The sequence below is a fragment of the Lepus europaeus genome, chromosome 21 (genome assembly GCF_033115175.1).
Source record: "Lepus europaeus isolate LE1 chromosome 21, mLepTim1.pri, whole genome shotgun sequence".
NCBI lineage: Eukaryota > Metazoa > Chordata > Mammalia > Lagomorpha > Leporidae > Lepus > Lepus europaeus.
Window position 1 is genome coordinate 25,214,643 of NC_084847.1, and position 137,422 is coordinate 25,352,064.

General features: G+C 54.8%; 5 protein-coding genes across 6 annotated transcripts; 1 reads left to right on the forward strand and 4 right to left on the reverse strand.

Moving 5' to 3' along the window:
- Positions 1-14,832: 14,832 nt before the first annotated feature.
- On the forward strand, positions 14,833-52,883 carry ITGAL (integrin subunit alpha L). Its single transcript, XM_062180074.1, has 31 exons — positions 14,833-15,183; positions 16,280-16,382; positions 17,122-17,216; positions 17,315-17,382; positions 19,769-19,886; positions 20,255-20,385; positions 21,749-21,894; positions 25,242-25,374; positions 25,534-25,684; positions 28,102-28,175; positions 28,303-28,435; positions 30,972-31,123; positions 31,423-31,560; positions 31,842-32,039; positions 32,148-32,278; positions 33,718-33,878; positions 33,975-34,126; positions 38,256-38,345; positions 42,497-42,550; positions 42,633-42,706; positions 42,949-43,090; positions 43,847-43,957; positions 44,088-44,167; positions 44,249-44,335; positions 45,672-45,747; positions 48,944-49,057; positions 49,266-49,322; positions 49,438-49,536; positions 49,891-49,986; positions 50,829-50,939; positions 52,731-52,883. Exons 1-31 carry the CDS (start codon positions 15,120-15,122, stop codon positions 52,881-52,883), a joined length of 3,492 nt encoding a protein of 1,163 aa, XP_062036058.1. The 5' UTR covers positions 14,833-15,119.
- Positions 52,884-58,867: 5,984 nt separating this feature from the next.
- ZNF768 (zinc finger protein 768) lies at positions 58,868-61,141 on the reverse strand. Its single transcript, XM_062179996.1, has 2 exons — positions 60,893-61,141; positions 58,868-60,595 (listed from the first exon to the last, which is right to left on the reverse strand). Exons 1-2 carry the CDS (start codon positions 60,978-60,980, stop codon positions 59,148-59,150), a joined length of 1,536 nt encoding a protein of 511 aa, XP_062035980.1. The 5' UTR covers positions 60,981-61,141; the 3' UTR covers positions 58,868-59,147.
- Positions 61,142-63,948: 2,807 nt separating this feature from the next.
- Positions 63,949-71,592, reverse strand: LOC133750396 (zinc finger protein 764-like). 2 transcript variants are annotated; one of them, XM_062179997.1, is made up of 3 exons: positions 67,685-68,047; positions 67,420-67,530; positions 63,949-66,796 (listed from the first exon to the last, which is right to left on the reverse strand). In XM_062179997.1, exons 1-3 carry the CDS (start codon positions 67,878-67,880, stop codon positions 65,883-65,885), a joined length of 1,221 nt encoding a protein of 406 aa, XP_062035981.1. In that variant the 5' UTR covers positions 67,881-68,047; the 3' UTR covers positions 63,949-65,882. The 2 variants fall into 2 exon arrangements, with proteins under 2 accessions (XP_062035981.1, XP_062035982.1); XM_062179998.1 differs by lacking the exon at positions 67,685-68,047 and adding an exon at positions 71,416-71,592 and having other exon boundaries at positions 63,951-66,796.
- Positions 71,593-76,612: 5,020 nt separating this feature from the next.
- ZNF688 (zinc finger protein 688) lies at positions 76,613-79,554 on the reverse strand. Its single transcript, XM_062180485.1, has 3 exons — positions 79,359-79,554; positions 78,930-79,043; positions 76,613-78,308 (listed from the first exon to the last, which is right to left on the reverse strand). Exons 1-3 carry the CDS (start codon positions 79,552-79,554, stop codon positions 77,803-77,805), a joined length of 816 nt encoding a protein of 271 aa, XP_062036469.1. The 3' UTR covers positions 76,613-77,802.
- Positions 79,555-96,681: 17,127 nt separating this feature from the next.
- On the reverse strand, positions 96,682-102,973 carry LOC133750736 (zinc finger protein 689). The gene is made up of 3 exons (XM_062180394.1): positions 102,432-102,973; positions 102,162-102,275; positions 96,682-99,691 (listed from the first exon to the last, which is right to left on the reverse strand). Exons 1-3 carry the CDS (start codon positions 102,634-102,636, stop codon positions 98,508-98,510), a joined length of 1,503 nt encoding a protein of 500 aa, XP_062036378.1. The 5' UTR covers positions 102,637-102,973; the 3' UTR covers positions 96,682-98,507.
- Between the last annotated feature and the right edge of the window lie 34,449 nt (positions 102,974-137,422).

The window sequence follows — 137,422 nt, forward strand, 5'->3', positions numbered from 1 at the left end:
GTTTTCAGCAAAGGGAGTGACAAGTGCAAAGGCCCTGAGGCAGGAGCGTACTTGGATGTTCCGGAAGCAACAAAGAGGCCAAGGTGACGAGTGTGCAGTGAGTTGTGGGAGGGGGGTCAGAGAGGGGGCAGGTGGCCTGTGAGACAGGGCCTCAGAAGTCACTCTAGGAATGGCACAATCTGCCTTTGTTGTAGATTCTAATCTAATGTAGGACTTCCACGTGCCTCCAAAGACACCAGTCTTGAGCCCCTGGCACCCTGGTCTGGCACCCAGGTGAGTGTCCCTGACCTGAGTCCAGCACTGCCTGAGCCCCCAACCCTCTGGGACTCCCAGCAGCAGAGACCTGACAGCTGACGCCTACTCCACCCTCCCGTGACGGCCGGAACGGTTCAGCTTGGTATCTGGGGCCAATGTGAGAAACCCTGGTGAGCTGCCTCTTGCTGTAAGAACAAGAGGAAGCCACAGAGAGAGAGACTCGGAGCCATGGCGGATGGAAAACTGGGGGGACGGAGCCCAGAGACAAAGGCAGAGAAGGCTAGGGTGGCTGGAGGGAGTGAGAGGGAGTCAGGGCAAATCTGGGGTGTGGGGAGGGTGGGGGAATGGTCGTGCAAAGGCCCAGCGCTGGAGCAACCCTGACGTGTCGGCAGCCCAGCAGGTGGCCCAGCGTGGCTGGTGATGGGGGAGGGAGTTGAACAGGAGGGGACCACAGCCTTGTGGGCCACTGGAAGACTCTTGGCTCCCATTCTGGGGGTGATGGGAGAGTTTGGGCCAGGGCAGTGACATCATCGTGGAAGCAGAGAGACGAGGAGAGGCCCCTGCCACGCAGAGAGAGGCTGGCGACAGACGCCCAGGCTCCCGGGACAACCGGGAGGTCGCGCCAATGGGATCGGCGGAAGCCCGGCCGGAAGCTCTGAGGGCTCACGGGAAGCACTTGCGGACCGGTGTGTGTTTGGGTCTACAAGATGGCGTCATTTCCGGTCACACCCGTGAACTAGGAGGCGCCCACGGGAAAGACAGGACCCCAGCCCGAGGAAGAGAAGCCCCAGCCGAGCAGCCTGTCCGTCTTTAGGGCCGCGTGTCCTCAGCGGTGGCCAGCTTTGTGACGTAACCACGGCCAGTGGCCAGTCTCAGCTTGTCGGCACCTGTGAATGCCGGAAGGGCCCCGGGACTTTCTTTAAAAATAACTCACATAAACTAAATAGATACATAAAAGAACTGCCGGGGCGGTGCTGTGGCATAGCGGGTGGGGCCGCCGCCTGCAGTACCGGCATCCCTTACAGGCACCAGCTGCTCCACTTCCTATCCAGCTCTCTGCTGTGGCCTGGGAAAGCAGAAGATGGCCCAAGTCCTTGGGCTCCTGCACCCACAGGGGAGACCTGGGTGATACCTGTGTGCTCCTCTCAGCTGCAACCCTGGGAGCCCGCGGCCCAGCAGGGGCTCTGGTGCAAAGAACTCTTTAGAAAAGGTTAAATGAATAAATGGAAAGAATGAATAAGAGAAAAGAGCATCTCCCCCACCCCCCGGTTGTCTCTTGATTTTCAAATATGTAAATACATCTTTTCAATTTTATTTTACAGATTCATTCATTCATTTGAAAGGCAGAGTTACAGAGAGAGAGAGAGAAACAGAAATCTTCTATTTGCTGGTTTACTCCCCAAAAGGCCATAATGGCTGGGGCTAGGCCAGGCCAAAGCCAGGAGTCAGGAATCTCCTTGGTCACCCCGGGTCTCCCATGGGGGTGCAGGGGCCCAAGCACTTGGGCCATCTTCCACTGCTTTCCCAGGCCATAGCAGAGAGCTGGATTGGAAGTGGAGCAGACGGGACTCAAACTGGCATAGCAGGTAAAGCCACTGCCACGGCATCCTATATGGGTGCCAGTTCGAAACCCAGCTGCTCCACTTCCTGTCCAGCTCTCTGCTATGGCCTGGGAAAGCAGTGGAAGATGACCCAAGTCCTTGGGCCTCTGCACCTGTGTGGGAGACCCAGAAGAAGTTCCTGGCTCCTGGCTTTAGATTGGCGCAGCTCCGGCTGGTGTGGCCATCTGGGGAGTGAGCTAGTGGATGGAAGAGAAGACCTCTCTCTCTCTGCCTCCTCTCCTTCTCTCTCTGTGTAACTCTGACTTTCAAATAAAATAAATAAATATTAAAAAATAAATAAATAAATAAATAAATGAGGAAGCAGCATTGCGGTACAACCTGTTAAGCTGCTGCCAGCATCCCATAGGGCTCTGGTTCGAGTCCCAGCTTCTCTGCTTCCAATCCAGCTCCCTGCTAATGAACCTGGGAAAGCAGCAGCAGATGGCCCAAGCGCTTGGGCCCCTGCACCCATGTGGGAGACTCCAGATGAAGCTCCTGGCTCCTGGGTTCCATGGAACCCAGGTCTGGCCATTGCAGTCATTTTGGGAGTGAACCAGCAGATGGAACATCTTTCTCTCCCTCTCCATTACTCTGCCTTAAAAAAATAAAAAATAAAGCACCTTATGAACTATTTCTTTTTAAAAAGATTTATTTATTTGAAAGAGTTACAAAGAGAGAAAAGGAGAGGCGGGGGGGGGGGGGTCTTCCATCTGCTGGTTCACTCCCCAATTGGTCCCAACAGCTGGAGCTGTGCCAATCTGAAGCCAGGAGCCAGGGGCTTCTTCCAGGTCTCCCACATGGGTTCAGGGGCCCAAGGACTTGAGCCATCTTCTGCTGCTTTTCCAGGCCACAGCAGAGAGCTGGATCGGAAGTGGGGCAGCCGGGACTGGAACTGGTGCCCCTATGAGATGCTGCACTGCGGGAGGTGGCTTAACCCGCTACGCCACAGCACCGGCCCCATGAACTGTTTCTGGAATTTTCCGTTTACTATTTTTGGAGTGTAGTTGACAGTGGGTTGCTGAAACCAGGGAAAGTGAAACAATGGATAAGGAGGAAGTTATTGAATTTGTTTTCTCTTCCTGTTTCAATTATAAGAAGGCCTTGAACACCCTTTCCTCATTTTAAGTCACCAGCTCTTAGGAGAGAAGTTGAAGCCGATGTGCCTCCTGCAAGTGGCCAGAGGACTGGAGATTTTATCTTCCGGGGAATATGGGTTAGAATGGAGGCAGTCCAGCCTGGAAGAGAGAAGGCTGAGGGGTGCCCCAGCCTTGCGGGCACTGCCGGGGTGGGTGCAGCAGGCACTTCCACAAGCAAGAGCCAGTTCCAAGGCAGGCACATCACAAGGAGGTGCATTTGCATGTAATAGAAGATGGCATTTGTTTATTTATTTATTTTAGATGTATTTTGCTTATTTGAGAGGCAGAGTTACAGAGAGAGGGAGAAAGAGGGAAAGAGATCTTTCATCCGCTGGTTCATTCCTCAAATGGCCACAACAGCCAGAGCTGGGCCAGGCTAAAGGCAGGAGTCAGGAGCTTCATCCAGGTCTCCCTCATGGGCACAGGGGCCTTAAGACTATGAGTCATCCTCCATTGCTCTCCCAGGTGCATTAGCAGGGAGCTGGATTGGAAGAGGAGCAGCCAGGATTTGAACCGGTACCCGTATGGGATGCTGGCACTGCAGGTGGTGGCTTTACCCCCTATGCCACAGCACCAACAGCAAATTAATTTTTTAATATCTTTTTTTTTTTTTGACAGGCAGAGTGGACAGTAGAGGGAGACAGAGAGAAAGGTCTTCCTTTTTGCCGTTGGTTCACCCTCCAATGGCCGCCGCGGTAGGCGCGCTGCGGCCGGCGCACCGCGCTGTTCCGATGGCAGGAGCCAGGTGCTTCTCCTGGTCTCCCATGGGGTGCAGGGCCCAAGCACTTGGGCCATCCTCCACTGCACTCCCTGGCCACAGCAGAGAGCTGGCCTGGAAGAGGGGCAACCGGGACAGGATCGGTGCCCTGACCGGGACTAGAACCCGGTGTGCCGGCGCCGCAAGGCGGAGTATTAGCCTGTTAAGCCACGGCGCCGGCCCACAAATTAATTTTTTAAAAAGAATGTTCCAGGAGGATCCTCCTCCAAGGCAGATTACTGACAGAGTATCAGTTCTAGTCTACTTGAAAAGCTTTTGTTGATATTCCTTGCCTTCAAGGACCATCTTGAACAAGGATATAGAGATCATCAGTAACACTCATTCACTCAACAAACATCTCTGTAGCTCCGCCTCTCAGATAAATAAATCTTTATAAGAAACTAAAAACATCTACTGAGCACCTGCTCTGTTGGGGGGCTTCTGTTTCATGGTGTCCTCTAATCCCTGGAACTGAAGTTTGAGCCGGATACTGTTCCCATTTTGCAGATAGAGAAAACGAGGCTCGGAATATGTACTGGACTTGCTCGTTGTCAACAGCTATCAAGTATCAGGGTTAGGGCAGGAACACAGATCTCCCTGGCTTCAGTGTCAAGAGTCAGCTGCTCTCAAAGTGTGGACCAGCAACCTCAGCCGCACCCAGGAACTTGACAGAAATCAAAGTTCTTGGGAAGCAGGCTTAGCTGTTAAGATGCCACTTGGGACTCTCAGAGTCCATATCAGAGTCCCCGGGTTTGAGGCCGGCCTGCCTGCACTCCCCATTCCAATTTCCTGATCATGTGGGCCCTGGCTAAAGCAGCTGAGTGCCTGCTACCCAATGGGGGGCCCAGATTGAATTCCCAGCTCCTGCCTTCAGCTTGGCCCAGCTCTGACCGTTGCAGGTGCAAGATCTCGCTCTCTGTGTTACTTTGCCTTTCAAATAAATACATACATCTGTAAAATAAAATACATAAACAAAACCCCAAAGTTGTGAGGGGAGTTAGAGAACAAAGCCAGAGTTTCCCAAGACAGCTGTCATCTGAATGAACAAAGGGTGACCAAGTGAGCATCCCGAAGACAGCGTGCTGGGCTCTCCCAAGTCCTTGCAAACTGAAGACTCACTGCAGGTGGAATAGGTATGAAAGACACTTGGTGCCTCAGAGAATTCTTTTTCTAAATTAAATCTGATGTTGGGAGGCGGGCATGGCGGCTCAGCAGGTTGAAACCACTGCTTGCCAAGCCCACGTCCCATAGAGGAGCGCCAGTTCAAGTGCCTGGCGCTCTGCTTCCGATCCAGCTCCCTGCTAGAGCACACCCCAGATGATGACCCCAGCACTTGGGTCGGGTGGAGTTCTGGGCTCCTGGCTTCTACCTGGTTTACCCCAGGCTGTTGGGGACACTTGGAAAGTGAGCAGTGGATGCAAGACCTCTCTCTCTCTCTCTCTCTCTCTCTCTCTCTGTACCCACATATTGACGGTAGTTTTATTCACAGTTGCTGAAAGCTGGAAACAAGTCAAACAGCCATCAGCTGGTGCAGATGAGGCACTTCTGCTCCTTGTGGCTATGACTCAGCAATTTAAAAATACTGGGTTTGGGCCGGGGCCGTGGCTCAACAGGCTAATCCTCCGCCTTGCGGTGCCGGCACACAGGGTTCTAGTCCCGGTTGGGGCACCGGATTCTGTCCCGGTTGCCCCTCTTCCAGGCCAGCTCTCTGCTGTGGCCAGGGAGTGCAGTGGAGGATGGCCCAAGTGCTTGGGCCCTGCACCCCATGGGAGACCAGGAGAAGCACCTGGCTCCTGGCTTTGGATCAGCACGATGCGCCGGCTGCAGCGGCCACTGGAGGGTGAACCAACGGCAAAAAGGAAGACCTTTCTCTCTGTCTCTCTCTCTCTCACTATTCACTCTGCCTGTCAATATATATATATACTGGGTGTGGCCCAGTGCTGTGGCACAGCAGGTTAAAACCCTGGCCTGAAGCGCCCACATCCCATATGGGTGCCGATTCTAGTCCAGCTGCTCCACTTCTGATCCAGCTCTCTGCTATGGCCTGGGAAACCAGTGGAAGATGGCCCAAGTCCTTGGGCCACTGCACCCAAATGGGAGACCCGGAAGAAGCTCCTGGCTCCTGGCCTCGGGTCGGCGCAGCTCCAGCCTTTGCGGCCAATTTGGGAGTGAACCAGCGGATGGAAGACCTCTCTCTCTGTCTCTACCTCTCTGTAATTCTGTCTTTCAAATAAGTAAAATAAATCTTTTATAAGTAAATAATACTGGATTTGCGCTGTCATGGAAGAACTTTAATAACTTTATGCTAAGTCAATGAAGTGAATCACAAATGCGGTGTACTGTCTTGCTCTACTTATAGAATATTCTGGAAAAACAGAACTGCAGGGACATAAAACAAAGTAGTCTCCAGGGAGTTGGGGTGAGTGGGAGGAAATGATCATGAAGTGGCAAAAGCAACATTTCAGGGTGGGGGGCGTATTCTCTGTATTGATCAATCCATTGGTTGATCAATTGTATCCATTTATCAAAACCCATGAGTTAACACTTTTACGTTTTAAAAATTTTTTTGAAAATAAATCTTATTTATCTGAAAGGCAGAGTTATAGAGAGAAGGAGTGACAGGGAAAGAGACAGAGAGAAAGCTATCTGTCCTCTGCTGGTTCATACCCTAAGTGGCTGCAATGACCAAGGCTGAGCCAGGCTGAAGCCAGGAGCCTGGAACTCCATCCGGGCCACCCACGTGAGTGCAGGGGCCCAAGCACTTGGGCCATCTTTCTGATGCTTTCCCAGGTGCATTAGCAGGAAGCTGGATTGGAAGCGGAGCAGCCGGGACGTGAATCATCGCTCATAAGGGGTGCCGGCACCCCAGGCAACATCTTAACCTGTTGCTGCACAACTACCTTTATTTTTGAATATGATATTTAAAGCTTTTATTTGTTTTGTTTATTTGAAAGAGTGACAAGGAGAGAGGGAGAGAGAGAGATTGATTCCATCAGCTGGTTCACTCCCCAAATGGCTACAACAGTTAGTCCTGGATCAGGCCAAAGCCAAGAGCCACCTGGGTCTCCCATGTTGGTGGCAAGAACCCAAATCCCTGGCCATCATCTGCTGCCCCCCAGTTGCATTAGTGGGAAGCTGGATCAGAAACAGGTGAGGCTCAATCCCAGGCACTGCGAAATGGAACGTGGCATCCCGAGAGGCGGCTTAACCCAGTGCACCTCAATGGCTACCCTAAACTATACTCATTGAGAGGGTGATATTTTTTTTGTATGTTAATAACACATCAACAAATCTGCCTTTAGAAAGAGCTCCTGGAAGGGGCCGGTGCTGTGGCGTAGCAGGTAAAGCTGCTGCCTTCAGTGCCAACATCGGTATGGATGCCAGTTCAAGTCCCGGCTGCTCCACTTCCAATCCAGCTCCCTGCTAATGCACCATCCCCAAATGGCCACACGGCCTAAGCTGGGCTGATCTGAAGCCTGGAGATTCTTCTGGGTCTCCCACGTGGATGCAGGGCCCCAAGGACCTGGGCCATCCTCCACTGCTTTCCCAGGAGCACTAGCAGGGAGCTGGATCAGAAGTGGAACAGCCAGGGTTTGAACCGGTGCCCTTGTGGCATGCCAGCATTGCAGGTGGCGGCTTTTACCTGCTACACCACAGCAGGCCCTTAGAAGCTTTTTGTTCCTAAGAACCTAGAACTCTAGTAGAAAGAGCCTCTTCACTTACCTTAGGGGCAAGGCAGTGCCGGACACTTGCCGGTTTATTGAGCACCTGTTATGCTCCCAGTGCTGTTTGAATTCTTGGCAAGCAGCAGTGAACAAGAACAACAAATATGGATAAAACCATGCAGTGGGATTTACAGTCTGGAAGAGAGGATCATCAAGGAGGGGGTGAGTAAGGACATGAGACAGCGTCGCAGGAGGCAGTGGGGGCTGAGGACAAGGTGATGACTGAACAGAGACCTGAAAGAGATGAGGGGAGGGGCCACAGGGCTGCACTGTGGTCATGAGAACAGGTGCACTGCAATGATCGGAACCAGGCCAGCAGTGTGGCAGGTGAGCGATGACACGGAACCGGTGAGCCCCTGAGCCGTCACCACTGCCGCCAGGGTCAGCTTTAAAAGGAAGCTGGAGCCAGCAGCCAGAGCTGGGAATCAAACCCAGGTACTCGGATGTGGGAATGGATGTCCTAACCACTAGGCTAAATGCCCACCCCTGGTTGGAGGTTTTAAGAGACATTCTCGGGGCCAACGTTATGGCGCAGCAGGTTAAGCCACAGCATCTCTCAGGGGCGCCAATTGGAGTCCCAGCTGCTCCACTTCCCATCCAGCTCCCAGCTAACGAACTTGGGACAGCAGGGACACATGGTCCAAGTCCTTGGGCTCCTGCCACCCATGCAGGAGTCCCAGATGAAGCTCCAGGCTCCTGGCTTCAGCCTGGCCCAGGCCTGACTGTTGGGGCCACTTGGGGAGTGAACCAGAAGATGGTACTCTCTCTCTCTTTCTCTCTTTCTCTCTCTCTTTCTCTCTTTCTCTCTCTTGCTCCCCACCTCCGTAACTCTGTGTATCTCTGTGTGTCTCTCCCCCTCTCTCTGTAACTCTGCCTTTCAAATAAATAAAATAAATCTTAAGAAAGCCCACCTACTCCTTAAAAACAAGAGAGGCATTCTTGGGTCCCTCAACATTCATTTAGCGGTACCTGAAAGGTAGAACTTTCCCCAGGGAACGGAGACTCAGGGGAGGGAGAGTTATGAGGGCAGTAAACAGCCCCGGTAAGAAGCAACAGAGGTCGGACCCAAGCAACAGCTAGCTCAGAGGACTGGGTCTGCAAAGAACTGATGGGCTAAGTTAGGAAGGCAGCCAGTGTCCCTAACAAGGAAGACCACGGCTGTGTGTGTGTGTGTGTGTGTACGCAGCCCGCTTCAGGAGTTCCCCGTGTGGTCCCAGCCCGTGATCTTTGCCGACACAGTCTTCAGGGGAATCACCTGCTGTTTCCTGTTTGAGCCCCTGACTTTCTAGAATTTTGGAGACTGCCTGGTACCTGGTAGCTCCCTCAGCCTTGCAGTTCTCAGAGAGAGGGAGAGAAACAAATACAGATGGTTATGACATAAATGTACATTTTCTTCCAAAACGTGTGTGTTGGAGCTTATACCCCAAGGTGAAAGTCTGAAGAGGTGAGGCTTTGGGCGGCGGCGGCGCATAGCGGGTAAAGCCACCACCTGCTACGGCTGCTCCGCTTCCGACCCAGCTCCCTGACGTGGAGGGTGGGGGCCCGTGCTGTGGCGCAGCGGTAAAGCCTGCACCTGCTTCCCGGGATGCTTGATGAGGAGGTGAGTAGAGACAGCAGGAAGCCAGGCGCTAGTCATGGAGATGATGTGAGGATGGCGCTGAAGGCCGTTCATATCACAGGCCACTCCCACCACAGGCCCAGCGTGCAGGGCCCTGAGGGCAGGATGGTTTCAAGGGAGGTGTCAGGGCATCCGTGGGCCCCAGGGCTCGCTGTCTAGGGCAGCCTCCAGTTTCTGCTCCCATGTGGGTGCCGATTCTAGTCCCAGCTGCTCCTCTTCTGATCCAGCTCTCTGCTGTGGCCTGGGCAAGCAGTAGAAGATCCTGCACCCACATGGAGACCCGGAAGAAGCTCCTGGCTCCTGGCTTTGGTTCAACGCAGCTCCAGCCGTTGAGGCCATCTGGGGAGTGAACCAGTGGATGGAAGATCTCTCTCTCTGTCTCTACCTTTCTCTGTAACTGTCTTTCAAATAAATAAAATAAATCTTTAAAAAAAAATAAGGGATGGGAAGGTGGGGTGGGGTGGTGGTGTGGTGGTGTGGTGAGATGGTGTGGTGTGGGGTGGGGTGGGGTGGGGTGGTGGGGTAGGGCAGGGCTGGCAGATCTCAGGCTCTGTCTCTCCGTCTCTGTAACTCTGCCTTTTGAATAAAATAAACAAATCGTTAAAGATAAATGAATTGGAGCATTGACATTTTGAAATAATATTCTTTGTAATTTCAGAACAAAGCAGGAGAATTTGCTTTGATGTAAATTAGGATTGCTCTACAGGAAATCAAAGAAATCAGTATGTATTATCTGATTTTAACGGAAATTTCTGAAAAAGACTACCTGACCTCATCTAATTGCAACAGCCGGCTGGTCGAGCTGCAGCTTCCTGGCTCTGCTGGGAAAGACCAGCTGTCTGCAGAAGCCTCCCCCGACCCCAACTTGGGGGCCGGCGCGGGGCAGGGGCGGGGCCGGGGCGGGGCAGGGGTGGGGCCGGGGCCCGGGGCTGGGCCTGACCTTTGCACCTTGCAGCTGGAGCGGGATTTTCTCATGGCCCTGGGAGAATCTGAAAGTCCTTCGTCTTTTCCCATAAGCACATACAGTTCCTCTGTTCTGTTGTGTTTTTAATATTTCTCTGTATGTTTTTAAAATGGTGATTGTATATTTTGGAATGATGAAGTGTGCATCCTCATTGTAAAAAAAAAAAAAATTCAGATGGGGGCTGGTGCTGTGGCACAGTGGCCACCACCTGGGACTCTGGGCATCCTATAAGGGCACTGGTTCAAGTCCTGGCTGTGCCACTTCTGATCCAGCTCTCTGCTGCAGCCTGGGAAAGCAGCAGGCCTGGCCCAAGTCCTTGGGCCCCTGCACCCACGTGGGAGACCCAGAAGAAGCTCCTGGCTCCTGGCTTCAGCTGGCCCAGCCCTGACCATTGCAGCCATTTGGGGAGTGAACCAGTGGACAGAAGATCTCTCTCTGGCTCTCCCTCTCTCACTCTGTAACTCTGCCTTTCTAATAAAATAAATAAATCTTTAAAATGGTGATCATATTTTTTGAAATGGCGGAGTGTGCATCCTCATTGTAAAAAACATTCAGACAAGGCGGAAATCGTACACAGCTCACTCTGCACACATAGCCACGTTTTTGAGCTTGCTTTTATAGTCTTCCGGAACTTTAAAAAATGTGTATAATTTCGGCCGGCGCCGTGGCTTAACAGGCTAATCCTCCGCCTTGCGGCGCCGGCACACAGGGTTCTAGTCCCGGTTGGGGCGCCGGATTCTATCCCGGTTGCCCCTCTTCCAGGCCAGCTCTCTGCTATGGCCCGGGAAGGCAGTGGAGGATGGCCCAAGTGCTTGGGCCCTGCACCCCATGGGAGACCAGGAGGAAGCACCTGGTTCCTGGCTTCGGATTGTAAGACCCCTGTCACCAGGTGTCCTACAGAGCGACCCCCAGAAACACAGTCTCCACTCCAATCGATGCAACAAGCAAGAGGGAAGTTTATTTCATTTGCAAATGGGCCATCTCCGCCTCTGGTAAGGTGCAGAGAGAGAGAGCGGCCTAGACAAAAGGTTTACAGAGTATTTAAAGCTTAAAACCACAGCATTAGCATATTTAGTTATGTTACAATCCTATTGGGCAAGATAAAAGTTGTGTTACAATTTTATTGGATATGTTAATGGTTACTAGGTAAGGGGCTTGGGATGGGGGTCGCGGGCAGTTTCTTCTTATCAGCTAAGGCGAGCAGGGCGGGGGTGGTGTGGGCTGTCCGTGCTGTGCTGTTTTTCTTAACTTTTTTTCAGACTCCTGCAAGTGTTATCGCGTGAGACAGTTACACAGAGCAGTTTCACAAGGCAGTTTCCCAAGGTTATTCTGCAGGCAGGTGGAGACACAGTTATCTTAAGGAATGGCTACTGTCAGCAGCCAAACTTTTTAACCCTTGCTAAAATTATTTTAATATTTACTTTTAGCAGGGGTCTTATAGGATCAGCGCAATGAGCCGGTCGCAGCGGCCATTGGAGGGTGAACCAATGGCAAAAAGGAAGACCTTTCTCTCTCTCTCTCACTATCTACTCTGCCTGTCAAAAAAAAATGTGTATAATTTCATGTATTATTATTTTTCATTAGGATATAACTTACATACCACAAAGCTTCCCATTTCAAAGTGTACAATTTAGTGGATTTTTTTAAAAAAATTATTTATTTATCTGAAAGGCAGAGTGACAAAGCGGGAGGGAGAGACAGAGATCTTCCAACCACTGGTTGACTTCCCAAATTCCTGCCACAGCTAGGGCTGGGCCAGGCTGCAGCCAGGGGCCAGGCTCGCCATCTGGGTCTCCCTGGCTTCCCACATGGGTGGCAGGGACTCAGCCACCATCTTCTGTCCCCCAGGGAGCTGGATAGGGAGCGGAGAACTGGAGCTTCACCCTAAGCGCTCCACTATGGGATGCAGGAGTCCCAAGCAGTGGCTGAACACGCGGCACCACAATGGCCGCCCCAGTGGCCTTGGATCCGTCCGTGAGGTTGAGAAATCACCACCACTACCTAATCTGGAACATTCCATCCCCCACACGAAACCTGCACCCAAAACAGGCTCCCTCCCGTCCCCGTTCTGCCGCTCCTGGCAGCCACGAATCTACTTTCTTTTCTTGTCTTCCTCCTCCTCCCCCTACTCCTTCTTCTTCAGATTTATTCATTTATTTAAAAGGCAGAGCTACAGAGAGAGAGAGAGAGAGAGAGAGGTCTTCCGCCTGCTGGTTCACTCCCTAGATGGCTACAACAGCCAGAACTTGGTCTATCAGAAGCCAGGAGCCAGGAGCTTCTTCTGGGTCTCCCATGCAGGTGCAGGGGCTCAAGCATTTGGGCCATCCTCCACTGCTTTCCCAGGCCAGAGCAGAGAGCTGGTTCAGAAGTGGAGCAGCCGGGACACGAACAGGCGCCCATTTGTGATGCTGGCATGGCAGGAGGCGGCTTAACCCATTAAGCCACAGTGCCAGCCCCAAGATTTATCCATATTACAGCATGAACAAGTACTCCTTTCTTTTTTGTTGGTGAATAATATTACTAAGTTTTGTTTATCTCTTCATTAGTTGATGACGTGTAGGTCATTTCCAGTTTGTGGTTAGAATGGGTGGCTGCTATGAGCATCTGTGTCTCAGGTTTTTTTTTTTTTTTTTTTTTTTCCTTTTCCCAAGCATTTTTAAAGATTTATTGAGGAGGGGTCGGCATTGAGGCACAGCTGGTTAAGCCACTGCCTCCAATGCCGGCATCCCATATGGGCTCTGATTCAAATCCAGCTGCTCCACTTTTGATCCATGTCCCTGCTAATGTGCCTGGGAAACCAGTGGAAGATGTCCAAGTCCCTGGGGCCCTGGACTCAAGCGGGAGACCTGGATGGAGCTCCTGGCTCCTGGCTTTGGCTGGCCCAGCCCCGGCTGTTACAGTGATTTGAGGGGTGAACCAGCGGATGGAGACTTCTCTCTCTCTCTGTCTCTCCCTCTCTCTCGGTAGCTCTGCCTCTCAAGTAAATAAATAAACCTAAATCACATGTTTTTTGTTTAGGAGGCAGAAAGAGAGAGAAATGGTGCTCCCAACTCTTGGTTCGTTCCCCGGACGCAGGCAATGACTGGGGCTGGGCCAGGCCAAAGCCAGGTGCCGGGAGCCAGGAACTCAATCCTTGTCTCCCACGTGGGTGGCAGGGACCCAAGGACTTGAGCCATCACCCGCTGCCTCCCAGGGTGCTCATGAGCAAGAACCTGAAATTGGAAGCAAAGCTGGAACTTAAACCCAGGGCACTCCGACATGGGCCAGGGCATCGGGAACAGCACCCTAACGTTCGCAGAAAACTGGCCCGGAGTTGACTCTCTCAAACGACGAGTGGCGCTGGACATCTTTCCATGTGCACGTTGCCCATCCACACATCGTCCTCAAAGAATTGTTAGAACGCTTTGCTCATGCAAAAATTAGGCTTGTCTTTTTATTAGTGGATTATAAGAATTCTTCATATATTCTGGATACAAGTCCCTTTTCTTTTTTTATTTAATTAATTTATTTATTTGACAGGTAGAATTACAGACAGTGAGAGAGAGAGACAGACAGAAAGGTCTTCCTTCTGTTGGTTCACTCCCCAAATGGCCGCAATGGCCAGAGCTGCACTGATCCGAAGCCAGGAGCCAGGAGCTTCTTCCTGGTCTCCCATGCGGGTACAGGGGCCCAAGGACTTGGGCCATCCTCCACTGCCTTCCCGGGCCATAGCAGAGAGCTGGACTGGAAGAGAAGCAACCGGGACAGAACCAGCGCCTATACTGGATGCCGGTGCCACAGGCAGAGGATTAACCTAGTGTGCCATGGCACCGGCCCCGGGAAGTGTTTTCTGCTAGCCTTTGTATTTTGTTGTAGTTGTTGTTGCTGCTGTTTGGAACCAAAATTAGTGATTAAATGCACCATTCTGCAACTTGATCCTTTTCTGTTTTTTGTTTGTTTGTTTGTTTGTTTTTGTTTTTGTTTTTTGACAAGCAGAGTGGATAGTGTGAGAGAGACAGAGACAGAGAGAAAGGTCTTCCTTTTTGCTGTTGGTTCACCCTCCAATGGCTGCTACGGCCGGCGCATCGCGCTGATCCGAAGCCAGGAGCCAGGTGCTTCTCCTGGTCTCCCAGGCGGGTGCAGGGCCCAAGGCCTTGGGCCATCCTCCACTGCCTTCCCGGGCCATAGCAGAGAGCTGGCCTGGAAGAGGGGCAACCGGGATAGAATCCGGCGCCCTAACTGGGACTAGAACCCGGTGTGCCAGTGCCGCAAGGAGGAGGATTAGCCTGTTAAGCCACAGTGCCGGCCTGTTTTTTTTTTTTTTTTTAAGCTTTATTATTTATTTGAAAGGCAGAGTTGAGAGAGAGAGAGAGAGAGAGAGAGAGAGAGGTCTTCCATCTGCGGGTTCACTCCTCAGATGGCGGCAACTGCCAGATCTGAGCCAATCCGAAGCCAGGAGCCAGGAGCTTCTGGTCTCCCATGCAGGTGCAGGGGCCCAAGCACTTGGGCCATCTTCCACTGCTTTCCCAGGCCACAGCAGAGAGCTGGATCGGAAGTGGAGCAGCTGAGACTGGAACCAGTGACCCTATGAGATGCCAGCACTGCAGGCAGCGGCTTTACCAGCTACTCCACAGTGCTGGCCCCTTGATCCTACAGTGTAGCAGGGTCATGGTTCGAAGGTCACGAGAACGCTGCCCCGTGTTGTCCCGGCCGCGTGGCATTCCATCACTGGGCAGCACGGTTGACCAGTCCCTGTCTTCGGGTGCCGCGCTGGATGGAAGCAGAGGAGGAGGCAGAAGCAGCAGTCCGCCGGCCACCACGCCGTGAAAACACAAGAAGGCACCGGAAACATCTCTGACCTGCTTAGACTTCCTCTCTGAGCACATGTGGTTTCACAACCCGGGCAAGGCACACCCCCTCCCCCCACCCAGTGTCACCCGGCCTGGCGCCTCTGTGGGAAAGTGCCACACTAGAGGCCCCAGGACATTGTCATTTCCCTCTTCTGTCCCCCGCCTGGGCTGCCGGCAAACCCCAAGGTCCCTGAGCCTGCTACCGGGGCCGCGGCTCCCTCCAGCCCCTACAAGATGGAGAATTCTTGTCTCTCGGCGGTGGTGATGAGGCTGCTGCTGTCTGGGCTCTTTCTGTTTGGTAGGCAAGAGGGGAGGGGTGGGGAGGGGTGGGGAGGGAGAGGTGGGGAGAGGAGGGAGGCAAGGGGAGGGGGCATGTGTCTGGGACCAAGGAGAGTGCCTCTAAGGGTGGGATCAGCTACAGCTAACCCACGAATCTTGATGAGGGAAGGGAGGAGGGAGGGGAAACAGAGCCAGAGAGCCAGAGTCCACAGTCTAGGCAGCGTGGGGGAGACAAGACCGAGAAGGGAGATGCAAGGGCAGGTGGTGAACAGGTGCCCAGAGCTGAGAGGAGAATGCTGGGTTCGGCCTGCTGGTGACATTGCCTTCACGGTGGGCTCCCTCCCTCCCTCTGAGCCCGTGCAGCCACGCCAGCTGCCCTGTCATCCCAGGGTGCCCGCAGCTGCACCCAGAGGAACACAGTGGCAGAAAAGACGGTTTGGGGTGGGCAGATGATGCCCAGGCTCTTGGTGGGGGGAAGAGGGGACCCAGGGGTTCAGGAGAGGCCCGTTCCTTGGTTCCTGGCTGGTTGGGGAGCGGGGGAGCTTCCTGGGAGTGACAGGCAGCCAGAGAGGGCACAAGGGGAGGGGAAATCTTAAACCCCAGGGGGTTGGTGGGGGGAAGCCTGAGGTTGATCGTTTGGGTTCTCTGAGCATGATGGCCGTGACAGGGGAGCAGTGGGTGCTGGGGAGGGAGGCGCCCCCTGCCCTGGGACATCCCCATTCTAGCCCCTGCTGGGCATCTGGCCACTGCATGCCTCTGGGGGCCCCTTCCGTCTGCCGCTCCCTCGCAAGCCTCGCTGCCTTCTCATCACTCCTTTTGCTGAGAGGCCAGGAGGGAAGTGGTGTCCTGGGGCCCTGGGAAGGCCAGCCTGAGCCTCAGGGAGTCCTGATTCTCCTGTTCCCCAGGGGCCAAGCTCCAAGGGGGAAGTCCAGCTAGGGGCCAGGCGTGGGCAGCCTCGGGACACACACGTGAGCCTGGGTCCATCGGCACCCATGACTATCAAGTGCATCATGGGAGTCAGAGACGGGGCTGGTGGGGGCCTCTCAGGGGGGGCTCGTGAGGCACGCAAGGGAAGGTGCACCCTGAAGCGCCTGACGCCCCTTCACCTCCCTCAGCACCGGCCTGGAGCTACAACTTGGATGTGCACCACGTGCTAAGCTTCTCCACCCCACACGCCGGGAGGCACTTTGGGTACCGGGTCCTGCAGGTTGGAAACGGGTGAGCTGCGTCACTTCCAACATCCTTTATGTGTCTATAAGCTCATTGCTCTTTCTTTTAAAAACATGATTTATGTATTTTATGTTATTTGAAAAGCAGAGCAGAGAACTCTCATCAGTTGGTTCGCTCCCCAGATGCCCACACAACTGTCAGGGCTGGCCAGGGACTGAAGCCATTGCCTGGAATTCAACCCAGGTCTCCCAAGAGGGTGGCAGGGACCCAAGTACTGGAGCCGTCACCTGCTGCCATTCGCGGGAGCTGGAAGCTAGGGCAGATCTGGAACCAGAACCCAGCATACAGGATGTGAGCGTCCCAGCCAGTGTCATAGCAGCTGCACCAAACGCCCTGCCCTCCCCCGGACACTTTGTATGTTCTCGAATGTCCCTCGCTATCTCTGTCCTCCGCTCCCGTTCCTAACACACACTCCGGCCGCTCACAGGGGCCTTTTGAATCCATACCGACTGAACAGCTCATGTGACCTTCTGGCCGATCATCGTCTGGGTCTTAGATTTTTCTAGATGCCAGCAGAAGGGATCGTCAGCTTCCTGGAATTCTAGCACATGGGTTCACTTCTCTGGGGCTCAGCAAGGAAGAGACGGGGGCTGGGAGTCCCCCCTTAAAGGGGAGCAGGCTCAGGGCTCTGGGACACTCAGCGGGAGAGCTGAACCTCTTGAGTAAGGCAGGTGTGGGTGGAACTAAGACCCGGCAACTCCTTCTCACCGCGGACATTCCTCATCAGGGTTGTCGTGGGCGCTCCGGGCGAGGGGAACAGCACAGGAAACCTCTATGAGTGCCAGCCGGGCACTGGACACTGCCTACCGGTCAGCCTGGGCGGTGAGTAGCTGGCCAAGGGGCTGGGGCCCTGGGGTTTCAGGGAGCTCAAGGCTGGCCACAACACACCTGATTGCCCGAGTGCCTTCTGACGCCCACAGGTTCCAACTACACCTCCAAGTACTTGGGGATGACCTTGGTGACAGACCCCACAGCCGGAGGCCTTTTGGTGAGAATTTGGGGGGTGGTGGGGTGTGAGTGCCTGCAAAGCTGGATGCTAAGAAAGAGGGAGAGAAAAGGAAAGAATGGAAACAGATACAAGACCTCACAGGGGGCTCAGAGGGACTCTCACTCCGGCAGTGCTTTGAGAAATGGCTCTGAACCGACTTTTTTTTTTTTTTTTAAATAAAATTTACTAATTGATTTGAAAAGCAGAGTTATGGGGGTGGGGGAGGAGAGAGAGAGAGAGAGAGATCTTCCACTCACGGGTTCGCTCCCCAAATGGCTGCAATGACCACAACCAAGGTGGGCTGAAGTCAGGAGCCTGGAACTCCATCTGGGTCTCCCACGTGGGTACAGAGGTGCAGGGTCTTGGGCCGTCTTCTACTGCTTTCCCAGGCGCATTAGCAGGGGGCTGGATCGGAAGTGGAGTGGCCGAGCCTTAACCGACGCAGATATGGGGCCCCAGGTGGCGGTTTAACCTGCTGCGCCACAGCACTGGCCCTGCTGGCCCTTTCCAAGGCTGTCCCTTCTGCGGGCCTTTTTGCAAATACGCCATCCTGATGGCCGTTGACACACAATGTAATGTTTGGTGGTATATACACTTTGATGTTTTAATAGATGCTTATGTATATAATGCCTGATTCAAAAAAATATATGACAAGTACATCAAATTCATGATTTCTTGGATCTTATTGATTTGGAACAGAATAAATTTTAAAAAATAAGTAGAAACGGTAAGTAAACAATAATATGCTTATATGGCAGAAATCAAGAAGTACTACACAAATGCCTAAAGCTTGGGAAGCATTAATTGAATTCTTTTTTTAAAAGATTTATTCTTTTTTAAAAAAATATTTATTTTATTTATTTGAAAGACATAGTTACAGAGAGAGGCAGAGACAGAGAGAGAGGTCTTCCATCCACTGGTTCACTCCCCAGATGGCTGCAACAGCTGGAGCTGTGCCTATCCGAAGCCAGGGACCAGGAGCCTCCTCTGGGTCTCCCACACAGGTGCAGAGGCCCAAGGACTTGGGCCATTTTCCACTGCTTTCCCAGGCCATAGCAGAGAGCTGGATTGGAAGAAGAGCAGCCAAGATTAGAACTGGCGCCCATATGGGATGCCAGCGCTTCAGGCCAGGGCTTTAACATGCTGCACCACAGCACCGGCCCCTACTCGAATTCTTAATTCTGGTTATCTCACTCAGGTGAAACAAGAATTAGTGTCTACATTTTTTTAAAATTTTTTTTATTTTATTTATTTTTTTATTTTTGACAGGCAGAGTGGACGGTGAGAGAGAGAGAGAGACAGAGAGAAAGGTCTTCCTTTGCCGTTGGTTCACCCTCCAATGGCCGCTGCGGCTGGCGTGCTGCGGCCGGCGCACCATGCTGATCCAAAGCCAGGAGCCAGGTACTTCTCCTGGTCTCCCAGGCAGGTGCAGGGCCCAAGCACTTGGGCCATCCTCCACTGCCTTCCCGGGCCACAGCAGAGAGCTGGCCTGGAAGAGGGGCAACTGGGAAAGAATCCGGTGCCCCGACCGGGACTAGAACCCCGTGTGCCGGCGCCGCAAGGTGGAGGATTAGCCTGTTGAGCTACGGCGCCGGCCTCTACATTTTTTAAAAATTTGCTCTGTTTTTAAGGTTTAATTTTAAAAGATGCATTTCATTTCTTTATTTATTTGAGAGGTAGAGTTACAGAGAGAGAAGTCTTCCATCTGCTGGTTCACTCCCCAAATGGCTGGAGTTGAGCCGATCCAAAGCCAGGATCCAGGAGCTTCTTCTGGGTCTCCCATGTGGGTGCAGAGGCTAGAGGACTTGGTCATCTTCCACTGCTTTCCCAGGCCATTAGCAGGGAGTTGGATAGGAAGTGGAGCAGCCAGGACTGGAACCAGCACATATATGGGAAGCTTAACCTACTACGCCACAGCGCCAGCCCTCTCTGATGGATTTTGAATAAAGTATTCCCTGTCTTAAAAAAAGGAGCTGTTGTTGGCAAAAACAAACAAACAAACAAACAAAACAAAACAAAACAAAACAAAACCAGCAGTCATCAAGAAAGAGGAGGCGTTGTCTGTTCTGGGACTAATGAGTGCTGGGAGCGGCTTACACGGATGTGAGGTTGGGAGTGGGAGGAAACGCAGGACTGGCCAACTGTGAACACGATGAATGCCACGCCCAGGCGTTTAGACCTCATCCTGCAGGCAGCGCGTGTCCAGGGACCCTGAGTGTCGGTAGAACAGAGTGGCTGAGAGGGACGGTGTTGGGCGGACTTACCTTGCTTTGCGCACCGGGAGTGGGGGAGGGGGACAAGCCCTGGGAAGGTTCTCCTCCTTGGCGGTGACGCCCAAGAGACAACAGCAAGAGGAAGCTGAGCCCCTTTGCTTTCGCTTCTGCAGGCCTGTGACCCTGGGCTGTCGCGGACGTGTGACCAGAACACCTATCTGAGTGGCCTGTGCTACCTCTTCCGCCAGGACCTAAGGGGTCCAGTGTTGCAAGGGCGTCCTGGATATCAGGGTAAGGGACCGGTCCTTTCTTCCTTTGAGTGTGTGTGTGTGAGTGTGTGTGTGTGGCAGACAGCAGGTAGACACAAAGAGAAACATGTAGACAAGACAGCGCCCCTCTGCTACTTCACTCCTCAAATGCCTGCACCTCCAGGACTGGGCGAGGCGGAGGGCTGCAGCCGGGAGCCAGGAACTCCACTCACGTCTCCCATGTGGGTGGCAGGGACCCAACTCCTTGAGCTGCTGTCTGCTGCCTCCCAGGGTCTACGCCCACCCCGACCGGCCCCAGTTCTAGCAGTAAAATCCCATCCAGTGGCTGCCTTTCCGTGGGTGGACTGGACCCTGAAAACTCTCACCAGGTCCTTTCGTGTGCCTCCGCAGAGTGCATAAAGGGCAACGTGGACCTGGTGTTTCTGTTCGACGGCTCGGGCAGTTTGCAGCAGAACGAATTCCAGAAGATTCTGGAGTTCATGAAGGACGTGATGAAGAAACTTGGCAACTCTTCCTACCAGGTGAGCGCGGGGCTGGGAGCCTCGGCCGCAGGCGGTAGATGCTTGCGTGGACTGAGATGAAGCCAGAAGAAGGACATTCAGTGTGAGGTGTCTCTAGGACCTAGCGGCATGCCTGTGAATGGATCTCTGAAAGGGACAAGGCCCAGGGAGGAAAAGCTCCTGGGAGTCTCCTGAGTTTTCATTTCAGCTTCTTCTTGTGCCTTTGCTTCTCCCTTCTCTATCTTGCTGTCTCTGTGAACTGGGTTTCTGGGCTTCTTTGGCTCCCAGGGCCCAAGTTCAGGTGGAAAGTTCCAGAATAGTTTTTCTTTAGTGTTTGTTTTAAATATTTATTTATTTTTTGAGAGGTAGAGAGAGAGAGACAGAGACAGAGACAGAGAGAGAATCTTCCATCTGCTGGTTCAGTCCCCAAATGGCCACTGCAGCTGGGGCTAAGGCCAGGCCAAAGTCAGAAACAAGGAACTCCATCTGGGTCTCTCATGCGGGTGCAGAAGCCCAGGCACTTGGGCCATCTTCCTTTGCTTTCCCAGGTGCATTAGCAGGGAGCTGGATCAGAAGTGGAGCAGCAGGGACTTGAACCTGCGCCCCTGTGGGATGCCAGCATCACAGGCAGAGACGTAACCCACTGCACCACAATGCTGGCCCGTTTGTTTGTGTAAACTTCCACTGGGTCAAGCCCTGCGTCTGCAGGTTGTAAATTTTCAGGGATGAGATTGTGAGTGGCCCAGCCTCAGTCGGGTGGTCATTCTTGGCCCAGACAACTGTGCCTGGTTTGGTAGGGGGCCAGTCTGCACTGATATGGCACCAGGAGCCACCACCATTTGTGAGGTAGGAAGACCCAGAAAATAGAAGCCCAGAAGACAGCACGACATGAGGAAGCAGAGGTTCACTGGATGACATTGCTGTGTTTGTCTATTGCCTCACTGTCAGAGGCTGAGCTGAGGTGGGGATGTGGAGCTGCGTTGCCCAGTTCTGTCGTAAGAAGGAGAGGCCGGGGTCAGGTGTGTAGCCAGTGTTTAAGATGCCTCTTGAGGAACCCTCATCCCCCAGCAGAGTCCCTGAGTTTGATTCCTGGCTCCTGCTCCCAACACCCAGCCTCCTGCCAGTGCAGACCCTGGGAAGCTCAGGTAGGTGGGTTCCTGCTTCCCAGGTATGAGACCTGGACTGGGTTTCTGGCCCCCAGCTCCAGCCCCAGCCAAGGCTATCACGGGCATTGGGAGGAGTGAACCAGTGGATGGGAGCGCTCTCTGTCTGTGTCTCTGTCTCTCTGCCTCTTGAATCAATAAAGTTTTTTTTTAAAGGGAGTGATTGAAGCAGACAAATGAGAAGAAACCAACCACGTGTCCTTTGTCCCTTCCTTTTCCAGTTTGCTGCCGTTCAGTTTTCCTCGACCTTCAAGATAGAATTTAATTTCCTGGATTATGTTCAAGTGAGGGACCCGGATGCTCTGCTGGCCCACGTGGAACACATGCAACTGCTGACCAACACCTTCGGTGCCATCAACTACGTGGCGTGAGTTCCCTGTCTCAGGAGAGGACGTTTGCATCCGCTCCTCCTGTGTGAACAAGCGTCCCAGGTGCACGGGGTAGGAACACCGTGGGCAGGTAGAGCAAGGGGCCGCTTATCGTGTGGATTCAAGTGCAGCTGTTTTAATCCAGCTTCTTTTGGTTGTAGGCAACAGAAATCTACTCTACGCTAACTGCATTCAAAGGGGAAACTCTTTAGAGGACACAGGGGTAGCTCACTGGGGTAGGAATCATTGCCAAGCCCTAGGGTAGGGGGGTGGAGGGGACGGAGAAGGTACTAGAGTCAAGACTTGGCTGGTAATTGTGAACCCCAGCAGCTAATGTAGAGTTGCACCCTAAATGAGAATCAACTTTGGAACTCAAATTAGGAACACAAGCCTCAAGTAATCAAAAAGTATCCTTGAAGAATTCCTTAAATCATTCATAAAATTCCTAAATGCTCAAGTCCCACAATGGAAACTACCATACCCTGAGTTCCTAAATGTAATATAGAATTCTCCTCCCCCTCCCCTCCCCCAGAGTTGGCTGAGTGCTTTATGAACGTGTAGGCCTGGATGGAATGGTGGGGTTGTGTTGAGTGGCTCTCTTGCACGTTCTGACATGCTGCCTTTAAAGATTTGTTTATTTATTTATTTATTTGAAAGTCAGAGTTACACACAGAGAGAAAGAGAGGCAGAGAGAGAAAGAGAGAGAGAGGTCTTCCATCTGCTGGTTCATTCCCTAATTAGCCGCAACAGCCGGAGTTGTGCCAATCCGAAGTCAGGATCCAGGAGCTTCCTCCAGGTCTCCCACATGGGTGCAGGGACCCAAGCACTTGGGCCATCTTCTACTGCTTTCCCAGGCCACAGCAGAGAGCTGGACAGGAAGTGGAGCAGCTGGGTTTCGAACTGGCACCCATATGGGATGCCGGTGCTGCAGGCAGAGGCTTTATCCGCTACACCACAGCGCCGGCACCCTGACATGCCGTCTTTAACGTGAAAGGAGCTGAGATCAAGTTAAACTAAGAGAGTGCATCCCTCAGCGCTCGGCCCTCCTGGACACTCGAACCGAGCGAAATGGCAGCAAGGGTCTCCCGCACGGTCTCACTGGTTTTTTTCTCACTCCTGTGTCTTTACCATGCATGTGTAAGTTTGCATCAACCCACACACACCCAAAGCACCTTGCCAAGACTCCACGTGTGTTCCCAGCTCTTCTCCTCCTAGCTCATTGGCTGCCTCATATCCACGTTGTTCTATTCCCACAGGCGACATTGGTGTGTACATGGTCACCAATGGCAGCCTCAGTCCCCCAGCTCAGCAGAACAATCTGAATGCTGGTTTTCAGGAGAGAGAATCGGATTGGCTGAGCCTCGGTTAAGTGTCCAGGGATCCACCCAGCTATGACTTAGACTTACTTTGTCACGTAGGAACCCACGGCACAAACGTGGATTCTGGGTCCTGCTCCTCTGTTCAGGGGTCTTAGAAGGAATCCTTCTCTAGCTCGTTTTTTGTTTTTTTTTTTTTTTTTTAAGTATTTATTTATTTTCATCTACTTGAAAGGCAGAGGGAGAGAGAGAGAGAGAGAGAGAGCGCGAGCTCTTCCATCCATTTCAGCCTGCCACAGCCAGGACTGGACTAGGCTGAAGCCAGGAGCCTGGAACTCCATCTGGGTCTCCCATATGGGCGGCAGGGGCCCAAGTGCTTGAGCCATCACCTGCTGCCTCCTAGGGTGTGTTGGCAGGAAGCTGGATCTGAAGCATGGAGGAGCTGGGACTCAAAGCAATGCTCTGATCTGGGATGCCGGCATCTCATGCCGTGGCTTAATGCACTGAGCCACAAGACCCGCCTTCTCCTGGAGAAAGAAGTCCCCACAAGCCGAGAGGACGCCCTAAAAGGCGTCCACGTAGCCACCTGGCCTTGCGATGGCCTTGTGTTCTAGGTCAAGAGCAAACGTTTTCCCAGAGAGGCCAGCTAGTAAAATGCTTCAGGATTTTCTGGCCACGTATTGTCTCTGTTGCATATCCTTTGTTTGATTTTATAATCTTTTGAAAATATACAAACCATTCCCAGCCTGGGGAGCACATGACAAAGCTAGATGCTGATTGTGACCTCTGGCAAGTTGCTGGCCAAGCTCTAGGTACTGGGGTGCAGCAGCGAACCAAACACAGAAAAAGCGCTGCCCTCTGAGGGCTTGAAATGTTCACAGGCTAAAAAATTCAATTAGATCATAGAGTGGACAGAAGTTCTATGAAGAAAAAATAGAGTACTATTCCAAAGGAAAGTCCAGAATAGTAACTTTGAAAAAGAAAAGATTGGTTCTTTATTTAAGAGAGAGAGAGAGAGAGAGAGAGAGAGAGAGAGAGTCTTCCATTCACTGGTTCACTCCCCAGAAGCCTGCAATGGCCAGTGCTGGGCCAGGCTGAAACCAGGAGCCAAGAGCCTCCTCCGGGTCTCCCATGCAGGTGCAGGGGCCCAAGCACTCGGGCCATCCTCTGCTGCCCTCCCAGGCCATTAGCAAGGAGCTGGATAGGAAGTGGAGCAACCGGGACATGAACTGGCGCCCACATGGGACACCAGCACCGCAGGTAGCAACTTCGCCCACCACCCCACAGTGCCCTGTCCCAACTAATTTGTGCTTTTTAAAAACTCCCTCTGGCTGCAGGTTTGATATTCGACTGTAGGGGCGCAAGGGAGGGAGCAGAGAGGCAAGTTGAGCCCAGAGGAGTCCCAGTGCGGCTTTACCCCGGGGAGCTCTGTGAACAAGACCACAACAGGCCCATGTTCATGTGCACGGAGGCTGAGCAGCCTTTTGCGCCCCAGCCAGAGCCAGAGGTCTTGATAGCAGGCATTCATAGGTTAGACGCTTTGCACAGAGCCGCTGTTCCGGGGGAGCCATGCAAACCTTGGGGCCAACATTGTGGCTCAGTGGGTTAAGTTGCCACCTGCCATGCCAGCAGCCCACATCAGAGGATGGTTCGAGTCCCGGCTGCTCCACTTCCAATCCAGCTTCCTACTAATGCACCTGGGAAAGCAGCAGGTGATGGCTTAGGTACTTGAGTCCCTGCCACTCATGTGGGAGACCCGGATGGAATTCCTGGCTTCCAGCATCAGCCTGGCCTAGCCCTGGCTGGTGCAACCATTTGGGGAGTGACCCAGTAGATGGAAAATTCCCCAATCTCTCTCTGTCTCTGTCTCTGTCTCTCTCTCTCTCACTCACTTTCTCTCCTCTCTCTCTGCCACATTACCTTTCAAACAGATAAAATAAATCTTTACAAGTAAATCGTGATGAGAGGGGTGGGGAGACCTCTAGTCCCGGTTTGGGGAGGTCACTCACGGCCTCTTTTCCCGGACACAGGAAGGAGGTGTTTCGAACAGACCGGGGGGCCCGGCCAGACGCCACCAAGGTGCTCATTATCATCACAGATGGGGAAGCCACTGACAAAGGCAGCATCGAGGCCGCCCAGGACATCATCCGCTACATCATCGGGGTAGGGGCCCAGGCCCACTGTGTCTCCTGTGTCACCTTACCCCTCTTGTTCTCGAACCCTGGGATCCTTTCTTTCTGGAGAAAATAACGAAGAACTGGCGTGAGGCTGGCGGGGGTGGGGAGGGGAGTTGCCAGTCACACGCCCTTCACCCCCTCGCAGATCGGCAGGCACTTCCGGACCAAGGAGAGCCAGGAGACGCTCCACAAGTTCGCCTCCAAGCCCACGGAGGAGTTTGTGAAGATCATGGACACATTCGAGAAGCTCAAGGATCTGTTCACCGAGCTGCAGAGGAAGATCTACGTCATCGAGGGTGAGTGGCCGCCCTGGGACGCAGACTCAGAAGCCCACCCCACAGAGAGCGGGGCCCCAGCTGAGTCTTGGCTCTGAACGCCAGCTTCCTGTCGGGGTGGACTCTGGGGCACCGCAGGCACGGCTCAAGTAGTCGGGAGTGCAGCCACTCCTGCGGGACTCCTGGGCTAAGTTCCTGGGACCTCACACATCACAAGCGTTTGGGAAGTGAACCAGTGGATAGGAGCACGGCTCCCCCCCCCCAGAATAATCTAGAACACACTGATGAATAGTACGAATGAGCAGTGGGCCGGGTGTCCTGGCACCGGGGTGAAGCTGCCACTTGGGATGCCCTCATCCCACATGGGCGCCAGTTTGAGCTGCTCCGCTTCTGATCCGGCTTCCTGCTGATGCGCCTGGGAGGCAGCAGTGGTGGCTCAAGTGCTCGGGCCCCTGACACCCACGTGGGAGACCTGGATTGGGTTCCAGGCCTCCTGGCATTGGCTTGGCCCAGCCTTGAGTGTTGCAGCCATTCGGGGAGTGAACTAGATGCTGAAAGATCTGTGTCAGGGAGAGTGTATGTGTGTGTGTGTGTCTCTCTCTCTGCCTTTCAAATAAATAAATCTTTAATAACAATAGGAGTGGAGCCAGCACTATGGCGTGGTAGGCTCAGCCTCCGCCTGTGGTACGGCATCCCATAGGGGTATCAGTTCGAGTCCCGGCTGCTCCATTCCCTGCTAGCATACCTGGGAAAGCAGTGGAGGATGGCCCAAGTATTGGGCCCTTGCACCTGCGTGGGAGACTCAGAAGAAGCTCCTGGCTCCTGGCTTCAGATCAGCCTAGCTCCAGCCATTGCGGCCATTTGGGGAGTGAACCAACAAATTCAAGATTTCTCTCTCTGTCTCTCCCTCCTCTGTATATAACTCTGCCTCTCAAATAAATTAATGAATCTTTAATAATAATAACAATAAGGGTTGGTAGTGTGCACAGCAGATTAAGCTGCCACTCCTACACCAGCATCCCATATTAGATTGTTGTTTTGAGTCCCGGCTGCTCCACTTCTGATCCAGCTTCCTGCTAATGGGCCTGGGAAAGCAGCAGAGGATGGCCCTGTGGGAGACCTAGATGGAGTTCTGGCCCCCTGGCTTTGGCCTGGGCCAGCCCCAAGCACTGTAGCCATTTGGGAGAGTGAACCAGCAGATGGAAGGTCTTGCTATCCCACCCCCCAACAACAGTGAGCCCTAAGCGAGAATTCGACCTGTGCTAGGAGCTCTCCTCAGAGGAAAGATGAAGTAGGAACTTAGGAGACACTGAAGCAGGCACGGCCGCTGGTATGTTTCCCTGAAATCCCATCTTCCCCCTGGGAGCCGCCTGGCTCCAGGCGGGGCCCAGAGCTGACCTGTGGCTCGATGGCTTCACCTGAGCCCACAGGCGACTCTCGCTCCTTTGTCCTCTTGCTCAGCTCTCTCTCAGTTTCACTTCTCAGCGGCCCCGCTGGAGATGGGCGCGCTGGCAGAGCCCAAGTGTGAGGGTCTCCCGGGCCCTCTGCCTCGCCCTGGAATGGTAGGAGGTTGATGGCAGTTAGCAGGTGGCAGGCTGCGAGTGGAAAGGTGTTTCCTGGGAGCCGTGTCTGCTGGAAGATGTGGGATTCCCATAGGGCAGGCTGCTTTGCCACGACACAGCCTAGGTGTATGGTTCAGCGGAAGAAGCATGGTGGCATTGGCCACGGAGCCAGGGCAGCCTGCGCGGGGAACCACTCTGCCTTCAGCAGGCCACGCCCCTCTCTGATGCCCCTCCCCCTTTTATTTAAAGATGTATTTATTTATTTGAAAGTGTGTGTGTGTGTGTGTGTATGAGAGAGAGAGAGATCTTCCATCCACTGGTTCACTCCCCAGTTGGCCGGAATGGCCAGAGCTGCACCAATCCGAAGCCAGGAACCAGGAGCTTCTTCCAGGTCTCCCATGTGGGTGCAGGGGCCCAAGCACTTGGGGCATCTTCTGCTGCTTTCCCAGGCCATAGCAGAGAGCTGGATCGGAAGTGGAGCAGCTGGTGTCCATATGGGATGACAGCACTCCAGGCGGTGGTCTTACCCGCTTATACCACAGCATCGGCCCTAAGGGGAATTCGAGATTTATTTAAGGCAAAGCAACAGAGAGAGAGGGAGAGACAGAGATCTCTTCCATCCGCTGGTTCACTCCCCAAATGTGTGCAATAGCCAGTGTTGAGCCAGGCTGAAGCCAGGAGCCAGGAACTCCATCCCGGTGGGTAGCAGGGGCCCAGCTGTTGCCTCCTAGGCCCATTAGCAGGAAGCTGGATCGGCATTGGAGCACCAACACTCTGATGTGGGCCACTGGCTGCGGTGCCACACGCCTACCCCAGCATCTCTGTTTCGGGTGCTTCCTGAGTCCTAGCCCCGTTCTCCCATCCCTTGTCCCTTAGGCACAAGCAAGCAAGACCTGACTTCCTTCAACATGGAGCTGTCTTCCAGCGGGATCAGCGCTGACCTCAGCAGGGTGCGTGAGCGCCTGGAGCCGCAGGCGGAGGATGTGCAATGGGAATGCACCTGCCGTCCCCTCCCACACCCCCGCCCCGTACCGCTCCCCTGCAAAGACCCTGACTCTGCCCATCTTCCCTGGACAGGGCCATGCAGCCGTGGGGGCGGTTGGAGCCAAGGACTGGGCTGGGGGCTTTTTCGACCTGAAGGAAGACTTCCAGGATGCTACGTTTGTTGGCAATGTACCTCTGGCCCCAGAAGCAAAATTAGGATATTTGGGTGAGATTGCTGTTTTCCGCTGGGGTCTTCTGACTTTTTGGACCAGACAGTAGCTGGGGCTAGCTTTCAAAGCAATAATGAAGACAATTAAGCAACCCACACAAACAAACTTAGAGTCTCCCTATGGTTCTAGCAGCCTTCCTGTGCGCGGCAGCCAACCCAGAGCCCTAGGCCAACTGCCTCCCTCTTCTGACTCGCACAGCAGGCCAAGATTCCCCTCTGCCCGGTGTCACCCCAGGGTCAGGTACCAGCCAGTTGGAAGCCTCCGCTGTAGCCACAATGATTCAAACCACCCAATCCTAAGCTTGCTCAGACTTGCCTGCCTTACCTCCACGTCCGGCCCACGGAGACCCACATAAAAGCACGCAGCCCAACGCACCCCTGGCTCCTTCTGCTTCTTCGCTGCCCCGGGGCTTCCCCACCTGGCTCTGCGTGGGATGCCATGCCTCCTGCTGCCGGGGAAGTGACTAATACCCTGCTTTCAGTGACAGTGGCCTCTCTGTCACCATTCAGCCCCATCTATAAATAAACCCCAGGTATATAGATTTTTTTTTTGGTGGCTGGATAACTCTTTAAAAAGCAGATATGTGTATTTATCTGAGAGGCAGACACACAGAGAGATGGAGAGAGAGACAGAGAAAGAGATCTTCCATCTGCTGGTTCATTCCCCAGATGGCCACAATGACCGAAGCCAGGAGCCTGGAATTCCATCCGGGTCTCCGGCGCCAGCATCTCATATGGGCGCCGGTTCGAATCCCGGCTGCTCATCTTCCAATCCAGCTCTCTACTATGGCCTGGGATAGCAGTTGAAGATGGCCCAAGTGCTTGGGCCCCTGCACCCATATGAAAGAGCTGAGAGAAGCTCCTGGCTCCTGGCTTTGGATTGGTGCAGCTCTGACCGTTGTGGCCATCTGGGGAGTGAACCAGCAGAAGGAAGACCTCTCTCTCTCTCTGTCTCTCCCTCTCACTGTAACTCTGACTTTCAAATAAATAAATAAAATCTATAAAAATATATAAATAAATTATGCATTCAAATAAATAAATTTTTAAAATCTTTAAAAAAATAAAAATAAATATGATCTCGAGGGTCGGCTGCTTGGGTCCCCATGCCGCTGTCAGTAGCCCAGTGCAAGGCACTTTCCATCTGTGGTCTTCTTCTCAACATCACCCTAGGAGGTATGTACTAGTCCCATTTTGTAGATGAGAAAACTGAGGCTTGGAGGCCTGGAGTCACTTCACTGAAGACTCCATGGCTGGGAGGCAGTGACCCTGGCATTGAAGCCCTGGAGCCGTCAAAGGGCCGTCCTCCCCTTGAGCTTCCGGAGCACACGTGGTGAGGCAGGGGCGCGCGCCCTGGGGTCTCAGGTCTGCAGAGGCTTGGGCAGGCTCTGTGTGTGTGTCTCCCCCTCCGGCCTGGGGCAGAGAAGAGCCCACCAGGGTGGTGAACCGTCTGGAGTCAGAGCTCCACGGTTGGGTGACCCCAGCCCAGACCTGGGTCCCAGTTTTCTGCAATGTGAAGACAGCCTGAGGCTGTATCTGTGAGCATCGAGTGTTTCCCAAGTTCCTTGCTTTACTTTTAATATTCATGCCAGCTTTGTGTTCTTCTTACCAATATGTCCAATTTTATTATATTATTTTTAAAAAGAATGCAAAGATGAGTAGTTGGCTCAGCAGCTAAGACACCACTGGGGATCCTGCATCCCCTATTGGAGTGCCTGGTTTGAGTCCTGGCTAGTCCACTTTTTTTTTTTTTTTTTTTTGATATTTTATTTGTTTGAGAGGCAGAGCTGCAGACAGAGAGAGGGAGAGACAGAGAAAAAGATATTTCATCCACTGGTCCACTCCTCAGATGGCTGCAACGGCTGGAGCTGGACCAATCCAAAGCCAGGAGCCAGGAGCCAGGAGCTTCTTCTGGGTCTCCAACACAGGTGCAGGGGCCCAAGCACTTGGGCCATCTTCCACTGCTTTTCCAGGCCATAGCAGAGAGCTGGATTGAAAGAGGAGCAGCCAGGACTCGAACTGCTGCCCATGTGGGATGCCAGAGCCGCTTAGCCTACTACACTACAGCGCCAGCCCCTGCTAGTCTGCTCCCTGCTAATGCACACCCTGGGAGGCAGCAGCTCAAGTGCTTGGATCCTTGTCACCCCCGTGGGAGTCCTGGATCGAGTCCTGGACTCCCGGCTTCAGCCTGGCTCAGCCCCAGCTGTTGGAGGCATTTGGGGAGTGAACCAGCAGATGGAGGATCTCTTAGCAATCCTCATGAGGGTTGAGCTTCGGGGCGGTGCCCTGTGTGCGCTGTGGTTGGTGTGCGAGGGGTCCACATCTGAGTAGTGCAGCCGGGGGGCTGGGAAGGCAGGGTCTGTGCTGCTCACAGCACGTGGCTGCCTTGTCTGGGAGCAGGTGGCAAGCTGCCCCCGTGCGTCCTCACTGCTAACCCAGCTTCCCAGCCCTGCTGCTCTTCCCGCTGTTACCGTCAGTAACACACAGTCCACCCTTGTGCTTCCGACTCAAAGGCCCACTCTCTCCGTGCCCTCAGGTTACACGGTGACCTGGCTGCCCTCCCGGGAACACACATTGCTGCTGGCGGCTGGAGCCCCCCGATACCAGCATGTGGGGCAGGTGCTGCTGTTTCAAAAGCAAGAGGGTGGAGGACCCTGGAGCCAGGTCCAGAAAATAGACGGGACCCAGGTGAGCACGTGGCGTGGGGGTGGGGGTGCACCTGCAGGACAGGAGCCACGCCCCTGTGTCCTTGGAACACCCACCGGCCCCTGCCAAACCCCATCGTCTGTCGCATTGCTTTGTGTGGAACCTTCTGGGGTCACCCCTGTCCTCTCCACCCTCAAGCAGCCCACCTTGCCTGATTCGTGCAGGCTGCAACGGGGGAGGCAGGACTTGAACCTGGGCTTGAGGGCTGCCAGGAAGGGGCAGGTGTCCTCCCAACCTTGCTGCCCGGCGCCTCTCCCTCAAACGTCTTCCTCTCTCTATAGATTGGCTCTTATTTTGGTGGGGAGCTCTGTGGCATTGACACGGACCAAGATGGAGAGACAGAGCTGCTGCTGGTGGGGGCCCCGCTCTTCTACGGGGAGCAGAGAGGAGGCCGCGTGTTCCTCTACCAGAGGAAGCAGGTGGGACCCAGGGCCCCCGAGCTGAGGGCGGAGGGAGAAGGAGTCCCGGTTCGGCAGCCCGCAAGCATTAAGCACAGCAGCGGGGCGAGAGCTGGGGGACGCGGCGGGCGAGGCCCAGGCCGAGCGTCCTCCCGGGCACCTCCTGAGGTCCCACGGGCTCAGCCCTTCCCAGACCGCCAGGTCACACTGGGCACACGGAGGTTAGCCCGAGGGGCCCGTCTGGTTCCGGGAGACGCCTGCTGAGGGTGCAAGGTGGGACCTGTCTCCCTGCACCTTCCCAGCTGGGGTTCGAGATGGTCTCAGAGCTGCACGGGGATCCCGGCTACCCCCTTGGGCGGTTTGGAGCAGCCATTACCGCCCTGGCGGACCTCAACGGAGACGCGCTGATGGACGTGGCCGTGGGAGCCCCCCTGGAGGGGCAGGGGGCTGTGTACATCTTCAGTGGGCAGCAGGGTGGGCTCAGCCCGCAGCCCAGTCAGGTGAGGTGCCCCACCTGCCAATCGAGCCCCGCCCCAGGCACCTGGAAGCCTCCGAGCCCAGCCTCCACCTGACCGGTCCCTCCCTCCCGCCTCTCTCTTCCTCCCCAGCGCATAGACGGGACCAAGGTGTTCTCAGGAATCCGGTGGTTCGGACGCTCCATCCACGGGGTGAAAGACCTCGGAGGCGACGGCCTGGCCGATGTGGCTGTGGGGGCCGAGGGCCAGGTGTTGGTGCTCAGGTGAGAGGGGGCGCCCGCACGCCCCGTTAGCCCAACCCTGGTCCTGCCCATGGGAGCTGGGCGCCTGCCCGGCTGTGTCCCGACCCTGTGAGGCAGCGCCTCTTCCTAGAGAGGTTTTATTTCTTTTTGTGTGTGAATTTTTTGAAAAGCAGGATGGGGTGGGGGAGAGAGGGAGGGAGAGGAGAAGGGAAGGAGAGAGATCTTCAGTCTGCTGGTTCATTCCCCAAATACCCACATCGGCCTGGGCTGGGCCAGGAGTTTCCCACGAAGGAGCCCAAGTACAAACTGGTAAGTGCTGTGAAGGCAGAGACCTGCCATGGGGTAGACCAGCTACCAAGAAGGGCCTCTGCAGGAGAGGGCTCTGAGCTGGGGCTTGAAAGATGAGAGCGAGGGGCCGGCGCAGTGGCGCAGTGGGTTAACGCTCTGGCCTAAAGTGACAGCATCCCATATGGACGCCGGTTCTACTCCTGACTGCTCCTCTTCTGATCCAGCTCTATGCTGTGGCCTGGGAAAGCAGTAGAAGATGGCCCAAGTCCTTGGGCTCCTGCACCCACGTGGATGACCTGGAAGAAGCTCCTGGCTCCTGGCTTTGGATTGGCCATTCCGGCCAACTGGGGAGTGAACCATTGGATGGAAGACCTCTCTCTCTCTGCCTCTCCTCTGTGTACCTCTGACTATCAAATAAATAAATAAATCTTTTTTTAAAAAGTTTAGCACAAAAGACAGCCACATGGCTGGAACGTGGTAGCAATTCAGACTGAAAAAACAGCAACCCAGCATGGATAATAAATATCTTGGATTTTATTCTAAAAATCATGTAGCATCCTTGAAAGGTTATAAGCATGGAAGTAGCGCAATGATTTCTGTTTCTAAAAGCTCACATATATTTTCTTTAAAAATTTTATTTATTTGAAAGGCAGAATAACAGGGCAGGGGAGAGAGAGAGAGAGAGAGAGAGAGAGAGAGAGAGAGATTCCATCCACTGGTTTACTTCCCAAATGGCTGCAACAGCCAGGATTGGGTCAAAGCCAGAATCCAGGAGCTTCCTCCAGGGCCCTCACGTGGGTACAGAGGCCCAAGCACTTGGACCATCTTCCGCTGCTTTCCCAGGCGCATTAGCGGGGAACAGGGTTGGAAGTAGAGCAGCTAGGACTCAACCCAGGTGTCCATATGGGATGCTGGCACTGCAGGCAGTGGCTTAATCTGCTATACCACAGCACCGGCCTTAAAAAGCTCATGCGTCTTAATGAAAGCTAGATCAGGAGGTGCTGGAATGACCTGGGGAGCCCTAGTTGAGTATCATCACTGAGAGGAGCCCGGGATGCTGGGGTCTGCTTGAGGAAAGAGGGACCCCAGACCCTCAGAGACGGGGCCCCAGGCCTGATGAGGGGTGTGCGGCTGAGGCCCAGGGGGAGACTTGGTTGTTTTCCACGCTGCAGCTCCCGGCCCGTGGTGGATATCATCACCCAGATGCGCTTCTCCCCGCCCGAGATCCCGGTGCACGAGGTGGAGTGCTCCTACTCAGCCCATCACAAGGAGAAGGACGGCGTTAACATCACAGTCTGTTTCCAGGTCAAGTCCCTCACCTCTCACTTCCAAGGTCAGTGCTGTCCTGCTGCCCCCCAGCCCCAAGAGCAGCCACCTGCCCCGGTCCCGCGTGCCCGCCATTCAACTCCTGCCTCTCTCACCTGCCCAGGTCCTCTGGTGGCCAAGCTCATGTACACCCTGCAGTTGGATGGCCATCGGACCAGGAGCCGGGGGCTGTTCCCAGGAGGGAGACATGACCTCAGCGGAAACACAACTGTCACACAAGTCCAGTCCTGCACTGACTTCTGGTTTCACTTTCCGGTGAGGGAGCCAGCGTTGATGTTCTGGAAGGGGCGGGTGAGCCAGCTGACTGCAGCGGGGGATAGCAGCAGGTGCAGGCCCGGCCCTGTCACTGGCCAGCTGGGTGCCAGAGGCCTTGATCGCTGTACTACCATTTCCTCTGCTGAGCAATAGTAGTAATCACTCCCTTAGCCTATTTCCTCCTAGCTTTTTTTTTTAAAGATTTATTTATTTATTTGAAAGTCAGAGTTACACGGAGAGAGACAGAGAGGCAGAGAGAGGTCTTCATCCGCTGGTTCACTCCCCAGTTGGCCACAAAGGACGGAGCTGTGCCCATCCAAAGCCAGGAGCCAGGAGCTTCTTCTGGGTCTCTCAGGCAGGTGCAGGGGCCCAAGGGCTTGGGTCATCTGCTGCTGCTTTCCCAGGCCATAGCAGAGAGCTGGGTGGGAAGTGGAGCAGCCAGGACTTGAACTGGCACCCATATGGGATGCAGGCGGTGGCTTTACCCGCTACGCCACAGCGCTGGCCCCCACTATTATTTTTAAAAACTCCTCGTTTGAGGTGGAAGTTTGGCTCAGTGGTTAAGACACCACATGGGTTGCCCATGTCCCATATTAGAGTGATTGGGCTCCAGTCCTGGCTCCACTGACAACACAGCTTCCTCCTGGGAGGCAGAAGATGATGGCTCAAGTACTTCAGTCCCTGTCACCCATGTGAGAGACCTGGACTGAGTTCCAGGCTCCTGGCTTTGGCCTGGTCCAGCCCTAGCTATTGCAGGCATTTGAGAAATGAACCAGCATATACGAGATTTCTCTCTGCCCATCTCTGTCTGTTTTGTGTGTGTGTGTGCCTCTCTCTGCCTTTCAAATAAAATAAAAAATAAGCAAAGAGTAATTTTTAAAAACATTTCTAAGAGAGGCAGAAAAAGAGAGAGAAGATAGAGGTAGAGAGAGCGCGCATTGCTGGTTCACTCCCTAGATGCCTGTAACAGCCTTGGTTGAGTTAGGCTAAAGCCAAGAACTGGGATTCAATCCATGTCTCCTGTGTGGATGGCAGAAGCCCGACTACCTGAGCCCTCATCACTGCCTCCCGGGGGCGAGAGGCAGGAGCCGGAACTGGGTGTCAGCCACAGGCCCCCGGCATGGAATGTGGACGTCTCAACCACTAAACTAAATGCCACTCCTGGAATTATTTTTAATGCTACAGAATATTCAGTCATGGTGGCATGTTGTTCCTTCCCAGGAAGGTCATTTATTATCAACACTCATCTCGGAAAGGTATTTATTAAGTTATTTGAAAGGCAAAGAGAGAGAATCTATTTTCCATTCACTGGGTCACTCTCCAAGTACTTGTAACAGCCACGGCTGGGCCAGACCAAAGCCAGGAGCCTGGAACTTCATCCAGGTCCCCCTTGTGAGTGACAGGGATCCAAGGACTTGAGCCATCACGTGCTGCCTCCTAGGGTGCACTTAAGCAGGGGCTGGAATTGGAACAGGAGCCGGGACTTGAACCCAGCGCTCTGATGTTGGACACAGGTGTCCCAAGTGGAGTCTTAATTGCTACACTAAATGCCCTCCCCTGAGACTTTTTTTAAAATGTTAAACTGCTGAAATACCCAGATTTGGTTTGACTACAGCAATCCTGTATACAAATGGGACAGAAGGGGGCCGACGTTGTGGCACAGCGGGTCAAGCCACCACCTGAAATGCCAGCATCCCATGTGGCACCAGTTTAAATCCCGGCTGCTCCACTTCAGTTCCAGCTCCCTGCTGATGTGCCTGGGAGGGCAGCAGAAGGTGGCCCAAGTGCTTGGGCCCCAGCACCCATGTGAGAGACCTGGATGAAGCTCCTGGCTCCTGGCTTTGGCCTGGCCCAGCCCTGGCCATTGCAGTCATTTGGGGAGTGAACCTGTAGATTTCTCTCTCTCTCTCTCTCTAGTTCTGACTTTCAAATAAATAAATAAATCTTTTAAAAATGAGACTGAAATCCCATTCTTATGGTCTCTAAAATATTTATTTTTAAATGATCATTTATTCAGAGGTATAATTTTTCCATTTTCTATTTTTTTAAAGATTTATTTAACTTGAAAGTCAGAGTTACACAGAGAAGGAGAGGCAGAGAGAGAGAGAGGTCTTCCATCTGCTGGTTCACTCCCCAGTTGGCCACAACGGCTGGAGCTGTGCCGATCCGAAGCCAGGAGGCAGGAGCTTCTTCCGGATCTTCCATGCAGGCGCAGGGGCCCAAGCACTTGGTCCATCTTCTACTGCTTTCCCAGGCCATGGCAGAGAGCTGGATAGGAAGCGGAGCAGCCGGGAATCAAACCAGTGCCCATATGGGATGCCGGCACTGCAGGCACCAGCTTTACCTGCTACGCCACAGTGCTGGCCCCCATTTTCTATTTTTTATAAGATTTATTTATTTATATGGGATGCTGGTGCCTTAGGCGGCAGCTTTATCTGCTATGCCACAGCACCTGCCCATTTTCTCTTTTTAAACTTATTTGTTTTTATTTGGAAGAAATAGAAACAGGAAGACATAACACACATGCACGCATGCACACACACACAGAGATCTTTCATCTGCTGGTTCACTCCCCAGATGCTCGCAACAACCAGAGCTGGGCCAGGCTGAAGCCAGGAGCCAGGAACTCCATCCAGGTCTCCCACGTGGGATGGTGGGGACCCAGGCCGTTGAGTCATCCACTGCCTTCCTAGGGTGCACACTAGTAGGAAATTGAATCAGAAGCAGAATGGGGACTCGAACCCAGGCACTCCCATTTGGGATGCAGGAGTCCCAGCCACTGAACCAAACATTTGCCTCTTAAATTTTTCATAAAAAGCTGACACTAAGAACAGGGTGGAAAACTTTGGGGCTTGTGGGCTGGCGCTGTGGCACAGAGGGTTAAAGCCCTGGCCTGCAGTGCCGGCATCCCATATGGGCACTGGTTCTAGTCCTGGCTGCTCCTCTTCCAATCCAGCTCCCTGCCACAGTTTTTGGAGTTCGTTTTAAATGTTTTTACTATGGCTTTTTACTATGGGGAACATCAAGCTTATAAAAGTAGAAAAAGAAGTTTAATGAACCAGCTGTGTGCTCATCACACAGTTTGAACAAGGATACAATCATGGCCGGTCCTGTTCCCACCCCCTGTTCCTACTCCCCAGCTCCTCACCCCCACCCTTACAAGAGCTGGACATTTTAAACACTGCCACGGAAGGTGGTAGTGTGGCCTGGTGGGAAGCCCTTGGGTTGGGAATGTGAACGTTTGGCCTCAGCTCTTGCCTTTGATACTGCAAGGTTCAGACAGCAGGATGTCTGTGTTGTCTTCTGGGCCTCGCTCTCATCTCGAATGCGAGGGTGATCATGCCTGCCTCCTAGGGTTAAGCGTCTGCAAGGGGCCACTGCCAGGCTCCACCAGTAACAAAAGGCCAAGACCCCTTCCTGTTCCCGGCAAGCGGTGTGGTGCAGGCGGTTAAGCCTCCGCTTGCAACACCCACATCCCCTGCTGGGCTCCAGTTTGAGTCCCGGCTGCTCTGCTTCTGAACCAGCTCCCTGCTAATGCACCTGGGAAAGTAGTGGATGGTGGCCCACATACTTGGGTCCCTGCCACCCATGTGGGAGACTCTGTAGATAGAGTTCCAGGTTCTTGGCTTGAGCCTGGCCAGACCTGGCTGTTGCAGCCATTTGGGGAGTGAACCAGCAGATGGAAGAGCTCTCTCACTCTCTCTCTGTCACTCTGCCTTTTCAGTAAATAAATAAATCTTCTTTAAAAGAAACTAATATTCTGGAGTTAGGTTAGTCTATTTATGCTAGAATATTCTAGCAAATTTTGATGATGGCTGCCTAGTGTACTTTGACAAAGATTCGTGGGCATCCACTAGAACTCATTGGGCAAAAGTGCTGTGATTGATTAGTGATGTCTGCCTTGGAACTGGGACTGAGGCATGATCCTTGTGCTGAGAAACACGTGAATACCCTGATGAGGGAAATATATTTTCACGTACTTGTTAGTTGTAAAACATGTTCAGTACTGGCAAAGTCTAAGCCAAGTAACTACTAGAATTACATCACTTGTAAAATGCAGACAAGGTATGTGCTTAATCAGGATTGTAGCAGAGATTAGACTCGTAAGCTATGCTCTTGTCACCCCCAGGTATGCATCCAAGACCTCATCTCCCCCATCAATGTCTCCTTGAATTTCTCTCTTTGGGAGGAAGACGGGACATCCAGGGACCAAAGGACGGTAAGAACAGATTGGCTGGGGGAGCCGATGGGGAAAATTGGAAGTGACTATAAAATACATCGGTCTTTGGTCCTAAGCAACAGAAACCAAACATGGCTTCCTTAAGCAGGACCAGCGTTTATGAAAGTCTGCACTTGCGAGAAATTTGAAAACCAAGTGTGGAAGGAAGGGGAGCCAGGGTGCTGGCTCTGGGGGTCCCCAAGAGACGACAGGAGTGGGGGGCTCTTCTCGCTCAGTGCATCTGCTCCGGTCCGTGCTGGACGGAGGCTCCCGACCTCATCAGGCCTCTGACACCGCTCAAGAGGCAAACTGCAGGCAGGGAACATCAGAAGGCCAGCTTGAGGCGCAGGCCGGGCCTGGTGGAGGGACAGCCCATCACATTACCTCGTGGGTATTCAATAGGGGCAGGCGGCTCCCTCAGAACCGCAGTGGGGTGCTACTGCCCTGTAAAAGGGGAGAAGCAGTGTCTGCCGCAGTCTCCCGGATCACACACTCCCCACCCAAACCAACCGCCTGATGTCCGTGGCTGCCTCCCGGGATGCTCCCTGGTGGTGACCAGGTCTGCTGGGCAGAACCAGGACCGCCAGTCCAGGCCTCTGCAGCGCCGCTCCCCCGTCTGTTAGACAAGTCCCCAGACTCGGATGCCTCCTTCAGAACTGAACACCTCTCGCTCCTGCACCGTGGCTGCTTCTCCTGTGGCTTCCGGAAGCATGGAGGGTGTCCCCGCCAGCCCCGCACTCTGGCGAGATCGGGAGACAACGGCGATGACTCCTAAAAAGAAAGCCCAGATCCCTGGAGCTCATCACGGCACCTGAGCAAAGCTGCATGAGCTCTTGCTCTGCTCAGGGAGATACATAAGTGTGGCCCCTGCCCTTCCGGCGCTCAGGGTCCCCTCTGGGGACGCCAGCTTCCCGGGCGGCCACGTCCATGCCAGAGATTGGGAGCGGTCTGCAAAGCTTTCCCACAGAGGGAACCTGGGTGGAGGGGAGGCGGGCTTTCAGAAGGAAGCCAGACTCGCGACGGCAGAGGCCACGGCGGGAGGGTCAGCTGGCCTGCGCGCCCCCTCCAGATGGACTCCGGGAATTGGCCTTTCTCCCTGAGGACGCTGGGAGCCCCTAAAGGCATGCGTGCAGTGGAAGGAGGGCGTTATGTACACATGGGATTTTTTTTTTTGGGGGGGGTTGCAAGGGTCAGAAACTCAATGCACTTCTGCCTTAAGTAAGCAAGAAAGGAATCCATCTGTTGATTCTGCACAGGCTGGAGGTGGCCTGGCGCCACACGTCTGTATCCAGGAGCCAACAAGGCACCAGCAGCCTGACTTCTAGACTATCCCCGCGTTGGTATCACCATCAGGCATTGCCTTCATCCCATGGCAATCCCAAGTAGAAGAGAGCGAGCTTCCTTCTCTCTGTTACGTGCTGGCCCTCGGTCATACTCCTGCACCAATCCCTCGGAGCAGGCTTGGGTCTAACACGCACCCGATGCGTGCCTACGTGGGGACAACCGAGGCCCTGGCGTGGGACCAGCCAGGCGGGAGGATCAGGGGAAGGTGGGGTGGCCATCTCCACGGCCACGGAGGTGCTGCACGGGCCGGTTCCCGCCCCCACAAGAAAGCTGGGTTGCAAGGTGGGGATCCTGGAGGGATGGAAGCTTGTTCTGCTGATCGCCTTGAGGGGTGGCCCAAGGCTGAACCAGGGCTGTGGGCAGTGAGAGGGGGACGACCTTAGGGAGAGTCGGAAGAGGCAGGTGATGGCGCCCATTTCTGACTCGGATCTGGGCGAATGTTGCCACCACGAGACAGGGAGCCCTGGAGGCAACGGAGCTGTGCAGTGAAGGCGAGCTGTTGGGTGCAGTGGGGTGGTCGTGGGGGCTGTGAGTCACCCACCCAGGGGGGCAACTGGGTCCATTCTTGGCAAGGGCAAGGTTGGTCCAGTGGGATCAACTCAGCTGCGCACGGACAGAGACGAGGCAGCGGCTCCAAGCTGGAGTGGCAGCGCTGATTGTGTGAGTGTAGATCAGGGGCCGGCAGACTTCCTGGAAGAGGCCAAACGCTAGGCGTCTTGGGCTTTGCAGGCCACGCAGTTTCTGCTCCAACTGCTCGGCTCCCTGGGCCAGGCAAAGCAGCCCTGCGCAGGAGGGCAGCGGTGGGTGTGGCCAGGAGCCCCCTCTCTACAGAACTGGTGGGACTGCATTTGACCTTCCAGCCACAGTTTGCTTACCCCCTGCTGGAGCCCAAGGCCTGGGCTCCCCTCTGTCCCCTTGCTCTCCATCCTCTGTTAAAAAATGGTTTCTTGGCCAGCGCCGCGGCTCACTAGGCTAATCCTCTGCCTTGCAGCGCCAGCACACCGGGTTCTAGTCCCTGTCGGGCGCCGGATTCTGTCCCGGTTGCCCCTCTTCCAGGCCAGCTCTCTGCTGTGGCCAGGGAGTGCAGTGGAGGATGGCCCAAGTGCTTGGGCCCTGCACCCCATGGGAGACCAGGAGAAGCATCTGGCTCCTGGCTTCGGATCAGCGTGATGCACCGGCTGCAGCGTGCCAGCCGCGGCGGCCATTGGAGGGTGAACCAACGGCAAAGGAAGACCTTTCTCTCTGTCTCTCTCTCTGTCCACTCTGCTGCCTGTCCAAAAAAAAAAAAAAAAAAAAGGTTTCTGGAGGAAACGCAGTTGGTTCTTACAACATGAACAGGCTTCAAGGAGGTGGAGGGAAGTTTGCAGGGCGTGGGGGCCCCCGGGGTGTCTGAATCGTTACTCCAGGTTCATACAGTGCCAGGATTTGCTTAAAAGGGAGAGAGAGAGAAAACACACATTTGTGTGTGAGTGGGGGGCCGCCCCCCACAGAGAGCCATCCTGAGTGGGCCAGAGACTTGGCTGGAGGGGGGGTGGCCAGCAAGAGCCTGGTCAAAGGCAAAAGAGAGCCCCTCCCCCATTATCAGTCTGTAGGGGCAGTGCCTGCATTGGATAAACAAATAGGTGGGGTTGGGTCTTAGCCTACCTGAAGCATTCTGGGATTTTTATGGCACCTCCGCATGGAGTTTAACTTCTACGCGACATAGTGGCTTCTCCCTGGTCCTGGACCCAGATAAGACACAGGTGCTTCCTGGGAAGGTGGGCGTAATTAGATTGACAGGTGAAGGGATAAGGTTACCATGCAGGACTGGCAAAAATCCCAGCTCACCTGTTTCTGGCCAACTCCCTGCCTTGGTTCTCCATATCAGTGTCAAGTTCAAGGGAGGGACTTAGCTTCTGGCAGAAAGACAGCCGAGCAAGCCTGAGGCCCGGGCCCTGGCTGCTGGGGACCCTCTGAGTCAGAGCCGGTGGCAAGCAAAGCAATGAGGACCCCAGCCCATCAAGGAAGAGTCTGTAGGCTGCCCGGTAGGCGGCCTGGAGGGGGAGGAGGAGGCTGGAGTCTTTCTAGAAGGTGCCTCGGATCATCTCCAGAATTGTCCAGGGCCCCATTATAGCCTCAGCCTGAACGTCCAACCCCCAAACATGGCCTCCGCGGAACCGGAGAGGCATGTCCTTGCTCCTGCCTCTGGCCCTGCACTCCTGCTCCCCCATTAGACTTCAGGGGGGACGCCTTTCCCTCTGGAAGCTCCCCTGACCCCCACGCCTGGGGTAGGAGTCCTGGTGTGCCCTGTACTCGTCCTGTGAAGTACCCACTCGGTTGGGAATGCCGGGTCGTTCCTCCCACCACGGGTGGGGGAGTGGGAGGGAGGCAGAGGGTCCATCATGTTCTCTGGTGTACAGCCAGCGCCCCAGCGTGGGTCCTGGCCACCAGTAAAGGTGTGGAAGCCTTGGCCTTGATCTGGCCAGAGCCGGGCAGCTGTGCTGGGGGCGCTGGGGTGCACGGAGGAGCGCCACGGGGAAGATCCAGGCACCAGCAGGTGAGTCCGTGGCTGCGCAGCCAGGCGCCCCGTGGGGGTGAGACCCTGCAACTGCTTTGTCGCAGCCCTGATCTCCTGTCCAGGGCGGGGGCTGGGGCACCCTGAGCCTGGCCTGACACTGAGGAGCTGCGCCACAGAGGGGGTCGCGTTACAAGGCTGGGGCTGCGGCAGAAGGAGGTGGCCCAGCCGAGCCCCCCCAGCCCCCGCCTCGCAGCCCTCTGCTGTGTTACCTAACCCCCCCACCCACCATCACCCGCTCTGTGCACTGCAGGGCAAGGACAGGCAGCCCATCCTGAGACCCTCGCCGCACTCAGAGACCAAGGAGGTAAGAGGGCCGGGGTCTGGGGGCCTGGGCAGGGCGGGGCCTGGGGCCTGCGGCTCCTCATCTGTGCTGCGTGTTCTTCCAGATCCCTTTTGAGAAGAACTGCGGGGAGGACAAGAAATGCGAGGCCAACCTGGGGCTGTCCTTCCCCACCGCCAGGTCTGCGAGGCCGCCCCGGCCACCTGCTCCGCGCTGTTGTCCTGGGCAGCCCCCAGCGTCTTCTGGGTCCAAAGCCGCTTCCCTGGCCCTGGCCAGATGGGTCCCCTGGGGCCGCCACCTCCCTCCCTGGGCCTCGGTGGCCTTGTCGGAGAAACATGAGTCCCCTGCAGCCCCGGCAGGATGGGCGGGAGCCTGCGTCCTCCATCGCCGGCCCGGTAACTCTGCCCTGGTCTCCCCGCCAGGTCCAGCGTCCTGCGCCTGACGCCCTCGGCCAGCCTCTCGGTGGAGCTGAGCCTGAGGAACCCCGGAGAGGATGCGTACTGGGTGCAGCTGGACCTGCGCTTCCCCCAGGGGCTTTCCTTCCGCAAGGTGGAGGCGCTCCAGGTGAGCCTGAGCGGCGACCGAGAGAGCGGCTGCCGCCTGCGCCTCCGCCGCCGCCGCCGGCTCGCTCTGAGCCCCGGCAGCGTGCACAGCCTAGCGCGCATGCGTGGGCGGCAGCAGCTGCTGTGCACCTGTGGGGTGGAGGTGGGGCCTGGGGGGTCATGGCCGGTTCCCACGTGATCTGGGGGACAAGTTTTACTCTCTTTGAGCCTTGGGTTCCACAATCAATAATGAGGCTGGAGGCAGCCGCCGGGCTAGTCTGAGGACCGCATGACAAGGGGTGTGTGAACAGGATGCACTTGGTGAGGGTGGGGCTTGTGGTGCAGCAGGTTAAGCCACCGCTTGGGACTCCCAGCTCCCATACTGGAGCGCTAGTTCCAGTCCCAGCTGCTCCACTTCCCATCCAGCTCCCTGCTAATGTGCCTGGGAGGCAGCACATTTATTTATTAAATAAATAAATCAATCATTTTTTTAAAATGCACTTGGTTCACCAAGATCCATTCGCTTCCTGCCTAGAGGTAACCAAACTGTTTTTTCAAGGATGACCTCAGTTGTTCCATTTATTTATTTTTCCCTGGAATTTTTTTTAAAGATTTATTTATAAATTTGAAAGGCAGAGTTACACACAGAGAGAAGAGGCAGAGAGAGACAGAGAGACAGAGAGAGAACACAGCCTGACAGGGGCAGAGCCCTGGGGGAGGCGGCCCTTGGCCTTGGCCTTGCCCACCGTGATGTCCTGTGCTCTTTGCTCACTGCCAGCCGCACAGCCAGATACCTGTGAGCTGCGAGGAGCTCCCGGGGGAGCCCGAGCTCCTGACCAAGATCCTGTCTTGCAACGTGAGCTCTCCCATCTTTAGAGCGGGCAGCTCGGTGAGTGCACCTGGGGGCTGGGGGCTCGGCGCTCTGCAGAGGGGAGCCGGGGATTGATGACGGGGAAGAGGCTACCCTACCACCACCGCCTACCCCGACAAGTCTCGTGCCCGGTGCGTTCCCCTGCCAGGTTGTCATCCAGGTAATGTTCAACACGATGCTGAACAGCTCCTGGGAAGACCTGATGGAGCTGTACGCCCAAGTGAAATGGTGAGCCAGCCCGGGCAGGCCCTGCCCACCCCTCTGGGCCTGGTCCTCCTCCCAACCCGGCTCCTCCTCTCCCCAATGCAGTCACAACGAGGACTCGAGCCTCCTGGAGGATAACTCGGCCACGACCAGCATCCCAGTCCTGTACCCCGTCAACATCCTCATCGAGGAGTGAGTCCCCCAACCCCGCCCTCTGCTCCCACCCAGGGCCCCACCCTGCCTCCCTGGCTCTCCTTCCAAGCCCCCTTTTTCTCCCAGAACCCCACTCACCCACCCACACAGGGTGATCAGATCCGATTCCAGCCACGTCCCTCAGTGGTTTCCAATGGTGTGCAGAGGGAGCCCTTTGCCAGGTCAGCGTTTCCGGGCAGAGAAAGCATATCATGAGCTGGCCCTGGGTCCACGCTGCACGGTGTGGCTGCTGGCTTCCCCTGCCCCTACCCTTACCTTTTTTTTTTTTTTTTTTTGACAGGCAGAGTTAGACAGTGAGAGGGAGAGAGACAGAGAGAGAGGTCTTCCTTCCATTGGTTCACCCCCCAAATGGCTACTATGGCCGGCGCGCTGCGCCAATCTGAAGCCAGAAGCCAGGTGCTTCTCCTGGTCTCCCATGTGGGTGCAGGGCCCAAGGACCTGGGCCATCCTCCACTGCCTTGCTGGGCCACAGCAGAGAGCTGGACTGGAAGAGGTGTAACCAGGACAGAATCCAGCGCCCCAACCGGGATTAGAACCTGGGGTGCTGGCGCCAGGCCTAAGATTTATTTATTTATTTGAAAGGCAGAGTGAGAGAGAGAGAGAGAGAGAGATCAATCTTCCATACGTCAGTTCACTCCCCAGTTGGCCACAATGGCCAGGGCTGGGCCAATCCAAAGCCAGGAGCTTCTTCCAGGTCTCTGACATGGATGCAGGGGCCCAAGCACTTGGGCCATCTTCCACTGCTTTCCCAGGCCATAGCAGAGAGCTGGATCAGAAGTAGAGCAGCTGGGACTCGAACCGGCGCCCATATGGGATGCCAGCGTTGCAGGCAGAGACTTAACCTTCTATGCCACAGCGCCGGCCCCTGGATTTTCTCATTTATAGAAAAGGAGATGAGAGGTGTACAGGTGCTTTTTCAAGCCGGCTCACTGAGATCAGAACAGGGCCAGGGTCTGAGGTTGCGTCTCCAGTGCCGCTGCACATAAATGCCAACCAGGCCGACCTGGGTGAGGAGTTGGAGCCAGGGGTGGGGCAGGGAGTCCAGCGCTGGTGTGGTCACCTGTGCAGGGCCCAGCAGGCATGGAGATTCTGGGGAGGTGGCGCACGGTGGGGAGGCCGAGGCCTGGGCCCTAACCTCCAGCCCTGGCACTTTTGGGGGAGCCTTCGTTTCCCAAGGAAGACAAGAGGCCGTTCCTGGCAAGAATTGATTCAGATGGCGCTCGTGTGGTCCCTGGCACAGCCCCGGCACCTCGGAGGCAGCCTGAGGCCACGTCGCCACCTCATCTACTTCCCATCTTTGCTCTTCTCTCCACAGGCAGGAAAACTCCACGCTCTATGTCAGTTTCACCCCCAAAGGCCCCAAGATCCATCATGTCAGGCACACGTACCAGGTATGAACCCCCGGGAGAAGGATCCACATGGATCCCACGCGCATTCGGCTCCAGCCTGGGGTCGAGAGATGCTGTGCCAGTGAGACAGTGTCCTTACCTCCTGCGGGCCTAGCTGCCACCTGGCTCTGTTGTCCTGCACAGGTGCACAGTGTCTACCCCAGCTGCTAGCACCTGTGGGCCCACAGAAGCACAGAACTTGAAGACAAAGACACTTCCCATCCAGCTCTCTGCTGTGGCCTGAGAAAACAGCAGAAGATGGCGCAAGTCCTTGGGTCCCTGCACCCACGTGGGAGACCCTGAAGAAGTTCCTGGCTCCTGGCTTTGGATCGGCCCAGCTCCGGCCCCTGCGGCCAGTTGGGGAGTGAACCAGCAGATGGAAGACCTCTCTCTCTCTCTCTCTGCCTCTCCTCTCTCTGTGTAACTCTGCCTTTCAAATGAATAAATAATAAAAATATTTACTTATTTATTTGAAAGGCAGAGTTGCAGAGAGAGGGAGAGAGGGAGAGAGAGAGAGAGAGAGAGAGAGAGAGATCTCCCATCCACTGATTCACTCCCCAAAAGGCTACAATGGCCAGGGCTGGGCCAGACCAAAGCCAGGAACTTCCTCCAGGTCTCCTATGTGAGTGGCAGGCACCCAAGCACTTGGTCCATCTTCTGCTACTTTTCCTAGGCCATTGGCAGGGAGCTGGATTGGAAGTGGAGCAGCTGGGACAGGAACCAGTGCCCATTATGGGATGCTGGCACTGCAGGTGGCGGCACTACCAGCTATGCCACAGCGCCAGCCCCAGAGGCTAGGGTCTTATTCAAACATATCATGAGCCAAGTTGGAGTTGAGGTACTTGGGTAGGTGCTGTGCCAGCAATAAAACCAGACAGTTTTCCCAGGCGGCAAACCTGGGACCTACACCTGTGCCTTACCCATGCGGGCCCCATCATTCTCACACTGGTCCATAAGACCCTCTAGCCCCAGGCATTGCCATGCCATTTTAGACAATATTTCTTTTTTTAAGATTTATTTATTTATTTGAAAGTCAGAGGAGAGAGAGAGAGAGAGAGAGAGGTCTTCCGTCCACTGGTTCACTCTCCAATTGGCTGCAACAGCCGGAGCTGAGCTGATCCAAAGCCAGGAGCCAGGAGCTTCCTCAGGGTCTCCCACATGGGTGCAGGGGCCCAAGGACTTGGGCCATCTTCTACTGCTTTCCCAGGCCATAGCAGAGAGCTGGATCAGAAGTGGAGCAGCTGGGACTCAAACCAGCGGCCATATGGGATGCCGGCACTGCAGGCAGCCCCAAAGCCAATTATTTGAGCCGTCTTCACTGCTGGAGAGAGCAGAAAGCCAGAATTAGGAGCCAGAGCTGGGCAAAGGACCTAGGTGCTTCAACATAGCCACTGGGCCAAACCCCAGAGCATTTTTGTTTTATTTTGGAGGGTAACTATAATATGTAGTTTATGAGTACTTCAAAAAGTCCATGGGAAGAATGAGATTTTTTTTTTTTTTTTGACAGGCAGAAGGGACAGTGAGAGAGAGAGAGAGACAGAGAGAAAGGTCTTCCTTTGCCGTTGGTTCACCCTCCAATGGCCGCTGCGGCTGGCGCACCGCGCTGATCCGAAGCCAAGAGCCAGGTGCTTCTCCTGGTCTCCCATGGGGTGCAGGGCCCAAGCACTTGGGCCATCCTCCACTGCCCTCCCGGGCCACAGCAGAGAGCTGGCCTGGAAGAGGGGCAACTGGGACAGAATCTGGTGCCCTGACTGGGACTAGAACCCCGTGTGCCGGCGCCACAGGCAGAGGATTAGCCCTGTTGAGCCACGGCGCCGGCCCGGGAAAAATGAGATTAAAAGGTAAGGGTAGGTGCCGGCGCCGCGGCTTACTTGGTTAATCCTCCAACTGCGGCACCGGCATCCCATATGGGCACCGGGTTCTAGTCCCAGTTGCTCCTCCTCCAGTCCAGCTCTCTGCTGTGGCCTGGGAGTGCAGTGGAGGATGGCCCAAGTGCTTGGGCCCTGCACCCGCATGGGAGACCAGGAGAAGCACCTGGCTCCTGGCTTCGGATCAGTGTAGCACGCTGGCTGTAGTGGCCATTTGGGGGGTGAACCAACGGAAGGAAGACCTTTCTCTCTGTCTCTCTCTCACTATCTAACTCTGCCTATAAAAAAAAAAAAAAAAAAGGTGAGGGTAGGGGCAGGTGTTTGGTGTGTTGGTTAAGGTTCCACCTGTCAGATGCCAGGAACCTTTGTCGGAGAACCCGGGCTGTAGTCCTGGCTCAGCTTCCTGCTCTCGTGCAGCCTGGGAAGCAGCAGGTGACGGCTCAAGTCCTTGGGTCCCTGCCACCCACACGGGAGACCTGGATGGGGCTCCTGGGTCTTGGCTTCCACCTCACCTAATTCCAGCTATTGTGGGCACGTGGGGGAGTGACCCAAAGGATGAGGCATATTCTCTCTCTCTCTCTCTCCCCCACCTCTTCCCCCAAATAAACATAGATTTCTCTTTAAAATAATCTTTCACGGTTAAATTCAAACGCTGCCTCTGATATTGGGCCTTTTGGATTTCCCTGGTGTGTTGCCCCCTACGAATGTCTGTGCCGTGCATAAGCAGTAAAACCCCTCTAGTTGAACATGGATCTGCCCGCTTGTCCGCCCCGAGCTGTCCTTGGTGCCACTCCTACGTCACCTTCCTCTGTATTCCTTTTTATACAAAAAAAAGTGGTCTGGAGATGTCTCCTAATTCAGTGCGGTTTTCAAAGTGAGTCTTTCCCAACCTGCTCTGTAGGAATACTCGTTGTATCCATCCTGTTCAAGTGTCACTTGGGCATTTGCTGTTTGGGCCTGTTACGGGCTGGGAAGTTGGAGGTGGCAGAAGCCGCAGCTCCCGTGCTCAGGAAGTTCACGGTCAAGGCCAGATTCAGAGGCACAGGCAGATCCCCGGCCGTCCTGCAGGCAGATGCTGGGTGGACATAGGAGGGTGGAGCTGCCCTGGCCGTGGGGAGCCAGCCAAACCTTCAGTGGTGACAGCGGAGCAGGAGGGTGAGGTTTTCCCATTGAGGAGGGCTCAGGTGTGGTCCGTCATCACGCATCAGCACGCACCAGCTCGCGGGGAGCAGATCCCCGGGGCCCCTGCCAGTGAGGACGGGGAGAGGCGTGGGCTGCACTGGCGCGGGGTGGCGGCCTGGCCATGCACTCAGACCCTGCCTCCATCCCAGGTGCGGGTCCCGCCCTCCCTGCACCAGCACAGCATGCCCATACTGGAGGCCCTGGTGGGGGTGCCGGTGCCCCACGGCGAGGAACCCATTACGTACAAGTGGTCTGTGCAGACGGTGGGTGCAGCCCAGAGGAGGCGGGGATACCACGGCCCGGGGGTGGGGCGTGGGGCTAGGAGGGGGTGGTCTGGGGTGTCTGGTGGGTAAGAGGGCGGAGCTGGGCATGGGACTGGGCTGATGGGGGGAGGACTATGATGGTGAGGTCTTATCTAGCGTGGGGAAGCCCCCCACTGCTAACTCAGCACACACACACACCCTCTGCTAGGAGCCTCCTGTCACTTGCCAGCGTGAGGATCTGAAGAGGGTGCCCAGCGCGGCTCAGGTGAGGGCACCGGGGCCGGGCAGGGCGAGGATGGCGCGGTGGGGGTGGGTGGGCGGGGGGCAGAACAGCCTCTCTGATCGCCTGCGTTCCTTCCGCCGCCCCCCGTCCCGGGCAGCCCTGTCTCCCCAGAGCCCAGTTTCGCTGCCCATTCATCTTCAAGCAGGAGCTCCTGGTCGAAGTGCTCGGGACTGTGGAGCTGGTGGGCGAAATTGAGGTAGCACCTGCTCCTGACGCTGATGGACATGGACGGGGGCCTGAGTGCTGGGGGGTTGGGGGGTGGTGCTCGGTGGGACCTCCCCCTACCCCACCCCGCCCCGCCCCTACTGCCCCCAGAGGAGTTTCCCTCCATTTTTCTTTGCCAGCTCGAAGGTTTCCCCGTTAGTTACCCGGAGAGCCATGCTGTGTTTAGAATGCCCAGCTGCGGGTGGGTCCTGGGGGCTCTGTATGGGGAAGCTTGGTTTCCACCGCAGAGGCTGGAGTCGGGTGGGCCACCCACCAGCTGGGACCCGCCCTCCTCTGCCCCTTCCTGCCGGTCCTGACGCCTCCTCGTGCCCCTCCCCGCCCGCAGGCTTCCTCCATGTGGCACCTCTGCAGCTCCCTCTCCATCTCCTTTAACAGCAGTAAACACTTCCACCTCTACGGCAGCAACTCCTCAACGGCCCAGGTACCTTGGCCTTCGCAGAAGCCCCGGAGATGGGCCTCGGGCGGACAGGGGGGCGGGAGGGGCGCCCAGGGCAGAGCGAGAGGGGCGATGGGTGGGGCTCAGCACAAGTCAGAAGCTCCTCCTCCCGGCCAGGCCAGTGCACCTGCTGAGGAGAAGCCCTGGGGGGCGGTCAGGGCTGCCTGGGTGTGGTCAGACGATGGCGCAAGCTGAGCACTTGGGTCCCCCGTGTCCCACACCGGAGTACCTGGGCTCAGGGCCCCGCTCCTGTCCCGTCCTGACTCCAGCTTGCTACTAATGCTCACCCTGGGAGGCGGCTGACGGCTCAAGGAGTTGGCTCCCTGCCACCCACATGGGAGACTTGGATGGAGTGCCCAGCTCCTGGCTTACGGGCTGGCCCTGCCCTGGCTGTTGCGGGCATTTAGGTAGCGAACCAGCAGACGGGAGCTTGCTCTCTTTCTCTGCCTGCCTCCCCAGTTAAAAATAAAAACTCCCAGAGCAGGAGTCGATGATAGCTTCCCAACCCAGCAGTCGGAGGGTACAGAGAGGCCCAGGGTTGCGAATGGGCAGGGCAGGTATGAGAAGCGGGAGTCCGCTGTGGCTGGCAGGCCGGGGCACAAGCGAGGAAGAGGAGTCTTGGGCTGGGGGAGCCAGAGCCTGGGAGGCTTTGAGTGCGCTGCTGAGCTGGGGAGCCCCGGAAGGCAGAGGGTGGGACCAGGGTGCATGCTGGTCACGTGGCTGCAGCGTAGGACCCAAAGGAGGGACACAGTCCAGACAGGTGAGAGGAGGCGGAGCCTGGGTGAGGGCACAGGCCCCCTCAGGTGGCTTCTTCCCCGCCCTCCCAGGTCCTCATGAAGGTGGACGTGGTGTTCGAGAAGGAGATGGTCCACCTGTATGTGCTGAGCGGTGTCGGGGGGCTGCTGCTGCTGCTGCTGATCTTCCTGGCGCTCTACAAGGTGTGAGGCCCCGGGGGAGGCACCCCGGGAGGGGGTCGGCGGGACCAGGGAGCCCTGACACTGGGGGGGGCTCCACCTGTCCCCACCCGCTACATAGCAGGCTGCAGAGGCTCAAAGGGCCAGCTTGACTTTCCCAGGGTCCCACAGCACCAGGGCCGGGTGCAGGAACCACCCACATTTGGAGGGCTCCCCGGTGCTGAGGCCTGGTACCCGGCCCTGGACACAGAGGCGCTCGCCACAGTTCTGGTTGGTCCCTTGCCCTTTGCGGGCCTCACAGTCTAAAGGGAGAGGTGGGGGTGGGGGGTGGGGGGTGGGGGGCAAGCGCTTGGTGCAATGATGAAGTCGCCACTAGGGGCACCCACATCCCACGTCTGCGTCCTAGGTTCCAGTCCCAGCTCCACTTCCTTCTAGCTTCCTGCTATCGCATACCTTGAAGCAGCAAGTGATAGGTCAAGTAATCAGGGCCCAGGGCTGGCGCGCTGTGGTACAGTGGGTAAAGCCCCTGCCTGCAGTGCTGGCATCCCATATGGGCGCCGGTTCTAGTCCCGGCTACTCCACTTCCAATCCAGCTCTCTGCTATGGCCTGGAAAAGCAGTAGAAGATGGTCCGAGTCCTTGGGCCCCTGCCCCCAAATCGAAGACCATATGACCAAATGGAAAGTGAACTAGCGGATGGAAGACCTCTGTCTCTCTCTCTCTCTCTCTGGCTCTCCTTCTCTCTCTGTGTAACTCTGACTTTCAAGTAAATAAATAAATCTTAAAAAAAAAAAAAAGTAGCTGGGTCCCTGCCACCCATGGAGGAGAACTGTATTGAATACACAGCTCCTGGCTTTGTCTTGGCTGCATCTCTGGGCATTTGTGGGCATCTGAGGAGTAAACCAGTAGATGGAAGCGCTAGTGCTCTCTCTCTCTCTGCTTCTTACATGGGTATCAGGGGCCCAAGTCTTGGGCCATCAACCGCTGCCTTCCCAGGCACATCAGCAGGAAGCTGGATGGGGAGACTGGCACTCCCTTATGGGATACGGATGCTGCAGGCGGCGGCTTCACCCGCTGTGCCACAACGCCGGCCCCTACCAGTGTACCTCCACGTCTCCCAGTCTGAGCACAGACAGCTGCAGCCGGCTAGTGTTCCACTGTCCAGGTCCCCCTCTTTTATGGAACATTCAGATGACCTCTAATTTGCATCTGTTTCAAACTAAATGACAAGAAAAGGCTCTCCTGAGTCATCTTTGCACACTTGTCCTTTTTTCTTTCTTTTAAAGACACCGATCTTGTAAGTTTTTAGTCAGCGTTCCACTTTCTTTTTTAAAAGATTTATTTATTTATTTGAAAGTCAGAGTTACACAGAGAGAGGAGGGGGGAGAGAGAGAGAGAGAGAGAGAGAGAGAGAGAGAGAGAGGTCTCCATCCACTGGTTCACTCCTCAATTGGCCGAAAGGGCCGGAGCTGCACCAATCCGGAGCCAGGAGCTTCTTCCAGGTCTCCCACACGGGTGCAGGGGCCCAGGGACTTGGGCCATCTTCTACTGCTTTCCCAGGCATAGCAGAGAGCTGGATGGGAAGTGGAGCAGCTGGGACTCGTACCGGCGCCCATATGGGATGCTGGCACTATAGGTGGCAGCTTAATCCGTTGTGCCAGAATGCTGACTGCAAAGAAGTAAATGAATCTGAAAAGGAAAGAAGAGTGAGCGTTCAGACAAAGCCCCCAGTGTGCCCAGGGTTGGGTTTCCCAGCTCGCCCCGGGACTCACTGCACCCCCTGGGACTTGGGCTCACTGGGCTTCTCTCCCCGCAGGTGGGCTTCTTCAAGCGGAACCTGAAGGAGAAGATGGAGGCGGACGGCAGCGGCATCCCGAATGGAGTCCCGGGAGAAGGCCCGGCCGAGGGCACCGCTGACTGCCTGGAGCCCCTGCAGGGCACGGAGCCGGAAGGAGAGAACAAGGACTGAGCGCGCCCAGCACGGGACTCGTGTGCCCCGGCCTCCAGCCTCCGTCTCCCTGTGTGTCTTGGCCGAGTAACACTGCCTGTCCTCAGGCCTCAGTTTCCCCGCCTTGCGCGTGGAACCTTCTCCTGCTAGAAACTGCTGAGGGCCAGGCCAGGCAGGCAGGCCCCGTGCCCAGGCCTTGGTCCCCGCTGCCACAGCCTCTGCGGCTCCTCCTCCGGGGCGAGAAGCCGCGGTCGCAGGAAACCCGGGCCGCTCCCGGGCCTCACATCTGGCCCTAGCGGCCACACATGCTCCGACTGCACGGCCTGCCCCTGCCCTGTCTCTGGCCCGGAGCCCAGCCCGCAGCCACGGAGCTCTTCCCACCGTGCCCCGCCTCGCTGCAGGCGCCTAGCTCTTTGGCCGAGATGCTCACTCCAGCGCGCACCCGTCTTGCTGCGCATGCCCAGCCGGCTGCCTCTGTCCAGAACGTTCTACCCAGCTCCCTCCCTGGCTCGCTGTCAGCTCAAGCCGCCAGCCCGGCTCAGTCGGGCTCCCACGTGTGCACCCGCTCCCCCAGCCTTGTCCCTCATTGCGCGGGTCACAGTTGCTCATGGCTACTTAAGGGGACCCCCGTGAGGGTGGGGGCCGGGGCCCTGTCTTGTTCACCTTGGGGTCCTTGGTGATGTCACAGGGCTGGGCACACAGTAGGTGCTTTACAGCGCCGTGGAATTAATGACGGAGCCGTGGGGAGATGTGGAAGTCTGAGCAGCCCCAGGGTATCCCCAGCCTTCAAGGCTCTGCCTCCCAGGCTCTGCTCCGGGCCTGGCTCCACACCATGCCTGCAGGCATACGTCCAATAAATGTGAGTCCCTGGCCAGTTTTGTGGTTTTGTGCTGGTGCTGGTCCAGCCCGGGCCTCCAAGAGTTGACGCTTTGTTCTCCACCCATTCACGCAATGGGCCCAGGCCAGTGGGCTCTCCTCCCTTGCTTTCCTCCTGCACCTGATATTGTAGGGTAATTCAACAGAGAAGCAGGGAGGGGCGAGCCTTAAAGATGCCCACGTCCCATAGCCGAGTCCCTGGGTTCAATTCCTGGCTCCGGCTCCTGACCCCAGCTCTCTGGGAGGCAGCGCTGACAACTCACCACTGGCAGAGTAACTGAGTGCCAGCCACCCGTGTGGGAGACCTGGGCTCCATGACCAGCTCCCAGCACTGTCCTGGCCCAGTCCCCAGTCATTTGGGGCATGTGGAGAGTGATGGGAGCCTTCTGTGTCTTTCCACCTCTCAATTTAATTTTTAGGGGGGGGGGGAGGAGACACAGAACTGGAGAAGAGGTTAGAGGGTATTGGATAATTCGTGAACATGGGAGTCTAGACCATCCCCCCCACTTTTAAGTAATGATTGAAGGAATCTTCTTCCACCCTGTAGAAGGGACAGAGGGACCAGTCGCTGCTGCCCCCTTGTGGTCAGTAGGAGTCCCAGGGAATTGTGAGAGACCAGCTCCTGATCTAGCGCTAGGAAGCGAGAAAACGGAGAAAGGCAGGCCGGGCAGGAGGTGAGATGGTCCCCTGCTGCCTACAGGGGAGTGGCTAAACTTTCCTAAGCCTGGCACACACCACTCAAAACGACCTCATCAGCCACTCTGGGAAAAAAATGGTAAACAGGGCTGGCGATATGGTGCAGCGGGTTAGGCTGCCACCTGCAGTGTCAGCATCCCGTATAGGCACCGGTTCAAGTCCCAGCTGCTCCACTTCCAACCCTGTTCCCTGCTAATGCTCCTGGGAAAGCAGTGGAAGATGATCCAAGTGCTAGGGTCCCTGCACCCACATGAGAGACCCAGATGAGGCTCCTCGCTCCTGGCTTTGGCCTCGCCCAGCCTCAGCAGTCGAGGCCATTTGGGGAGTGAACCAGCGGATGGGAGATTGTGCGTGTGTGTGTGTGTCTCCCTCTTTCTGTAACTTTGCCCTTCAAATAAAATAAGAATATATTTTTTAAAAAGTCTCTTTCTCTCTCTGTTTCTCCTTCTCTCTATTAACTCTGCCCATCAAATAAATAAAATAAAATAAATACTTTTTTAAAAAATTATGGGGGCTGGCACTGTGGCATAGCGGGTAAAGCCTCTGCCTGCAGTGCTGGCATCCCATATGGGCGCTGGTTCAAGTCTTGGCTGCTCCACTTCCAATCCAGCTCTCTGCTGTGGCCTGGGAAAGCAGTATAGGAGTCTTTGGGCCCCTGCACCCACATGGGAGACCTGGAAGAAGCTCCTGGCTCCTGGCTTTGGATCGGTACAGCTCTGGCCATTGCGGCCAATTGGGGAGTGAACCAGCGGATAGAAGACCTCGCTCGCCTCTCTCTCTCTCTCTCTCTCTCTCTCTCTCTCTCTCTCTCTGTAGCTCTTTCAAATAAATAAATTTTCTTCCAGGTCTGCCACACAGGTGCAGAGGCCCAAGGACTTGGGCCATCTTCTGCTGCTTTCCCAGGCCACAGCAGAGAGCTGGATCAGAAGAGGAGCAGCCGGGACCTGAACCAGCACCCATATGGGATGCCAGCACTGCAGGCAGAGGCTTTACCCGCTACGCCACAGCACCAGCCCCTCTCGGTATTCTTAGAAAAACAATAACGAGACAACCCAGGTGTACCTAGGTCGGTCTCCAAGTCGTGCCGTGTTATGTGGCCACTGACAACCGCCCTGGGGTCCATCGTTTCACCTGTCAAATCAGAATAAATGCTGTGTAATACTCCAGAGCTGTGTGAGCTCTGACACGGGGCGGGCATTTGGCACAGTGGTTAAGATGCCCCTTGGCACGCCCATGTCCCATGGGGAACTGCCTAGGTTCAAGTACCAGCTCCTCTGCTCCAGTTCTAGTCTCCTGCTAACGCACAGCCTGGGACTCAATACTTAGGTCCCTGCCGGCCCCCGGCTCCGAGCCTTGGCCTGGCCCAGCCCCAGCTGCTGTAGGTGTTTGAGGAGTGAACCAGCAGACGGAGATGACTCTCCCTCCCTGTCTCTGTCTCGCTTTGATAAATACAGTTTTTAAATGAGGTCACACATGCAAACGGCCCATACGGGCTTGACAGTGGTAGTGGGTAGTGATGGCTTCCTGTGCAGGACGATGTGGGAGAAGGCCAGGTGCTGGGACTACCAGCAGAGCAGTAGCTCTTCCACTGGCTTGCTGTGTGGCCTCAGGGTAGACGCATGCCCTCGCTGGGCTTGATCTGTTCACCAGGCTCCACAGGCACCTCAGGAGCTGCCCTTGCTGAGATGGTGGGATCCGAGGGGCAGTCCCCACCTCTGCTTTCTCTGTTTTTGCTTCTCATCGGCGTGGGCTCTACACCTGCCATTTCAGAAAATATTTGGGGGAAAGGTCACGTCTTACTGAACTTACTGAACGCAGCCTGGGGGCCAAGATTCCCTGAGCATTCACAGGATACCAGCTGTTTGCCCAGCACTTACACGGAATCGGGCGTCACACGTGAGCTAGAGACGACTGAAAGTGCGCAGGGGGATGAGCAGAGGTCATAGGCAAATATTAGGCCTCTTTTTTTTTTTTAAGATTTATTTGAAAGTCAGTGTTACAGAGAGAGAGGGAGAGACAGAGAGATCTTCCATCCACTAGTTCACTCCCCAGGTGGCCACAACAGCCAGGGCTGGGTCAGGCTGAAGCCAGGAGCCAGGAAATTCTTCCAAGTCTCCCACACAGGTGCAGGGGCCCAAGCACTTGGGCCATCTTCTACTGCTTTCCCAGGCCTTAGCAGAGCGCTGGATCGGAAGTGGAGCAGCCGGGACCCAAACCAGCGACCAAATGAGATTTCAGCACTGCAGGTGACAGCCTAACCCACTATGCCACAGCGCCAATCCCAGAGGCCCAGAGGAAGCTCCTGAATCCCAGCTTTGGCCTGGCCCAGCCTTGGCCATTCTGGCTATTTGGGAGTGAACCAGCAGGTGGACGATCTCTCTCTCTCTCTCTCTCTCTCTATCTCTCTCTCTTCCTCTCTCTCTCTGTAACTCTGCCTTTCAAATAAATAAATCTTTTTTAAAAAATTATTTATTTACTTGAAAGGCAGTTACACAGAGCGACAGAGACAGAGATCTTCCACCTGCTGGTTCACGCTCCAAATGGCCACGATAACTGGGGCTGGGCCAAGTCGAAGCCAGGAGCCAGGAAATCCATCCAGGTCTCCCAGGAGTTGCAGGTGGGTGACTTAACCCACTGCGCCACACCCTGGCCCTCACCTTAAAAAAATGTTTGTTTGTTTTTTTAATTTTTGAGAGGCAGAGAGACAGACAGACAGAGCTCCCAGCCACTGGCTCCCACCCCAGATGCCTGCAGAACTGGGCTGGACTGAAGCTGTCAGTTTTCCCAAGCAGGTAGCAGAGTCGAAACCACTGGAGCCTTCAGCTTCACCCCTCAGGGTGTGTAATAGCAGGAAGTTGGATCGGGGAGTCAGAACGGGGTGTGGTACGGGCTGTGGGTGTCTTAACCAGCAGGCCAAACACCCACCCTCTACTTATCTTTTAATTCCACTTTTCCACCAACTTCAGGAAGTATTTCTTGTATTTCACAGATAAGGAAAATGGAGTGCACTGTGCGGCCAAGGGGGCAGGTGTGACATTCAGATCACAGCTACTTGGCTCTCCCAGCGGCTTGGGCACACAGGCACGAGAGCATGTCTTGGTCTCTGATGCTGAGCTCACCCCCAGCCCCACACCCATCCTGAAGGCCTTCTAATTTGTAAAGAGCACATAAGCTGAGAATCTTTCTTTTTTTAAGATTTATTTATTGGGCCAGTGTCATGGCTCAGCAGGTTATGTTGTCCCCTGTGGCACCAGCACCCCCACGTGGGCATCAGTTCGTCTGGCTGCTCCACTTTCCAATCCAGCTCCCTGCTAATACGCCTGGGAAAGCAGTGGAAGATGGCCCAAGTGCTTGGGCCCTGCACCCATGTGGGAGACCCAGATGGAGCTCCAGGCTCCTGGCTTTGGTCTGGCCCACCAGCCCTGGCCATTGCAGCAATCCGGGAGTGAACCAGCGATGGAAGACTCTCCTTCCCTCCCTGTCACTCTGCCTCCAAATAAAAATAAATAGATCTAAGCAATAAAATGTAAAGATATTTGGGTAAAAGCCTACTTTGAAATCCAAACTTTTTTTTTTCCCAGAGTATTCATTTTCGATAAGCTTTTTGAAGTCCCCTCAGAGAAGGAACATGGCATCCCAGGGCACCACCATGTCCTCAGATTGCACTAGCCCGACGTGCCCAGCAGCGACTCCCCAAGGTGTGGCCTGTCCCCAGCCAGGGGTCCTAGAAAGGGCAAATCGGGCCCAGAGTGTTGACAGGGCACTGGCGCAGCGCCCAGTGCTCACACCCGAGTCCCCAGGGCGGAAGGACAACGGCAGGCGTCAGCTGCAGCTCTGCTGGCAGCACGAGATCACGGCCAGAGGTTCGGGCTCGGGGGCCCGCGCAGCTGGTTCCAGGAGCCAGAGAGAGATGGAAAATGCAGTGTGTGCTCTGAGAACCCAGGCGTTCTAAGGCCCAGGACAGAGCGGCTCTGTTCGGGAGGAGGGATGGCTGTGACACGGAGGCCTTTCTCACACCCGCACACTGGCACCCTCTATGTGTGCAGCACTCAAAGCCCGGGACACGAAGCCGAGCCTTGGTGGAGCCGAGTGTACCAGCAAGGCCTGGGGCTTCAATGGCTGCTCGCAGGCGGGGTGAGCGCCTCCCGCTGCCCGGGGCACTGCCCACACACGCATTTTAAGGACAAGTCTTTGAGCACAGAAAAGGGTTTTTATTGAACTCGAATTCAGGGGCTCCAAAGCCTGAGGAAGACAAGGGAGGCTGGGGGTTTGCACTCGAGGCCCCGGGCACCCCCCCACCCCCACCCGAAGGCCCCACTCCGCACCCTACCTACCCTTTGGCCCCTTCCCGACTCCACGAGGGTCTCAGCAGCTACCAATCTAAGCTACCCCACTCTAAAGAAGGCCCCTCCCCCGCCCGCCCCCACCCCCAACCCAGCCAGCGCTCAGCCAAGCCAGGCCCGCATCCAGGAGCTCTCTGCTGACCTCTCTCCCAGAGCCGCCCGCTGCCTGCTCGGCCTCCCTCCAACCCCTCTCTCTTCCTTAGCCCATCTCCCGCCAAGTCCCAGGGCACGCACAACTCCCCGCACCCCGGCCGCCTCTTCTAGAATCCGCAACCCCTCCAGCTCCTCCAATTCTCCTCTCTCACGGTTTCTCCAGCTCCCCACCCACCGCTGCCCACCGCCTTCCCCACCCCCAGCCCTGCTGGCGCCGTCAGCGGCGGCCGGCCGCGTGGGTGCGCTGGTGGCGGATGAGGTCGGAGCTCTGGGAGAAGGCCTTGCCGCAGTCATCACACTTGTAGGGCCGCTCGCCGCTGTGCACGCGGTGGTGCTGCAGCAGCGTGGACGAGCGGCAGAAGCCCTTGCCGCACACGGCGCACCTGTAGGGCCGCTCGCCCGTGTGGGAGCGCTGGTGCTGGATCAGGGTGGACGAGCGGTTGAAGGTCTTGCCGCAGTCGGGGCAGCTGTAGGTGCGGCCTGGCAGGTGGGTGCGGGCGTGGATGGCCAGCACGGAGCTCTGGCCAAAGCGCTTGCCGCACTCGGGGCACTTGAAGGGCTTCTCGCGGGCGTGGCTGCGGGCGTGCGGGATGAGGGCCGAGCGCTGCGAGAAGCTTTTGCCGCAGATGCCACAGCTGAAGGGCCGCTGGCCCGTGTGCACCCTCTGGTGACTGCGCAAGGACGAGTTCTGGCTGTAGCACTTGCCACACTCCGGGCAGCTGTAGGGCCGCTCGTGGCTGTGCGTGCGCTGGTGCCGAAGGAGGTAGGAGCTGTCGCCGAAGGCCTTGCCGCAGTGTGGGCACTTGTAGGGTTTCTGGCCGGAGTGGGTGCGCTGGTGGCGCAGCAGGTAGGAGCTGTCGGCAAAGGCCTTGCCGCAGCGGGGACACTTGTAGGGCCGCTCGCCCGTGTGCGTGCGCTGGTGTTTGATGAGGTCGGAGCTCTGGGAGAAGGCTTTGCTGCACACCTCACACTTATAGGGCTTCTCCCCGGTGTGGATGCGCTGGTGCTGGATCAGGGTGGAGCCCCGCCCAAAGCTCTTCCCGCAAATGCCACAGATATTAGGCCGAGGGCCCTGCCCACCCCTGGACCGGCCACCCCGCCGGCGCCCCAGGGGATTCTGCAGCATCTCAAATTGGGGTGCCGTCAGCAGGGTCCCCGTGGGCATCTCAAAAGGTGGCCCTAGGGGCACGCCCTCGGCGGGCTGCTCCCCAAGCCCCTGAGTGAAAGAGTCCAGAGGGTGAACTCCTAGGGGGATGCCCAAGGAATCCTTTTCCTCGGGGTTTAGAAGCACCTCCGCACCCTCTTGGAATTTGGAACTTTCAGCTTCCAATCCAGGGCTCCGAGGTTCATACCCTGGGCTCTTGGGCTCGTACCCGGGGCTCCGGGGTTCATAGCCAGGGCTTTTGGGATCATATCTAGGGCTCTGGGATTCGAACTCAGGGCTCTGAGAATCAGACTCAGGGCTTCTAGGAGCAAACTCAGGACTTGGAGGCACAAACCCAGGGCTGCGGGACTCGAACCCGGGGCTTTCAGGCTCAAACCTAGGGCTCTGGGATTCAAACTCTGGGCTTTGGGGTTCAAGCCCAAAAGGTATCTCTTCGACTTCATAGTCCCCAGTGCCTTCTTGCTGAGAAACGTCTTCTTCCTCATTCTCACTCACGTTGCCTGCAGGATCAGAGAATTACAGAAAACCCAGACCGTGTGGGACCTGGAAGGTCATTTGGTCCATTATTTGACACCAGCCTCTACCCCCCTCCCCACGCAGGCCCGCTGGCCGGTCGGCAGGTGCTTAAATTCCCCACCCACTCTGGGCAGGCCCAGGACACTCAGGCCCCAGCCCCCCGCCTCTGCAAAGTCCCAGGTCTCCGAGCCCCCCACCCCCACCCGACCCTCTCTCCCTCCCACTGCAGCCCCTTCTCCCGCGCCCAGGTACGCTCCTCGGAGGGGCGGTCCCTCCCTCACCTTTGAGGGACCTTTCGGGGCTCCCCATCTCGTCAGGACAGTGCACATCCCGGGGCTCGAGGCCCCACGGCGACGCCTCCCGCTCCATCCCCGCCAGCTCCCAGTGCAGCGGTAGCGGCGACGGCGGACGATCCTGCGACCCGGCCTGAGTGCCCTGCGCCCCGGGCCCTCGCCACTCGCCCTCTCAGCGCCGCCCAGGGGACCCCGAGGCCGGACGTCTTGACCCTGGGCCTCTCCGGCCCGCCGGGCCCCTCCCCTCCCCGCGGCCCCGCCCCCCTCCCAAGGTCTCCGCGCGCCCCCGGCCCCCTCGCCCCCCACGCGCCACGGCCTCGGAGACCAGGGGCTTCCAGACCGGGCCCGCCGCCCCCGCACCCCGCACCCCGCTTCCCCGCCCGAGACCCCGCCGTCCGGCCCCCCAAGCCCCGGGCTGGGCTGCGGCTGTCCGACCCCCCGCCCCTTGCACAGGAAGTGTCCGTCCGCGGCCAGTTCCCCCCGCGGGCTAGCGCCGCGGCCTCTCTAGGAGCGGCTGGAGGTGGGAACTCGTTGGCATTAACCCTGGGCTGGAGGGCCCCTGCGCCGGGGTGGGGGGACCCAGCGCCCCGGAGCCGGCGCGCGGGGCCGGGGCAGTCTGTGCGCTAAGCCCTAGGTCTCCGCGTGGCCGGGGCCTGTCTGCCGAGCTCCCGGGCCCTGTGTCCGTCAGAGCGTGTGGCCAAGGGCGAGGCGACAAGCGAGACCAAGGTCAGCGAGAAGGAGCGACGCTTCCCGGCGCCAGCGGGGGCGGTGTCTCGCTCCCCTCCCCTCCCAGGCCTCCGGGTCAGCTCCGGCCGCGCCGAGGAACCGGCACGGACTCCCCCTTGGCCTGATCGATGCTTTGAGCCTGGGACCCCCAGACGGAACTCCAGTCCCGCACCCGAGCGCGCCCACCCCCGGCTCCTCCGGCCCCCTCCCCCCGTGCGCGTCCCAGTCCACCCTTCCCCCCACTCCGGGAGGGCTAGGATCGTTGCCAAGGAGACAGCCCCGCCTCCGGCGCCCAATGGCGCCGCCCCTACGTCTCGGGAAGCTCAGCGATTGGCTGGCAGGGCCCGTGCTCCTGCCGCCCCGCCTCCCTCCGCTCCACGACTGCTAGGCGTTAATGGTCGCCAGGGAAGCGAGGTGCCTTTCTGATTGGCTGGAGGCACTCAGGCCGGAGCCGCCTCCACGGTCCGCCTGCGGGAGTGAGTGGGAGGGAGCTGCCGGGCGTCTCCCCGCGAGCCAGGCCTGTGCTTTCAAAACTTTGGCCGCCCCCACTTGCTCGCCATTACCTGGCCCAGAGATCTAAGGACGGACATGCACTCCTCCACAGGTGCACGGCGCAGGGTCGCGCCCGCGGAGTAGAGACCTCTTTCTTTTCCACCGCCCTGCCGCTACCCCAATTGGCCGCAAACAGCCTTAGCTAGGCCAATCCGAAGCCAGCAGCCAGGAGTTTCTTCTGAGTCTCCCACGCGGGTGCAGGAGTCCAAGCACTTGGGCCATCTTCTGCTGCTTTCCCAGGAGCATGAGCAGGGAGCTGGATCAGAAGTGGAGCAGCCGGGACCTGAATCAATGCCCATAAGGGATGCTGGCGTCCCAGGCAGCAGCTTTACCCACTTTATCACAACACTGGCCCCAGCTGTGCTTTTTTTTTTTTTTTTTTTTTTTTTTTTTTTTTTTAGGATTTATTTATTTACTTATTTGAAAGGGTGAGAAAGAGAGAAACTTCCATCCAGTTCACTCTCCAAAAGGCCACAACAGCCAGGGCTGGGGGCCTGCCCTCCATCAGGTCTCCCATGTAGGAGGCAGGAATCCAGGTACTCGGGTCACCTGCTGCTGCCTTCCTAGGCACATTAGCAGCAAGCTGAGTTGGAAGTGGAAGAGCCAGGACTTGAGCCAGCGCTCCGTCATGGGATGTGTGTGTTCCAAGCGTAAGCCCCATAGCTATACTGCTAAAAGATACCCTATGTGACTCCATGGCACGGAGGCCTTAGTTTGAAAATGCTGCCGTAGCGCAGGTTTTAGCTTCTTTGGGTCATAAACATCTTTGTGTGTTCTATTCCTAAAAAGACACACATACATAAACATTCCAAAGAATCCTAAGAGTCTTGGGAGCAAAGTCAATTCCCACCCTTAATTTAAAAAAAAAAAAAAGGATTTATTTTATTTATTTGAAAGAGTTACAGAGAGAGGTCTTCTATCCACTGGTTCACTCCCCAAGTGGCCATAACAGCAGGAGCTGAGCCAATCTGAAGCCAGGAGCTTCTTCTGGGTCTCCCATGTGGGTGCAGGGGCCCAAGGAGTTGGGCCATCCTCTGCTGCTTTCCCAGGCACATTAGCAGGGAGCCGGATCAGAAGTGGAGCAGCCAGGGCTCAAACTGGTACCCATATGGGATGCCAGCACTGCAGGCAGCAGCTTTACCCACTACACCACAGTGCTGCCCCCATTCCCACTCTTATTTTAATTGGCTTGGACAAGCTAGGAATGTCCCATGTGACCATGGTCTTGACATCTCATTCGACCATTTTTTTTCCCAATGCACCAGTAAAAGCCAACCCTTCTTCCTGGCTTCTGTGGCAGCAGAGAGAAGATGGGAGTCCTACCTTGGGTGTGTGTGTCCCTTACCGAGAAAGGAGGCCCTGAAGATGGACTGCGACTGGGGCATTCGTGATACCAAAACGTGAAGTGGTGGACAGCTGGGTCCTTAGGGCAGGAAGCCGAGCAGTTGGATCTGCTTCCAGGCCCCAAGCAAATCTTGGGAACTTCAAAGCGCTCAGTGAGATCACTAAGTAGTCATTAGGGCACCTTTAATTGGTGAGCCCAGGGCAAGGTCCAGCCCTGGCTTTGAGTCTGAGAACTCACGTTGCAAGCCAGGCTTCCCAGGGCAGCACTGAGGGTCATGGGAGGGGCTGGCGCTGTAGACCGGGAATTAAGAGCTGGTACAAAGATGCCGCCAAGTCGTCTCTTCTCACCCTGTTTTCCCCTGGCGATAAGGTGGCCACAGGAGCCAGTCCTCCCTAGACAAAGCTCAGGGTGAGAGGCCGTGGCATGGTCAGATGTGAAGACTGGGTTGGAATGCAGGTTTTCTCCCCGTTAGGTTTTTTAACCGTGACCGAGAACGACAGCCAAGACCACCATGCTGAGCAAGGAAAGTTTATTAGGGCAAGAACTGGCGGGAGCAGCCTCAGAGGGAGAGGAACTTGAGGCTTATGTGTAGGGCTGGGGCTTCAGACTTGGGTCAAGCTGCCGTGAGACAGGACGCTGTTGACACGGGGAGTTTCGCGAGGCAGCAATGGGAACAGAGAGGCACAGAACGTTTTCCCAGGCCTGGTTCGTAGCTGGGACAGTTATGGGAACGGTGAGGCTCTCCGGAGCGCGCCGCCTCTGTGTTTTGTTTTTCTGACGCCAGGGAAGAGTGAGGGCTGGGGGGTGGAGATGTCTTGGCCCCGTGTGGATTCAGGGTTCTCACACTCCCTTTTTCCGTAGAAGTTTCTCTAAGTTGATAGCCCTTCCCAAGACAGGCGGGACACAGGGCCGAGACGGATGAACAGGGAGAATGCACCGGGCAGCCGAGGACCTAAGCCCCTGCTACTGCTGAGGGGCAGTGGCCCAGAGGCAGGACAGTCTGCCCACGCCCGGCTGTTCCCAGCAGCTGGACAAAAAAAAAAAAAAAGAGTGGAGCTGCCAGCTTTGCCTTCCCTTGCAGGCGGGGTTCTCCCTTGCCCGAGTCTGTTATGTGGCTGTGTCGTCAGATCCCACCAGGCTGGGCCGTCTCAGTGTTAAAGGGGGCAGGCAGATGCTGCCTCCAGAGCCCTGGCTGATGCTGGCGAAGACAGCAGTTGCGACAACACACCCTGGAGGTCACTGTGTGACCTTGGACAGCCTGCCCTTCCTAGTCTGGGTGTCCCCAGCTAAAAAAAAAAAAAGGACAGAAAACAGAAAAGCTATGGTCGCCTTCAACTTCAACAGGTCATCAGGCCTTCTTGGCTGTGTCTAGGATGGCCGAGGGACACCAGGCCACAGGGTTCCCAGGCAGGCCCAAGGAGGACGGGGCCGGGGAGGTGGCGTCCCCGAGCCTGGCACACATCCCAGCTGGTGCGGGATTCAGTCCTGATAGGGTTTCCTTTCCTAGGCAGGCATGAGGGTGACACGAGCTGATGCACAGGACGCGCACCAAGGCACAGATCTGAGGCACACAGCCCGCTTTTACTTCTCTAGGGCAGCCTTGCCCACACCCACGGATGCTATCCCGGTGCTCCGCCAGCTCCCGCGACTTCGGACACCCAGCAGGTCAGACAGACAGGTGGAAAATACAAGGCCAGCTGTTGCTCAGGAGGGGTCCCAGTGAATGGGGACCTCCGGCTCTGAGTCCAGCACCCCCCCCCCAACTGATGAGGCGTTAGGGGGAGCTGCTGTTCTGTTCCTGCCAGCCATGGTTCCATGGGAGCAGAGGTCGAGTTGCCAACCTTTGGGTTTCTCCAGAGAGGCCAGAAACCTCGGTTCTTGTATGAAATACCCAACTCAGAATCTCCACCGCTCCTTCCTGAAGTTTAAACTACTGCCTGGGCCAAAATAAATAAATAAATAAAGGAGGCGGCCGTGGGCCAGGGTCTGTACATGGCCATCCATTCGTCACCTGCACAGTACAAAGACAACAGGTAACGGGTTCTCCTCCACCTCGATGCTCCTAACGCTTCTGAGCTGATGACAGCTTTTCTCCCCAGGGGGCGGGGTGGGCTTGGGGGGGGGGGGGTGTCTCACCTCACCCCTGCCTTAGCAACAGGGTGGCTTCTAGAATCTGCAACAGCGGGGAGCAAGGTGAAGTTGAAGCTGTTGGAGCTGGCCAGGGCCAAGGACAGCCTCAGCCTCTGGGAGCTCCCTAGAGGCCCCGCCCCTTGCAGCGGTTCAGGCCCTTGAGCCCATCTGGGACCCTGGTCAAGGTCTAGATCATCTCTGTCTGCCTTGTTATTCTGAAGGCCATCACCCACATTCCTGGAATATATCTGGGTAGTGCTGGAAGCCCACAGGAGGATCCAAGTCCCCAGAGCCAGGAGCCAGGGACACGGACAGCCCACGGGCCCCCTGGCCCCTGGGGGCCCCGGCTCCGGGCCGATGGACCCACTGGTGCTTGGCCATAGCTGACTTCTGACCGAAGCACCTGCCGCACTGAGGACAGCGGTAAGGGCGCTCGCCGCTGTGGGTCCGCCTGTGGGCTGCCATTTCAGAGCTCTGCCGGAAACAGCGGCCGCATTCCGGGCACGGGTAGGGCTTCTCGCCGGTGTGGGTGCGGACGTGGCGCCGCAGGTCCGAAGCATGCGCGAAGGCGCGGCCGCAGTGGGCGCAGGGGAAGGGGGTCTCGCGGCTGTGCACGCGCTGGTGCAGGTAGAGGGCGGAGCTCTGGCTGAAGCAGCGGCCGCAGTCAGCGCAGCGGTAGGGCTTCTCGCCCGTGTGCACCCGCAGGTGCGTGGTGAGAGTCCAGCGCTGGGTGAAGGCCCGGCCGCAGTCCGGGCAGCGGTGGGGCCGCTCGCCGCGGTGGATGGCCCGGTGCTTGCTCAAGGCGGACGCCCGGCAGAAGTCCTTGCCGCAGTCGGGGCAGCGGAACGGCTTCTCCCCTGTGTGCGTGTTCAGGTGCTCCACCAGCGTGGAGCGCCACGCAAAACTCTTCCCGCACAGGTAGCAGCCGTGCCGCTGGTCCGCTCGGGGGACAGGGGGGTGGGCACCGAGTGGAGGGCGGCCCCGGCGAGGCGGCTTGGACCGCTGCTCCGAGCCATAAGGAAGCCTAGCAGAGGGCGCTCGGGCAGCCTTCGGCCCTGGAGGCGCGGGATCCGCAGCAAGGGTCTTCTCCAGGGCTTCAATCCTTTGCCCTCGTCCTCCCTCTTCCTGGTTTCTGGAATCTGCTGGGAGACGAGGGGAGAGCTCAGACTCTGGTTCAAACACCCGCGGCTGCCCTGGGATAGTGACATAAGGCGGAGGGGAGGGAACGGCTGAGTTCTGTCTCCGGGCGGGGGCCCTGGCACTGGTGTGGGGGGCTTGGGGGTGGGGGGAGAAGGGAGCGGGAGAGACGGCAATGGAGCTGGATGACAAGGGACTGAAGATGCTCCAGGCAAACGGGACCCCGGCATTGTCAAGTTCACTGGCGCCGGGCACTTCGCCAAGGTTGACAAGTTGAACCGAAGGAAGAAAACAATGGAAGCCCAGAGAAAGCGAACTATAGGCTACGCAGGGATTGGCGGCAGAGGCACCACAGCGCAGGACCCTGGCAGAGCGGGGGATGGGAGGGTGCCATCAGCAGGTTAGCTCAGCAGGTTAGCCACCAACTCTCCGCGAGGAGCTCAGAGGCGGCGGCCCAGCCCTCAACACGGCCGGAGGCGCCGTCACCGCCCCTATCAGGGACCAGGCATCAGGGTCTGAAGCTGGGAAAGCAATTCAAGGAAGAAACTGCGAAGCAGGTGAGGGGGCTGGCAGACGGAGAGGGGTACCAAGATGCCTCCAAGAGCCTGAACAGCGGATACCTCACCTGTCCCATACCCCCGAGCCGCTGCCGCCGCTGGATCCTGGGCGTCCGGACCCCACAGCTCGGAGTCTCGCTCCACCCAGCAGATGAGCGCTGGCTTGGTGCCTCCGCCTCCTGGAGGGGGGGGGGGGGACAACGCAAACCCCATGCTCCGGGTCCGACTGCCCGGACCTAGGGCCTCCGCCGCCCACGTGCAGAACCCAGTAACGGGGCAGCGGGGAGGGCGACGGGGTCCCCGGGGAAGGGGCGAGGCGGGGAGGGCTCTCACCGAGCGCGTCCAGGAGGCCGTAGTTCTCCCGCATCACGTCCCGGTACAGGGCCCGCTGCGCCGGCCGCAGACACCCCCACTCCTCCGGGGAGAAGTACACGGCCACGTCCGCGAAGCTCACAGCCCCGGGCTTCCTGCACCGGGGCCCGGCCCCGTTTGGCTCCCGGACGGGGAGCGGGGCCAGAGGTGGCGCCATGGAAACTGCAAGCCCCGGCCACCGGCCAGCCGCCTCCCCTGGCCGGGCCTGTCCGTGCGGAACTTCCGGGAGCCCAGGCCTTAGTGCGGGACGGCGGGCGTTAGGACCGCGAAGGAACAGGACCCGGCCTCTCGAGGGCCTGCTAGAGTGGCTGAAAACCACGAGCCGGTGGCCGCGCGTACAGGACCACGACCGGAAAGAAGCTGCCCTCAACAAAAATGGCGGAAACGCGGCCTCCCGTACTTTGCTTCTATACAGCCGGGCCCACGACGACGCCAGACGGGAGTCCATGGGGGCGCTTTGTCTCCGTGCCCTGACTCAAAATGGCCGCGCAGGCTACAAGGGCCAGGCTAAGGCCCTCCGCGCGCCCCCGGGCCGGCCCCCAAAGGCTGCGCCCTCGAAAGCTGGCGCGGGAAGCGGAGTCTTAGCCCAGCCCGGGTCCGGGAACAAAGAAGCCCAGGGGAAAGATGGATGCGGGCTGGGCTTTGTTAATTGGAACATTAGCTTCGGCCCTGGGCCTCCACTTGCCTCGCTGCACAATGTCCCACAAGCACCAGGGTGCATGGACCCCAGCCCTAGCTCTCCCAGCCTTCTGAGCCTCGGAAGTCATGGTGTTTCGTCACCTTTGTCCACCCCTTGGGGCAGTGCCCATCACCCGCAGGACCAGGAGAGCGAGCTCTGGGTAGTTCTGGAAGCTCCGGACCCCCCAAGGGGAAGAACCCGGGTAGATTCTCACTCTGGAGGCCAGCTGGCTGAAGCACCAGCCAGAGCAGGAGGGGCCTCCTCAGAGCAGGGGCATGCCTGGCTCAGCAGGAAGCATAAGCCGTACTAGCTACAGGTCACCCCTGAGAACACTGGGCCGGGAGAAAGATGCTGGCAGGCAGTGACTGCATTTGGGACAGGTGTTGGCCCGGCCACGAGGAACCCTTCCCAGAGGCTCAGTGACAGGTGAGCAGTAGTTCACAACCAGTCCAAGTATGCACAGACTGCTTGGCTGGCCTCTTCCAAACCTGTCATTTTTCTGAGTGTTGCTGAGAAACACCTTCAAAACAGACCTCTGCCTCCGGCAGCTCCCCAAGGCCTATTCTCAAGAGAGAAATCTATACATACAGTGGGTGTTAATGTGTATTACAAAAAAACTAGGGGGAGGGTGTTGTGGTGCAGTGAGTGAACCCCGTATCAAGAGTTCCAGATGGGACCAGTGCTGTGGCGCAGTGGGTTAAAGCCCTGGCCTGAAACACCCGAATCCCATTTGGACACCCGTCTAGTCCCGGCTGCTCCACTTCCAATCCAGCTCTCTGCTATGGCCTGGGAAAGCAGTGGAGGATGTCTCAAGTGCTTGGGCCCCTGCATCCATGTGGGAGACCAGGAAGAAGTGCCTGGCTCCTGGCTTCAGATCGGCACAACTCCAGTCATTGTGGCCAATTGGGGAGTGAACCATTCAATGGAAGACCTCTCTCTCTCTCTCACTGCCTCTCTCTGTAACTCTTTCAAATAAATAAAATAAATCTTGGGGGAAAAAAAAAAGAGTTCCATATGCGCCACCCTGGCAGGCAGCAGATGATGATGTCTCAAGTGCTTGGGTCACCGCCATCCACATGGGAGACCCAGATGGAGCTTCCAGGCTCCTGGCTTCAGCCCAGCCCCGTCCTGGGTGCTGTGGGCATTTTGGGGGTGAACCAGCAGATGGAAGACCTGTTAGTCTTGTTATCCTGCCTTTTAAATAGATGTAAAATAAACATTTAAGAAAGAAAAAAACTAGTAATTTCACAATTCTTTTGCACCACCATAAATGTTATCTTTTTTTGATATTTATTTTTATTTGAGGGGCAGAGTTAGACAGTGAGAGGGAGAGACAGAGAGAAAAGTCTTCCTTGCATTGGTTCACTCCCCAAATAGCCACGATGGCTGGAGCTGCGCTGATCCAAAGCCAGGAGCCAGGAGCTTCTTCCCGGTCTCCCACGTGGGTGCAGGGGCCCAAGGACTTGGGCCATCTTCTGCTGCTTTCCCAGGCCACAGCAGAGAGATGGGTTGGAAGTGGAGCAGCTGGGACTAGAACGGGCGCCCATATGGGATGCGGGCACCACAGGTAGAGGATTAACCACTGCGCCACTGTGCCGGTCCCATAAACATATCTTTTAATTCAGTTTTTTCACAGACTTCCTGAAGCAACCTCACATTTAAATATGAACCCTCACAACAGCAGCAGTGTTGAGTACCAGGTGTGATGGAATGAGAAGGTCATGCCAAGATGGCTGCTGGCAACAGAAACTGCCTGGCAACAGGCTGTGACTGGTTAGGGCATAGACCACCCCTTGACTGGATTGGCTGCCTTGGCTATATAAGCTGCTGTAGCAACTGAAATAAACAGTTTGCAGGTTGCTTGCCTCTGGCCCTCTTTCACCTGACTCCCGGGGTCTGTGTGGTGACTCTGTGCCTCTTCCCCCCCCCACTCCCCCTCCCAGAAACGAATCCACTGCAACACCCGGTCCCTGAGAGCTACTTTGACCAATGGAGGGGCAGTGCCACACTCACGGCCTACCAGCCCTGATGCCCTCAACCAGAGGAGCAGCTGTTAACGGGACCAAGGGACCTGGAGACAGAAAACCAGCTGCCTCCATCGTAAAACTTGAATTCCGATACTGCCATGGACCTGGAGTTTGGATGACTCATACCATGTGGTACCAGTCCAAGTCTAAAGCCAACTGCGTGAGAATGAGAAGGTGGACAACCCGGGCTTGAGGGTACCAGAAATTCAGGACGCAAAAGCCAGTAACACCAGCGGTAGTCAGCATGTCCGTGACACTTCGTGCTCAACACAGTTTTCTTATGTCAGGTGGAACCGGGACATTGCAGTGAAAATTATCCGGGGGCCGGCGCTGTGGTGCAGCAGGTTAACGCCCTGGCGTGAAGTGCTGGCATCCCATATGGCCGCCGGTTCTAGTCCCGGCTGCTCCTCTTCCAATCCAGCTCTCTGCTATGGCCAGGGAAAGCAGTGGAGGATGGCACAAGTCCTTGGGCCCCTGCACCCACATGGGAGACCCGGAAGAAGCTCCTGGCTCCTGGCTTCGAATCAGCACAGCTCCGGCCGTTGCAGTCATTTGGGGAGTGAACCAGCAGATGGAAGACCTTTCTGTCTCCCCCTCTGTCTGTAACTCTACCTCTCAAATAAATAACATTTTTTAAAGAGATGAAGTTCCTGCTTTAGGTTTACATTAAGCTGGGGGAAGACAGATCCCACGTTACGATTCTGCCGGCACAAGTTTGGGGAAAGACTTTATGGGCAGACTGGGCTCAGGGCTATACAGTGTGTGTGGGGGAGGGTATTCAGCACAGGACAGCGAGGCTGCTGGCAGGAGGTCCCTGGGGGAGACACTGAGAAAGTCTGGCGGGGGACAGGGCTGTGGCGACTACAGTGAGGCTGACTTGGGGATCACAGCGGAGTGAGGCTGGCAGGGGTCGGGGCGAGTCAGGCCCCTGCGCTGCCCATCCCACCCCCTTTCCGTTTCAGAGCTCTGGGTCGGCCAGGCCTCACCGAGCGCGCCCAGGAGGCCGCCTGTCTCCCGCATCACGTCCCAGATCAGCAAGTGTTGCAGACACCCCCATGGCGACACAGAGACTTCAGCGTCATTCCCCTTCTCGGTCAGGCCCGTGCACAAGGCCAGGAAGCCAGCAGCACGGCCGGAGAAGGAGCCTCCAGCCGCTCCGTTCCCAGAAGGGACGCTGGGAAGTGAGGGGCGGGCCGGGCAGGGCCGCGCTGGACCCTGGCGGCCGGAAGTAGCATGATGGGGCCTCTCTAGGACGTCGAGAAACGGCCGGAAGTAGCATGATGGGGCCTCTCTAGGACGTCGAGAAACGGCGGGTTATGCGAACTCGGTGGTTCCGGGCCGAGCTCGTAAAGGCGTCCCCAGCCAAGATGGCGGCATCCCAGCTTCTTTGCATAGTGGAGGGCGGTTAGCCCAACTTGAACGTCTGTCTGGCATTGGTGAGCTGCCTTGTTCCCCCCTTAAATTCTCTTTCTGTTCTTCGAGAAGCCTTAGCAGCGCCTCTCGCCCAGAGTTAGGGCGGTCGCGACCGCTTCGGCGTGGCGCTCGGGTCGGGTGAGGGGGCCTCACGACCCCTCCGCAGTCGCCAGCATCAGACCGCGCAGCGACCCCGTTTCTTTGAGAAAACTCTTTGTGTTTTTTTTTCTTTTCTTTTCTTTTCTTTTCTTTTCTTTTCTTATTTACGCTGTAGGAGAAAAATGTTCCGTGCTACTCCCCCGGAGCTCTAAACTTGTCATCCGTATTTCCACGCACCTCCCGGGCTGCAGGCTTCCCCGCCACGTAGAGGTCAGACAGCCCCGTTAGGGGTGCCTGGGCCTCAGGGTCCTGCCCCCTTGCAGGCCGGGTCCAGAGGAGCCAGACGAACACTGCAGAGCTGCTGGCCCTGCTGACCAGGGGAAGACGAACTGGGTTTGTGATGCATTAAGTTATGATTGCAGAAAAAAATCAGATGAGTTTCTGCGTGACAAGACTCATTTTTTTCCCTTTCACTATATTTGAGAGGCAGAGAGACATCAGCATGGACTCTCCCCAAATGCCCTTAACAGCCAGGGCCGGACCAGGCCGAAGCTTTTTGTTGTTGTTGTTAATTATTTTATTTATTTGAAAGAGTAACAGAGAGAGAGAGAGAGAGAGAGAGAGCGAGCGTGCGAGCTTTCCCAGGCTATAGCTGGATCGGAAGTGGAGCAGCCAGGATTCAAACCAGCACCCATATGGGATGCTGGCACTGCAAGCTGGGGCTTTAACCCACTGCGCCAGCCCTAGGACCCAACTCTTTGAACCATCCCGTCCTGTCTCCCAGGCTGTTCGTTAGCAGGGAGCTGGATCAGAAGTGGAAGAGCCAGGCCAGGGCCCGGCACTCCCAACAGCTGATGTGGTCCACGTGGGAGTCCTAGCTGCTTCCGGTGCCAAACGCCACCTCTCCTTTGTTTTAGTGCTGCACTTCCGCGGGGCCCAGGATTTCCCAATTCCGAGCTCTGCAGGAGGAACAGAGTGGCAGACAGTGCACAAGCTGTGGTTCTGTGATGTGATTAATGAGATTATTAGTTTACCTTGTGTGCCAGACTGAACTCGCCTGTTAACAGCTTTAACCCTCGCAACCCCTCCGAGATGAGTTTGGGAGGCAGGGAGAGAGCTTCCATCTGCTGGTTCGATGCCCCAGATGCCTACGACGTGCCCCTTCGATCCGGTCTCCTGTGTGGGTGCAAGAGCCCAGTGCCTTGAGCCTTCACCTCCGTTTCCCAGGATTTGCATTAGTCCTTCAGAAAGTTAGCAGGAAATGGAATTGAAAGATGGTTTTATTTTGGCTGTACACAAGTTTTGAAGATTTATTTATTTGAAAGGTAGCGCGCGAACACACACACACACACACACAGAGGGAGATACAGAGATGTTTTCCATCTACTGGTTCACTCCCCAAATGACCATAAGAGCCAGCTCTGGGCCAGGCTGAAGCCAAGACTCAGGAACTCCATTCTGGTCTCCCACGTGGGTGCAGGTGCCCAAGGCCTTGAGCCATCTTCTGCTGCTTTCCCAGGCCACAACAGAGAGCTGGATCAGAAGTGGAGCAGCCGGGACTAGAACTGGCGCCCATATGGGATGCCGGCACTGCAGGCGGCGGCTTTGCCCACTATGCCACAGCGTCAGCCCCTGTACAGAACTTCTTATCTTCATCGTTAAGCCATGCCTGGCTGTCCTTACCACTGAACTGTGCACTTTCCAATCATTGAATTGGTAAATATTCTGTATATTCCATCACAAAACGTAAAGATTAATGACCTGGCCGCTTCCCAGTCTCTTTAGAAGCAAATCCACGTGTTGCATCATGGGCAGGTGAGACCCTCACTCCTGTCCCCTCCCCAGCCCCTCAGTCCAGCCACAGGTGTCCTCCCTGCACCTGTCCCAAACTCACCGGGAGCTCTGAACATCCGGCCTGCTGCGCCACCCTTGGAAATGACTCCTGAGCCCGACCTGCCCTCCCAGCCCTGGATCCCCACGGGCATCTCATTGGATCTCGGCTCAGGGATCTCCTCACCAAGACCAAGCCTAAGCCTGCCTCTCCAGCAGCCCTCACAATGTGCAAACGTTCTGCGCCATCCCTTGACACGCTGTCCGACTCTAGCAAGTTCCGGGAGACTCCAAGGGAGGGCATTTGGCCTAACCGTGGACAGCGGTGAGGACGCCCAGGTGCCCCGGCAAAGGTTGGATCCCCAGCTCCAGTTCCTGACTCCAGCTTCCTGCCAAGGCAGACCCGCCCCTCTACTCCCACCACCCCTGCCCCGCCAGGAGGCAACAGATGATGGCTTCAGCCTGGTCCAGCCCTGGCCATTGCAGGCCTGTGGGGAATGGAACCAGCCGATGGGAGTTCTTTGTGTCTCTCTGCCCCTCGAATAAATAAATAAAAACCGTACACGCACTGTCCTCTTCTTCCCCCTCCCTCCCAGGCGGCACCAGCTCTCTCCAGCTCCTCCTCCTCCTGGGACTCACCCTCCCTTTGCGCTGGTCACCCCCCTGGCCTTCACAGCCGCCTACTCCTGTTCAGCCCTTGGCCAACGCCGGGGCTCCCCTGCTGCATGTCCCTGGGCGGGAAACCTCTGCAGCTCTTGCTTACTCAGGCTCACGCGGGCGGTCCCTGAGCCATGCAGATGCTAAGCAGGAGGCCCTCCTGAGCAAGGTTCTCCCCAATGCCAAGGTCACCAGCACCCTTGGTTCCCGCTCTTGATGACCGCCACCTGGGAATAGATGCCCAACACACCACACTGCTTTGTTTTTTTGTTTTTTTTTTTTTTTAATTTTTATTTATTTATTTTTTCTTTGACAGGCAGAGTGGACAGTGAGAGAGAGAGACAGAGAGAAAGGTCTTCCTTTTGCCGTTGGTTCACCCTCCAATGGCTGCCGCGGTAGCGCGCTGCGGCCGGCGCACCGCGCTGTTCCGATGGCAGGAGCCAGGTGCTTCTCCTGGTCTCCCATGGGGTGCAGGACCCAAGGACTTGGGCCATCCTCCACTGCACTCCCTAGCCACAGCAGAGAGCTGGCCTGGAAGAGGGGCAACCGGGACAGGATCGGTGCCCCAACCGGGACTAGAACCCGGTGTGCCGGCGCCGCAAGGCGGAGGATTAGCCTGTTGAGCCGCGGCGCCGGCCACACCACACTGCTTTGTAAAGACAGCTTCTGCTGGTTCCTGTCTAGCAGCCCTGCTCCCGCTCAAGAACTTTCAGTGGCTCCTTAGTGCCTTCAACATAAACATCAAGCCCCCCTGTTGAGATCTGTACCCTCCCAGGTTGGTATTTTTTTTTTTAAAGATTTATTTATTTATTTATTTTTAAAGATTTTATTTATTTGAGAGATAAGGTTACAAACAGTGAGAGGGAGAGAGAGGTCTTCCATCTGCTGGTTCACTCCCCAGATGGCCGCAATGGCCGGAGCTGCACCAGTCAGGAGCCAGGAGCTTCTTCCTGATCTCCCATGTGGGTGCAGGGACCCAAGGACTTGGATCATTTTCTGTACTGCTCTCCCAGGCCATAGCAGAGAGCTGGATAAGAAGTGGAGCAGCTGGCCAGCGCTGCAGCTCACTAGGCTAATCCTCTGCCCTGTGGCGCCGGCACACCGGTTCTAGTCCCGGTCGGGGCACCGATCCTGTCCTGGTTGCCCGTCTTCCAGGCCAGCTCTCTGCTGTGGCCCGGGAGTGCAGTGGAGGATGGCCCAAGTGCTTGGGCCCTGCACCCCATGGGAGACCAGGATAAGTACCTGGCTCCTGCCATTGGATCAGCGCGGTGCGCCGGCCGCAGCGCGCCTACCGCAGCGGCCATTGGAGGGTGAACCAACGGCAAAAGGAAGACCTTTCTCTCTGTCTCTCTCTCACTGTCCACTCTGCCTGTCAAAAAAAAAAAAAAAAAAAAAGAAGTGGAGCAGCTGGGACTCGAACCAGTGTCCATATGGCATGCTGGCACCGCAGGCAGAGGATTAACCTACTGCCCCATGGCACCCACCCTATTTATTTGAGAGGCAGAGTTACAGACAGGGAGAGACAGAGAGGTCTTCCATATGCTGGTTCACTCTCCAAATGGCCTCAGTGATTGGGATTAGGCCAGACTGAAGCCAGGAGCTTTTTCTGGATCTCCCACGCAGGTGCAGGAGCCCAGGCACTTGAGTCATTTTCTATACTGCTCTCCCAGGGCATACCAGAGAGCTGGATCGGATGGGATGCCATTGCTGCAGGTGGAGGCTTTACCTGCTCCGCCACAGCACCAGCCCCGCCCCCCCAAATTTGACCCACTTCTCAGCTGCCTCTGCCCTCCCAGGATTCCTCGTCCAATTCATGCTTCAGTCGGGTGACCTGCTGACCAGTCCTCACAGATGCCTAGGTCTCCTGAAACCTTTCTCATTCTTCAAGGCCATTTGGAACCACCTCCTCCAGGGAACCCTCCTTGATTCAGAAGACCAGCCCAGGGCTCCAGGAGATCCCCTCACATGCTATTTTGTACTGTATTTGAATCTTAAGAGCAATCACCGGGGTGGCTCCTACATGGGGCTTGGCTTAACCTGCTGTGCCACCATGCCAGCCTGGTGATTGGTGTTAAGATTCAAACACAGTACATGTTGGGGTATCTCCCGGAGCCCATGTGGGATGCTGGCACTGCGGCACAGGCTTAGCCTACTGCACCTCAGCGGCCATCCCATGACCTAGGCTTTTTTTTTTTTTTTTAAGATTTCTTTGTTTATTTGAAAGGCAGAGGCAGAGAGAGAGGGAGAGAGAAAGGTCTTCCATCCGCTGGTTCACTTCCCAATTGGCTGCAATGGCCGGAGCTGCACTGATCTGAAGCCAGGAGCCAGGAGCTTCTTCCTGGTCTCCCACGCAGGTGCAGGGACCCAAGGACTTGGGCCATCTTCTACTGCTTTCCCAGGCCATAGCAGAGAGCTGGATTGGAAGGGGAGCAGCTGGGATTCGAACCAGACACCAGGGAGCAGGCACTGTGCTATGGTGGGTAATGCCCCTACCTGCAGCACCGGCATCCCATATGGGCACCAGTTCAATTCCCGGCTGTGCCTGGGAAAGTAGTAGAAGATGGCCAAGTGCTTGAGCCCCTGCACCCACGTGGGAGACCTGGAAGAAGCTCCTGGCTGCTGGCTTCAGCCTGGCCCAGTCCCTGGCTGTTGGTGGCCATTTGGGGAGTGAAGCAGCGGATGGAAGACCTCTCTCTTTCTCTCTCTCTGTAACTCTGCCTTTCAAATACAATAAATACATCTAAAAAAAAAAAAAAAAAAAAAGGAAAAGGAAGAGAACAGGGGCTCTAGCATGCACGGGCTCAGCTTCTCTAGGGATCTCCCAGGGAGTCTGGACCCCATCCCGCAACCTGAGCCCCTTCCTGTGTTTCATTTGTTATTTATTTATTTATTTGCTACGCTGGAATGGCGCCCTGCCTCCTTAGAGCGAACTGAGGCTGGAGGGAGGGGGCCAGGTGCGGAGCCTAGATCTGGGCACCTGCGGGCACCTGTACACCCCCCACCCACTCCACGGGGCTCCCTGCGGGTGACAATTAGCCAGGTCTGGCAGTGGATAACCGAGCAACTGATGCGTCCTGAGATGATGCAAAGAACTCAACCGCACTGCACCTGCTACTGAGCCATTTCGAGAAAAGTCCAGCATCGCTTTTTTTTTTTTTTTTTTTTTTTAACAAAAGACTGGGTGTCAGGCTTCATCTAGCTGCATCTTTACAGGCACTTTTCTGTTTCACAAGTTCGGAAACTTGAGGGATCCTTGAGGGAAGCTCAAAGGGATGCATTTCAGTTCCCAAGTCCCTGGCTCAGGAGCCAGCGTCCGGGCTCAAGTCAGTCCTTCGTGCCCACGGTCAGGTTCAACCCCACCCTGGGGCAGCGGCTCACCCGCACTCCTCAAAGATGTCCGGGTAGTGTCTGAAGAGCACAGGCGGGTCCCGGTCCCCTCGCACCGGGGCGCGGGGCACCGCGCGGATCCCCGGCCTCCGGCCCCGCCGCCCCCCGGAGCAGGAGCGGTGGATCCACTGGTGCGCCTCCACCGCGAACTTCCTCTTGAAGCGCGTGCCGCACTCGGGGCAGGGGAAGGGCCGCTCGCCCGAGTGCATGCGCCGGTGGCTGACCAGCAGCGAGGGGTAGGTGAAGCGGCGGCCGCAGTCCGCACACACGTGGCGCCGCTGGCTGGCCTGAGCGTCCAAGCCGGGCGCCGGCGGCTGTGCACCTGCCGTCCGGTCCCAGGCAACCTTGGCTGGTGGCGGCTCTGCTCTCGCCGAGGCCATGCTGATGGGACGGTCGGTGCTGTGGGTAACCAACTCCTCAGGCGCGTTTGCAGGTCCCTTGACCCCCGATGCTTCCTGGGGTTCCTCCTCCTTCTTCTTGTTTGGGGCTTGTCCTGGGAAGCAGGAATTAAGGTCTATTTAGCTGCGGTCCTCGGGTGTTACATGGGAGTAGGAGCGGCTTCCTCACTTCCTAGGGTCTGCTGGGCAGGATGGATGCGAAGATGGACGCTAAGCACTTACACATGCTCAATGAGCAGGAGCTACTGTGAGTGGGGGCTATCAATTTTGGGGTGGAGACGGGGAGAGGGCCAGACTGCTTTACAGAGGAGAAAATGCTCGGTTTACTGCAGATGGCGCTGCTGGGGGCAGGGGGTGGCGAGGGGAACAAGAGCCGAGCTGTCCATTACTGGACAGCTCTTGTTCCACATTGCCTCGGTCAATGAGTATCCATGGGAGGCCCAAGCACTTCCGTTTTTAAAGGGCTGTACTTATACCTGAGAGAGAGAGAAAGAGGGGGTGACGCTCTCCAAGGGGGGGACCTGGACCTGTGAGAGCCCTGGGCTCAGCTCTGGTCTCTGCATGTCCCAAGTCCTGAACGCGCAGTCCCCGGTCTCGCCTCCCTTCCCCCCCTCTTAGTGTCATACACCTCCAGGCTCTCTACTTCCTTGGGGACGCTGGATGCAAACCCTGCCCTGGCAAACCGCGGTTGGGGAGAAGGGGGGCCAATCCCTCACCTCTCAGAGCCCCTCCCGGGCTCTGTCCCTCGTCAGGGTCCTGGGCGGCGGGGCTCCAAGCCTCACTCTCCCGTTCCATCCAAGAGATGAGGGCTGGTTTGGGGCCCGGGAATCCTGGGAGAGAACGGGGTGAGGACGGGGAGGGATGTCACCGTGCTGGCCCGAGGCTGCCTGGGAAGATGTCACACACACCCCCCACCGGGGTGAGGGCACCTGCTCGGTCTTATACTCAACCTGGAGAGGGTGTGCAATGCTGCAGACTGAATGGAGCGGATGCGGGATGGGAACGCTCCCGAGGGGGTACCCGAAGCCCTGGGAGTGGGAGGAGGCTGGTGCTGTTGGTGGAATAGCGTGGGGTTACAGCTCACGATCCGCTCCCCCTGTGAATCCCAGCGAACGGGGGTGGGGGGCTCGGACCCGGGGCCTCACCGAGCGCGCCCAGGTGGCCGTAGTTCTCCCGCATCACGTCCCGGTACAGGGCCCGCTGCGCGGGCCGCAGACACCCCCACTCCTCCGGGGAGAAGTACACGGCCACGTCCGCGAACCGCACGGCCCCGGGCTTCCCGCAACCGGGCCGGGTCTCGCCGGCTCTCAGCGCCAGCAGCGGGGCTGGGGGCGGCGCCATGGGGCCGAGCGGCGGCCGCCTCGTGCCCGGGGCCGCCGCCTCTCGGCTCCCGGGTCTCCGATTTCGTCGTCCACAGGAAGGACTGCGGGGGCCCGGGCCCCGCCCAGCCTCGGCGTCGGAACGCAGCCGGGACTGGGGAGCGAAGTAGCAGGGGCTGGCGGCTGGGGATGCGGGGGTTCTGAGGGGACAGAGAAAACTCCTTGGCTGTTTATTCACTTCACGGCCGCTTGGACAGACGCCCGGGTTAAGGGACCCGGAAGATGCCTTCAGAAAATATGGCGACAACCTGGCTTCAATTGCCATCCGCTCCACGCCAGCACTCGCCCCCACCCCTACCCCCGGAACATAGCAAACATGGCGCCCGTGCGGCTTCCCTGGCTTCATCGTCCCACTTGCCCTTAAATACAATGGCGACTTCTAAGAAGAGAGGGCGGTGGAGGGCCAGGGAAGCCTGGGAGGCCGACGAGACCCTTTTGCCTTCAAGAAAGATGGACGAGCCCGTAGCTTCAAGGTCCTCGTATACCCGCAAAGACGGCGGCAGATGATTGGTCTAACCACATGAAGAAGCTGGGCCGTGATTGGTCGCCGCCGGGCGGGGCGTTTAAAAGGACCCGGGGCCATTCAGCCGCTCTTATTGCTAGAACTAAAGGAAGACGCGGCTCCCAGTGCTTTGTGACAACCTCGCGGCTTAGGGTCCCCGCCCCCCCCCCCCCCCCCCGGCGGCGCCACTCTGCGCCTGCGCTGCACGCGAAGACACGTGCTTTGTGGAGATAGTCATTAATTAGTATACGTGGTTATTTTACAAACTAATACAGGGGTCCTCGCTGTGGCGCAGAGGGTTGAAGCCCCAGCCTGCAGTGCCGGCATCCCATATGAGCGTCGGTTCGAGTCCCGGCTGCTCCTTTTCCGATCCTGCTCCCTGCTATGGCCTCGGAAAGCAGTAGAGGATGGCCCACGTCCTAGGGCCCCTGCACTGCGTGGGAGACCCGGAAGAAGCTCCTGGCTCCTGGCTTCGGATCAGCTCAGTTCTGCCCATCGCAGCAATCAGGGAGTGAACCAGAGGATGGAAGACCTCAATCTCTCTCTGTAACTCTGCCTTTCAAATAAATAAAATAAATCTTAAAAATAAAAAGCGAGCGTGCAATCTCTGCTTTAAAAAAAAAAAAAAAAAAACAGGCCGGCGCCGTGGCTCAACAGGCTAATCCTCCGCCTTGCGGCGCCGGCACACCGGGTTCTAGTCCCGGTCGGGGCACCGATCCTGTCCCGGTTGCCCCTCTTCCAGGCCAGCTCTCTGCTGTGGCCAGGGAGTGCAGTGGAGGATGGCCCAAGTGTTTGGGCTCTGCACCCCATGGGAGACCAGGAGAAGCACCTGGCTCCTGCCATCGGAACAGCGCGGTGCGCCGGCCGCAGCGCGCTACCGCGGCGGCCATTGGAGGGTGAACCAACGGCAAAGGAAGACCTTTCCCTCTGTCTCTCTCTCTCTCTCACTGTCCACTCTGCCTGTCAAAAAAAAAAAAAAAAAAAAAAACATACATTCAGCTTGTAAGGAAGAGGCAGTGCAATCCCCTTGTACTTTCTTCTTACTCCCTAGAGGCAACCTCTTTTAACTCTTCATTGATTTGAGTTCTATACAGATATTTTACAGTTATGTACAGATAATATACAGACCTCCAAGGTGAAATTCGCTGAGTACTGATAAATGTGTATAGCTGTTTGGGGCTGGTGCTGTAGCATAGCAGGTAAAGCCACCGCCTGCAGTGCCGGCATCCCATATGGGCGCTGGTTTGAGTCCCAGCTGCTCCACTTCCAATCCAGCTCTCTGCTGTGGCCTGGAAAAGTAGTGGAAGATGGCCCAAGCCCCTGGGCCCCTGCACCCACGTGGGAGACCCGATAGAAACTCCTAGCTCTTGGCTTCAGATCGGCGCAGCTCCAGGCGTTGTGACTATCTGGGGAGTGAACCAGTGGATGGAAGATCTCTCTCTCTCTGACTCTACCTCTCTGTAACTCTGCCTTTCAAATAAAATAAATAAATCTTTTTAAAAAATGTATACAGCTGTGTAACCATCACCTAAAATACCTAACAAGCCAGGGATGTCAACAGGGAGTGTTTTTTTGTGCATGGGTAAATCAGTATTTTTTATCATGGTAAAATACACTTGCGACAAACTAGTCATTTTCTTTCTTTCTTTCTTTTTGACAGGCAGAGTGGACAGTGAGAGAGAGAGACAGAGAGAAAGGTCTTCCTTTGCCGTTGGTTCACCCTCCAATGGCCGCCGCGGCCGGCATGCTGCGGCCGGCGCACCACGCTGATCCAATGGCAGGAGCCAGGTACTTATCCTGGTCTCCCATGGCCTCCCTGGCCACAGCAGAGAGCTGGCCTGGAAGAGGGGCAACCGGGACAGAATCCGGTGCCCCGACCGGGACTAGAACCTGGTGTGCCGGCGCCGCAAGGCAGAGGATTAGCCTGTTGAGCCACGGCACCGGCCGTCATTTTCATTTTATTTGAAAGGCAGAGTGACAGAGAGGGGAGAGACACAGAGACCTCCGATCCCCTGCCTCACTCCCCAGATGCTTGTAACAGCGGCAGCCGCCCAGGTGGAAGCCAGCAGCCCAGAAATCCATCCAGATCCCAGGTGGGCGGAGGAACCCAAGCACTTGAGACATTTGCTGCAGCCTCCCAGGATGCATTAGCAGGAAAGTGGACGGAGAGAGGAGTTGACAGGAGTCCAGCTGGGCGCTCTGATATGAGATGCAGGCTTCCCAAGCCACGGCTTAACCTGCTGTACCCTGGTGCCTGGCCCATACTATTGTAACTTGATAAAATCTACAAAACACAAAATTTGCTGATGGGTCGTCATGCACTGCATCCCAGGATGCATCAGTGGGAACCTGGATGGAAAGCACAGGGCAGCTGGGACTTGAGACAGCAACGCAACCGTGGGTGTGGGTGACCCAGGCAGTGCCTTCACCCGTCGCACCACAACTCCTGCCCTGTTTGTTTTTGTTATAAGATTTATTTATTTATTTTGACAGGCAGAGTGGACAGTGAGAGAGAGAGACAGAGAGAAAGGTCTTCCTTTGCTGTTGGTTCACCCTCCAATGGCCACCGAGGCCGGCACGCTACGGCCAGCGCACTGCGCTGATCCGAAGCCAGGAGCCAGGTGCTTCTCCTGGTCTCCCATGGGGTGCAGGGCCCAAGTTCTTGGGCCATCCTCCACTGCCCTCCCGGGCCACAGCAGAGAGCTGGCCTGGAAGAGGGGCAACCGGGACAGAATCCGGCGCCCCAACCAGGACTAGAACTTGGTGTGCCGGCGCTGCAAGGTGGAGGATTAGCCTATTGAGCCGCAGCACCGGCCTATTTATTTATTTCAAAGTCAGAGTTACACAGAGAGAGAAGGAGAGGCAGAGAGAGAGACAGAGAGAGAGAGAGGTCTTCCATGCACTGGTTCACTCCCCAGATGGTCGCAATGGCCAGAGCTGGGCCAATCCAAAGCCAGGAGCTTCTTCCAGGTCTCCCACGTGGGTGCAGGGGCCCAAGGACTTGTCCAACTTCTGCTTTCCCAGACCTTAGCATAAGAAGTGGAACAGCCAGACTCGAACCCGTGCCCATACGGGATGCCGGTACTGCAGGCCATGGCTTTACCTGCTGTGCCACAGCGCCGGCTCCTGCCCTGTTTTTTTTTTTTTTTTAATTTTTTTATTTTTAAACCACCTTCGCAATTCTGTGGCGTTAACTGCATTCTCAGGGCTGTGTGCAACTATCAGCACCAAATATTTCCAAAACATCTTCATCAGCCGAAAAGGAAGTCGAGAATCCATGGAAGAGTCACTCCGCACTCCTCCCACCTCCCTCCCTGATCAGCAGCCTCTGATCCACTTTTGTCTCTTTGTACTTGCTCTTCCAGTCTCTCATATAAATGGAACCATTCAATCTTTGTCCTTCTATGTCCAGCTTCTTACCTCCTCACTTAACCTACTTCCAGAGTTCATCCTTATTGTGGCATGTACCACAACTTCATTCCTCTTTCTAAAAAAATGTTGGTAAAATGAATGCATAAGATTGGCGCTGTGGCCACTGCCTGCATCCCATGTGGGCACTGGTTTGAGACCCAGCTGCTCCACTTCCAATCCAGCTCCCTGCTATGGCCTCGGAAAGCAGTGGAAGATGGCCCAAAGCTCAGCTCTGGCCATTGTGACCAAACTCTCTTTCTCTGCCTCTCTTTCTCTCTCTGTGTAACTCTTTCAAATAAATAAATAACATTAATATATATGTGTGTATATATACATATATATGTACACACACACACATGACTTACCACTTTCCTTGCTTGTAGGTATAACCCAGCGGTATTAGGTACATTCACGCCGTGTGAAATATCACTGACATCCATCTCCATCCAGCATCTTCATCTTCCCCAAAATGAGTCGTTCACTGAACCCTTAGTTCTTTCTTCCGAACTTTCTTCTTTTAATATTTATTTATTTGGAAGGCAGAGTGACAGAGAGAAAGAGATCTTTTTCCATCCGCGGGTTTATTCCTCCAATGGCCGCAATAATTGGGGCTGGGCCAGGCGGAAGCCAGAAGCAGGGACTTCATCCCGGTCTCCCATGGGTGGTGGGGACTCAGCTCTGCGCCGTCATCGGCTGCTTTGCAGGCACATTCACAAGGAGCTTGCTTGGAACTGGAGCAGCCAGAACTAGAATCAGCGCTCTAGTATGGGATACAGTCATGGCCTCTGCAGCACACAGCCAGCAAAGTTCTGCTGATTTCACAGCACCAATAAAGGATGCCCTAGGCCAGCACTGTGGCTCAATAGGCTAATCCTCCACCTGCGGCGCCGGCACCCCGGGTTCTAGTCCCGGTCGGGGCGCCAGATTCTATCCCGGTTGCCCCTCTTCCAGGCCAGCTCTCTGCTGTGGCCCAGGAGTGCAGTGGAGAATGGCCCAAGTGCTTGGGCCCTGCACCCCATGGGAGACCAGGAGAAGCACCTGGCTCCTGGCTTTGGATCAGCGCGGTGCACTGGCCGCAGTGGCCATTGGAGGGTGAACCAACGGCAAAGGAAGACCTTTCTCTCTGTCTCTCTCTCTCACTGTCCACTCTGCCTGTCAGAAAAAAAAAAAAAAAAAAAGGATGCCCTCAATGGCGTCTAAAATCAGTATATCAAGAAATATCAATAAGGGCAGGCAGGGGTCTGGTGTTGTGACACAGCAGGTTAAGCCCACCTGCAACACCTGGAATCTGGGTGCTCCACTTCCGATCCAGCTCCCTGCTATGGCCTAGGAAAACAGCGGAAGATGGGCCAAGTCCTTGGGGGCCCTGTACTCTCTGTACATAGGGAGACCAGATGAAGTTCCTGGCTCCTAGCTTTCAGCCTAGCCCAGCCTTGCCCACTGCAGCCATTTGGGGAGTGAACCAGTAGATACAAGATTCTCTCTCTCTCTCTCTCTCCTTTTCTTTTTAGATTTATTTATTCATTTGAAAAGCAGAAATACAGAGAGAAAGAGGGAGATGGAGAAAGAATCTTCCATCTGCTGATTCACTCCCCAGATGGCTGCAATGGCCAGGGTTAGGCCAGGCCAAAGCCAGGAGCCAAAAACTTCATCCGGGTCTCCCATGTGGGTTCAGGGGCCCAAGGACTTGGAACATTTTCTGTTGCTTTCCCAGGCACATTAGCTCAGAGCCGGATCGGAAGTGGAGCAGCCAAGACTCGAACCAGCGCCCATATAGTTTAACCTTCTATGCCACAGTGCTGCCCCGTAAATAAATCTTCAAAAGGAAAAAAAAAAAAAAAACCTTTGCATCTTCAGAGGTTCAAGTTTTTTATTTTATTTTTATTTTATTTTTTTGACAGGCAGAGTGGACAGTGAGAGAGACAGAGACAGAGAGGAAGGTCTTCCTTTGCCGTTGGTTCACCCTCCAATGGCCGCCGCGGCCGGCATGCTGGGGCCGGCGCACCACGCTGATCCGATGGCAGGAGCCAGATGCTTCTCCTGGTCTCCCATGGGGTGCAGGGCCCAAGCACTTGGGCCATCCTCCATCTGCACTCCCTGGCCACAGCAGAGAGCTGGCCTGGAAGAGGAGCAACTGGGACAGAATCCGGTGCCCCGACCGGGACTAGAACCTGGTGTCCTGTGCCCCGACCAGGACTAGAACCTGGTGTGCCGACGCCGCAAGGTGGAGGATTAGCCTGTTGAGCTACAGCGCCGGTCCAGAGGGTCAAGTTTTAAACATAAATAAGGACAGGCATTGTGGCCCAGAGGTCAAGTCACGCCCTCATCCCTAGTGAGTGCATGGTTCAAGTCCCAGCTCCGCCCCACTTCTCATCCAGCTTCCTGCGCATGCGCACCCTGGAGGCAGCAGGTGAGGGCAAAGGTAGTTCAGTTCCTGCCACCCCTGTTGGAGTCCTGGCTCTTAGCTTCTGCCTGGCCCAGTGCCAGCTGATGGGGGCATCGGAGGAGTGGACCAGCAAATGGAAACCTCTCGCCCTTGCTTCTCTGTGTCACTCTGCCTTCAAACAATCAAATCAATCTATTTTGAAGAGATGACTGTAGAAGCTGGGTGATGGGAACGAGAGTGTTTACTGCAACATTCGATTCTTTTGAAGATTGGAAGTGTGTGTAACAAAATGTTGAGCGACCGGCACTCGGCAATATGCTTTGAAGACTGTAAGGACGGGGGCCGTTATTTTTTTTTAAGAATTATTTTATTTATTTGAAAGACAGAGTTACAGAGAGAAGTAGAGCCAGAGAGAGAGAGAGAGAGAGAGAGAGAGAGAGAGAGAGAGAGAGGTCTTCCATCCTCTAGTTCACTCCCCAGATGACCGCAACGGCCAGAGCTGAGCTGATCTGAAGCCAGGCGCTTCTGCCAGGTCTCCTACGAAGGTGCAGGGGCCTGAGGACTTGGGCCATCATCTACTGCTATCCCAGGCCATAGCAGAGAGCTGGACAGGAAGTGGAGCAGCCAGGTCTCAAACTGGTGCTATGCCACAGCACCACCCCCCGCAGTTTATTCTTTAAAACAAAACAAAACAAAATATAGGGCAGGAGCTGTGGTGCAGCAGGTTAAAGCTCTGGCCTGCAGTGCCAATATCCCATATGGATGCCGGTTCAGGTCCTGGCTGCTCCACCTCTAGTCCAGCTCCCTGCTGGTGCGCCTGGGAAAGCAGTGGGAGATGGCCTGGGTGCTGGAGTCCCTGCACCCATGTGGGAGACCTGGAAGAAGCTCTTGGCTCCTGGCTTCAGATCTGCCCAACTTGGCCATTGGGGCCATTTGGGGAGTGAACCAGCGGATGGAAGACCTTTCTCTCTTTCTGTAACTCTGCCTCTCAAATAAATAAATCCTGAAAAACAAAACAAAAATCCTCCCCAGAATTCTGTTTCCAGCTTACATGGCTTAAGAATACATTATCCAGGGACTGGCACTTTGGCACCGTGGGTTAAAGCCCTGGCATGAAGCACTGTCAACCCATATGGCCGCCGGTTCTAGTCCCGGCTGCTCCTCTTCCGATCCAGCTCTCTGCTATGGCCTGGGAAAGCAGTAGAGGATGGCCAAGTGCTTGGACCCCTGCACCCATGTGGGAGACCCGGAAGAAGCTCCTGGCCCCTGGCTTCGGATTGGCACAGCTCGGACAGTTGCGGCCATCTGGGCAGTGAACCAGCAAAAGGAAGATCTCTCTCTCTGTCTCTACCTCTCTCTGTAACTGTCTTTCAAATAAATAAAATAATTTTTTAAAAGAAAAGATTATTCAAAGGATGCAAAATCCCGGGAACGTGCAAATACCTGAGGAAGAAGAGAACATTGCAATCAACAGGCCCACCCCTCCAGTTTAGTGTGATATGTGTACTAAAGCGAGCACCGTGCAGGAAGCTGCCCCACCTGAGGCCAGTGTCCTCTCTGCGGCCACCTTGAGGTCTTCAAGACCAAACAGCGCCCGCCACCGATGGCGCAGTGGCTTCGTGCCGCCTGTGTCTCCTTGCAGTCTCACCTGCACTGGCCACAACAGTCCTGGGATGAGCGCCCCTCTGTGGAGACAAGTCCAAGGTAGCACCTCGATTCTGGGGGGTCCAGAATGGGGGTGGCTCCTTTAATAGGCTCTGGCATCTCAAATGACCCCCAGCACTGAGGAGATATCAGACCAGAAAGCAGAACACTCTAAGGGAAAGAATATTCCAGAAAGAAGAGCCAGCTAGGCCGATGGTTTGTAGTACAAGGAGGCCAGGTGGGCCGGTTCAAGTCCTGGCTACTCGGCTTCCAATCCAGTTTCCTGCTAATATGCAGCCTGGGGTGCAGGCAGTCCCGATGGGGCTTCGGCGGGATCAGAGTGTGCGAGTGGAGACGGGCTCGACACGAGACACCTGCTACCTTTCCCGTGCCCCCGCCCACGGCCCATGGGCTCTCGCCCTGGGATCCTGGGCCTCGGGGCTGCATGCCTCCGCACTCCTGCGAAGGAGAAGCACTGGGCTCCACTGAGAACACGGGCGGGGAGGGCGAGGCCGCCGCCTCTGTGCAGCACTCCCAGCCCACTGGCCTCTGGGGCCCTCCGTGCCCCTCGCCCACGCTCCGCGGAATCCAGAACGATTGCCGGGATTGAACGAGCGCCCCCAGGCGGCCGTAGGGTGCGTCGCATCACACGTCCCCGGACGGGGATCCTGCGCGCGCACCACACACCTCACTCCGGGGAGACGTACAAGGCCACGTACGCAAACCTCACGGCCCCTGGCCGGATCTTCCCGGTACATCCGCCGTGGGGTCCAGGGCGGCGCGGTGGGAAACCCTCCGTGGTGCTCGGCAAACTGAGGCTTTCGGGATACGTGGGAATGCTACAGCTTTTCTGCCTTGCCTCTGATAATCTGCGAGGGTAATCCTGCCCTCAACCAAAATGGCGCCTTCGGGCTTCAACATCCCTCACTTTCCCCCTCTGCCCTTACGCAGCGGGGCGGAACCCAGAAGGGAGATTGGACGCTACAACTCAGCCACGTGTTAGATAACGTGCGTTGATTGGTCAGCCCCTGGAGGCCCGGGAAAGAAGGAAGGCTTTGATTGGTCTCTCCATGTTTGAAAGGCGTTGATTGGTCAGCTCTTGGAGGCCAGGAGAAGAAGGGAGGCTGTGATTGGTCTCTCCAGAGCGGCCCGTTTGAAAGGCTGAGGGTGAGCGAGTGACTGGTCTGGAAGTGGCTGGGGCCGAGACGACTGAGGCGGGCTGTGGAGATGCGGGTCTGGAGGCCGGTGTGTCCCGTTCTGCGCTCTCGGAACAGCACCGGGAGGCTGGGCGGCGGCTTCCTGCGCAGTCTGCTGCGGAGCCCAGGCGGCCTGGTGACTCCAGGATTGAGACCCGTCCGCTGGTTCTCGGTTTGGCTGCGTGCTTCGTCAGTAAGACTCACGCTCATCACCGTAATCGATGCCGCCGTCGGTATCCTGTCTCAAACTGACAGCCGGTAAACACGTGGTAAAACAGGGAATGGGTCAGAGCGCCCCCCACCCCCCCTTTCTACCAGTCAAAACCGGTCAATGAAAAGTTCCTCTGGCAGATCTGACTTATTTATTTATTTATTTATTTTAAGATTTTATCTATTTGAGAGAATTACAGACAGTGAGAGGCAGAGAGAGGTCTTCCATCCACTGGTTCACTCCCCAAATGGCTGCAGCAGCCGGAGCTGCACCGATCCAAGTCAGGAGCCAGGAGCTTCTTCCGGGTCTCCCACGCGGGTGCAGGGGCCCAGGGACTTGGACCATCTCCTACTGCTTTCCCAGGCCACAGCGGAGAGCTGGATCGGAAGAGGAGCAGCCAGGACTAGAACCGGCGGCCATATGGGATGCCGGCGCTGCAGGCGGAGGCTTTAACTCGCTGAACCTCAGCGCCGGCCCCGGGGTTCTGTTTTAATGATAAACCAAATCCAAAAGAATGTAGCGTCGAGAGTTTCTCAAATGTTGGGCTCTCCCGAACGAGGAGTGGGGACACCGGCTTTGGAAACTGACGGCGCCTACTAAAGCTGAGTACGTGCACACCTGTTACCCAGCAGTTCGTCCCTAGGTATCTATTCCACAGAAGCGCACACGTATATTCACTCACTTAGTCAAATGCTCTCAGCAACCCCAGTCGCAATAGCTAAAAACGCAACTATCCACAGCAAACCAATGCGTCAATCTATTGTGGGATATTCGTAGAATGGGATGCTATCCAGAACAAGCACTTGGGCCCTCGGCTGCTTTCGCAGGCCGTTAGCAGGGAGCTGGCTGGGAAGTGTAGCAGCTGGGACCCGAACCAGCGCTCATACGGAATGCAGGGGTCACAGGCAGTAGCTTTACCTGCTGTGCCACAATACTGGCTCTCCTTTGTCTTTTTTTTTTTTTTTTTTTTAATCATTTATTTTGTTTGTTTGAAAGGCACAGTGACAGAGAGGGAGAGGGCTTGCATCCGCTGGTTTACTCCCTAAATGGCTGCCAAAGCCAGGAACCAGGAGCTCCATCTGCGTCTCCCACATGGGTGGCAGGGACCCAACTACTTGAGCTGTTATCTGCCGCCTCCCAGGGTGTGCATTCGTGGGAAGCTGCATTGGAAGTGGAGCAGCTGGAATTCAAACCCAGCACTCCCAGTATGGGGAGTGGGTGCCCCAAGGGGTGACTTAAGCTGTAGTGCCACCCAGGACTTGTTCTTGGGATTTCCACAGAACATTCACCATGAAATGCTAAAACAGCATTCTCACAAGTACACTGAGTGTAGGAGGAGACAACGGAGGCACCAGGAAGACTAGAAAAATGAGGAGCATGAACGTGAAGAGAGTTCACGTTTGCATTTATTTATTTTCATTGTATTTGAGAGAACCAGAGAAGAGAAATGTCTTCCATCTTCTTGTTCACTCCCTAAATGTTTTCAGTAGCTGGCGCTGAGCCAGGCTGAAGCCGGGAGCCTGGAACTCCCTTGCAAGTAGCAGGAACCCAAGTACCTGAGCCGTCACTGGCTGCCTCCTAGGGTGTGCGTTAGCAGGAAGCTGGACTCTGAAGTGGAGCCAGTGTTGTGGCGTAGCAGATAATATCACTACCTATAACACTGGCATCCCCACATGGGTGCTGGTTTGAGTCCCAGCTGCTCCACTTCTGTAACCCTCTCAAAATGAACAACTAAACCTTAAAAAAACAAACAAACAAACAAAAAAAAAACAAAAAACAAAAAAAAACGGAGCCAGGACTGAACCTAGGCACTCTGATATAGGATACACATGTCCCACGTAGCACCTGTGTAGCTGTGCCAAAGTGCCCGCCCCCAAGAGAATTTAATTAGGAAAACTCAGGTAAATAAGGTAAAAACCAAAGTACTGATTTGTTGACTAAGTCATCTCTTTTTTATACAGATGTATATATTTGTTTGAAAGAGTTACAGAGAGGGAGAGAGCGAGCTTCCATCTGTTGGTTCACTCCCTAGATGGCAGCATTGGCCAGTGCTGGGCCAGGCTGAAGTCAGGAGCCCAGTGCCTCTTCCTGGTCTCCCACGTGGATGGCAGGGGCCGCAGTACTCGGGCCATTCTCTGCTTTTCCCAGGCCATTGGCAGGAAGCTGGATAGGAAGTGGTACAGCCGGGACACAAACTGCACCCATACGGGATGCTGATGGCGGCTTAAACTGCTGCACCACAGCGCCAGCCCCTGTCAGTCATTTTAAAGCACAGTTTTAGTGGAATAGTTCATTGCGTAGCAGCTGGCTTTGGAGTCAGACTGGCTTGGAGTCTTGACACTCAGAACCACCAGGTAAGTGGTCCTGGGCAAGTTTGGTATCATTGACCGTTTGTCTTCTCCTCCATTAATGGGAAGTAATACTACTGTCAGGACTGGAATCTGAGGTCACCCTTCCACGTTAGTGAATTAGTCAGCTACTGTTCCATGCTAGCGGGAAACGAGATTGCTGGAGGGGCCACCGTCATGGCGTCCCGGCCTGCAGTGCCAGCATCCCATATGGGCACTGGGTCGAGTCCTGGCTGCTCCACTTCCGATCCAGCTCCCTACCAATGCACTTGGGAAAGCAGCAGGTGACAGCCCAAGTGCCTGGGCCCTTGCAGGCACATAGGGGACCCGGAGGAAGCTCCTGGCTCCTGGCTTCAGATCGGCGCATTTCTGGGCGTTGCGGCCATCTGGGGAGTAAACCATTGGATGGAAGACCTCTCTCTCTTTGTCTCTACCTCTCTATGTAACTCTGTCTTTCAAATCAATAAAATACATCTTATAAAAAGAGAGAGAGAGGGAGAGATCACTGGAACACAGACAAAGGACCTGGATAGCACCCGAAGCATTGGTTTTTTTGGCCTCCTCAGTCGCAGACGGGCAAGGAGGAGGGCACCATGAACGCCAGGTCTGTGGTGAGTTGCCTCGCAGGGAGGAACTATGCAGTTGGCACAGCGGCCGCTCAGCAGGAAGCAGGAAGCAGGAAGCCGGCTGCCCTTGCGTCTTAGGTGGAGACTTTACGTCTCCCTCAAGGTTGCTTGTTGCAAATGTTGCCCTGAGAAGCGGCGTGGGTGAAGAGTGGTCAGGGCTGTGGTGGTGGCACACCGGTGAAGCTGCCACCCTTGATGCTGTATCCCGTATCGGAGTGCCAGTTTGAGTCCTGGCTGCTCCCCTGCTGATCCAGCACCCTGCCAATGGCCTGGGAAAGCAGCAGAAGATGGCCCAAGTGCTTGGCCCCTGCCATCCACATGGGAAACCCAGATGGTGTTCCTGGCTCCCGACTTTGGCCTGACCCAGCTCTGACTGTCCTGGCCATTTGGGAAGTGAACCAGTGGGTAGAAGATCTCTTTCTCTCTGTCTCTTTTCCTCTCTAACTCTGCCTTTCAAATACATCAAAATAACTTATTTTTTAAAGAATGGCTAGGGCTTTGTGTTATACTCTCAGCTATGGTTTACTAAATCTAAGGGATATAGACTAAAACCAGCAAAGGGAAAAGTTTCATGAGGCAAACTCCAGCAGAAACCCGACGCCAACATCCAGGGGAGTCACAGGGGACAGCGTTTGTCTCCCAGCAAGCACCCGTGACCTCAGGTGCAACTAGCGTTCACCCAAGCCTTGGTGTCCTGGGTTCTCATGGGGGAATCTCACACAGGCTGGGCGTGCCCACAACGCTGACAGCTGCCCAGTCCCATCCCACAGAGGGAAAACAGGCACTCAGCGTCAGTCACATGAGCAGGCTACACCAATGTGGTCATACTGTTGTGGCAAGGCGCAGGCCTTGTCCAGCATAGAATATTCCAAGGGCTGGGAAGTTACTCCCCGGAAGCAGACCCTGGGTTCTTTGGAATGTTCTGGTCTGGAGCCACGTGCGTCTGCAGAGTTAACCCTCTCCTGATCTCCTTGGGTCCGCTGTGTGCCTGGTGGGCCACAGTGATTTTGATCTCCTAGGAGTAGAATCCGTTTGGAGCCCTTGCCTGGTAACCTCTGAAAACTCGAGTTGCTCCGTGCTGTGGTTTGGACGTGGTTTGTTCCCCAGGGGCCACGTGCTGGATGGAGCTCGGTCCCAATGTATAAAGAGGTGGCAGACACTATGGTTAGGTCATGGCAGGGTGCTGCCATGTGGGTCCTCAGGGTCTGGGTCATTTCTCAAGATGGTGGGTTGTTTTAAGCATGGCCGCCCCTGTGCTCTGCCCCTTCTGCACGTGGGTGTTTCCCAGCCCACCCTGGTGCTGTGTCGTGATGTAGCAGTCAAGGGCGTTCTCATCACAGTCTGGACTTCCAGCCTCCAAAACTGAACTAAATCAATCTCCCATCCACTGGTTCAGTCCCCCAGATGACTGCAATGGCCAGGGACAGACCAGGAGCTGGGAACTCAGTCCAGGTCTCCCAAGGGGTTGGCAGGGGCCCAAGGACTTGAGCCATCACCACAGTCTACCAGGATCTGCATTGGTAAGAAGGAGCCAGAGCCAGGACTTGAACCCAGGTACCCTGATGACAGACATGGGCATCTTAACTGCAAGGCTAAATGCCCACTCTTAAACCTCTATTTTTTTTTTTTTAAATAACCCAGCCTCGGTGTTTTTTTTTTTTTTTTAAATAGCAACAGAAAATGAACTAATACTTTTCATTTTTGTATAAAAACATGAAGAGGAGTAAAGGTACAGGAATTAAGTCACTGCTTGGGATGCCTACATCTCACACCGGAGTGCCTGGTTCAAGTCTCAGCTCTGCTTCTGATTCCAGCTCCCTGCTCGTGCGCACCCTGGGAGGCAGCAGGTGATGGCTCAAGTCCTTGGGCCCCTGCCCCCCACAGGAGAGACCAGATTGAGTTCTGGGCTCCTGGCTTTGGCCTGGCCCAGCCCTGGCTGTATTTTTTTTTTTTTTAAGATTTGTTTATTTGAAAGGCAAAATTACAAAGAGAGAAAGAAAGGGCGGGGGTAGAAATATATAAAGATCTTCCATCCTATGGTTCACTCCCCAGATGGCCACAACAGCCTGGGCTGAGCCAGGCCAGAGCCAGGAGCTTCTTCTCCCTCATAGGTGCAGGGGCCCAGAGACTTGGGCCATCTGCTGCTGCTTTTCCCAGGCCACTAGTGTGGAGCTGGATCAGAAGTGAAACAGCTGGGCCTTGGGTGTCGGCATTGCAGGCAGCAGCTTAATCTGTTATGCCACAACGCGGGCCCCTCCCCTGCTTTTTAAAAAGATTTATCTTGGGGCTGGTATTGTGGGGTGACTAGTTAAGCCACCACCGGTGATGCCAACATCCCATATGGGTGCCAGTGTGAGTCCCAGCTGCCCCACTTTCTGTTTAGCTCCCTGTTAATAGCCTGGGAAAAGCCTCAGCAGGTGGTCCAAGTACTTAGACCCCTGCACACATTTAGATTTATTTATTTATTTGAAAGGCAGAGTTACAGAGTAAGAGGGATAGACAGGCCTTCCTCTAATAGTTCACTCCCCAAATGACTGTGAAGCCAGGAGCCTGGAACTCCATCCGGGTCTCCCACATCGGTGGCAGGGGCCTAAGCACTTGGGCCATCTTCCACTGCCTTCCCGGGAGCATTAAAGGAAGCTGGATCGGAAGTGGAGCAGCCAGGACTGGAACGGGAGCTAATATGAGATGCCAGCAATGCAGGCAGTAGTTTAACCCACTGTGCCACATTGCCAGCCCTTTGTGGGGTTCTTAAAAACATATGATTTGCGGGCCGGCACCATGGCTCATTTGGTTAATCCTCCACCTGCAGCACCGGCATCCCATATGGGTGCCGAGTTCTAGTCCCGGTTTCTCCTCTTCCAGGCCAGCTCTCTGCTATGGCCTGGGAAGGCAGTGGAGGTTGGCCCAAGTGCTTGGGCATCTATACCCTCATGGGAGACCAGGAGGAAGTACCTGGCTCCTGGCTTCAGATCATCAGCACAGCACAGGCCGTAGCGGCCATTTGGGGAGTGAACCAACGGAAGGAAGACCTTTCTCTCTCTCTCTCTCTCTCTCTCTCTCTCTCTCTCTCTCTCACTAACTCTATCTGTCAAAAAAAATAGGATTTAGTTTATATTTAAAGTGGTTAACCCGGTGCCTGGCACATCCTAAGAATTCGGTGAGATTGCTCTCTCCTCAGGGGAGGCAGAAGCAAAAGGCAGAAGTAGATTCGGAGAATGGGCACTGCTTCAAGAAATTTAGCTGGAAACAGGAGATGAGGCCAGAGGGAGAGCTAATTTTTATTTTTTTTAAGATTTATTTATTCATTTGAAAGAGTTACACAGAGAGGAGAGGCAGAGAGAGAGAGAGAGAGAGAGGCAGAGAGAGGAAGGTCTTCCATCCGCCGGTTCACTCTCCAATTGGCAGCAATGGCCCAAGCTGCACCGATCTGAAGTCAGGAGCCAGAAGCCTCCTCCCAGTCTCCCACGTGGGTACAGGGGCCCAAGGACTTGGGCCATCTTCTACTGCTTTCCCAGGCCACAGCAGAGAGCTGGATCAGAAGAGGAGCACTCGGGACTTGAACCAGCGTCCACATGGGATGCCGGCACTGCAGGCAGTGGCCCCATTTTTATTGTTTTTAAAGACAAACCTTAACACATTTATAGGCCAAAGTGTGTGTTTTCCACACAAAAGAGGGGCTCTGAACCCATAAAACCAAAAGAGGAAAGCAAAGGAAGCGAGTGGAGCCAAGGCCGGAAGGGCAGAAGTGGGATAAGCCCAGGCCCAGGGGACGCTGGTCGGCACACATGGCCTTCCTGCCACATGTGGGCGGCGTGTCCGAGGGGCCCCTGCCTAACCCTCATGTTTCCTTAGTGGAGGAGGAGCTGATCACGGCTGGAGAAGACGTGGAAGACCCTGAGCGGGCTGGCAGCCAGGGAAGAGCAGCTTACACTCGGGGCAGCCAGGCCGGCAGGCGGCACCTGAACCCAGACCGGGGCTGCGCGCTGTCGGCGACGTGTCGGACAGAGGCCCTGGATCCCTCACTCAGCACGGGGCCAGGGTCACAACTGGGACAGCCTCTGGGCCTCTGGGCCTCAGGGAGCCCGCCTAGGACGCTCTCGCTCATCTCTGCCAGCCACAGACTACCGAACGGAGGTCAGCCGGCCAGGCCCACAGACAAGCGTGTCTGCAGGGGAGAGCACACTTGGGTTAGCCCAGGGATGGACAGTAAAAAAGAGACGGTTCTCACTGCGGGCTGGGCTCCGCAGACGCCAGCCGTGGCAGGTGCCCTGCTCTATGGGGCTGGATCCCCCACCCCCACCCAAACAGTGCATTTCTACTGAGTCGAGGAGCTAGGTTTTTGGTTTTTTTTTTTTTTTTTTTTTTTTAATTTTTTGACAGGCAGAGTGGATAGTGAGAGAGAGAGACAGAGAGAAAGGTCTTCCTTTTGCCATTGGTTCACCCTCCAATGGCCGCCGCGGCCGGCGCACTGCGGCCGGCACACCGTGCCGATCCGATGGCAGGAGCCAGGTGCCTATCCTGGTCTCCCATGGGATGCAGGGCCCAAGCACTTGAGCCATCCTCCACTGCACTCCCTGGCCACAGCAGAGAGCTAGCCTGGAAGAGAGGCAACCGGGACAGAATCCGGCGCCCCGACCGGGACTAGAACCCGGTGTGCTGGTGCCGCAAGGCAGAGGATTAGCCTAGTGAGCCGCAGCGCCGGCAAGGAGCTAGGTTTTACAGTTTGTAAACAATAATTTCACAAGGAACACCATTCATTCACCAGACATTTTAATGAGACCCAATTCCGGTATGAGGTGGTATGGGGTAGAGGGTAGCTCACCCAAGGAGGAAGAGGTTACAATGCAACTTGCTGAGTCCCCACATGGAGGTGAAAAAATACCGTGTGCCCCCGCTGCTCCCTCGGGCTGAGATCTGGAGGTGGAAGAGGAAGCAACAGAAGAACCCACTCCAGCTGCCGGAATGCGAGATTTGGGGACATTCCAATTTGGTGCAGCTGGTAGACCTCATTCACATTTCTTAAAGGTTTGTTTATTTATTTGAAAGGCAGAGTGTCAGAGAGAAAGAGAGACAGAGAGAGAGAGAGATCTTCCTTCCACTGGTTCACTTCCTAAATGACTACAAAAGCCAAGAGCCAGGAACTCCATCCAGGTCCCACAGGGGTGGCAGGGCCCAGGTCTTCAGGCCATCAACTGCTGCCTTCCCAGGCTCATCAGCAGGAAGCTGGATCGGAGGCAGAGCAGCTGGGACTCCAACTAGCACTGCCAGTGTTGCTAGCGGCGCCTGACCCACTGCCCGGTCACCCCAGCCCCCGCGTTCACATTTAATTTGGTAAAGCTGCGAATGCTGAGCCAGGATTCAGACACAGCTGCCGCTGATGCCAGATTCCTCCTTGTGTTCGGTTCCCTACCTTTCTGCCCTTCTTGAACGGCCTCGCCTCATTTTATTACAGACTGTTGATGGAGGCCTCAGAGAAGGTTCTATGCTGACTCCCCTGATTCTGATGAGAACCAGGGAGAAGTAACACCCAGCCTCCAAGGACTTCCCAGCTGCAGCCGCCTGGAACGTATCCCAGTCCGCCAGAGGGAGCACAACGCTGTCCCAATTTCAATTCCCAGGGCCCAACCATAGGCCCCACCCCCACCCCAGTGCTGTGCCTTAAGATCAGCCTTCTCCCACAGCGCCCTGCAACTGTGTTCCATCCCCAACTCGAGCCAGTTCTCCAAACACACGGCGAAAGACTTGACTGGAAGCATGTTTCTTTTTTTTTGTTTTGTTTTTTCAATTTCCTCAGGCATTTAGATGCCTAGAACCCAATAAAGCCCTGGTATAGTGCAGCTCTCCCCAAACCAACACAACCTAGAACTTCAAAAACAAGTACAGACCAACGAGCTGTGCGCTGGCCGCTGTGGTCCTGCCTTGCTGTTGTATGACCTGGAGAGGGGACATTGTCAAGCCAGTGCCTGTCTGGAGACACAGCGATCAGGTGTGGGAATTGAAACCCTGTATTTAAGGAAGGATTGACCAAATTCATGCTATCTCACCTGAAAATTGGGGGCAGGGGAGTGGGGGCAAGGTAGTTGTAACTGAGTTATCCAGGGGCCGCCATGTCCACCAGGTGTTAAGCACGTTTCTGGCCAGGTTTACGGAGGAGAATTTCTGAAGACCAGTGCTATCCCATGCAATGACCTGCCTTGGGAGGTAGCGAGCTCCCCGTCAAGGGAGGATTTCAAGCCAGGGGTGGGAGAGGAAGAGGCAGAGCAGAGGAGGGGCCTGCCCCCTAGACACGGAATTCTGGGAGCAGGTAACCCTTATACGCACAAACTAGAAACGCAGACGGCTGAGCTCTGATACCCCACACATAGATTATTCTAGGACAGGGAGCTCGGACACCTTCAGCCGAAGGCTGCCGCCTCTCCTCAGGGGACTCCCGTAGACACTCAGTAAGGCAGCCAGCGGAGTGCACTGAAGTTCAAGGCTGCGGGGTAGGGACACCTGGGTTCTAGCTCCGCCTCTGCCCGGGGAGGAAGACCTAGGGCTCCTCCTTTCCCTGTTAGGGGCCTCTGGGCAAAATGCGACACACGCGTTCTACAGGGCGTCCTCCCTCGGGCCGGGCCCCGCTGGAGCAGGCCTGGGGCTGCAGTTCGGGGCCTTGGTGCCACACTTATGCACCGCCAGAGACCACCTCTGGCGGAAGCACCGGCCACACTCCAGGCAAGGGAAAGGCTTCTCCCCGGTGTGTAGGAGCTGGTGCTGAGCCAGGTGGCTCCACTGGGCGAAGCGCTTGGAGCACAGGTCGCAGGCGTAGGGCCGCTCGCCCGAGTGCACGCGCCGGTGGCTGGCCAGCAGCGAGGGGTAGGCGAAGCGGCGGCCGCAGTCGTCGCACGCGTGCAGCTTCTCTTCGGTGTGCGTGCTGCGGTGGATGGCGAGCGAGCCGCTGCGCCGAAAGGCGCGGCCGCAGTCCGGGCAGGGGTAGGGCTTCTCGCCCGTGTGCAGCAGCTGGTGCTGCAGCAGGGTGCTGCGCTGCGAGAAGCGCGCCTCGCAGTGCTCGCAGGCGTACGGCCGCTCCCCGGAGTGCACGCGCCGGTGGCTGACCAGGCGCGAGGAAGACGAGAAGCGGCGCTCGCAGTCCGGGCACGGGTAGGGCTTCTCGCCGGTGTGGATGCGCTGGTGGATGACCAAGGCGGTGCGCTGGCGGAAGCGGCGGTTGCATTCCAGGCAGGTGTAGGGCTTCTCCCCGGTGTGCGTGCGCTGGTGGATGGCCAGCAGCGAGGGGTAGGCGAAGCGGCGGCCGCAGCTGGAGCACTGGTGGGGCTTCTCGCCCGTGTGCGTGGTCCGGTGATTGGCCAGCGAGCGGCTCCTGCGGAAGCAGCGGCCGCAGTCTGGGCAGTGGTAGGGCTTCTCGCCGGTGTGGATCACCTGGTGCTGGGACAGGTTCTTGCGCTGCGAGAAACGTTTGCCGCACTGGTCGCAGACATAGGGGCACTCGCCAGAGTGCGCCCGCCGGTGGCTGACCAGCAGGGACGGGTAGGAGAAGCGGCGCCCGCAGTCCGGGCAAGGGTAAGGCTTTTTCAGGTTCTGGGCGCACTTGTGGCTCTCCAGGGCCGGGTGGTCCGGGAAGGTGCAGCCGCAGTCGGGGCAGATGGGGCCCCCAGCCGTCTGCCTGGGGATCAGCCGGGGTTTGCTGGGCCGTCGCCCTCGCCTCCCCTTCCGGGGTGCCTCCTTGGGCGGGCATGCATCCTGCGCCCCGTTGTTCTTTCTCGTCCTGGCTTCTACAGGGACACAGGGAGAAGTTCATGTAACACACACGGGGCTCGTCGTCTTGCCCATTTCAGTGTTCCAGGGACCAGTCCTCCCTGTCCGCACCCCCCCCCCCTGCCCCCAGTCTGCCAGCGCCACGGACAGCTAAGTGTGGAAATCTGCAGTTACTACGGCCCCAAACCCAGGCTGGAGATTCTTAGAGGACAGTAAACTGACTTTAAAAACTGAACATTTTGGGATTTCAGTGCCAGCCAGCATCTCGTATGAGGACTGGCATCCCTTACGACAACTGGTTCCTGTCCTGACAACTGGTTCCTGTCCTGGCTGCTCCTCTTCCGATCCAGCTCTCTGCTATGGCCTGGGAAAGCAGTGGAGGGTGGCCCAAGTGCTTGGGCCCCTGCACCCACGTGGGAGACCTGGAAAAAACTCCTGGCTCCTGGCTTCGGATCAGCACAGCTCCAGCCATTGCGGTCAATTGGGGAGTGAACCAGTGGAGGGAAGACCTCTCTCTACCTACCTCTCCTTCTCTCTGTGTAACTCTTTCAAATAAATAAATAATTCTTTAAAAAAAAAAAAAAGTGAAGCAAGGACTCAGCCCAAGCACTCTGATGTGGGATGCAAATGTCTTAACTGCTGAGCCAAATACCCTCATTTCACCAATGGAAGGAAGACCTTTTTCTGTCTCTCTCTCTAACTCTACCTGTCAAAAAAAAAAAAAGTAAAAATGCCCTCACGTCTTCCAGTGCTTTTTAATGCAATTCTGTCCCCACCCCCGGTTCTTCTATGACAAGTACCATACACACACTTTAAGGCACCTTGCTGCACTTTCATTTTTTTCCAGCTAATATAAAGGTCACTCTCCACCAGCATGCGTCCTTACTCTATTTTGCAGCCGCACAGAATCCCACGGGTGAGTCATGGTTTATTTCACTTAGGTGACTCTTAAGAAGAGGAGTTACCATCATGGAACGCTAGCAAGGTTGAAAAGGGGTAGGCCCGGCCAAAAACAAAACAAAAAACAAAACAAGAAGTCCCAAGGCTCCTGCAGGGGCGGAAGCTCTGAGACAAAGCGTGCAAGGCAGGAAGTGGGAAACAAGTGAAGGCTGAGCCGCCAGGGCCTGCTTCCTAAGGCCCTGTAGGCCAAGTGGTTCTCAGGCTGTGCTGTGGGCACCTGTGTCGAAACGACTGCTGGGCTCTGTTCCCCTTCTGCAGATCTCAGGGTAGGCGCAAGGTCTGTCCGTTCCTAACAAGTTCCCAGCAATGCCGCGGCCAGTCGGGCACCAATATTTGAGAACCACCCTTGTAAAACATTTTGTTTGTTTGTTTGTTTTGTGTTTTTTTTGACAGGCAGAGTGGACAGTCAGAGAGAGAGAGAGAGACAGAGAGAAAGGTCTTCCGTTGCCATTGGTTCACCCTCCAATGGCTGCCACGGCTGGCGTGCTGCGACTGGCGCTGATCCGATGGCAGGAGCCAGGTGCTTCTCCTGGTCTCCCATGGGGTGCAGGGCCCAAGCACTTGGGCCATCCTCCACTGCACTCCCTGGCCACAGCAGAGAGCTGGCCTGGAAGAGGGGCAACCGGGACAGAATTCGGCGCCCCGACCGGGACCAGAACCCGGTGTGCCGGCACCACAAGGCGGAGGATTAGCCTAGTGAGCCACAGCGGCAGCCTGTTGTAAAACATTTTTGAAGGACCTTGGACTGCATTTTATCCAGTGGTTCTCAAACCAACATGCACATCTGGTATCAACCCAGTCTATGAAGAAAAAAAAAAAATTCAAGTTTCTAGACAGCCGCAGGAGTAAATACATAGTTCTGGGATTGGGGTGGGTGTGGGGTGGGGGGTCCCAGAAGTCTGGATTTTTGCCAAGTTCCTCAACCGGTTAGATATAACCGAGGGCCATTTGCCAACCTTGGCCAAAGACAACCAAAAACCAACTAATGAAAGCTTTCACGCAAGGAAAAGATCTTAGAAAAATAGCCCTGGCCTTAGCGAATCTGACACGGAAAACTCCAGCCCAGTTCCCTCTGCCCCTGCGGGAGAACCTGGGGCCCCTCGGAGCCTTGCTCAGTCCGGGCGGCATCCCGGGAGGGGGCAGTGCCGCCGCTCCCCGAGTCATCTCTGCGTCCCGGGCGGGGATGTCCCCCACGAGCTCCCTTCCACCAAAGCCCAGAAAAAGGAAAAAACTCCCAGAAGTTCGGGATCCTTCAGTCAAGGCCCACTCCAAATGCGGCCAGGGGGGCAGGGATCCCGGATTCACTCCCATGTCCACGGCGGGAGACCTGCAGAGGGGGCTGCGTTTGCAAACAGACCCGGGGACCCCTGCCAGGGTAGCCCGGCCCCCACACCTGGAGGCGGGGGACACGGACACAGCAGATGCGTCTCCCAGCGTGGATCTCGGGTGCCCTCATCGCGACCCCAACTGGAAGGGTTGCAGCGTCGCGGGAGGGCTGCGGGCTCTGCACGGGCGTTTCACACTCACTTCTCCGGGCCGTCAGCCCTCTGGGGTACTCCTGCGGGTCTAGGGCTGCGGGTTCCCAGTCCTCGGTATTGCGTTCCAGCCAGGAGATGAGGGCTGGCTTGGGACCTGCGCACCCTGGGGAAGGAGAACCAGTGAGAGGGCCAGGACCGCAGGGTGAGCATCCCGCCACGGCATCCCCTGCCCCCTCCCCAGCACCGGCCTGGCCCCCGCCCCGGCCCCGCGCTGCTGCGTCCCCTCGGCCCCGCCGAAGCGCAGTGGGCCGGGCCTCACCGAGCGCGCCCAGGTGGCCGTAGTTCTCCCGCATCACGTCCCGGTACAGGGCCCGCTGCGCGGGCCGCAGACACCCCCACTCCTCCGGGGAGAAGTACACGGCCACGTCCGCGAACTTCAGGGCCCGCGACCTCCTTCCCCTTCTCCGAGCGGCTTTGGCCTCTCCGGGTGCCCGCACGGAGAGAGGAGCCGAAGGCGGCGCCATTGGAGCCGAGAAGCCGGCGCCACGGCCTCCCCCCAGCCCGGGCTCGGCGCCCCGGGCGCCGGCGGACCCCGGGGTCCAGGAGCCTGCGCCGGACCGGACTGAGCGCGGCCCGGGAGGCCGGGAGGGAGTCGGAGTCGGCCGCCTGCGGGCTAACGGAAACCTTTCACTGTTATTCAGGAAACTCCTGCCCTAACTTGGGGGAAAGGCACCGGAAGATGCCTTTGGGGAAAATGGCGGCGCCGCAACTGCACCGCCTTTGCCTGGAACACAGGCGGCTTCCAGCTATCGATTTTATTGACCGGAGCGCCATGCCGGCTCCCTAACCTCTTTGCCCTCAAGTGTGATGGCGCCGCGATCGTGCTTCACGCCCTCTTTTTTTTCTGCCCCACCGCACGCGTTCATTGGGCGGCGGCCGAAGATCGAGCGTCCTGATTGGCTGCGCGCGAAGGCGGCCTGTTTGAACGGGGCCGACGGATGCGTAAGGGCAGGCAGCTGGACCGTTAGGGTGGCTTGACGACAGCGAGTGGCTGAGCAGGGTGGCGGACCCTGGGTCGCTGAGCGGCCCTCAGCGACAGAGCCACCGTGCCCACCCCGCAGCTGAGACAACCCGGGCTGCTGTGTGTGTGTTTTCCCAGCTGAGCCTTGGCTTGGATAACGGTTAACTCCTTGTTGATTGTTGTAGGGCAGGAACCCAGTGTTTCCTGCAGGCAGACGCCTGGCCACCACGTTCCAGCTTGTTCCTTGTTATATGCTTCTTTTCTAAGATTTATTTATTTCGAAGAGCGAGAGATAGAGATTCCATCTGCCAATTCACTGCCCCAGTGGTCTGGGCCAAGCTGAAGCCAGGCGCCTGGAACTCCGTCTGGTCCATGTGGGTGCAGGAGCCCAGGCACTTGGGCATCCTCTGCTGCTTTCCCAGGCGCATTAGCAGGGAGCCGGGTCGGAAGTGGAGCGCGCCATGGCTCAACAGGCTAATCCTCCGCCTGCGGCGCCGGCACTCCGGGTTCTAGTCCCAGTCGTGGCGCCGGATTCTGTCCTGGTTGCCCCTCTTCCAGGCCAGCTCTCTGCTATGGCCCGGGAAGGCAGTGGAGGATGGCCCAAGTCCTTGGGCCCTGCACCCCATGGGAGACCAGGAGAAGCACCTGCCTCCTGCCTTCGGATCAGTGCGGTGCGCCCGCCACAGCGCGCTGGCCGCGGTGGCCATTGGAGGGTGAACCAACGGCAAAAGGAAGACCTTTCTCTCTGTCTCTCTCTCTCACACTGTCCACTCTGCCTGAAAAAAACTTCCACTCTGTCAGAAAAAAAAAAAAAAAAAAGAAGTGGAGTGTGCCACCTAGGAGAGCACACACATTCATAGTAATAACAAAAAGGTAACACGCATGTTTGTGAAAGGTGCAGAAGATGGCGGATGGGAGGCGAGGGTCCCGTATCTGTATGCCTGGGATGGGTCCTGGCCTCGGCTATCCATTCCAGCTTCCTGCTAATGTGCACCCTGGAAGGCAGCAGGTGTTGGCCCAAGTACTTGGGTCCCTGGCACCCACGTGGAAGACATGGATTATTGAATTCCAGCTACTGTGGGCATTTGGGGGCTGGACCAGGGGGTGGGATATTTCTGTGTCAGTCTTTATCCCTACCTTTCAAATAAAAAGAAAAAAAAAACAGAAAAGTTTTAGGGCTGGTGTTGCAGTGCCACCTGCAGGGCCAACATCCCATATGAGCACCTGTTTGAGTCCTGGCTGCTCCACCTCCAATCCAGCTCTCTGCTAACTGCACCTGGGAAGGCAACAGAAGATGGCCCAAGTCCTTGGGACCCTGCCACCCACGTGGGAGACCCGGATGGAGTTCCTAACTCCTGTAGGTAGGTGCAGCCCTGGCCATTGCAACCATTTTGGGGTGAACTAGCCGTTGGAAGATCTTTCTTTCTCTGACTGCCTTACAAGTAAATAATCTTTTTTAAAAAGTCGCTGATGGAAGCAGCCAGCACCCCACTTTTGTGTTAGGGTGTACGGGTTCACCCAATGCTATTTGCCAGGGGTACTGGGGCAGGAGAATATTCCATTTGCCACACATACTACCTTGGGGCAGTGGCAAGATATTGATCTCACTGTTCAATCTTTTAAAGTATCCACCATGGGCAAAAAAGGCTTCATGGAGTAGAGACAACAAGACAGGCGGTGAGGCCTTCTCAGGAGGGAAGGTGGTGGGAAACAGCCACAGTCAGCAGCCACTGAGCGCTGTTACTGAACTTCTGGGGGTGGGGGCGGGGGATGTCCCAGCTGTCAGGATGAGCGAGCAGAACCTCTCCTGTTAGCGATCTGCCGATGCAGGCATCCGGTGGGGAGTGTTTGCTCTCTGAAGGGAGGGCGGTAAGTGCTCAGGGGACAAAGGTTCACATATCACTGAACCAGCCCACTAGTCCCAGTGGCATTCTGACATCCTGATACCGTTAAGAAGAGAATGACCTTGACACAACATATGCCCTCCATCTCAAGTGCAAGTCCTTACAGAGCCAGCTTGGTTCTTCCCTAATGTCTGCTCTTGGAGTTATACCCGATCTTACTGCCAGTTTTCATCAGACTCCATTGAGGGAATGGGTGTGTTGTTGTTGTTGTTGATGTTGTTGTTTTGGCCAGGAATCTCTTGATTCTGAAAGTCTTGTGAGAAGACATGGTAAAGAAGTAAGGTATAGCCGGCGCCGTGGCTTAACAGGCTAATCCTCCACCTTGCGGCGCCGGCACACCGGGTTCTAGTCCCGGTCGGGGCGCTGGATTCTATCCCGGCTACCCCCCTTCCAGGCCAGCTCTCTGCTATGGCCCGGGAAGGCAGTGGAGGAGGGCCCAAGTCCTTGGGCCCTGCACCCGCATGGGAAACCAAGAGAAGCACCTGGCTCCTGGCTTCGGATCAGCGAGATGTGCTGGCCACAGCGGCCATTGGATGGTGAACCAACGGCAAAAAGGAAGACTTTTCTCTCTGTCTCTCACTATCCACTCTGCCTGTAAAAAAAAAAAAAAAAAAGGTACACTCACCACGATGGTGGTGAACGGACAAAGCTGACCCTCTGTGAATGGTAGTAGTGTACTAATTTTACACATGAGGAAAGGGGGACGTTGATCGTTGTAAGGTGTCTAAGGAAAAAATCCCAACAAACTCAGTGGCACGGGCTGACTGGCTTTCACCGGCATCCATTCTGCAAGCCAGAAAGGCGCTCTGATGAGGTAAACAGGTTTAGAGGCAGGAAAAAGTGACCGAAAGCAGGCACGAGTGGGTTTCTCCAAGATCAAATACTTTCTGGGGCTGCCGTAGGGTGCGGCGAGCCGGCTGCCACCTGCAATGCCCGCATTCCGTATCCGCGCCAGTTCAAGTCCTGGCTGCTCCACTTCCCGTCCAGCTCCCTGTTAATGTGCCTGGGAAAAGCAGCGGAAGACGGCCCAAACACCTGGGCCCCTGCCACCCACGTGGGACACCTGGATGGAGTTCCTGGCTCCTGGCCTCGTCCTGGCTCTGGCCTTGGCCCAGCCATCGAAGCCGTTTGGGGTGTGTGGACTTTTGGGGAATTAACAGCAGACAGGAGATTCTCCTCTCCCCTTTAAAATAAGCAATTTCTAAAATAAAATATTAAATACTTATAGCAAAATCCTGTTGGCTGAAGGGATCATCTGTCTCCTGTTTTCCCAGAAACCCACAGCCCAGCATTCCTTCAGAGAAGTTCTCTGGGCTCCAGCCCGGACCGCGGTCGCGGCGTTTCCGGATACGCCCACCGTGCGCGGTCATTGGGTGGCCCGTGGCGGAAAGCAGACGACAAGCGTTCTGATTGGGTCTCGGAGTGGTCCTGTTGGGCAGAAGCCCGCAGGACGTCTGCCTGGGGCTGTGCCGCGGCGGGTCCTGTTTGTCCCCAGGCGCACCTGCTGCGCGCGGCTGTGCTACAAGGCGAAGGGGCCGGCGGTTCCGTGTGGCGGCCGCAGCGCCCACACCCGCCCTCCGGGCCCAGGCTTGGTCGAGGTTCACGGTTCTCTGAGCGCCTGCTGCGCTGAGCCTCGCTCATAGCACAGCGGGGTGGAGAGCAGGTTGTAACCTCCGTCCGGATTCTAACGTCCCCGCCGCGCTGGACCCGGGGTTTCACCCCCGAGCCCCTGCAGCGCTCCATATCCGATTTTATGTATCACGATGTCTACTGGCATTAATGCCAGGGACGGGAGAGAGGCGACTCCCACGGTGCCTGCTCTCCGTGGGGTTTGCAACCAATGAGGGAGACAGAGATCGAAGCTGTGTGGTAAGCCCTGGCAGACCCCAGGGACCACCTCTCCCCTCTGCGCAATGAAAAAGCAACGCACGGGGAATCAATGAACGAGGCGGTTAAGTTTCCAGCTGCGGGAACCCGGAGAACTAGAGAAACCGCATGAAAAGCCGTTGTTGGGAAGGATGTTTGGCCCCGTGGTTAGGATGTTGTTTGGGCCGCCCTCATCCTCTATCGAAGTGACTGGGCTGAGTCCCCGCTCCAGCTTCGGGGCTGTAGGCAGCAGGTGAGGGCCCAGATACTTGGGTCTCTGCCACCCACGTCGGAGACCTGGAATATCAGCTTCAGCTGTGTTGCAGGCATTTGGGGAGTACACCGGTAGATACAATTTCTCTCTCTCTCTCTCCCTCTCTCAAATATATAGTCTTAAAAAACAAGTGGATAGTTAAGTAAGGTTGTCTTGAATATTTGAAAATACACTATCCTAGGCCAGCTCCTGGCATAGCGGGTCAAGGTGTCACGTGGGACACCGTCACCCCTTACTGGCCCTTCTTGGTGTGCTTGAGTTCAAGCCCCGGCTTTGCTAGGAACTCCGGCTTCCTCTAATGGGCAACCCAAGAGGCAGCAGGTGATGGCTCAAGAAGTTGGGTTCCTGCCAACCAAGTAGGACTCAGATGGGATGGGTTGAGGTTCTGGCTCCCAAGCTGTGGCCTGGCCCAGCCTGGGCTATTACAAGCATTTGAGAAGTACTCCCACAGTTTCTCCCTGTCTCTGTTACTCTGCCTCTCATCAATAAAAGTAAATTTAAAAAGAAAGAAAGAAAAGGGGCTGGTATAGTGGCAGAACTGGAAAAGCCACTGCCTGCAAGGCCAGTATCCCATATGGGCGCTGGTCTGTGTCCCCACTGCTCAACTTCGAATCCAGCCCCCAGCCAATGCAATCTTCCAGGGCTGGTTTTGGCATGGTCCAGCCCTGGCCATTGCAACCATTTGGGGAGTGAATGAGTGGATGGAAGATTTCTGTGTGTCTCTCCCTTTCTCTCTATAACTCTTTCAAAATAAACATTTTTAAAAAGAAAAATATACTGTTAGAGTCGGCGCTGTGGCGTAGCTGGTAAAGCTGCCGCCTGCAGTGCTGGCATCCCATAGGTGCGCCGGTTCAAGTCCCGGCTGCTCCACTTCCGATCCAGCTCTCTGTTATGGCCTGGGAAAGCAGTAGAAGATGGCCCAGGTCCTTGGGCCCGCACCTGCATGGGAGACCCGGAGAAGGCTCCTGGCTCCAGATCGGCACAGCTCCGGCCATTGCTGCCAACTGGAGAGTGAACCAATGATGGAAGACTTTCTCCCTCTCTCTCTAGCTCTTTCAAATAAATAAATAAATCTTTTAAAAATATATACCGTTCTCTTTTTAAAATTTTTTAAAATTATTTATTTGACAGATAGAGTTAGGCAGTGAGAGAGACAGACAGAGAGAGAGGTCTTCCTTCCGTTGGTTCACCCCCCAAATGGCTGCTACGGCCAGAGCTACACTGATCTGAAGCCAGGATCCAGGTGCTTCCTCCTGGTCTCCCATGCGGGTGCAGGGCCCAAGCACTTGGGCCATCCTCCACTGCCTTCCCGGGCCACAGCAGAGAGCTGGACTGGAAGAGGAGCAACCGGGACTAGAACCTGGCGCCCATATGGGATGTTGGCATCGCAGGCGGAGGATTAACCAAGTGAGCCACAGCGCCGGCCCCAAAAAAATATATACCGTTCTCACAGCCATTAAGGGACTATATATATATATATATATATATATATATATGTATATATATATATGTGTATATATATATATATATTTGACAGGCAGAGTTAAACAGTGAGAGAGAGACAGAGAGAAAGGTCTTCCTTTGCCGTTGGTTCACCCCCCAAATGACCACTATGACCAAAGCGCTGCACTGATCCGAAGCCAGGAGCCAGGTGCTTCTTCCTGGTCTCCCATGTGGGTGCAGGGCCCAAGCACTTGGGCCATCCTCCACTGCACTCCCAGGCCACAGCAGAGAGCTGGACTGGAAGAGGAGCAACTGGGACAGAATCCAGCGCCCCAACCGGGATAGAACCCGGGGTGCCGGCACCACAGGCGGAGAGGATTAGCCAAGTGAGCCACGGCGCAGGCTGGGACTACATACTTTTTAAAGATTTATTTATTTTTATTTGAAAGGCAGGTTACAGATAGGCAGAGACAGAGAGATCGTCCATCCACTGATTCGCTCCCCAAATGGCCACAATGGCTGGAGCTGGGCCAATCCAAAGCCAGCAGCAAAGAGCTTCTTCTAGTTCTCCCACATGGGTGCAGGGGCCCAAGGCCTTGGGCCATCTTCTACTGCTTTCCCAGGCCATAGCAGAGAGCTGGATTGGAAGTGGAGCAGCCGGGACTCTAAACGGTGCCCTCGTGGGATGCTGGCTCTGCAGGAGGCGGCTTTACCAGCTACGCCACAGTGCCAGCCCCTTATTATTTACTTATTTATTTTTATTTGAAAGGCAAAGTTACAGAGAGGCAGAGAGAGAAAGACTACATTTTTTAAAAAAGATTTTATTTGAAAGGGAGAGTTAGAGAGAGAGAGAGAGAGAGAGTATTCCACCTACTGTTTCATTCCCCAAATGGCCACAATGGCCAAGGCTGGTTCAGGCAGAAGCCAGGAGCCAGGAAGTCCATCCAGGTCTCTCACATGGGTGGCGGGGAGTGAGTACTTGGACCATCTTCCACTGTTTTCCCAGGAGCATTAGCGAGGTGCTGGACTGGAAATGGAGCAACCAGGACTCGAACCAGCACTCAAATGGAATGTCGGCATCACAGGCAATGGTTTAACCCGTTATACATTATTGGACCCATGACTGCCATTAAAAAACAAAAATATAGGGGCAGGCATTTGGCCCAAGTTAAGACACAGCTTGGGATGCCACATGTCCTATCAGAGTCCTGGCTCCGCCTCCAGTTCCAGCTGTCTGATTATCCACACCCTGGGAGGCCATAAGTGATGGCTCAGGTATTTGGGTCTCTGCCACCCATGTGGGAGGCCTTGCCTGAGTCTGTGGCAGGGTTCCAAGCACTTGAGCTATCATTCCCTGCCCTCCGGGAGGCATTAGCAAGAAGTTGGATCAGGAACAGAGGAGCCAAGACTCAAACCAGGACTCCGATGTGGGATGCGGGTGTCTCAAGTGGCAGTTTAACCTACTAAACCACAATGTTGGCCCCTAAAAGGTACATCTTTTGAAACTTTTAAAAAATATGAATGTGGGGCCAGCACCATGGCACAATAGGTAAAGCCGCCACCGCCTGTGGTGCCAGCACCCTATATGGGCACCAGTTCAAGTCCCGGCTGCTCCACTTCCATTCAGCTCTCTGCTATGGCATGGGAAAGCAGTGGAAGATGGCCCAAGTCCTTGGGCCCCTGTACCCGCATGGGAGACCCAGACGAGATTCCTGGCTCTTGGCTTCAGGTGGGCACAGCTGCGGCCGTTGCGGCCATCTGGGGAGTGACCCAATGGATGGAAGACCTCTCTCTCTTTCTGCCTCTGCCTGTGTGTAACTCTGCCTTTCAAATAATAAATCTTTAAAAAGTATGAATGCATGATACATGGATGGACCTTAAAAAATATTATGCCAAGTAAAGGAAGCCAGGCCTGCACACACCCACACCCACACCCACACCCACACCCACACACACAACACAAATCTTATGATCTCGTTTATATGAAACGTCCAGAATCAGCAACTGTATAAGGATGGAAAGCAGGTTAGTGACTGCCAAGGGCTGGAGGGGTGACACTGTGGGGAGTGAGGGCCAAGGGGCATGGGGCTTCTTTACAGGGATGACAAACAGGTGCTACCCCAGGGTGATGTTTTCACAACGGATATACCAACAACCACTTAGTTGAACACTTCATTTTTTAAGAGCTTTTATTTATTTGAAAGTCAGAATTGAAACAAAGAGAAGGAGAGGCAGAGACAGAGGGAGAGAGAGAGAGAGATAGTTCACTCCCCAATTGGCCGCAACGGTTGGAGCTGCACCAATCCAAAACCAGGAGCCAGGAGCTTCTTCTGGGTCTTTCATGTGGGTGCAGGGGCCCAAGGACTTGGGCCATCTTCTACTGCTTTCCCAGGCCATGGCAGAGAGCTGGATCGGAAGTGGAGCAGCTGGGACTCAAATTGGCTCCCATATGGGATGCTGGCACTGCAGGCAGCAGCTTTACCAGCTACGCTACATTGCCGGCCCCTGAACACTTCTTTAAAGATTTATTTTATTTATTTGAAAGACGGAGTGACAGAAAGAGAAGGAGAGACAGAGAAAAACACACAGAGAGAAAGATAGATCTTCCATACAATGGTTCCTCCAAACGTCTGCAACAGCAAAGGCTGGGTGAGGCTGAGGCCAGGAACCAGGAACTCTGTCCGGTTCTCCCACATGGGTAACAGGGATTCAAGCACTTGGGCCATCTTCTATTGCTTTTCCAGGCTCCATAGCAGGGAGCTGGACAGGAAGTGGAGCAGCTGGGACTCGAATGTTCGCTGGCATCACAGGTTGCAGCTCAACTGACTGCACCACAGTGCCAGCCCCTATTTTTAATGCTTTAAATGAGGAATTGCGTGGTATATGAGTGATACCTCAATACACTTCTTACCAGAAGTCACCATGCTGGGCCTGGTGTCGTGGTGCAGTGGGACACCAGCATCCCAAATTGGGTGCCCAGAGTCCTGGCTGCTCCAGCTCTGATACAGTTTCCTTCCAATGCACCTGGGAAGACAGCAGAAGATGGCCCAAGTATTTCGGTCCCTGCCACCCATGTTTGAGACCAGGAGGGAATTCCTGGCTCCTGGCTTTGGCTTCACCCATCTGGCTGTTTCAGCCATTTAGTGAGAGAACCAGACAATGCAAGATATTCTCTCCCTCTCTCTGTCATTTTGCCTTTCAAATAAATCTTTTTTAAAAAAGCTCCCCTTGTGGAGGGGTCAGTGTTGTAGCATAGTGAATAAAGCCACTGCCAGCAATGCTGGCAACCCATATGGGCACCAGTTTGTGTCTCGGATGCTCCACTTCCCACCCAGCTCCCTGCTAATGGCCTGGGAAAAGCAGTGGAAGATTGCTCAACTACTTGGGTCCCTGGCAGTCATGTGAGAGACCTGGATGAAACTCCTGGCCTTGGCCTGGCCCAACCCTGGCCATTGCAGCCATCTGGAGAGTGAACCAATGGATGGAAGATAAATCTCTCTCCCTCCCTCTCTCTCTGTACTTTCAAATAAATAAATGATTTTTTAAAATACCATGTTAGGGCTAGCATTGTGGTGCAGCAGGTTAAGCCACCAATTGTGACACTAGCACCCCAATATGGTGCTGTTTCGAGTCCCAACTGCTCCACTTCTGATACAGTTCCCTGCTAATGCACCTGGGAAAGCAATGGAAGATGGCTCAAGTCCTTGGTGCCCTGCTACCTATGTGGGAGACCCAGATGAAGCTTCAGCCTGGCCGAGCCCCAACTTTTGGGGCCATTTGGGGAGGGAACCAGCAAGTGGAATATCTGTCTCTCTCTCTCTCTAATTCCACCTTTCAAATAAATAGATGTCTTTTTCAAATGTTGTAGATGAATAGTCACAGTCATGGAATTATGATCCTGGTAAAATTGTTTTAAAAACAAATAAGGGGCCAGTGCTGTGATATAGCGGGTAAAGCTGCCACCTGCAGTGCCAGCATCCCATATGGGCACCAATTCGAGTCCCATCCAGCTCTTTGCTATGGCCTGGGCAAGCAGAAGATGGCCCAAGTGGTTGGGCCCCTGCACCCACATGGGAGACCTGGAAGAAGCTCCAGGCTCCTGGCTTTGGATCAGCCCAGCTCCAGCTGTTGTGGCCATTTGGGGAGTGAACCAGCAGATGGAAGAGTCTCTCTCTCTCTCCTTCAAATATTTTTTATTTTTTATTTATTTATTTTTTGACAGAGTGGATAGTGAGAGAGAGAGAGAAAGGTCTTCCTTTGCCATTGGTTCACCCTCCAATGGCCGCCGCGGCTGGCACGCTGCAGCCGGTGCATCACGCTGATCCGAAGCCAGGAGCCAGATGCTTCTCCTGGTCTCCCATGCGGGTGCAGGGCCCAAGCACTTGGGCCATCCTCCACTGCACTCGCGGGCCACAGCAGAGAGCTGGCCTGGAAGACGGGCAACCGGGACAGAATCCGGCGCCCCAACCAGGACTAGAACCCAGTGTGCCGGGCCGCAAGGCGGAGGACCAGCCTATTGAGCCGCCGCGCCGCCCCAAATAAATCTTTTTTTAAAAAGCTAAAGACAAAACAGGGGCTGATGTTTGGCACAGCAGTTGTGATGCCGCTACCCACATCCCACATGGGACAGCCTAGATTTGATCCTGGCTCTGCGTCAGAGTCCGGCTTCCTGCTAATGTCCACGCTAGGAAACAGCACACGACGGCTCAAGTAGGGGTGCCCCTGCCACCCGTGTAGGAGTCCAGAGCGAGTTCCTGGCTCCTGGCTCCTGGTTTGGCCTCACCCAGCCCCATGAGTTGTGGGCATTTGGGGAGTGGACCGAGAGATGGAAGATCTGTCTCTGTCTCCCTTTCAAATCAAATTTCAGACTAAATAACAAGGTTGCCAGGAGGCATTCTCTCCCCAAGCCTCAGTCCCAACCAGTACCTACCACTTTAGCCACTCTGTTCCCCAGCCCTTCCGAGAATTTTGCGCCTCGTGTGTAGTCTCTGCCTCTGCAGCTCTCGCCAAGAACTGGTTTAGGAACATTTCAAATAAGCTGGGCGGAGCGAAGGCCGCCCCCGGTGGCCATCAGTTTCCAGCACCACCTTCCTGTCGGGGCCCTCTGCGGGCCACAGGCACCGCCACTCCCTCAGTTAGAAATCCGTGGGAAGACCCAGCAGAGGCCCCGCGCACCCGGCCTCCTCTGCACGGCTGCAGGCTCTCTGAGGGGTTTGGGGGCGGCACCTGGGACCCTCCCAGCCCCCAGGTCCCTGGGTGCCTCGGGCTTTTCCCGGGCCGCTTGGAGCTGGGGCTGGAGCTTGGCCAAGCTGCGGCCAGAACAGAGGAACCACTGCCACCTGGGTGTCTCTGGTGCCCAGAAAGAACAACGGAACCGGAAAATCCCCCCCAGCGGCTGCGTTGGCGGCCATCGTTCGGATACGGTCGAAGCCTGCCATTCATTCCCTCCGCTTGGTCTCCTCAAGGTAAAAATCAGCGCGGCGCTCACAGCTCCCCACCGCCCACGCGCTGCTAAGGACGAGGCTTCGCACAGCGCTCAGGGATTGGACCGTTCCCATCCCGGAAACAACCAGCTCCGCGCGGATTGGTGTGTTGGGCTGGACGCTAGGACGCTGTTGCTAGGTAACAGCCGGTAGACGCGCATGCGTAGGACAAGAGAGCGGAGCGGTTGAACGAAGTTAACGGTCGTCGGCGCGTGGAACCCATTATCGTCCGCGCGATTCTCACTCGGCTCCTTCGGTTCTGCAGATCCACAAGGCCTCTGGATTGAGTGTGTCCTGCTCACAAAGAGAACCGGGCCCCTTTCCCCGCAGGCGATTATGGGGCAGCTAACACATTTGTGGAACTTCTGCTTTGCCCCAGGTGGGAAACAGCCTATGTCGGCAAGTGCGGGGCTCCTTTTGCAGAATTTTTTGATTTATCTGAAGGAGAGACAGAGAGAGATGAGAGAAGAGAGAGGAGAGAGACAGAGACACCTGGGTAAAGCTGCCGCCGGCAGTGCCGCCATCCCATATGGGCACCGGTTCAAGTTCCGGCTGCTCCACTTCTGATCCAGCTCCCTGCTAGGGCCTGGGAAAGCACTAGAAGATGGCCCAAGTGCCCGAGCTCCTGCACCTAAGTGGGAGACCTGGAAGAAGCTCCTGGCTCCTTGCTTTAGATCAGCACAGCTCCGGCCGTTGTGGCCAATTTGGGAGTGAACCAATAAGTGGAAGACCTCTCTCTCTCTCTCTCTGCCTCTGTGTATCTGCCTTTCTGTGGGGGAATCCCACAGGAGTCCCAAAGATGAATCACGGATCACCGCTTACCCAACAACTAATAGGAGGTGGACCATGGAAAAATTCATGGTAGTCCCAAATCAGTTACAGAGCTCCGCTAACCACAAACAAGCTAAAATAAGAATGGAGTTACTCATGCTAAGTTTAGTGTCTGCCAAGAAAAACAGACTGAACCGACACCTCTGGACAGTCTGCTAACGTGTGTGCTAAGGATGATACTCTCAAGTCCCCTCAGTAATAGCACGGTGATTGGCAGCACTGGACACAGCTGATACACCCTGTCCTAGACAGCAGATTGGCGGCACCCCAGGAAATTCCAGAGCATGCTGATTGACCCCCACCAGGGGCCTTTTTTCCCTGGAGTGGCAAGAATAAAAGGAGAGCTCTTTTCACCACTCTCCATCCCTTTGGGGATCATGGCCCAGCACGTGGGAACCTCTGGATCTCCTCGTACTTGGAGCTGAAGAGCCAGCCTGTTACTCTGTAGCCGCCCAAGGCAACTACGGGACCCAACTCCATCAGAGCCGATGCCTCGACACCTCTTGTCAGCCTGCTGCCAGACCCGACCGCAGAGCTGAACCAGACCTCTCAGCAGGGGACCTCTCAACTCCTCACCTCGCTGCCCAGAGTGACGGTCATCCCACGACTTCCAGCCTGTACGTGACTGTTCTGAGATCCATCTCTCTGAGTGGTAACGGAGACTTCAGACTCTGGACTTCGAATTTCCGTGACTGTAATATGAACCTTGAGAATGCAGCCTTTATAATGATATTAGGTGTTGCTGTGGATTTGTTCTGAGAAGAGACGCATGGTGGGGGCAAGAGGCGTGGAGTCACGACACAGACACCAGGAGCTGGGTGAAAGCAGGCCAGAGGCGAGCAGCCCACAGACTCGTTTATTTCAGTTGGTGCAGCAGTTATATAGCCGAGGCAGCCAATCTGGTTAAGGGGCAGTTTATGCTGTAACCAATCACTGCCTGCTGCCAGGCAGGCTCCTTTGCCATGCGGGTTCCGAAGCCATTCCTGAGTAACTAACGCTCACTCACCAGCGCCATCTTGGCACGGCCTTCTCATTCCACCATATTCCCCCCTTTTCGTTTATTTTTGAGCAACGGGAGGCATGATCCTTGACCATACCATTGTTGATCCCGTTTCCATGTGGTCTCCTCATGTGGCTGTGCCTGTTTTAGGTTGTCCCCCAGGGGATATTACCCGTCATTGACTAACCAGCCCTCAAAATGGGAGGCCACAGGAGTGCTTGCTCAGATAGGGGTAGGAATGAGGAACAATGGTAATCAGGAATGGCGTGACCGCACACAGGCTGTGGGCCATTCAAGTGGCTGACCAGAGCTAGTGGGGTATAAAGCAGTAGTGGGTGTGGCTGTGGGCAGTTCCTCAGGGCAGGATGATAGGGCAGCAGCTTGATAATCGGTAGCAGGTGCATCTGCTAACAAGGCGGACTCTCAGTCTTGTTCAGCTGGTTCTGGTTGGCTGTCAGTTGCAGGCTTGATGTTTCTGGCTGGTACCCAGATGGGCTGTCTGCATTCTCTGGAAAGACACAAGCATATCCTCAGCCCTTGGTTAGCAGAAGCCTTTTTACGGACGTTGGAATCCAGGGCCTAAATTTTGCGTCCACTTTGACATTAACGGCAAACATGCGGGTGGGATGGGGTCTAGCAGCTGCCCTGAGAGCCTGGGGTGCCCGAGGACTGCCACAAATGTGGGGATCCTCACTGGGTGCGGATGAGATGACCTCTCATGGGTTATTGCCTCGAGGTTGTCTAAGTTCATCCCATGGATATTTGGGGGGTGGCAGACTAGGCATTGCTGGGTTGTCTGCTGTCATGTCATTTTCACTGTTGGAGCTTCTCTCCCTAAGTCATCAACTGTTGTCTGTGAGACAGCGACCTGAAGTGTCAGGCTCTTATCACTCACAGATTCATTATGTTTGTAATCTGGATGGGCTTCTGAGAGGGGGGTATCTTTTTCATGTTTGAGTTTTAAAAGCAATGTGCCACGACAATTCTAGCCAAAGGAAAGACACGCACAACACTGCTGCCATAACAAAGCAAATTCCTAGCACCTCAGCGGCTGATGGCATTCTGCAGGGGGTTCCCTATTTTAGACGAACAGACAGTGGTGTATCAGATCGTACGTATGTCCTGTGCTTAGTGGGGGACTTCCTTGATTCGTTAGGTCAAGGCCATGTGCCCACACGGTGTCTCTGGAGCGTCACCTCTCTCGAGTGAGGGAAGATGACTTGGTTCTGAATTCTGGGATGATCAGTCCCTTATGTGAATTCGCCGGGTGAACCGGAAGTAAAAGGAGGAGCCAAGAAGTGATGTATGCTTCTGGGCGGTGTGTGCCTAACCTGGGGTCACTTAGACCGAGGACAAGGACAAGGAAAAGGGTGTAGGAGGGGGTTCTGTGCTCACCCTCACAGAACCGAACAGCACACAAAACACGGAGGGGCCTACTTGCCGAAATCAAGGGGGGACCTCACCCAGTCGAGTCTGACATGCTGTCTCTCTCTCAGTCACGTTGGGTGCCAGATGTTGCAGTGGATTCGTTCTGAGAGGAGGAGTGCGGTGGGGGCAAGAGGTGCAGAGTCACAACACAGACCCCGGGAGTTGGGTGAAAGCGGACTGGAGGCGAGCGGCTCACAGACTCTTAGTTCAGTTGGTGCAGCAGCTTATATGGCTGAGGCAGCCAATCCAGTCAAGGGGCGGTTTATGCCGTAACCAATCACTGCCTGTTGCTAGGCAGGCTCCTTTGCCAGGTGGGGTCCGCTGCCATTTCCTGAGTAACTGAACGCACGTCTCGCCCACTTGCTAAGCGCCATCTTGGCACGGCCTTCTCATTCCACCACAATTAGCCATGTGTAATATGAAGGAATGTGCCTCGACCCTATGATTAAAAATAATGCCATATGCTTTGCTGTACTTAGATTAATCTACTTGGATTGCCTTTGAGATTGCTTTGATGCTAGGTGTATGTTAAGATCTGTGGATTAATGAATATAACTATATAGATTGGTATGCAGAGTAGTGAAGCCCTAGTGTGAATTGGTGTGGCCAATAAAAACCTTCATTGAAAAGACAGTCTTGTGTCCGCGTGTTCCTTCTTCCCCGTACTCTGACATGTCACCCTTAAGCCCTGTCGAGCTTCGTGACAGTAAGCACTCGCGACACTTTCAAATAAATAATAAATCTTTAAAAGAGAGAGAGAGAGAAACATCTTACATTCACCAGTTCACCCCAAATGCCTGCACACCAGGCACTGGACCAGAACTTGGGCCATTATCAGCTGCCTTCCCAGGCGTATTAGCAGGGAGCTGGATCAGAAACAGAGTAGCCAGGACTTGAACTGGCACTCGGATGTGGGACATTGGTGTGGCCAGAATGCCAGCCCAGAATTTAGTTTTTTGTTTTTGTTTTTTGGTTGTTCCTACATATTCTAATACTATGGTGGTCATAATAAAGACCACAGCATATGCTGTGTGCCAGAAACTGTGCCAAAATACTTCAAATATTTAACCCCCAAAACAACCTGGAGGTTATCATCTCACTTTCTGAATAGAGAACTTCAAACTCAGTCCTGTAAGCAATCTCCTCCCCCATCACATAACCAAATGGAGGAGTCAGCCATGGAGTGCAATGTATCCGGCTTTGAAGTCCACATAGTTCACTCTCCACTATGCAGCTACTCAGCACAGCTATTGCTCAAAAAACATTGAAGCCAGCGCCGCGGCTCACTAGGCTAATCCTCCACCTGCGGTGCCAATACCCCGGGTTCTAGTCCCAGTTGAGGCACTGGATTCTGTCCCGGTTGCTCCTCTTCCAGTCCAGCTCTCTGCTGTGGCCCGGGAAGGCAGTGGAGGATGGCCCAGGTCCTTGGGCCCTGCACCCACATGGGAGACCAGGAGGAAACACCTGGCTCCTGGCTTCGGATCAGCACAGCGCGCGGCCGCAGCGCACCGGCTGTAGCGGCCACTTGGGGGGTGAACCAACGGAAAAGGAAGACCTTTCTTTCTCTCTGTCTCTCTCTAAGTCTGCCTGTCCAAAAAAAAAAAAAAATTGAAGTAATGAAGAAAAAGATCTCTGTGTTGCCCTTTTCCCTGTGCTTCCTACCAAAAAAATTGTCTGCTTCGGGGGTGGGGGGGCACAAAGAACCCTCCTTGCATAATTCACCCCTTTTACAAACTCTGAGGGATTTGGGCCTTGGACTCAGGGGAATCTCTCTTGAACCCTGGCTCCCTCTGGTGGCAGTTGTGGAATGTAACCAAACTACGTTCCCTTGCCAAAGTGGGATTCTTCTGTGAAACGGGTCCTCCTATCTCTCTCTCTTAAAAGCTATACTAAACGAGTTCCTGTGTAAAGCGTGGGGGCTGTGGTAGGCAGCTATCACCTGTGGGAGACACAGCCGAGTCAGCACACGCTGAACAAAACAGTTTCCCTCCCTGCTCCATCGAAGCCCCCTCTCGCCCCAGCATTTACTGGAGAAGGGAATGGATGGAGAAAAGACAGTGAAGGGTTACTTTTAAAAGCCTTCTGCTCTGTTCCCCAAACCTGGAAGCAGCCTAGTGCCACGTGGGATCTAAGAGGATGGTACCGAAATGGCACCAGATGGTTTCTTAGAATAAGATCTTTTTGAGTGATGGGCCCTAGGGGACTTCCAAGAAGCCATATTCAGGAATATGAAGGCGTTATCTCAACAGGCTTCTCTGGGGCCCGCCTTCTCAGGACCCCCGGCTTCCATAGACCTCAACTTTTTGTCCCATCTAAGAGGGCAGGAGACGCTGGCATTGTGGCATAGTGGGTAAAGCCACTGCCTACCACAACGGCATCACATAAGGGCACTGGTTCAAGTCCCAGCTGCTCCATTTCTGATCCAGCTCCCTGCTAATGCACCTGGGAAAGCAGTGGAGGATGGCCCAAGTCCTTGGCCTCCTGCACTGACGTGGGAGATCTGGAAGAAGCTCCTGGCTCCTGGCTTCAACCTGGCCCAGCCCTAGCTGTTGCAGCCATTTGGAAAGTGAACCAGCAGATGGAAGACCTTGTTTATGTCTCTCCTTTTCTCTCTCTCTGTAACTCTGCCTTTGAAATAAAACTTTAAAAAAAGAAAAAGTGAGTCTCTTTTTTTAAATTTGTGACTATTTGTTATCTGAACTTTTTGCTTGTTTTGAGAGGCAGAAAGACACACACACACCTGTGGTTCACTTCCCAATTGAATGCAACAGCCAGAACTGAGCCTGGCTGAAGCCTGGAGCCATAAACTCAAACCATGTCTTCCACATGGGTTGCAAGGACCCAACTACTTGAGTCATCACCATTATCTCCCACCCAGGGTCCACAATTAGCAGGAAGCAGGAAGCATGAATCCCAGGCCAGAGCCAGGAGCAAGAGCTGGGAATCAATCCAAGGCACTTGAATATGGAATGCAGGTGGCACTGTCATAAGCTAGGCCAAACACTCACCCATGGTTGTTTTTTTGTTTTGTTTTGTTTGTTTTTCCTTTTTAAAAATATGTTTATTGAGACATAATTCACACAGTGTTCAATTCATCTACTTCCAGTGTACATGGGTTTTTTTTGCATGTTCACACAGTTGTGACCAGAACCACTAACAACTGTAGAACATTTTTTTAAAAGATTTATTTATTTGAAAGAGTTACACAGAGAGGAGAGGCAGAGAGAGAGAGATCCTCCATCATCACTCCCCATTTGGCCGCAGCAGTCGGAGCTGCACCGATCTGAAACCAGGAGCCAGGAGCTTCTTCCAGGTCTCCCACATGGGTTCAGGGGCCCAAGGACTTGGGCCATCTTCTACTGCTTTCCCAGGCCAGAACAGAGAGCTGGATTGGAAGTAGAGCAGCCAGGTCTTGAACCAGCACATATGGGATGCTGGCGCTTCAGGCCAGGGCATTAACCCACTGAGCCACAGCGCCAGCCCCTTGTAGAACATTTCAATACCTCAAGAAGTTCCATAGCCACTGCCCCCACAGCCCCAGGCAAACACTCACCTTCTTTCCCTATAGCTGTACCTAATTCTGGACGTCCTAGATGAATGGGATCATTTGATACGTGGTCTTCTGGGATTGGATTCTTTTCAAGGTCTTCATAATAGTTTCAAATAGAAATATGATCAGCTTGTGTATACAAAGGCTTTTGATTTTTGTGCATTGATTTTATATCCTGCTACTTTGCCAAACTCTTCGATGAGTTCCAATAGTCTCTTAGTAGAGTTCTTTGGGTCCCCTAAATAATGAATCATATCATCTGCTAAGAGGGATAGTTTGAGTTCTTCCTTCCCAATTTGTATCCCTTTAATTTCTTTTTCTTGCCTAATAGCTCTGGCTAAAACTTCCAGAACTATATTGAATAGCAGTGGTGAGAGTGGGCATCCCTGTCTGGTACCAGATCTCAGCGGAAATGCTTCCAACTTTTCCCCATTCAATAGGATGTTGGCCGTGGGTTTTTCATATATTGCTTTGATTGTACTGAGGAATGTTCCTTCCATACCCAGTTTGCTTAGAGTTTTCATCATGAAAGGGTGTTGTATTTCATCAAATGCTTTCTCTGCGTCTATTGAGAGAATCATATGGTTTTTCTTCTGCAGTCTGTTAATGTGGTGTATCACATTGATTGTTTTGCGAACATTGAACCATCCCTGCATACCAGGGATAAATCCCACTTGGTCTGTGTGGATGATCTTTCTGATGTGTTGTTGCATTCTATTGGCCAGAATTTTATTGAGGATTTTTGCATCTATGTTCATCAGGGATATTGGTCTGTAATTCTCTTTCAATGCTGCATCTTTTTCCGGCTTAGGAATTAAGGTGATGCTGGCTTCATAGAAAGAATTTGGGAGGATTCCCTCTTTTTCGATTGTTCTGAATAGTTTGAGAAGAATTGGAGTTAGCCCTTGCCCTGACTGTTGATGAACAACTTAATACATTATCCCTCTAGTATTTTTGTTTGTTCTACTTAATACTTTTGGTTGAATACTGTAATCAATACACAGTTATTAGTAAGTGTTGAAACTTAACTGAAAAGTGATCACTGTTAAATATGAGTGGGAATAAGAGAGGGAAGAGATGTGCAATTTGGGACATGCTCAATCGGACTTGCCCCAAACAGTAGAGTTAGAAACATACCAGGGGATTCCAATTCAATCCCATCAAGGTGGCATGTACCAATGCCATCTCACTAGTCCAAGTGATCAATTTCCGTTCACAATTGATCATAATGATAGAACTAAAAGCCAAAGGGATCACATAAACAAGACTAGTGTCTGCTAATACTAACTGATAGAATCAAAAAGGAAGAGAACGATCCAACATGGGAAGTGGGAGACACAGCAGACTCATAGAATGGCAGATGTCCTAAACAGCACTCTGGCCTCAGAATCAGCCCTTAAGGCATGCAGATCCAGCTGAAAAGCCCATGAGAGCATTTCAGGCATGGAAAGCCAAGACACTCTGGCAAAAAAAAAAAAAAAAAAAAAAAAAAAAAAAAACCTAAATGAAAGATCTCTGCGAGTGAGATCCCAGCAGAAAGAACAGGTCATCAAAGAAGGAGGTACCTTTCTCTAAAGGGAGGAGAGAACTTCCACTTTGACTACAACCTTGTCTAAATATGATCAGAGTTGGTGAACTCAAAAGGCTTCTATAGTCTTGGCAACTCGTGATAAGAGCCTAGGGGGATTACTGATGCCATAAGCAAAAGTGTCAATTTGTTAAGTCAACAACAGGAGTCACTGTGCACTTACTCCTCATGTAGGATCTCTGTCCTAATGTGTTGTACATTGTGATTTAATGCTATAACTAGTACTCATACAGTATTTTTCACTTTGTGTTTCTATGTGGGTGCAAACTGTTGAAATCTTTACTTAATATATGCTAAACTGATCTTCTGTATATAAAGAGAATTGAAAATGAATCTTGATGTGAATGGAAGGGGAGAGGGAGCGGGAAAGGGGAGGGTTGCAGGTGGGAGGGAAATTATGAGGGGGGGAGCCATTGTAGTGCATAAGCTGTACTTTGGAAATTTATATTCATTAAATAAATGTTAAAAAAAATATATGATCAGCTTAAACCATGTAATAGACTTGAAAGCCAGACTGCCTGGATGTCTATCCTAGCTCCATCCCTTATGAGAGTTATAGGACTGGGCCTGGGCCATAATTTCCTCACTATTAAAATGGGTTTAATTATAGAACCTACTCATGGGCTTGCAGTGAAATTTAAGCCAGTTAACATGTGAAGCACCTCACAGCTGGAAAGGTGACACAGTTGCTATCTGCTTTAAAGAGGGGAGAGGGGCAGCTCTCTAGCCTTGCAGTCAAAACACCATTTCTGGGGGCCCGCGCTGTAGCATAGCAGGTAAAGCCACTGCCTGCCATGCCAGCATCCCATATGGACGCCGGTTCGAGTTCCAGATGCTCCATTTCTGATGCAGCTCTGCTATGGCCTGGGAAAGCAGTAGACGATGGCCAAAGTGCTTGGACCCCTGCACCCATGTAGGAGACCCAAAGGAGGCTCCTGGCTCCTGGCTTCGGATCGGCGCAGCCCCTGCCAGCTGTGGCCAAATGGGGAGTGAACCAGCGGATGGAAGACCTCTCTCTGTGTAACTCTTTCAAATAAAAATACAATATAAGCAAATATAATGACAGCATTTTTCTTTTCGGTTTATTTGAAAGGCAGTCATAGAAGGACAGAGAGAGGCGATTCCAATGCAATCCCATCAAGGTGGCATGTACCAATGCCATCTCACTAGTCCAAGTGATCAACTTCAGTTCACAATTGATCACACTGATAGGCCTAAGAGTCAAAGGGATCACATAAACAAGACTAGTGTCTGCTAATACTAACTGATAGAATCAAAAAGGAAGAGAACGATCCAACATGGGAAGTGGGAGACACAGCAGACTCATAGAATGGCAGATGTCCTAAACAGCACTCTGGCCTCAGAATCAGCCCTTAAGGCATTCGGATCTGGCTGAAGAGCCCATGAGAGCATTTCAGGCATGGAAAGCCAAGACACTCTGGGGAGAAAAAAAAAAAAAAAAAAAAAAAAAAACCTAAATGAAAGATCTCTGCGAGTGAGATCCCAGCAGAAAGAACTGGGCCATCAAAGAAGGAGGTACCTTTCTCTAAAGGGAGGAGAGAACTTCCACTTTGACTATGACCCTGTCGGAATAAGACCGAAGTCGGCAAACCCAAAAGGCTTCCATAGCCTTGGCAACTCATGACTAGAGCCTAGGGAGATTACTGACGCCATAAACAAGAGTGTCAAATTGTTAAGTCACTATGTACTTACTTCTTATGTGGGATCTTTCCTTAATGTGTTGTCCAATGTGAAGTAATGCTATAACTAGTACTGAAACAGTATTTTTACTCTTTCTGTTTCTTTGTGGGTGCAAACTGTTGAAATCTTTACTTAATATATACTGAATCGATCTTCTGTATATAAAGATAATTGAAAATGAATCTTGATGTGAATGCAATGGGAGAGGATGTGGGAGATGGGAGGGGTGCGAGTGGGAGGGAAGTTATGGGGGGGAGGGGAAGTCATTGTAATCCATAAACTGTACTTTGGAGATTTATATTTACTAAATAAAAATAAATTAATTAATTAAAAAAGAAGAAGAAGAAGGACGGAGAAAAAGCCCTTTCGTCTTCTGGTTCACTCCCCAACAGCCAGGTCTGGGCCAAGCCCAGAGCGCCATCCAGGTCTCCCGGGTGAGTGGGAACCAAAGTCCTGGAGCCACCGCCTGCTGCCACCCAGGCGCCTGACACGCAGCCGGATCAGAATCACGGAGCAGCCGGGGCTCCGGGTGTGGGACGGGGGCACCCCAAGCACAACCCCGCTCCCGGCAGCTTTAATAACAGGAAAAGGCAGTGTCTAGGAGTCTCCCAACCTTTTACCAGCCCCATATGGGTTTGGGCCATCAGGTCTGGAAACGCCTCCCTGCCTCCCCGGCTCGCAGCGTTTCTGAGCCCCCAGGAGACCGCAGCTTGAGAACGGCCCTTACTAAACATGGCGACGCCAGCTTCACCGCTTGCTTCCCAAAGTGGCGTGAAGTGCCTTCCCCGCTTAGCCAAGCGAATCTTACTAAATAAGGCGTCTTGCAGGCCTCCCGCCTTGCGTCACCCTGGAGTCCTGGCGGCCCTCCCTTCCGCGACGTGTAGCGGCGCTTCGGGCCCGCCTCTATCATCGCGCTCGCTGATAGGGCAGTTCAGCCGAACGTCTAAACAAGACGAGCGGTGATTGGGCTTCGGAAGGCGGGGCGTGTGACTGGCAGTGGCGTGGACGTACCGGAAGCCCGGGCGTTGGTGACGGTCGTGGGGCGTGGCACTTGGATACCCAGAGAAGGCGGAGGTAGATGGAGGCGGTCCCGAGCCTCTGGCTCTTCAGGCGGGACCTATAGGGCTGAGGGTGCGGTGGGAGAACTGGACGTTTCCCTGCGGCCCTCGGCCCTCACTGCGCTAGAGAAGGCGGTCCGTGGTGTTCGCGGAAATCTCAGAATCCTGGTCCTAGTGGGTGGCGGTGCACTGCCATACCCGTGTGCAAGTCTGCACATTTCCATTCAAAAAAGTGTGAAAAAACTTAAATATTAACTATCCAGAATAAACAACTCTATAGAGGGACTGGGGAGTGGCTGTTACTCTCTGTGGAGCTTGTTGGTGTGATGGAACTGGGCTAAAATTGCTTGAAGTGGTGTTCACACAGGAAGCCTCTTAAACCCTGCGTTCCACGCGGAGGTGAATTGTACGTGAGTTCTGGTCCAATAAAGCTGCTTCAGCATGCGTGAAAGTTCTCAGTGACGTCGCCGAGCACTGAAGGCACTCCACAGCTGACATAACTGCGCAGCCGACCCTGGGAGGTGGGAGGCATGTTAGCAGGGGGAGCACAAGGCAGGGCACGAGCCATGGGGACAGGTGCCCCAGGAGATTAGAAGGGGCGGCAGCAGGAGGCTTAGGGGTGGACGCGGCGTTTGAACTGGGCCTTCAACACAGGCAGATTCTGGGCAAATGGAAGAGTAATGAGAGAAGTTGCACATGAGAAAGCAGGGGTGGCCGTTGAGGTCGGTGGGTTACACAGCACTTTGGGAAGCTCTCATCCCATTGAGAGTGCCGATTAGAGTCTCAGCTGTTCCACTTCTGGTCCAGCTTCCGGCCAATGCACCTGGGAGGCAGCAGGTGCTGGCTCAAGTGCTTGGATCCCTGCCATCCACGTGGGAGACCTGGAGGGAGTTCCAGGCTCTTGGCTTTGGCCTGGCTGTTCTGGTCATTTGTGGGGAGTAACCAGTAGGTGGAAGATATATTTCTCTTTCTTTCTATCTCTCCCTCTCTGTCTCTCTCACTCTGCCTTTCAAATAAATCTTTTTTTTTTTTTAGACTTTTTTTCAAAGATTTATTTACTTGTTTGCAAGGCAGAGTTAGAGAGAGAGAGAGAGAGAGCGCGCGCAATATTTCCATCTGCTGTTTCACTCCCCAAATGGCCACAACAGCCAGAGCTGGCCCAGGATGAAGGCAGGAATTGCATCCAAGTCTCCCATGTGGGTGGAAGAGCCCAAGGACTTGGGTCATCTGCTGCTTTCCCAGGTGCATTGGCAGGGAGCTGGCTCAGAAGTGGAGTAGCTGGGACTGGAACCAGCACCCATATGGGATGCCAGCATTGCAGGTGGCAGCTTAACCCACTTTGCCACAATGTCAGCTCCATCAAATAAATCTTTTAAAAAATTATATCAGTTTGGCTCTAGCATAGACTATTTGAGGAAGAGTTTTTGCAAATGTTAATTTGGGCAAGATCCTGCTACATAAAATAAGCATATTTGCTACAGGAAAGCCTGGGTTTGGATATGCGAGGTCTGATACTTACTGTTGGCTTTGTCACATGTAATCAGTCACCTTACATCTCTGATCTTCAGCTGCATCTCCCCCGCTGCCCTTCAAAACTGGGAAACTTAACACTGTTGGAACAGCTGTTTGGCACAGCAGTTAAGAAGCCCACACCCCATACTGAAGTGCCTGGGTTCAAATCTTGGCTTAGCTCCCACTTCTGGCTTCCTACCAATGCACACCCTGGGAAACAGCAGGTGATGGCTCAAGTACTTGGGTCCCTGCCACCCCCAGGGAAGGCCTGGCTTGAATTTCTCATCATTTGGGGAATGGGAGTTTTCCACCTCCACCACGCCCCAGTTCTCTGCCCCTGAAATTAAAAATAATAATAATAATATATAGCTGTTATCCGTTGAATTGTGTTCCCCAAAAAGGTACACTCAAAATCCTGACTCCCAGTATCTCAGAAGATGACCCCATTTGGGAACAGGGTCTCTGTAGTTGTAACTGAGTTAACATGAGGTCAGATTCAATGAGACACGCCCTCATCCAACTGCATCTTTATAAGAAAGCAGGCACAAAGACACACACACAACAAGAATGCCGAGTGACAACAGAAGCCGAGATCGGAATGATGCAGCTGCCATCCAAGAAATGCCAAGGATTGTTGGCCACTGCCAAACACTAGGAAAAGGCCGGGAAGGATTCTCCGTGGGCTCTCAGTCTGCGGACAGCTTGATTTTGATTCTAGCTTCCAGAACCACGGGAGAACAATTTTCTATTGTCTTAGGCCATCCAGTGTTGCAGTCTTCCTAGGAAATGAAAATTAACACTTAGCATGGGGTAGCCAACTGTGTTTATTCCCTCCTTTTCCCTGAGGACACACTGCAGTTCCCAACCTACAACCTACAGGCAGCAGAGAGGTGTGGATTCTTGAGCAAGGGAGTGATACAATCAGGGCTAGGTTTTAAGATGGGGGGGGGGGGGTCATGGCATAGCAGGTTGAGCCTCTGCCTGCGGCTCTGGCATCTCATGTGGGCACTGGTTCGAGTCCCGGCTGCTCCACTTCTGATCCAGCTCCTTGCTAATGTGCCTGGGAAAGCAGTAAAAAATAGCCCAGGTGCTTGGGCCCCTGCACTCATGTGAGAGACCCGGAAGAAGCCCCTGGCTCCTGGCTCCAGCCTGGCCCAGCCCCTGCCAGCTGCGGCCATCTGGGAAGTGAACTAATGGATGGGGGCCAGCATGCTCCTTGTCTCTCTCAAAATTTTTGAAATTAATTAAAAAGGAAACTTGGTATATGCATGTGACGGAAAATAAGGCAATTGTTGAATTCAGCAGGAAAGTGCTCTATACACTGCTAAGAAAAGAGTTTCTGGGGCCTGCACTGTGTCTTAGTGGGCTGAGCTTCCACCTATGGCGGCAGCATGCCATAGGGGCGCCAGTTCAAGTCCCAGCTGCTCCACTTCCAGTCCCGCTCCCTGCTAATGACCTGGGAAAGCAGTAGAAGATGGCCCAAGTCCTTGGGCCCCTGCACCTACGTGGGAGACCCAGAGGAATCTCCTGGCTCCTGGCTTTAGATCATCCCAGCTCTACCAGTTTCAGCCATTTGGGGAGTGAACCAGCAGATGGAAGACACTTCTCTCTCTCTCTCTCTCTCTCTCTCTCTCTCTCTGCCTTTGAAATAAATAAATAAATAAATATTTAAGAATGAATGAATTGAATTGAATTTCTGGAGATACTGAATGAAGTGCAAAGTGCAAAGCAGAGTGCTTAGGATGCTGCCTCCGGGCCGGCGCCGCAGCTCAACAGGCTAATCCTCCGCCTTGGGGCGCCGGCACACCCGGTTCTAGTCCCGGTCGGGGCACCGGATTCTGTCCCGGTTGCCCCTCTTCCAGGCCAGCTCTCTGCTGTGGCCAGGGAGGGCAGTGGAGGATGGCCCAAGTCCTTGGGCCCTGCACTCCATGGGAGACCAGGAGAAGCACCTGGCTCCTGGCTTCGGATCAGTGCGATGCGCCGGCCGCGGCGGCCATTGGAGGGTGAACCAACGGCAAGGGAAGACCTTTCTCTCTGTCTCTCTCTCACTGTCCACTCTGCCTGTCAAAAAAAAAAAGGGGGGGGGGTGCTGCCTCCTGAGTATAACAAAGCCAAGGGAAAAATAGATACGGATATTTGCTGCTATTTGTACTGAGAAATTCTGGAGGACTGATGAGGATCTAATAAGAATAATGTTCTGGGAACGTAAGACTGAATAAAAAAGGGGTTTCTGGGGCCAGTGGTGTGGCACAGTGGGTAAAGCTGCCGCCTGCAGTGCCAGCATCCCATACAGGTGCTTGTTCATCAGTCCTGGCTGCTCCACTTCTGATCCAGCTCCCTGCTATGACCTGGGAAAGCAGTAGAAGATGGCCCAAGCCCTTGGGCCCCTGCACCCATGTGGGAGACTGGGAGGAAGCTCCTGGATCCTGGCTTCAGATAAGTGCAGCTCCAGCCGTTGCAATCAACTGGGGAGAGAACCAGATGATGGAAGACCTCTCTCTCTCTCTTTCTCTCTCTGCCTCTTTTTTTCTCTGTGTGTAATTCTGCCTTTCAAATAAGATTTATTTATTTGAAAGGCAGAAACCCACTGATTCACTCCCCTAAATGCTGCAAGGGCAGGAGCTGGGCCAGATCAAAACCAGTACCTTAGAACTGGAACTTGAACCCATGTTCATATGGGATGCCAGCGTTGCAGGCAGTGGCTTAACCTGCTGCACCATAATGCCAGCTCCTAGAAAGTTATCATTATTTTTTTAAGATTTATTTATTCACTTGACAGGCAGAGTTACACAGAGAGAGGAAGAGACAGAGAGAAAGAGATCTTCCATTCGCTGGTTCACTCTCCAAATGGCCACCACAGCCTGGGCTGGGCCAGACTGAAGCCAGGAGCCAGGAGCTTTTCCCGGGTCTCCCAGGTGGGTGCAGGGGCCCAAGTGCTTGGGCCATTTTCTACTGCTTTCCCAGGTGCATTAGCAGGGAGCTGGGCTGGAATGGAGCAGCCAGGACTCAAACTGACATTCATGTGGAATGCCAGCATCCCAGGCAGCAGCTAAACCTGCAATGCCACAGCTCCAGCCCTGAAAGTTACTTCTAAAATATACACAGCAATTAAGATACCTATTTGGGGACGGCGCTGTGGCTCACTAGGCTATTCCTCTGCCTGTGGCACCGGCACCTGGGTTCTAGTCCCGGTCGGGGCGCCAGATTCTGTCCCAGTTGCCCCTCTTCCAGGCCAGCTCTCTGCTGTGGCCCAGGAGGGCAGTGGAGGATGGCCCAAGTGGTTGGGCCCTGCACCCCATGGGAGACCAGGAGGAGGCACCTGGCTCCTGGCTTCGGATCAGCGCAGTGCACCAGCCGTAGCGGCCATTCGGGGGGTGAACCAACGGAAGGAAGACCTTTCTCTCTGTCTCTCCCTCTCTCACTGTCTAACTATATCTGTCCAAAAAAAAAAAAAAAAAAAAAAGATACCAACTTGGAGGGGCCAGGGCCGACATCAAGTCCCAGCTGCTCCACTTCCAATCCAGCTCCCTGCTAATGTGCCTGGATCAATCAATCTCACCCCGCCCCCCCGTCTGCTTTTCAAATAAACAAATCTTTAAAAATATATACACACTTAATTCAATCTTCTGGCAAAGTCCTACTCATGTATTTACATATTGACATACACAAAAGCGCTGCAAAAAGTTTGTGGAAAAAAGAATTAAAAGGTAAGTTTATCATTTGCAACAACAAGGAAATCATTATGTTAGGTGAAATAAACCACGTACAGGAAGAAATAAAATGTCACATGGTTTTTACCATATGTGAGGTCCAAAAAAGAAAAAATAGGTGACCTTCTGGAAGTTAAAAATATAATGGTGGTTTCCAGAGACTGGGAGGGAAGAGGGAGGGGAGGATGAGGAAACACTGATTGACAGATACTGGGTTAGAGCTGCACAGAAGGAAGAGGCTCTGGGAGCCAGCTGCACAGTAGGAGACAGTAGATAATGTTAAAGGACTGTGGGGGCCAGCGCTGTGGTGTAGCGGGTAAAGCCGCCGTCTGCAGTGCCAGCATCCACATGGGCACCAGTTTGAGACCTGGCTGCTCCACTTCTGATCCAGCTCTCTGCTATGGCCTGGGAAAGCAGCAGAAGACAGCCTGAGTCCTTGGGCCCCTGCACCCATGTGGGAGACCAGGAAGAAGCTCCTGGCTCCTGGCTTCGGATCGGCGCAGCTCCAGCCAATGCGGCCAATTGGGGAGTGAACCAGTGGATGGAAGACCTCTCTCTCTACCTCTGCCTCTCCTTCTCTCTCTGTGAAACTCTGACTTTCAAGTAAATAAATAAATCTTAAAAAAAAAATAAAGGACTGTGTATGTTTCCATTAGGAAAAAAAAAAAAAACCTAGCAGATAGAATTTTGGATGCTTTCACAATAAAGAAATGTCAAATGCTTGAAAGGATAACTATAGTCACCTGATTGGCCATCACGCAATGCATATACGTAAAAAACATCACATAACACTGTATGAATATGCACAAGTTTTATATGTCAAAGATATGTTAAAAGATTAAAAATATACAACATTGGAAAGGCAAAAAAAAAAAAGATAAGTTTAGGGGCAGTTATTCGGCCTAGCACTTAAGACACTGCTTGGTATGCCTACTTTCTGTATCAGAGCACCTAGGTTTGAGTGCCAGCTCCACTCCTGGTTGCGGCTTCCTGCTAATATACACCCTGAGAGAGAGCAGGTGATGGCTCAAGTGGGAGCCTTGGGTCCAGTTCCCAGCTCCCATCTTTGGCTTAGGCTGGGGCCAGCTGCTGTAGACATTTGGGGGAGTGAGCCAGTAGATGGAGCTGTCTCTCTGCTTGCCTCTTTCTCTCTCTCTCTCTGCTTGCCTCTCCTCTCCCTCTCTCTCTCTCTCTCTTTCTCTCTCTCTAACTAAATAAATAAAAGTTTTTTAAAAGATAAGTTAATTCTGGTGCAAAAATTTTGAAATCCATGTATATGAGAGGTCTTCAAAAAGTTCATGAAGAGTATGTATTGAGAAAAGCAACTATGCATGGATTTCATTTTTTAAAAGGTGTATGTATGTGTTTATTTATTTGAAAGGCAGAATGAGAAAGAGACAGAGCTAGAGACAGAATCTTCCATGTTCACTCCCCCCAAATGGCTGCTTAGGCTGAAGCCGGGAGCCAGAAACTCCATCCAGATCTCCCACGTGGGTGCAGCAGCCCAAACACTTGGGTCATCTGCTGCTGCTTTCCCAGGCACATTGGCAGGGAGCTGGATCAGAATCAGAGCAGCCAGGATTCAAAAGGCGCTCCAATAAGGGAATCCAGCATCATCAGCTGCAAGTTAACCTACTGTGCCAGAACCGGGCCCCTGGATTCCTTTTTTTTTTTTTTTTTTTGCACCAAACTAAGTGAATCTTAAAAAAAAAAAAAAATGCATTCATTCATTTATTTAGTTGAAAGGCAGAGTTACAGAGAGAGAGAGAGAGAATCTTCCATCTTGCTGGTTCACTTCCCGAATGGCTACAATGGCCAGGGCTGGGCCAAGTGAAAGCTAGGAGCCTGGAACTCCATCCGGGTCTCCCATGTGGCTGCAAGGGCCTCAAGTACTTGGGCCACCTTCTGTTGCTTTCCCTGGCACATTAACAGAGCTGGGTAGGAAGTGGGGCAGATGGGACAGAAACCAGAACTCACACAGGATTCCGGCTGTGGCCTAACCTGCTGCACAATGCCGGCCCCCTACATGAATCTGTCAATTCTATTTCCCATTGGTGTTTTTGAAGTGTTCACATACAGCATTTTTAAAAATATTTTAAAATAGTATAATACAGGAAAGTAAACATCCTAAGTGAAGTTCGTGGATTTTGAAACTGCACACATCCACGTAACAAGTACTCAAATCAGGAAAACAAAACAATTCTAGCGTCCTAGACCCTTCCTTGGTCCCTTCTAGTCACTGCCTCCTCCTAAGAGTAACCACTAGTTCCATTTCTAGCAGTATAGACTAGTTTTGCCTCTTTTTTTTTTTTTTTTTTTTTTTTTTTTTTAAGAGGCAGGGAAACAGAGAGACTAGTCCTGTGGTTCACTCCCCCAATCGCCTGTAGCTAGGGGACAGAAGCCAGGAGCTGAGAACTTGGTAGGAAACTGGAATCCACAGCTACACCACAGCGCCTGCCCTCAAAGTTTCCTCTTGTAAGAACCTCAGACACTAGGGCCCATCCTAATCCAACATGGTCGCGTTTTAACTTGATTACATCTGCAAAGACTCTTTCCAAATAAAATCACGTTCACAGGAACTGAGGTTAGGACTTGAACGTATCTTTGGTGGGACAGGGGTAGGGTGGAGACACAATTCTGCCCACTACTGATGGTAAGAAGTAAAGAGAATTCCAGAAAATGCAGGATTAGCAGATACAAGGAGCAGCCACTACCCCCTCCGGCTGGGAAAGATCACCAGAGAAAAAGCCTCCATCCGGCCCGAAGTGAGATCAGAGCTTTTTGTGTTGCTGTGGATTCATTCTGAGAGGAGCATGGTTGGGGCAAGAGGCGCGGAGTCACCACACAGACCCCAGGAGCCGGGTGAAACCAGGCCAGAGGCGAGCAGCCCACAGACTCCTTTATTTCAGTTGCTACAGCAGCTTAAATAGCCAAGGCAGCCAATCCAGTCAAGGGGCGGTCTATGCCCTAACCAATCACAGCCTGTTACCAGGCAGTTTCTGAAGCCATCCAATCACAGCCTGTTGCCAGGCAGTTTCCGTTGCCAGTGGCCATCTTGGCATGGCCTTCTCATTCCACCACAGTTTTGGACAGGGCAAGAAGTTTGCCAAGGTGCCACTGTGGTGGAACTTGCTAGAAATCCAACTTGCAGGAGATCGTCTCTCCAAAAGCAGCCAGGGAGGGCACCTGGGACAGCAGCTGGCCCCTGGGTGCTACTGGCCACTGTGCAGAGCACTGGAGATGGGGCCTGCACTGCAGGAGCCTGCCTGCCAGTAGGCTGGCTGGGACCAGGAGGAAAACCCTTTCTCTCTGCTGTCTGTGGGTAACATTGTAACATGACGCCAACTGGCAACCCCCACCCCACCCCACCCCAACTAAAGGGCCTAGATTCATCCTCACAGAGCAGGACATTAGGACAATTTGGAGTTAAGAGGTCATCATATCCATGGGCATAGTGACACACTATTGTTTCTGATTTTTTTAAAAAAAGTTTATTTTCATCTACTGCTGGGTCTTAGTCCACCCGTACAAGGATGGACTGGGTCCGAGGAAAGGTGAGTGCGCAGCTCGCCCGTTCCCCAGCCTCCCGATCCCGGAGACAATCAGACGCAGCGGGGAGCCAAGTCTAGCAAGGACTCATTTACTTCCTGAGAAACAGAACCTTTTATAGCACAAAACTGCAGAGTCATTGGGGCAGGGCTAAGGACCAGCCAACCACTTAAAAATTCACCTTACGGGGGGCTTTCTATAGGACTAGCCATATGTCTATACACTTGTTACTAGTTTTGTTACCTCCCCTGATGTTGCGCAACCAATCAGTTTTAGTGGTAAACAACTTTGGATTCCGCCCACCTTACTTCCCCTGGGGTCCATCATGTAACTAATTTCCCCACAATCTACTTGAAAGGCAGAGCCAGAGAGGAAGAAAGAGAGATCTTTCATAGGCTGGTTCACTTACCAGGGCTGGGCTAAGCCAAAGCCAGGAGCCCAGAACTCCATCCAGGATTCCCATATGGGTAGCGGTGGTCCAAGCACTTGAACCATCATCTGCTGCCGCCCAGGATACATGAATAGGAAACAGGGTTGGAAGCACAGCAGCTGCAGATCACATGTCGGTCCTAGTTCAAATACCGATAGGCAGCTGTCTTCATTCTTTGCTCTCTCGCCAATCCTCCCAGCCCCCTTCTCCCAACCCAACATCCTCACCACAAAGCACTCAGCCTCACCAAACCTGAGCCCTGCTCACCATCCACCTGCCAGTAGAAGGGAGGCAGGGATGCAAGAAGTGGCAGGTGGCTCCACACTGGGGGAGAGGAGGCAGGCCATGGGCATGGGTCTTGAGAGCTCCTCATCAAGGAAGCTAAACTGGGCAGGAATGTGCAGAGACCTGGCTGCACCAGGTGCTTTGGGGTGGAGAAGACTGAAACTAAGGGAAGCGGCAGAGCTGGTGGCCATGTTACAGGCAAGGCTAAACACGCAGAGATCTCAGCTCCAGACTCTGCTGTGGGCAACTGGCACAGTGGTTAAGGTGGTTGGGGTGAGGGAGCAGCATTGCGGCCCGGCGGATTCAGCTACCACTTGCAACGCCAGCATCCCATATCAGAGCACTAGCCAGACTTCTGATCCAGCTTCTTGCTAATGTACCTGGGAAAGCAGTGCAAGGTGGCTCGACTGCTTGGAACCCTGCCACCCACGTGGGAGACCCGGATGGAGCTCCAGGCTCATGGCTTTGGCTACTGCAGCCATTTGGGACGTGATCCAGTGAATGGAAGTTTGTTTCTCTCTCTCTCTCTCTCTCTCTCTCTCTTTCTCTCTGTCTCTGTCACTCTGCCTTTCAACTAAATAAACAAATCTTTTTTTTTTTTTTTTGACAGGCAGAGTGGACAGTGAGAGAGAAAGAGACAGAGAGAAAGGTCCTCCTTTGCCGTTGGTTCACCCTCCAATGGTCGCCGCGGCTGGTGCGCTGAAGCCCGCGCACCACACTGATCCGAAGGCAGGAGCCAGGTGCTTCCTCCTGGTCTCCCATGGGGTGCAGGGCCCAAGCACTTGGGCCATCCTCCACTGCCCTCCCGGGCCACAGCAGAGAGCTAGCCTGGAAGAGGGGCAACCGGGACAGAATCCGGCGCCCCGACCGGGACTAGAACCCGGGTGCAAGGGGAGGATTAGCCTATTGAGCCTTAAATAAACAAATCTTAACAACAACAACAACAAAAAGACTTTACATAGAGTGCCTGGGTTTGAATCTAGGCTTTGCCCCAGACCTCAGTTTCATGCTAATGTGCACCCTAGGAGGCAGCAGACAATGGCTCAGGTGTTTGGATTCCTGCCACCCACATGGGAGATGCAGGTGGAGTTCCTAGCTCCTAGCTTCAGCCTGGCCCAGCCCTGGCTGTTACTGGCATGTGGAGAATGAACCAGCAGATGGAAGACCTTTCTTTGTGCGCCTCTCTCTGCCTTTCAAATAAATAAAAAATAATTGAAAACATTTAAACTCCAAGGGCTGCTGTTGTGGTGTAGCAGGTAAAGCTGCCACCTATGAAACTGGCATCCATATGGGCGCCAGACAGTGGCCTGGCTGCTCCACTGCCAGCTCAGCTCTCTGTTTATAAGGCATAGGAAGAGCAGTGGAAGATGGCTTAAGTGTTCGGGGCCCTGCCATTCACATGGGAGACTTGAATGAAGCTCCTGGCTCCTGGCTTCACTTGGCCCAGTGCTGACAGCTGCAGCTATCTGGGCTGGTAAACCAGCAGATGGAAGATCTCTCTGGCTCTCCCTCCCTCTGTGTAACTCTTTCCAAAAAATCAATTTATTAAAAAAAGAGCTACATCATAGAAAGAGGAGAGGCAGGCAGAGAAAGAGAGAAAGAGAGAGAGAGAGAGAGAGAGGAGAGAGAGAGAGTCTTCCATCCACTGGTTCACTCCCCAATTGGCTGCCATGGCCGGAGCTGCACCAATCCGAAGCCAGGAGCCAGGAGCTTCCTCTGGGTCTTCCCATGCAGGTGCAGGGGCCCAAGGACTCTACTACTGTCCCAGGCCATAGCAGAGAGCTGGATGGGAAGTGGAGCAGCCAGGTCTCAAACCAGCTACAAGGATGCTGGCACCACAGGCAGTGCCTTTACCTGTTATGCTACAATGCCAGCCCCACACACCAATCTTTTTAAAATTTTTCAAACTCCAAACTCTTAGAGCCCAATCTCTGTGCTCCGGGATACAGCACAAACGATCTAACCAGAGAAGCAACCCATACCAAGGCTTCCCATCACTTTTGTGAGGTGGTTTTCAGCAAAGGGTTATAGCAAACTAGCTCACACAGTTCAACACCCTGCAGCCATGACGCAACTACTCTGGCTATTCTGGAGCTCCGTCTAGAAGCTTCTCCACAGAAAGACAATCAGCAGAGCAGCTGGCTTGCGGAGACCAGAATGGACAAGGCGCTCTGAGAACAAGAAGGTGTATACAAGTATTTGAGAGGCAGAGCTACAGAGAGAGGCCTTCCATCCACTGTTTCACTCTCTCAGTGGTGGGGCTGATCCGAAGCCATGCGCTAAGAGCCAGTCTCCAACCAGAGCAGGGGTCTCTTGCGTCTGGGTGGGCACCCACGGCTCGGGTCTGCAGGAAGCTCACAGGGGCTAGGTAAGGGAGCAGAAAGGGCAGAGGTGAGAGAGGGAGGCCATGAGGGGTCGCTCTAGCCAGCCTGCAATGGGAACTGCCCCAGTCGGCCTGCAGGGAACTCCAGGGCCCTAAGTTAGAGTCCCAGGTGTGGATGTGGGTGGCCCCTCCCTGCCAGATTCTCCCGCCCAGGGCTATTTCCTTTGCCCCCGGTATTGTTGCCTCCTTCCTGCAACTTAGAGAATCAACATTTAGATTAGGTCTGCGGGTGCTTTCAAGGTTTTTGCTTGCCCTGAGGCCTGGGAAACTGTTTACTGTCTCAACATCCTTGGG

Excerpts from the sequence above, each read along its gene's own strand:
- ITGAL (XM_062180074.1), top strand. The coding sequence starts at position 15,120 with ATGGAGAATTCTTGTCTCTCGGCGGTGGTGATGAGGCTGCTGCTGTCT. Across the intron at positions 25,375-25,533 it reads TCATCCGCTACATCATCGGG|ATCGGCAGGCACTTCCGGAC; the intron begins GTAGGGGCCCAG and ends ACCCCCTCGCAG. Across the intron at positions 42,551-42,632 it reads CGCACTCAGAGACCAAGGAG|ATCCCTTTTGAGAAGAACTG; the intron begins GTAAGAGGGCCG and ends GTGTTCTTCCAG.
- ZNF768 (XM_062179996.1), bottom strand. The coding sequence starts at position 60,980 with ATGGAGCGGGAGGCGTCGCCGTGGGGCCTCGAGCCCCGGGATGTGCAC. Across the intron at positions 60,596-60,892 it reads CCCCGAAAGGTCCCTCAAAG|GCAACGTGAGTGAGAATGAG; the intron begins GTGAGGGAGGGA and ends CTGATCCTGCAG.
- LOC133750396 (XM_062179997.1), bottom strand. The coding sequence starts at position 67,880 with ATGGCGCCACCTCTGGCCCCGCTCCCCGTCCGGGAGCCAAACGGGGCC. Across the intron at positions 67,531-67,684 it reads CGGCCTCCTGGACGCGCTCG|GAGGCGGAGGCACCAAGCCA; the intron begins GTGAGAGCCCTC and ends CCCCCCCTCCAG. Across the intron at positions 66,797-67,419 it reads GGCTCGGGGGTATGGGACAG|ATTCCAGAAACCAGGAAGAG; the intron begins GTGAGGTATCCG and ends GTCTCCCAGCAG.
- ZNF688 (XM_062180485.1), bottom strand. The coding sequence starts at position 79,554 with ATGGCGCCGCCCCCAGCCCCGCTGCTGGCGCTGAGAGCCGGCGAGACC. Across the intron at positions 79,044-79,358 it reads CGGCCACCTGGGCGCGCTCG|GATTCCCGGGCCCCAAACCA; the intron begins GTGAGGCCCCGG and ends GTTCTCTCCCAG. Across the intron at positions 78,309-78,929 it reads CCCGGGAGGGGCTCTGAGAG|GACAAGCCCCAAACAAGAAG; the intron begins GTGAGGGATTGG and ends CCTGCTTCCCAG.
- LOC133750736 (XM_062180394.1), bottom strand. The coding sequence starts at position 102,636 with ATGGCGCCGCCTTCGGCTCCTCTCTCCGTGCGGGCACCCGGAGAGGCC. Across the intron at positions 102,276-102,431 it reads CGGCCACCTGGGCGCGCTCG|GGTGCGCAGGTCCCAAGCCA; the intron begins GTGAGGCCCGGC and ends CTCCTTCCCCAG. Across the intron at positions 99,692-102,161 it reads AGGGCTGACGGCCCGGAGAA|AAGCCAGGACGAGAAAGAAC; the intron begins GTGAGTGTGAAA and ends GTGTCCCTGTAG.